The 143,887-nt window shown below is 39.4% G+C and overlaps 10 protein-coding genes and 2 long non-coding RNA genes across 18 annotated transcripts in view; 5 read left to right on the top strand and 7 right to left on the bottom strand.

Annotated features, from left to right (window-relative positions):
- Positions 1-508: 508 nt before the first annotated feature.
- Positions 509-25,392, bottom strand: ergic1 (endoplasmic reticulum-golgi intermediate compartment 1). Its single transcript, XM_034689218.1, has 10 exons — positions 25,232-25,392; positions 14,808-14,869; positions 9,494-9,566; positions 8,941-9,035; positions 5,933-6,057; positions 5,255-5,359; positions 5,102-5,162; positions 4,749-4,849; positions 3,884-4,006; positions 509-1,756 (listed from the first exon to the last, which is right to left on the bottom strand). Exons 1-10 carry the CDS (start codon positions 25,249-25,251, stop codon positions 1,649-1,651), a joined length of 873 nt encoding a protein of 290 aa, XP_034545109.1. The 5' UTR covers positions 25,252-25,392; the 3' UTR covers positions 509-1,648.
- A 4,413-nt stretch (positions 25,393-29,805) lies between these two features.
- Positions 29,806-33,170, top strand: dusp1 (dual specificity phosphatase 1). The gene is made up of 4 exons (XM_034690480.1): positions 29,806-30,527; positions 30,764-30,909; positions 31,016-31,235; positions 31,935-33,170. The coding sequence occupies exons 1-4, from the start codon at positions 30,119-30,121 to the stop codon at positions 32,288-32,290; spliced, it is 1,131 nt and encodes a 376-aa protein (XP_034546371.1). The 5' UTR covers positions 29,806-30,118; the 3' UTR covers positions 32,291-33,170.
- Positions 33,171-46,043: 12,873 nt separating this feature from the next.
- neurl1b (neuralized E3 ubiquitin protein ligase 1B) lies at positions 46,044-78,300 on the top strand. Of its 2 annotated transcripts, XM_034690971.1 has the most exons (7): positions 46,044-46,157; positions 46,283-46,379; positions 70,593-70,831; positions 70,923-71,256; positions 74,673-75,416; positions 76,504-76,629; positions 77,389-78,300. In XM_034690971.1, exons 1-7 carry the CDS (start codon positions 46,116-46,118, stop codon positions 77,634-77,636), a joined length of 1,830 nt encoding a protein of 609 aa, XP_034546862.1. In that variant the 5' UTR covers positions 46,044-46,115; the 3' UTR covers positions 77,637-78,300. The 2 variants fall into 2 exon arrangements, with proteins under 2 accessions (XP_034546862.1, XP_034546863.1); XM_034690972.1 differs by lacking the exons at positions 46,044-46,157; positions 46,283-46,379 and adding an exon at positions 63,823-64,141.
- On the bottom strand, positions 76,699-78,869 carry LOC117818103. Of its 4 annotated transcripts, none has more exons than XR_004632302.1 (4): positions 78,690-78,869; positions 77,689-77,757; positions 77,328-77,454; positions 76,699-77,136 (listed from the first exon to the last, which is right to left on the bottom strand). It is a non-coding gene; the product is annotated as an uncharacterized LOC117818103 (long non-coding RNA). The 4 variants fall into 4 exon arrangements; XR_004632301.1 differs by having other exon boundaries at positions 77,328-77,457; XR_004632303.1 differs by lacking the exon at positions 77,689-77,757.
- A 69-nt stretch (positions 78,870-78,938) lies between these two features.
- Positions 78,939-94,798, top strand: mtnr1c (melatonin receptor 1C). Of its 2 annotated transcripts, XM_034690908.1 has the most exons (3): positions 79,051-79,164; positions 84,033-84,263; positions 93,646-94,798. In XM_034690908.1, exons 2-3 carry the CDS (start codon positions 84,068-84,070, stop codon positions 94,509-94,511), a joined length of 1,062 nt encoding a protein of 353 aa, XP_034546799.1. In that variant the 5' UTR covers positions 79,051-79,164; positions 84,033-84,067; the 3' UTR covers positions 94,512-94,798. The 2 variants fall into 2 exon arrangements, with proteins under 2 accessions (XP_034546800.1, XP_034546799.1); XM_034690909.1 differs by lacking the exon at positions 84,033-84,263 and having other exon boundaries at positions 78,939-79,164.
- A 13,952-nt stretch (positions 94,799-108,750) lies between these two features.
- Positions 108,751-113,832, top strand: vma21 (vacuolar ATPase assembly factor VMA21). Its single transcript, XM_034689286.1, has 3 exons — positions 108,751-108,936; positions 109,253-109,362; positions 112,838-113,832. The coding sequence occupies exons 1-3, from the start codon at positions 108,875-108,877 to the stop codon at positions 112,975-112,977; spliced, it is 312 nt and encodes a 103-aa protein (XP_034545177.1). The 5' UTR covers positions 108,751-108,874; the 3' UTR covers positions 112,978-113,832.
- Positions 113,833-118,586: 4,754 nt separating this feature from the next.
- LOC117816900 (gap junction alpha-3 protein-like) lies at positions 118,587-120,947 on the bottom strand. Its single transcript, XM_034689284.1, has 2 exons — positions 120,848-120,947; positions 118,587-120,048 (listed from the first exon to the last, which is right to left on the bottom strand). Exon 2 carries the CDS (start codon positions 120,022-120,024, stop codon positions 118,942-118,944), a length of 1,083 nt encoding a protein of 360 aa, XP_034545175.1. The 5' UTR covers positions 120,025-120,048; positions 120,848-120,947; the 3' UTR covers positions 118,587-118,941.
- LOC117816903 lies at positions 119,660-124,277 on the top strand. The gene is made up of 4 exons (XR_004632050.1): positions 119,660-120,054; positions 120,165-120,277; positions 123,599-123,635; positions 123,719-124,277. It is a non-coding gene; the product is annotated as an uncharacterized LOC117816903 (long non-coding RNA).
- Positions 121,601-124,674, bottom strand: LOC117816901 (gap junction beta-1 protein-like). The gene is made up of 2 exons (XM_034689285.1): positions 124,578-124,674; positions 121,601-124,282 (listed from the first exon to the last, which is right to left on the bottom strand). The coding sequence occupies exon 2, from the start codon at positions 124,266-124,268 to the stop codon at positions 123,441-123,443; it is 828 nt and encodes a 275-aa protein (XP_034545176.1). The 5' UTR covers positions 124,269-124,282; positions 124,578-124,674; the 3' UTR covers positions 121,601-123,440.
- A 1,724-nt stretch (positions 124,675-126,398) lies between these two features.
- Positions 126,399-134,232, bottom strand: LOC117816899. 2 transcript variants are annotated; one of them, XM_034689282.1, is made up of 8 exons: positions 133,633-134,232; positions 131,217-131,349; positions 129,952-131,092; positions 129,633-129,766; positions 129,320-129,483; positions 127,809-127,963; positions 127,490-127,575; positions 126,399-127,324 (listed from the first exon to the last, which is right to left on the bottom strand). In XM_034689282.1, exons 1-8 carry the CDS (start codon positions 133,771-133,773, stop codon positions 127,221-127,223), a joined length of 2,058 nt encoding a protein of 685 aa, XP_034545173.1. In that variant the 5' UTR covers positions 133,774-134,232; the 3' UTR covers positions 126,399-127,220. The 2 variants fall into 2 exon arrangements, with proteins under 2 accessions (XP_034545173.1, XP_034545174.1); XM_034689283.1 differs by having other exon boundaries at positions 129,633-129,763; positions 133,633-134,229.
- Positions 134,233-138,622: 4,390 nt separating this feature from the next.
- On the bottom strand, positions 138,623-141,083 carry LOC117817904 (transforming growth factor beta activator LRRC32-like). Its single transcript, XM_034690699.1, has 2 exons — positions 140,994-141,083; positions 138,623-140,820 (listed from the first exon to the last, which is right to left on the bottom strand). The coding sequence occupies exons 1-2, from the start codon at positions 141,081-141,083 to the stop codon at positions 138,943-138,945; spliced, it is 1,968 nt and encodes a 655-aa protein (XP_034546590.1). The 3' UTR covers positions 138,623-138,942.
- A 734-nt stretch (positions 141,084-141,817) lies between these two features.
- Positions 141,818-143,887, bottom strand: part of LOC117817938 (tumor necrosis factor ligand superfamily member 13B-like) — a 2,884-nt gene continuing 814 nt past the window's right edge. The window contains exons 5-6 of the mRNA XM_034690748.1: positions 143,693-143,837; positions 141,818-142,049 (exon numbers count right to left, since the gene is read on the bottom strand). Coding sequence (XP_034546639.1) covers positions 141,934-142,049; positions 143,693-143,837 — 261 coding nt within the window. The 3' untranslated portion in view covers positions 141,818-141,933. The remainder of the gene's footprint in view (positions 142,050-143,692; positions 143,838-143,887) is intronic.

Here is a 143,887-nt window from a genome sequence, read left to right on the forward strand (position 1 = left end):
GCATGATGACAGCTGCGACTGCCTAACACCCTCTTAGCATGCTCACATCACAAAATGACAACCTGCAGGGTGTTGACCCTGGAAGAGCCAGCTGAGGGAAACAAGCAGTGCCTGGGTGCAAGGTCCAGTTCACACACACATCATTGACACAAATACAAGTGCCGGAGTTGAGTTAATGATTTGATATCTGAGGTGCAAAGGATCAGTTTTCATTTTCAATGTGTGATTGAAAAAACGATCCAACTTGAGAACTTTAAGCTGAAATAATTACATTTTAAACCAGGTGTGCTCTTCTTTCTCATCTCCAATTACAGGTTTGACTTCAGTACTTCATAACTTTGACGTTTTCGTATAAAATAAATATTTTTTTTCTTCCTGATCCAATACTTATAAAATCGTCTCTTTTGAAAGCTCAATTTAGTAAGCTCACTTTGAGATCTGTAAACAAAACAAAAAAATCATTCTAACACTACCTTAAGTGACAATAAAAACCAGAAGACATTCTGCGTACAAAGTGATTTCTCTGGTACCTTTACTGAAGGAACGCATAACAGGGTAAAGACCAGGGGCCTGTGAATATCACTGTCCTCAATCAGAGGTCTTTTACACATAACAATTTAAGAAAAACAAATTGACTGAAGAGGAAAAACATCTTGGCCAACAAATTCAAAGTTTAACAACTTCATAGAAAAAAACAAGTACCGTACAGTATAAAAATAATCAAACTAAATCAGTTTCTCATAGAAAAAGACAAGACACTTGACCCAATGTAAAAAAAAAAAGAAGTTATAACTACGACCAATGATTACTGTCCTGAAAAGAAACCCTCTGAAAGTGATACTGTAAGATGTAACATGCATGAAAGAACATGAAGAAACACTGGATTTAAAACCAGACACTAAAAAAAAACACAAAGGTTAGAGTTAATATAATGCTGTATGGTGAAACAGTAAACATAGAGGCACAACGTTTGAGTAGTGGAGATTAAATGGATGGACTGGAAACATGATGCAAAACTTTGTAATGAAAAATGAAAATTGATCGATCACTTTAAAGTCTGTCACACGCAGAACACCTTCAAATGATCACTTCCCTTTGCAGTACTCAGGGACTGAACACAGACAGGTTAGACTGATGTACTGACAGAAGAATGGACCTCATTTTCTGCATTATAAAAATAATAAGGCTCTGTAAATCACGTAGATGCTAAATGATCATTTCCCTATGATTGGAAATATATGAAGATTTTGGTCATATGTTGATAACTCCAAATAAAAAAAGTGTATGGGCACAAATATCAGCTTTTTCTTTACTTCATTCTTAAAAAAATCAAGTGCAGTCTTCAAGTACCCACACTGGTTAAACCCTGACACACAGTAGTACTCCAGACTTGAGTAACAAAAGAGTTCTCCTGTCCCCTCCTCTCCTCTCCTCACTCTGTTCCCATGTGATGATCACAGGAGCAGACGAAGCTTGAGAGGGCTGTCAGTAACTGAGACGCAGCCGTGTAGCCTGGTAGTTAGATCGAGTGCCAGAGCCACTCCATTGGTCATGGTGAGTAGGTTTGAGCAGGGATTGGATTTAGCTAACAGGCTAGCAACACTTCACTTATAAATAAAGACATGAGGAGGGGGCTGGGGAGCAATCCTCATGACATTTTTCCAATCTGGATCTTCTTCCAGGCCTCTGAAGCTGTGAATATACAGGAGTCGATGATCCCTGCGACTGTGAACGTCCCACCAACGATAGCACAGATCTGCACAAAACAAGTCACTCTGTTAGACTCAATTTTAAAATAAAGAGATATTTTCCCCCCTGGTTATAAATGTCTCAATATCAGCTGTTTTTAATAACATGTAATCATCACAATAGCTCACATTGACACCTCAGAATGTGCTGGAATCCAGCAATCAGTGTTGCTGCTGCTTGACTCACAATCCTAAGCCATGAGTCATAATCACACTATAAGCAGCGTCATATCCTGAAGTCATGAAAAACCTAAACAACACTTAAGACAAATAATAGTGTAGCTCATCATTCAGGCAGCTAATTTAACCCTGACTGTGTTATCAGTCAGCAGAACACTTTACTGATGAGGTGGAAAACATGCGTAACTGAAATTCCTCACAAAACAAGGTCAGGTGGGAGTGAAGTCATGAAAGAGATAAAATAATTGAATAGGTTTAAGGAATCTCTCTCTCTGTTTCTTTTAGATTAAAAAATACCTTAATAACATATTTTATGCTTTTAAGAAAAGTTGACAGGGTATTTTTTTCAAATTAGTTTTTTTATCTCACATAGGAGAATCTTTAAACATTTTTCTGATTTTGTCAGACAAAGTTAAATTTCAAGAAACTGAAAAAAAATTTAATTATGTTTTGATTGAGTCATTATTTTCAGAAGTTTTATTGTTATTTGATGATGCTGGATTGTTATCTAATAAACTCTCATTATTTTAAGATAATTCATTAATTTAAGACAATTAAAAAATATTTTGAGTCGTTCATCTTGATACTTGTGGAGTAGAATTTTGAGATTATTTCAAGAAAAGTTTGTCTTCATTTCAGATAAGATCTCATTATTTTAAGAAGTTTCGTATTATTTTAATTCCTTCCCCTTTATTATGAGAAAGTGTACCATCATTTTTAGATAACCAGTCATCATTTTTGTAATACTGTCTCGTACTTTCAATAAAAATTCTCATTATTTTAAAGAGTTGGTCACTTCATGAGACACTGAATTGTTGTTTAAAATTTACCAACTCATAATTTGGATACATTTTCTGTTTAATTTGGGATGCTTTCTTATTATTATGAGATATAATAAGCTCCAAATGTATTTACCAATAACAGCAGAGACACATTCTGTAAAACAAACATCTGTGTAGATGACACTACAAGAGCTCAGTAGTAGTAGATTAGAGGGGGAATTCAGAGTTTGAGGACAATTCTCTTGAGTTCATCACTATGAAACAACTCATGTTATACTTAGTCCATTTCTATGTAAATAGAAAAATGAAAATTGCTTCTGTAAAGCAACTACATGTACCTATTTTGGACAATTCAGAATCTTAATTTTTAACCTTTCAACCCCTGCTCTGCAACTGTTTTAGCTAGGTTAACCTGTGTATATTTATTGTATCATTTTAACCACCGGCCCTTCCTATTTAAGTGCTTTTATAGTCAATCCCCAACACCTCTTTTTATTTGTATTATTTCATTTGATCTTTTAATTGTTTTTATATCCAAATAAAAAAAAAAAATCCAATTTGATTACTTTGATACTCTTGATGCATTGTTGTTTGTTTGTTGTTTTTTAAATGTCACTGTAAATGACTCGCTATCATTGTAAATGAGGGTTGTCCCTCAATGATCTCTCGAGTAAAGGTTGATTGATTGATTGATATAGGAGTGGTGGAGACCAAAACAGAGCTCCAAGACTGAATTGTACTTACATTCACCAGAGGGTTTGAGTATTAAGTAACTGAATTGGCCCTGTTTGATCTATTATTACTGGTTATTTATTTATTCCCTTTTTGTCAATACTGACTCGTCATTTTGCTGCTACTCTTTTTTTTCCAGTATCTTTAACCTAGCGACAATGATTCTTTGTCTGTGAAAATTGTACACAAGTTGTTGTTCAAAATTTAGATGACATTCTTATTTTGTTGTGTACAGTTAGATGTTTCTACTTTATGTAAAAAAAAAAAACAATAAACATATCGGAATAATAACCAGAGGGTCTGAAACCCCAACAGCAAATTTTACAACCATTAGCTTACACTTTCACCTTCACAACTTTAATACTGATAACAATGTCAGCATTGTGTTCATAGCTTATTTCCACCACTATAAAACCAAACATTTCTGTCAGATGTACTCACCGTTGTGATGAAGCGGTAGATGGGCTGTCTCCTCTCTGTGTACTTCACTGTGATTGGACTGAGATCATATCGGAACCAGATAGCCGGGATAATCCTGCCTGTGTGGCTGTAAGCTATGTATTCCTGAGTGGGACAAAAACACAGCACATATAAATGTTCTGGTTTTGAGACTGCAGGGAGAATAACTTTATTTAATAAACACTGAGGTGGTTAACATTATTATGTTTGCAGATCTGTGATTGAATCCTTATCTCTAGAGGTGTTTATGAGTTATTACAAAATTTATTATGGATTTAGTCACAAAAGTCATAAATGATTCATTAAAAATCAATGTTGGCTCAATATAAAAAATGAGTAAGCAGGGAGAGGAGACAATGTGTTGTGAATTATTGTTATGTGATGACATGGGTATCAGTAAGTTTGTATTAATCATTTCTCTGCAGAACTCGCCGAACTAATCCACTCAACACCAGCACTTTATTAACTGTATTCAAACTAATACTCATGGAAGGTTGTGGCTGTAGTCCAAGCAGTAGTGTGGGCCCTTATTTATGCTTTAAAATGAGAGTTCCGATTGTCTTGCAAAGGCCCTCATCCATCCGGCCTGCACTGTTATTACCCAAAACCCCAAACCCAGCTGTCAGTCACCACAGTTCTAGGAAGTATTTTTATGGTTTGTTGACATGTGGGGACGGTTTCCAGTCTCTAGGGGTGAGCTTCAACTTCCAGGTGAGTGGACAAGTTAACACAGCGATACATGCTCCGACCATATGTTGGGATGGTCACACTTCTTCCATGACAAATGCCAAAACAACATGACTCAGAGGTATGACCTAACAGGGAAAAAGAGGGGAAGAAAAAGCACCTTGCTGGCCACCGTGTATTGGTAGGAGAACCTCTGCCTGCCTGAGAGATCTTCATACACTGTCGGTACTATCTTTAGGATGTAGTCATGTGAGGACAGAGCTGCAAGAAAAAACAAAAGTTTGTTTTAATAGATAGTTCCCAAAAATGGATATAGTTGTGTTAGTGACGCAACAGGCTGCAGGCTTTTCCATGTGAGAAGCAGTGTCAACTGTGTGAAGAAAGTTTCCACTCAGTTTGGATTCAATACGTCCACTAGGTGTCCTGTTTCATTGCTTCATCCAACACCAGAGCAGTCTTACATAAATGTGACATAGTGGTTATGATGAGAACATGAGCAGGGAGGATACATACGATTGGACGACAGCCTGTCAGCCCCTCCTAACGCATTGAAGGCCCCTTTGACTTTTTGTACCTGAGTGAGGAAAGAGAAGTAAAGAGACCTGTGTTTAGCCTCAATCTCATGTGGATCTTTTCTTTTTGGAGTGTGTTTTAATGTGTCCTGACCGAGAGCTTCTCTCCAAAGGCCAGCTTGTGGATGATGTGGGTCATGTCAGGGTTCGAAGGCTGCGATGTAGCACCGTGCGTCGACACATGGAAGTTTCCTGGTACCTGAAGACGCAAAAATACACACACACACAGAGACAGTAAGTTTTTGAGTAACTGCACAAGCACCTGCAGCACATTGAGTTAGCTAATGACCAAGTCTAAACACACAAAAAAGGTGTTAGGAAACCAAATTAACCTGTACTCTCCCCCGACACGTTTTACTTATTTCCAAACATTCCACCACTAAAAGCGTTAAATGTACAACTGGTTGGTTAATCATTTTGAATGCAATGGAAAGTGTGACGCACAAGATGGTGGTAGCACAAACAGAGCTTCACAGGGTCCAGACTATACTGTCAGGTGTAACCCAAACTGAGCCCAGCACTCTAACTTGATTTACACAAGAGGAGGAAGCAGGTCTGCACCATTCATCCAAAGCTGGGGCTCTATGTTTAACTCCAAGTCCAGGACAAATAAACAGCATTAAGCCTGAGAGTTTGTGCCCCACAAAATGTCAGGCCCTGTATCTGATGCATCATGTGCGAGTCACTGTCCATAAAAAAGCATATTTTAGCTTCACTGTGAGGAAAATCAGGTGTACAAATAAGTTACTTAAAAGTGTGTTTGAAGCTTTACTTTGTTAATGGTGAACACTCCCTCAAAGCGACAGCCATTTTCATTCTCAATGGGAATCTTCATGGAGTTGTCTATGTGACCGACCTCATGCCGGCCCATCTCATCTTGGATGTCCAAACCAAGCACTAAAGGAACGAGGAGACAAAGGGGAGAGGGTGGATATTAAGTGAACAGGAGTCACAATGAAACACAGGTTCTTCTGCTGAATCCAAACTGATGAGTCAGTCAATCAAACATCAATTTAAATGGTTGACTGATTTATTAATGTTTCAATATTTTACAAATTTCTTATTAAAAAAAGGCAAGAAAGATGAAGATTTTGGTGTTTTTATTTGCCCTTTTATTCCAAACAATTCAATTTCAATTAAAAAAATCAGATTTTTCTTCAGAATTGATTAAGCAATGATTTACATTGTTCCACCTTTTTTGTAACTTAACATACTTTGTGTCTAGGTTTAAAATGTGATGAATAAATAAATGTATAAAGATCGCCAAAACTATAAAATTAGGAATGCACGATATACATCTTGTCAATAGGTTATCGGCCTGATAAAGGGAATATTTTATTAGCATTTATTATTCAGATGACACAACTTTTATCTTGTAAAGCCAACCAATAAGAATTACTTTCATTTAAGTTTTAACAAGCATGCACACATTAGGACACAGTAGGTGGCAGTGTGTAATCCTCCGAGAGAGTCAAACAGGCATCACTGGTGTGAAGGTTTTTCACATTTTCAGATGAAAACACAATTTAGATTTGCAAAACATGTGCTGTAAGTATTTTAAGAGGAGGAAATTGTCCTCAAGTTCTAACAGAAAAAGTCTTGTTTGTCCCCGCAAACAAAGAGGTGTTGAAGAAATAAAATGCAGCAATCATCAACACTAATAAAACAGAGGGTGCTGCAGTGCGGACTCTGGGAATTACAGTTAGTGCTGTTAAGTAGATAAGAATAATAAGATATGAGCATCTCTGATGACTAACTCTCAGTCTGTCGCACTCTCAAGTACAATACATGTTAAAACACAAAAATGTAAACAACAATAATAATCAGTACTCATATTTGTATCTGCCATCAGTAGTAGGCTATTGGTTCTCATTACTGGCTCAAAAATCAATTTAGTGCATCCTAAAAAAGAACCCAAAAAAAACCTAAACTCTAGAGAAAAGCTCTTACATCGTAAATGTATCTTAAAAATGAACATAAAATCTTGTTTTTCTTCAAATGTCTTTAGAGACTTCTTCTCTTTACGTCGTATAGTACTTCCAGACTTTATGGACTTTCTTAACTTTCTTAACATGTCTGTGATGATAATGATGAGTCAGTCAACAACATTAATAAAGGATTAACATAACTTGAGAATAAGTAACAGGTAACCACAAAAGCACTTCTTCACTAACAGCACAATAGAGGAATGAAGAGCAAAGGTCTGACTGTCTCTGCAGAGTGTGACCCACAGAGTAAACAGAGAAAGGCCAAACAGACCACCTATCCTGCCCGTCATCCTCTCTCTTTTCTGTCTGTGTTTTTCCATCGAGACTTCTCTGACCCCCCTCGCAGGCCTCTGCGGATTGGCACACTGGCACTGGCCTATTTTCAGAGCCGGCCTGTGCTGTATGTCAGCCTGCAGTGCAGCAGAGAGAGGTCTGTTTGGTCTGTGCTAAAACCTCCACATGCCGCCTGTCTGAACTTTGACATTCAAGACAAGTTGGACCCCGACAGCGCTCGTCTGTCCAGATCTTTAAATACAGTGCACAAATATAAGCTAAGTCAGTGCGAGTGTGTCCGAGCTGCTTCTTTCTCCTTTTTAAGACTTTTAGTCTGGAAGCGTGTTCATTTAAAGCAGATCTCAGCTGGTGTGGGGGGATTATTATAAGATTATTACATGCTGGTTCTGCTTTTCCATTGAGTCACAAACCAAGACCTTGCAACCTGTAAAGGTCAGAGGAGAGAGAAATGCAGAGCAAAACTAAAAGAGGGAAATGCCTGCTTTTCCATGATGAACTGACTTCTCCCTTATAGTCTATGTTTTAAAAATGACAACCTGTTTGGAAAATAACCAGACATTCAATATCAACCCTCAAGGAGAGTAGCAGAGGAACATTTCTGGTCATAACATCCAGCTGCAGTGGTGCGGTGGGACCAACACGCTTGAGCTGGTGTTTTAGAGGGCCCCACATGTCTGCAGAAAAAAGGGTTTCGATTCTGCAAATAAACAAAACCACCATATACACAATCATCAAGAGCTTTAATTGGAAACGGCAGGAGGGGGCCTTTGTTTAGGTATGTGGTGATTGAGCTCATCTGAACACATGGACAACATGTGTGTGTGTGTGCGTGCCAAAGAATGTCTCTCCAGAAATCTGGACAGAATTTTTCACACAGGCATTTATTAGAGTTGCCATTTTTGGATATCGCTTGAATCAAATGAATGTGTGTTTTCTGTGCGCTCCAATCCGCGTGCATGGATGTGGTGTGTGTGTGTGTGTGTGTGTGTGTGTGTGTGTGTGTGTGTGTGTGTGTGTGTGTGTGTGTGTGTGTGTGTGTGTGTGTGTGTGTGTGTGTGTGTGTGTGTGTGTGTGTGTGTGTGTGTGTGTGTGATTTGTCACTGAGAATAGTTTCTGACAGGAGTCATGAGGAGCAAATAGCCAGTGACTCTCCATCCTGGCAAGCTTCACCTCGGCCTACCCACTTCTCTAACATCGAAGCAGGACACATGCCAGGAGAGGCAACTTTATATCACTCAAAGACGGCGGCTGTGTGGAAGCACAAGATCAAACAGAGGCTGGAGGCTGGGTGAAACATCTAGTGTTATCTACAAGCTCGCCACAAAAGAGCGGGTAAACAAACCATTTTGTTGTTGTGAGCCTTCTTCTGAATGCCAATAGGGCGTGTTACATGATAGAGTATGCTGTCTGAGGCCGTGAACAATGTGAAACATACAAACAAAGTGTAATGCAGAACAATTAAGAGTTGTATATATGTGTATATTATGTATATACTCACAATCACAGTGTAAGTTTGGCAAACTGACGTTTAAACTCACATCTATCTTCCCACCACTGTCTTTATCAGGATCATCAACATACAGTTCGTTTACACTGTGATGGGCAGAAAAGAGAAAAGAGGAGATCATTAGAAAAGAAGAAACCAAACTTTTAATGAGAAGGAAAAGAGTAACTTAAGTTTAAAAAATCATTTTTGTCTCCAATTTAACACAGGAGTACATCTTCTGCCAATTAATGTGTGTCTCTGTCAGAGTAATTTCCTTACTGTCACATCCTTTCCTAGTCATCCCTTATTACACATTGCCATGAGGCTGACGCATACACAGAGCCAATTTCCTGTGCGAAAACTGACTCCATTTATTGGTTACAACACGCGCAGAGCAGAGTACATCATAATGGAGGCATTGACATTCATGATGAAGTCCCTGTCTCCTAGATTTCAGACAGCAGGTCCTGTGCCTATGTGGCAACAAAGGAGCTATCTCTAGATTAGCCACAGGATATTACAAGAGACACACAGTTATTCTGAGATGTGATGCGGTGATACCTACATTTCGGTGGCTATGAACCCGGTCAGCTCAGACAGGAAGAGGAAGAGGATGAAGACACAGCAGAGGATGGAAACTGTGGGCAGAGAGGAAGAAAGTTTGAATTAAGTCTTTGTTTCAACTTAGATCCCTGTTAAGTTTCAATGTGACACCTCTTACAGTGACCTCTAATTACAAAAGCTCTTAAAGGGATGATGAAAACAAAATGAGCCCAAAGGAACAGCTGACCTAAGATATTGACATTAATGAAATCACAGGGGCCATAAATAAAAGGCTCTAAATAGCTATTTTATGGGGAGTGTTAATCCTGTCATTACGCAGTTCTTCAAAGACCTCCTACACTAATTACACATTAAATACCTACACTACAGGCAGCCATGACGGCATATCTGCTATATAGAGGTGAGCTCATGCTACACAAGACCTTCAAACTGCTCATTTTAGGTATCCTCACTCACTTTTATTTTATTTTAAAAATCAGCTCTATCAACAAAATCACCAACAAAACACTTCTTAAAGCTCCTTCAAGGAACTTTCAGTTTGTGTTGACTTTGGCGCCCCCAGTGGATGATCTTATGTACATATGTAAATAGTCTATTCTGCTAGGAAATTTCATCCAGCTGTCTATTAACTGATAAGCATATCACATACTGCAAATCTTTGAAGGGGAAAATGGAAAACATAAGACTGTTTTTGCAGGTCTCTGTTGTTGACTCTGTCTGACACCTACCCCCCAGAAACTTTTACAGGCATTAAAACTGACTGTACAGGAAGGATCGATTTTCTATCTGATGGTATCATTAGATTTTTTAAGTCTGGTAAAAGAAAGATTTCAGTCTGTTTCATAACCAGCTAAATTCACCTCTCAGGAGCTTTAAGATCACTAATTAGCATGTCTCTTTAAATGTTTTTAAAAGCAGACTGAAGGCTCTTGAGGAAGATGCTTCAGTTTGTAGATGCTTTGACTGATGACTTTTGTTCTGAAACCCATGATATGTTGTAATGTTTTAGAATGATGTGTTGTTTGTAACTTTTCAGGAATGTGCTGCTGCTGATCTTGGCCAGGAAACACTTGAAAAAGAGATCTTTAATCTCCTGGTTAAATAAAATAAAATAAAATAAAGAGGGTTTGTCTTATTAGTTAAATCTGTTAAGAATGAAACAAAGGAGAAAATATTGTTTTAAGAAGTAAGAGTCATATACACGTTAGCTTGGCAAATAGGAGCTAGAGCTAAATGTGCTCTGTACATACAGGACAAAATCCAGCAGCTGTCTTGTTTTTTGTACTAAAAAATTAAGTGTGAGCTGTTACCTCAGGTTTTTTTTTATAAATAGTTGTTGTGATAATTTGCTTTATCTTCTGGTTTCTTTGATTAACTGTAGAAATTTGGAACATAACACTAAAGATTTACTGATACTGGCAGCACAACACACACGCCAATAAAAGAAAAAGGGGAGTATGGACACTCAAAGCTCTGATCTGGGTTCAAATAAAAGTCTGAACTTAAAAGGAGAAGTGGAGTGTGTTTCATTTCATATGTCAAATTAATCAGCTCATTTAAAGTGCTGCCTGTGTGTTTACAAAGATAGATATGGAAGGAACTGATCTGTGTCTGCGCTACTGTGGTTTATCTGGTATGGCGAGAGACTCGGTCAGTGTACACTCACTCAGCAGGTGAGGCGTGTTTACGTGGTAACAGTCACCAAGGAGCGCATGGTCATGTGACTCTGTGGTTAGCAGGGCATCAGGGCCCAACCTGCAGCCAGTGGAGGCTTTACATAAGGTAATGTTTAACCTACAAACAATAAGGGAGTGTCACTATGACACATAGGTCATCAATTCAGGTTCATCAAAAGACGTGTGCGGTAATTGTCCTGTGATTTCAAAGAGTGAAATACTGGAAGGGGGATTACAGGAGAAACTGGCTGCTACTGATTTAACCTTTTAAAAGCTCTGCAGTGGAAACACTGACAAGCCCAGTGATTTAAAAAGACTACACATGTGTGGTTTTTGTTTAATCGCGAGCTCATCCTTCGTGGTGATTACACATGCCATGAAGTAGGACTAAAAAAGTTGCTTCACTGTGTGTCACAGTGACACTAAAACTGGATTCCATAACACCATGAATCAGATGGCGCCATTCAAAACTAGCCCAGAACTGATGATCCACTTTTCTTTCATTTTCCTCCACAAAGCACTCACAAGGAATCATTTTCTATTAACTGAGGCAGGACAAACAAACATCAGGACAGAAATTCAGTCAAATAACAAACCTAACATTGTGTCCAAAGCTAGATTTGCTATGAAAACCTCTATGGTCCAAACAGAGGTATCGTTCATAGTAAGTACCCTAGAAGCTGAACCCAAAGGAATGCAGCCCTAAAACAAAATAACAAAAGCAGACGGTGAAATATTTGACCTCTGTGTGGAGGGGGGTCTGTTTCTGGTTGACTCTGAACAACACAAGCCAAAATACATGTTGAACTGCTGTGAGTTAGTGTCTAATATTCAAATCAACCCAATGCCCTCAGCCCTAGACAGTGGATGGAGACAGGAAGGGTGGCGACTGTGTGCAGGAAGAACTTCCATACATTTCCGTCCTGGGTGGAAACTGTGTGCGTTTATGTTTAGCAAATCCATTCTCTTCCCAGTCCTCCAGGAAAGTGTTTATAATCTTTTAAAAACTTCTCACTATTCAGCGACAGCACTGCGTCTCAAATATGTCATCGCTCTGATTTAAATTCTGACATTTTGTTCTACACTGCGCTGTCATCAGCTGACCGATGAATAATCAAAACTAAAGAAATGACTGAGGGGCTAAAAGGTGTGTCATCAGATCTTTTGTGTTCTGTCAAGCAGTGAATAATCAATACAATCCCTCATTACACAATGACTGATTGATGACAAGCAGGAAAGCACATGACATGACAGGAAAAGCATTTAGATTTCCACCGATGACTTCTCTAGTGCCTGTGGCGATGAAATAGCTTGATCATTAACATTCTTACCATACTAGTTGTGCTAAAACAGGTACGGCCCCCGAGCACAATGACTCCATCAGGACGTGGCTCTGACAGGCAGGTACTTGAATTACAGCTGTCGACTCCTCCTTTTCTCAATCTGCTCCTCAGTACATCCACCTCTCTAAGCAGTGCCTGGTATCGCTTTCTGTTTACCTTCTAGTAAAAATCCTGTATGTAAATTCTAGCTCCCAAGTCTTGATATAATAATAAATACGTCACTTCAAAAAACACCAAATTTATCACATGATTGAGACACAAAAATTATGTTTTTATCATTGTTACAATTGTAAGGTAACCTTGCGTATCCTGAAAGGCGCCCATAAATAAAATGTATTATTATTATTATTATTATTATTATTATTATTGTTATTATTGTTATTATTGTTATTGTTATTATTAAAACAAACTGATATCTCTGTCCATTAAGGTTACATTAGCCAGAAAAATGGTCAACAGGGGCATAAGAGGATCATTACCTTAGTTAACCAAATCAGTGACGCAGCACTTCTGATAAGCTCACTGATAAAGCACAGTATACAGTATCGTGTTTATCTCATCCTAAGCAACAGAAGTATAAACTACATATTGCAGTTTTAAAATGAAGTAAAAGTCATGAGTCATGAACCAGTATGTTATTGTTTCTACATTCTGCATGTATATTTGCTCCATGCTGTTGAGTTGTGCTATTTATTTTGACCTCTTGGCCAGGTCGCCCTTGTAAAAGAGGTCTTGATCTCAATGGGTTTCTCATCTGGTTAAATAAAGGTTAAATAAAAAAAAAATGCTAACATTTTTTAGCGTAGCACAAAGATGTGACGCTTGTAAGAACTAATTCTTACTAATTATTTAACACCTCTATTCTTCAAAACCTATAAAAGCCAAAAAAAAACACACGATCCATCAGTTGTCATTTCTACTCTTTAGTTTTGATGTTTTTTTGTTAATTATGGGTGCTGTAAGCAGATTTTGCTGTCCTAGGATGGAACTAGAGATGCTTCATTAAGTTCAGTGAACAATTAGTTGTCATTATACTCGAGAGCATGTGGACATTAAAATACAAGTACTGAAGGCTGGTGGTGCTAGCTCTGCTTATCAAACCAGTTTGACATGGTTAAACAGTGGACTCTGTGATCTCATGTTTAGCTAATGGTTTAGCAGTCTTAAAGAATTTTTCTCAGTTTTGACCACTTTCCTGGTGTTTTCTTACCTTTAACTAGTCGTTTAGTCAGAGTTTAAATTTCTGTTAAGACAACCAACAACTAAGTGGCTTTGGTACATCCTTAGTCAGAACCAAGCTAGGTATATACCCTTTGTTTTAAGTTGTGGTGGTATGCTCAGCTGAGTTTACCATTTTTAAGAGTTTGTTTCATTCTTTATGTATGGGCAACTTTAGTAATGACATCTTCATCCATCTCCCAGCAAGTAAGCATATATATTAGAATTTTCTAAATGTCTATTTTTTTCTGGGAATTAACACTTTATTACACTACTAGTAGTTATTTATTCCCTTAGAAAAAATGATTGCCAAATTAGTTTCTTTTTTCCCCAGATTATTTATCCTTTAAACTGTGTTTTATTTATATATTATTACAATTATATGGAGTGACATTTATAAAAACTAAACTGCCACCTTGTGTCAGCCATCTGTGAATTTTTCCAGTGTTTTTTTTACTTGCTGTTGCTTGCTTGTGTTGTCTATTCATTGTGTTCATCTGTTGCTCAGTCTATACTTTGCCTCATGTAAATTGCATGCAGCTAGTTTAATGATTGATAGTCACTGCCTGATGCGAATGTGTACAGCACTGTTGAATGTTGTCCTGTTGTGTCTGCATGTGTCTCCTTTAACATTTCCTTATTACTGTTTCCTGGTTGTCTTGCTCCATGTATTTTATGTCCATGGGCACTTTCTCAAAGACTGTTATATCATGTCCTTATGTAGCTTTTAGTCATTTTGAATCGAATGGTGCTCTTTGTACTTTTTTTTTCTTCTTTTTTTTGTTTGTGTTTTGGTTTCTCCTCTACCTTCTTATTTTGATTTGATTTTACTATATTTTATCTTCGTATATTGATCTTTTTAGGGAGCCTTTTTAACATCTGACAAGGGACTACGGATGTAAACTAGCCTTTTAGCTAATTCTGGCCTATTTACAGAGGTTAATTAATATGCATGGTCCTTTTAAATAATTAATAAATAAATAAGTGTTATATACATTTTGAATCCTCAGAAGAAGGAAAAAATTCATTAAACAAGGCAGAACGTTTGGGCCTATTATCATCTAAGGTCCATACTCACTGAAAGCTCCTGTGTATGTTGGCTGGGTGAGATCTTTTGGCACTTTCCTGTAGATATCGAATCTGAAGAGAGAGAGAGAGAGAGAGAGAGAGAGAGAAAGGAACAAGGGACACAAAAAAAGGGAAAGGGAGAGTGAGAAAAAAAAGTAAATGTCAACACTATGTGCTGTGAAAATAAGCACATTCTGTACCCATAAGGCTGTGCGATATTACAGAAGAGTGGTGGAATGTTAGCTCTGGACCAAAGCCATTACACACAACAGGTCCAGACAGCCAGCTGCAACACACACACACACACACACACACACACACACACACACACACACACACACACACACACACACACACACACACACACACACACACACACACACACACACACACACACACACACACACACACACACACACACACACACAGTTTTTTTTTTTTACAGGGCTACACCTCTTCCTCTGAATGGATGCTCTGTAATTCTGACCTGACCCCAACAAAGACCTCGGACGCTCAACATACACACAGGAAAATACAAAGCCACCATAAGAGACACTCTGGGATATGGACACTCGTATCAACCTCAAATTACACTTTAAGATACTCTTGGTCCTGTAAGTATGGATTATACTCAAATAAATTGACACCAGCAGTGAGTAACACAAATCAGCTGACTACATTTCATATCATTATTCACAAAAGTGGGAGAGAACTCTTTATTAGGCATAAAAGTGAATGCAACAGTGAGGCAGAGGAGGATCTTCACCACCTGACCCAATCAGCTCTCTTCTTGTGAAATCATTGTTGCCTATTTGGGGAGCTGAGAAGGGGAAAAATTCTGCTGCTCAACACCGAAACTATTTAGGTTCATGTGTTCTTGCGCATGTCCTTTTTGGGGAGTGAAACATTTTTGACCCCAAACTGCGCTGTCTTTCGCAAACCCCGCCCACTCCTCTCTCCTTTCCTTCCTCATCTCCTTCAAAAACACTAACATCTGTTAAAATTTCTTCCAGCGAAAGCTGCCAGTGAAATAATCTCAGCTGAGGCAATGCAGGGCGGAGGAGGAAGTGAGAGGGTGGGTCTCCTGTCCGGCCCCGACCCCGCTGCTTCGCCTGATTTTGCTACAGCTCCTGCTTTCACTCCTTTGTTTTTATCTACAGCCACAAAGACTCCTGGATCCTAAACGCCTCAGCCAGCTTCCCTCAGTCTCTTCCTCTCCCTCTGATCCACATCCATCTATAACCTCCTGTTCCCATGTCCCATTGGTATTAGATCACTGTGTGGTAATAGCAGGCCTGGCAGGATATATAGGGCAGACGGCATGGAGAGGGGCTGGGTGGAGGCACTGAGGGAGGAGTCGCTCTGTATCAGGATGAGAAGAACTTTGAGGATTCACTTCCTGAATATTGAGCTTTGACATGACACTATTTTCTCAAACCCTCTCCTCCCTGTACGCCTGAGAGCATCATTCAGTGATGAACACCAGCATCATCTTAACACTTGAATGTCTTGTTTTCATGTTGTCCAGCATTAAATGTTTTTATGAGCCAATTTGGTACAACATGACCAATATATATATTTTTTTTTTATAAATCTTTTTGTCCATTTTGGCTTTTTTTTTTTCAACATGATATATGAAACATGAGGAGAGGAGTGAGGAATGACATGCAGCATTAGGTCGTGGCCAGGAGTCAAACCAGGGACCACTGCAATGAGGACCATGGTCTCTGTATATGGAACCCGTGCCTAAACCACTAGGCCAGCAGGCCCAATATTGTCACGGAAATTTTTACAATTTTCTTTCAAAGAACATTTGCTATAAAGATGGTCAGAATCTAAAAAGCTTTATTTCTCCAAAACCTTGCAAGTTGAAAAGATGTAAAATAGTTACTCAACAGTTCTACCCTGTAAATACTTCAGAGAGATAAGCTCTGTGCTTATCTAAATCAAAAGGATTTAGAGGGGTGCAATTAAGTCGTCTGAGACTTTCCCTGTTGGCTGATATCAGATTATCAGCAAATAATCTTACAGTCATTGGGGCACTGTGTTAGCTCCTGGTTTAATTGCATGCCCAATAGATAAAGGTTGTAGTCCTTTAAGCCAGCAGAATCCAACCTGAAGGACCTTTCTGGGTGTCATTCTTTTCCAAGATCCCTCGTCTGTTCACCGTCCCATCCTCTGAATAAAGACGTGAAAAAGATTGGAACAATCCACGATTCTTGCATTTCATTTAACTGTGACATAAAAGGTTTCTGTTTTCATTTTTCCAGCATTAAATGATTTTATGCTCCAATGTGGTACAACATGACCAATATTGGTATACAGTACTGAAAGTTGCTTCTTACTGAGCTTGTGATGGTACAGCAGGCCAAAGAGACTTCTGGAGCAGGTTTTTTCTAAGACCTATGAATTAAAGGTTGTTTTGTAAATGTGTAAAACTGAATTTGTGCTTTGATTGTTTTTATTCCTAAAGATAATATAATGAAAACCCTAATGGCTTACAATACATTAAGCAACAATAAACTGAAGAATAACATTGTTAATGGAATCAGCAATCAGGTAAACTGGTATTTTAAACAACAGATGCAGTATTGACCGTGACTTTCTAGAAATTGTCATCCATGCATTCATCACTTCCCGATTAGATTATTGTAACTCACTCTACACCTGCCTTAGCAAACACAACCTTTCATAACTCCAGTTAGTCCAAAACGTCACTGCCAGACTCCTCACACACACCAATTTTAGCCTCCCTTCACTGGTTGCCTGTGGGTTTTAGAATTGATTTTAAGATTTTAACACTCACTTTTAAAGCAATAAATGGACTGGCCCCTGAGTACCTAAGTGAATGCCTTAAAATGTATGTCCACAACTGCTGCCTGAGATCTTCCGGCAGGTCCTTTTTGGAACTTCCAAGGGCGAAGTTAAAAACCAGAGGCATCCAGGCAAGCCACATCCTTGTCCTCTTTTAAATATCTTTTAAAACACACTTTTTAAATGTGCTTTTACTTCTTAACTCACCACTGACTTTTTAATTTCTGCAAGTTTTTTATTATTGTCTTTTACTTAACTCATTTTAGCTCTCCTTACCGTTGTCATGTGCTTTTGTGTTTTATCTCGCTATGTCTTGCACTCTGTAAAGCAAGTTGTAAACAAGTTTTTAAAAGGTGCTATATAAATAAAATGTATTATTATTATTTATATCTCAATGCATCCTTAACATGGCAATTTACAATATTTTACTAAGTGTGAAGTATTAACTATTAAAATGAATCAAGTCGTAATGACAAATTCTTATTGAGTATATTGTATATGCGTTACCAGTGGCACAGTGTTTCAGATTCACATGGGTACCAAGCCATCTTAATGTATTTATGAGCATTTTTAAACTACATTATTCTCACTTGTGGGCAGCTCTGGCTCAGTGGTAGATCGGGCAATCTCTCAATTGGAAGCAAGGTTGGCAGTCTGAACCAAGTTACCACAGTCCCCTAAACCCAAATTGCCCCCTGTGGCACAGCTGGCAGTGAGTGAATGTGTATGAATGGGATTAGTAAATACTACGGCAATGTACATAGCAGCCTCTGCCATCATAGCATGAATGTGGTGTGAAAGGGTGAATGTGACTATGTAGTGAAAAAGTGCTTTGAGTGGTCAGAAAGACTAGAAAGGGCTATGTAAGTGCAGTCCATTAACTCAATTGTACTCTACACTTTAAGAGTGTCTGCTGTTAAATGGCAGCCTGAGCTATAACTCTTGCAAACAGCTGGTATACTTCTGACATGTAGTTTTGAAGTCTATATATGAGTACAGGTTATAAATAGTCATAGAAATCCTCACTTGCAGTGTGCTCATCGATATTTTTAGCAGTCCCAGCCTCCCAGCTGCTAAATTCAGACATGATCAAGGAAACAGAATCTCATTTTACAGGTCGCTATACACGTGAGACCGAATCTAAAGCTGAATGTGAACAGTAAATAGTCAAAGCTTACACACAGTCAGCATCTGCTTGTAAGCTTATCGACTATGGCATCCTAAAGCACAAAACCAAGTCAGCACATCATTCAGTCTAAAGACTTATTCTGCTAACTTCCTGCTTGATACAATGACACCAACAGTGAACATCACACCCCCCGAATGTCATAATGACAAGAAGAAGACAATGTGAATCAATATATCTATTTAATCCCAAACTTATTTACTAGAGATATAATTCAGACAACTCCACGTCATACAGAGGAGCTAGCATTGACCTTGAAATGAGATACTTCCTCAGTTTTCAAGGACAGCAACAACAGACCTGAAAAGTTGTGGTACAAAGGCAAATGGAGGCCTTTTTTCAAGATTATCTCAGGATGCTGAAAAGCATCATGAGAGGAGGGACACATTACTTACATTGCATTGCAGTAGAGAACTTAGAGACACTCTAAACTTTAAAATGAGTGAAGTAGTAGAATGATTGATTGTTGAATTGCAAAGATGTTATTTAATTACCCGGCATGTTTGATTCTGATTGGTCAAAACCTCATGACAACGGTTAATTCTCAACAGCAAAAATATACCACAAAAAACTTGATTGCACATCATATCAACTCAATCTACAGACAGGAGTGTAGGGCATTTCACCACTGCCTGTTGACACTGTGGCAAAAACATGAATTTCCATTTCAGGATGGTCTAGAAAGTCTGGAAATAATACCGGTTAACTGAAACATGTGTGAGAGCAGCTGACGATCTACTGGGCCTCAACCATCTCTGATAGGGAAAATGAGAGCAAGATCCTGTCCTGCAATCCAGACAATGACAGTAGAGCTGGTGAATACTTCTCTAATGCCCCTTTTCCACTACACAGTTCCAGCCCGACCCTACTTGGTTTGGGTTTCTTTTCCACCAGCCCGAGTACCAACTCATGGTGGGCGGGGTCGTCATAACACAGCTGCGCACCAAACTGCGTTCACATAATTTTGAACGCGACACAAACACAACAATCACAAACAATGGAGGACATGGAGGACATGGTGTACTTGCTGCTCGGTCTGTGGCTTTTTGTCGCAGGCCGATTGAGAGAGGAAAGCAAAAGAAGAGCAAAAGAGTACTGATGTCGTTTTTCAAAAATGGCGGGGTTGATTTCTGTGTTGGGCGTCGCACTCATGACTCTTCTGTGATGACATTCTCTGATCAATCAGTGGCCGGCAGTCCGTTGACGTCACCTTTTAGTATTGGCTCAGCTCGCTTGGAACCAGAGCAGAGCAGGTACGAAAAACAGGTATCTGACACGAGGTACTGCGCCCGTGGAAACAGAACACAAATCGAGTAGAGTTGAGTCAAGTCGAGTAGAGTAGGGCTAAAACGGGCCGGTGGAAAAGGGCCATAAGTTTCCGATCACTATAAAGCAACTGAAACCATCATCAGTATTGATAACAGTTACAACATTTGCCTCATCTATGTTTAAAGGTGTATCAACTGCAACACCCAAAGAGGAGGGAGAGCTGAATGAGGACAGAAATGTCAACATAGTCTTGCAGAGGTCCTGTTCACAAATATCCAGTGTAACATGAACTGTCACAAATAATCTGGTTTATGTCTGATAGGATAGTGACTGTTCAGATTACTGATAACTCGTTCCGCAAGCCGTCTGATAAGAATCCATTGTTAGGGAAGCGTTACCTAACCTTGAAATTCAAGGGACTTTTTCTTTAAGGTGTATAGCTAAATCATTTTCAAATCCATGAAATCATCTTTAAATAAATATATTTTCTTTTTTTTTCTGTCTCACTTACTTTATGATGAGTGTGAATCACCTGTTAGCAAACATTAGAGTTTATTTTAAAGGTACTATTTAAATGACGGTTTAAATATTACTTCTGGCCACAAAAAACTACAGATTCAGTTTTTACCATAAATTAAACAGTGTTGTCGGTAGATTTAATACAATATTTAATTTAAGTGTTATAGTAAAGCATAATTGATATTGCCAAATTTCAACATTTTCTGTACTGTGTTTTAAACATATCAAAATAGGAAGTAATGCCTTTAGAAGTTTATAAAACCTTAAAATAATAAAGTAGCACTTAAAACAGACATGTTGCCTCATTTTCGGAGCATGAACTAAAATACTCTGAAACAAATCAAAGTTGACGGGATTGCTAAAGTTATTTTATTTTGTTCCATTGTATTGAGAGGATATGTCATTTAACAGAGTAGAAAACTAGGAGAGAGAGTGGGGAATGACACGCAGGCACATGGGGCATGCCGTTTAACCACTGGGCCATACTGGCACCCCAACAAGGTTTCTTTTGAGAACGAATACATGTAGTTGGGTGTGTTTCTTGTTTCTTCACAGCTTACTTACTGCCCACTTGAAATATTGGTATTATAGCACTCTTCTACTTTTATTACAACTTATCTAATACTGTAACTCTTCCCCTCTACTTTTATCACACTCAGGTCTCTCATTCTGAGACTGGTTCGGGGTCAGTCTCGCCTCATTAGCTACACTCAGAACACTTTGTATTCATGAATGTTGATGTTGACTCTGAGAGTTCACCACGCGGTCTGTAGTTGATGTTTGTAATTCCCTGAATTACAGTCAGTACATCACACTCCGTCACTTCCCACTGCTCAGCGGTGTGTGAGGGGGCTCAGATGTTTTGTGATTAGTGAGGACACGGTGTACCAGCATCTCTGTGTTGACACCATAGGGATGCTTTTCAAGAAAGAGAACCTGCTAAATGAACACAGATCTCACATATGAGTCATACGTGAGTCAGTAGTTCCTTTTTTTAAGTAGCACGGAGAAATGGTAACACAGTTGATGGCAAACCCTATTTTTCTCATATCACAAAGTAACATTTGTGACTACATGCTTCTTTTCTATCGAGTCATCTGCCTTAAATGTGCGTCAAAAACAGCCAAAAGTCACTGTACAGATAAGAGATCCATTGACTCTACACATCCTTCCTTAAGCTCTCAGTCACAGTGATCTAATCATCACAGGAGCAAACACACTACATCATCAGGTCAGCACAAACCAAACCTCCTTTGTCAATAAATGACATAACCTGAGGGTCAATTAAACTCAGACATAAAGGCTGTTGTCCACTTATTCATTCTGAAGAAAAGATGTTCAGTCATTCTGAATGAGCGCCTCTCTATGAAAAGAAGCTGATCCTTGTCTGAGTGACTCATGGTTAAATAGCATTGAAAAAACGGACAGTATAGTCTGTTTTCACTCATTTTAAGTCATGTATCAAGAAAAATGAACATTTTGAAAACTCACTCTAGTATCATCCAAGTAAACGATTCAGTGGCTTGTTGTTTGAAAATGAAATATTAATTCCAAAATAAAATCACTTTTTCTCAAAGTACTTAGAGGGAGTAAAATGTCTGTTAATAAAAACCAGATAGACTTTTTTTCAGAGAATTGTGAGCCTTCTTTTCATTTACGAGCCATCTGTTACATTATATTTCCAGTATGGAACCCAAGAGAACAGGATTGAGTGTCTCAGGCAGGGTTAAAAAAGTAAAGAGGGGGCGCTGGTGGCCTAGCGGTCTAAGCGCCCCACGTACAGAGGCTACAGTCCTCGTCGCAGGGGTCTTGGGGTCGATTCCCGGACGGTCGACCATTTCCAGCATGTCTTCCCTCACTCTCTACTCCCCACATTTCCTGTCTCTCTTAAGCTGTCCTGTAAAACAAAGGTAAAAAGGCCAAAAAATATAACTTTAAAAAAAAAAAAAGTAAAGAGAAATACAGAGATAGCGTTAGCTCCGGTAATTAGTTGCCTATCAAAAATAAATCAGAAAACAATAGGAGCAAGCTCTCAAACACTCAGTTGTCCATTAAACCACAGCATTCTGGGACTACAGACCGCCCCAGGTTCATGGTGTAATCTACCGTAAACTACACACTTATTGTGACACACTGCTGACTACCCTGCTGCCAGTATTTCTGAGAGGGTGATCAGGGCAGATCAGTTAAACATCTGAACAGGATATGACCACATCGTCGTGACACCATGACACACCCGCTCTCACACGACTATCATCTACAGGTCACCTGTGGTGTAAACAAGAGTTACAACAGAGGCTCTGTGCTGGCAAATTCATTCTGTCATTACAACACAGCTGTGGTCTGTGGAAAACACGAGGGTCTATAAACATTGTTTAACAGACAAAATGATGCTTGTCAGAGTCCCAATACCATTATATTAAATTGAGAATTAAACAAAATGGAGAAAAATGTTAAATTCTCACATTGTAGAAGCTGGGAAGAGACATTTTTTCATGTTTTACCTTCAAAAAGACAAAAAATACAGGCTATAAAAAATATAAAGACCTTTTCTGTTCATAAATTAAGAAAACAGCTTTTTTTACAACACAATTACGATATCAACTGTTACATTTAATAGATGGACCTGGTCCTGTAATAGAGATAATAAAGATGTATTGTAAAGCAAGTTTTTTAGTCCTTACGTTCTCTAACATCCAACAAGAAAAAAAACAGGTGTCACTGATCAGTTATTCATTCAAAATAAGTCATATAGCAGCTACTTTGATAGAATAAGTAAAACATCAACCTGTCTTGTTCAAGCTTCTCCACTGTGAGAATCTGTTGCTTCATTGATCACGTCGTTATGAACTGAAATCTTTCGGGCTTAGAAAAAGCTAAAAGAAGACATTTAACAAAACTTTGGCAGTCTTCATGTCTTTATTTTTAAATATACAAATTACAACAGTCTGAAAATAATTTCATCATGAAATGAGTCATGAGTGAATGCCCTACTTCTTTCTTTCTGTTCTAAAGGTAACCATGTCTTCTCTGTTAGGGGAATGAGAAGGTGGTTAAGAGTTTGACAGAACTGTCAGTATCTGTCATTAGCACTACATCTGAGTGCAAACATCCTGTCAACTATTTTGATTGGAGAGTGCTCTATAAACAGTTTCAATAGCTCCACAGGTGTGCCTATTACATGTAGCTCTACATGCCTGTTGCCTAAGTATCAATAGATAAATTAATTGTCTCTATAATGGCTGTAGTCAGTTGTAGAATAACCTTTCATTGTATTGGTGACTGATGATACTGAGGCTTTGTGTATTTGGAAAAGCTTACTGATTTGAAATGTAAAAAAGACTAAACAAGGCTGTCAAGTTTGTTAGGTCAAACAAGCAGCTGCAACAAAACCAGTGGTGGACAGTAACAAAGTAAATTTAGTTGAGTAATGTACTTAAGAACATTTCTGAGTATCTGTACTTAAATTGAGTGTTATTTTTTGGGGGAACTTATTACTTTTAATCCACTACATTCAGAAGACAATTATTGTACTTTTTACCACTACATTTCTACCAATGCTCTAGTTACTCACTACTTTGGCTTTGAAGTCAGCTCATGAATTTCCTTCTCTTTTCTGAAATCTGATCCCTAAGACAGTAAAATGTGTTTGTGTAGTTCTGTTTGTCTCAGTGGTTTAGCAGTACCTGTATATCGTGCGTCTCCACGGTTGAACGTGGAGCAAACACAGAGCAGATTTCACTCAGGTCAGGCAGTTCATATAGAGGTGGTAATGATGGCTATAATTCTCCACCTGAGCACCCATGGCCATATCTTCAGCCCGTGTTAGAGGTTTTTGAAATGAAGAATGATACGTATAGTTTGAAATGTTCTCCCTGTTTCCCACTCTGCCCAAACATACAAAACTTCACTTTCCAACCTTAATAAGTGTGTTGAGCTATGTAACATATTTTAATTCCAGATCAACATTTCAATTTAAGTTTTCTGTGCTTGGAGTAACTTAGTTGCTGTTTTTATTCCATGGTATAGTTTTTAGAGATTTCAAGTAATGATTTCTAAATAAACATAATGTAACAGAATGTACCCCTTTTTAGTCTTGACTGCATTTATGTATTGTGAAAATACCACATTTTGAGATATTTTAAGAAGTACTTTCAATACTAAAATATTTTTTAAATCAAGCACTTCAGTACTTTAACTCAAGTAATAATCAGACAGAGCAACTTTCACTTGTATTGGAGTAACATTTGACATGGAGTATCTATACTTTGACTTAAGTAATGAAGCTGTGTACTTTGTCCACCACTGGACAAAACTAGGGTTAACTGTAAACCGGGGTTGCTGTAATCAGTTGCAAGTCTTGCAAATAAGAGGATGGATGAAGACATCTGCACATGCGCAGACATGTAGTCAGACAAAAACTCACTGAGCATACCTGAGCATCACTCCAGAGACTCAATAAAAACTCCACACACCTCGCTACAAGTCAAACCATTCATACCAATAGAAAGCAACAACTGTAACAACTTTCACTCGCTCATCAGTAATGGAAGCTTTGCCCACCGGTAATTCATCTCTAGCTCAAGGACCGCAAAACAAACACCCCGCCCCTTTATTGGTGAGCAGAGATACAACCCCGTACTCACCTCCTGACATCGAAAGGCATGATGTTTGCGATAACAAAAGGGGATTAGCAGACAAAGATACAAACAACGGGTTACCACACAGCTCCCTTCAATGCTACCGGTTGTTCATCGGTACCGGGCTGACGTCAGCTTAGGACGCTTTGCAAAAGCTGATTGGCCGAGAGATACTTCCTCTTCACGCTGATTCTGTTTCCGTCGGTCACGCAACATCATTTTTATCAACAGTTTTCACTGTTTTTATTTTAATTAACCATACTAGTTGGAAATACATTAACAAATCGTAAAAATATAAAATAAATCTTGATCGGAAATAAATATCAGTGGCGTAATTATAAGTCCCATAATATTGTCCTTCTCAGTTGGCCAAAATAAACCCTCTTTTCTTTCGTGTTTTTTACCTTCGTCCTCATCCTATCTACATTGATTAATACGAATTATGTATTTAATACTAATAAGCCTGCATTCATTTCTTTTTTTACGTTATGTTCTGAATATCTGGGAGAAAGCCTGTAATATATTTTTAGTTCCAGGTGTAATTTCACTAATTTGAAAGACTCAATATGAGAAGGTATACTTCAATCCTGTAACTGTGGGTACATTTTGATTCAAGATTCCAGAAAGCTTTATTGTCAAGTGAGCTTGCACACACAAGGTATTTGACGTGGTGAATGGAACACTGGTACTTATCAACAAGACAGTAAAGACAATAAATATATAAACCTAAACACAAATCCAAAAGTTCAAAATAAAAATAAAAATACGATCTGTACAAAGAAAGGTAAATAAGTACTTTTAAAGACATGAAATAAGTTAAATTAGCCTAAGCCAGAGTACATATTTAGTAGATGAGTATAATAATAACATTTTTTATGATATAAATTACAATTTTGCCCATTGTTATGAGGTATTGCACCGGAAATTACTGCACATGTATGTGATCAGTCACAGGAGTCTTTAGTGGTTTACAGTGTGATTGTTCATGAGGGATACGGCCTGAGGGAAGAGGCTGCTCCGATGCCGGGATGTTAGGGTGCTCAGAGTTCTGAAGCGCCAGCCTGAGGGCAGCAGGTCAAAGAGGTGGATAGTTTGATCCTTAACCTTTTGTTGGTTTTTATTATTTAAAGATAATTTTTTTGTATTTATTGATTGATTTTGTAAAATAATAGGTCTATTTTGAACAATAGAGTTGCTACTTTTACCAAATTAAAAGTCTGGAAACACTACTGTTGATGTCAAGACAAAAAAACAGATATTGGTAGTTATTTTCCATTTGAAGTGCTAAGACTTCCTTTTGAAATACAGAGGATTTTGTAAAACTGCATACAATTTTAAACAAAAATTCATATTGATTTAATTCCTTCTATCACTTTTTTTAAATGTTAGTTATTCACCTGCTATTTCCTAACAAAGTAAGAAATTACATCTTTTAAAGTTCATAGGCACAGCATTATAAATATGCATGAAATGATAAGTGCATAATCAAAAGCTAAATGCTACACAACCCTCTATATTGTTAGCATTGTGTACATTTTGCAAGCATTTGGATATGTCAAATGTTTATGAATTATTGTAATATAATTATAATTTGTCCTTGTAAACCTCTGCATCTGGTCTGATTGAAAACTGACAATATACACAACTTTGGCAATAATGTTGTGATGACAAAAACTGTGTATGCAGGCTAAATTTGTATAATCTCAAATCTATCTACATAAACTACATCACAGTTTGTCATACATGATGGATTAAGGTTCTCACTGCCTGATGTAAAGGGCCAACATCATAGTGAAGTTTGAGTTGTCGTGGTGTAATGTGGCCACATTAAGCTTTGGATTAATTTCATCTCAAGAGGATGGACCAGTTACAATTTGTGGAATTGGATAATACATAATTCTGGAGCAGCTCCTCGTGACTTAATGGTTTTATTCTATACATTCACATGATGACGTCAGTCTTTCAATAAAATTTTATTATTTAAAGCTGTGTCTGGGATTTTTGACCTCTTCTGGTTTGTACATGTCATATAATGATGTTAATAAGCCCATATTTCAGTGAAAGTGAGTCAATATCTGCCTGTAACCAAAAACAGCAGGCCATAATCCATATTTAAAATGTATGAATGTTACCGTAATACATTTTTTATTAAAGTTTGTGTAGTAACTCCTGATATTGTGCCCCTGATATTGGCCTATAATTAACATGGCAACACATCAAGTAACAATGTTAAAAGACTTAAAGCCTGCAAAGATTTACCGACATGGATGGCTTGCTACGTGTTGAAAGAAAGAGAGAAAAATAACTATATATATATCAAGGCAGTAGGTTCAGAGAATGATAGGTCAGTTAGTTTACTTAACTTTCAGGAATATAAAATGTTTTTTTAACCCACTTTAGAAACAGAAAAACACAATAAAAACTCATGTATGACTGTTAAGAAAGGAAATCCAAAAATGCCATCAGTAAAGGTTTTCCCATATGCAAATAATGAAGGTATCCCCATAAACATATGCATGAAACAAAACAACTAAGCTTAGATAACTGGTCTGTTTTAGAACCACAAGAAGTTAGCACACAGACTCTGTGTTTTCCCACTGATGGCTCAGCGGTTGCCCATAGCGACAATGACAGTAAACAGGCAGCAATGACAGCAAGCGACAACACTACGGACCACAGGAAATGCCTTTTTGTCATCCTATGTTTCACTTCCCTTTCTGGGTGAGAGCTTCAGTTGGTTGCGGGCCATAATTATGGGAATCCAAAACAAAGCATCAACTCAGGCGCTATTTTCAGACTTTAATATCAACATACTGACACACACTGAATACACTCACTTTTTTTTTGTTATTGTAAGGCAAGTTTTGGTTTCACACTTGGTACTCTGGTTATCGTGAATTATCAACAGCTGAAGAAATAAATGGGTTTAGCTGGTTTATCTTTTTGTAATGTTTGTTTGAAACTTTGGAAAGCACCAATATCACATATAACAGTGGCAGCTGTAATGACTTAAGAAATGGGGGAGGTGAACATATTTTACTAAATGGACATGCAGTTGCTTCACTCCCCCCCCCCCCCCCCCCCGGTAGCTGTCTTTGCTCAACACTTATGTTTAATTTCTTCCCCGCATGCACGTAGCAATTCATCCATTATGACTGAAGGGAAGACGCACTTGATTTAAGGACAAAATGTTTGGGTACAGGCTGTTTTCAGTTCGACCCTCCTCCCCTGTATAGTGTGCAACATTCCTGCTTTGTGGCATGTGCCTCACAGTTGACTCATCTCACAGGAGTGCGAGGTTAAACTAGCTGGAGAGTTTTTGCACTCTGTTGTGATTGGAGACATTTATGTCCTTAAGGCTTCCCTTCCATCCCCCTCTTCCTTTCTCACATCACACATTTGTGTTTCCTCTGCTTAAATTCAAGACAGTCTGGATGTGGATTGAGCTAGCTGAAAGTCTTCCCTTCTTCAGGCCACAGTAAAGTGAGAATGATGTCATGGCCTATATTGTATGTCAGCCAAATCCCATTGAAGCAATAAACACATAAAACTCTTATCACAAAAATCATTATAGCTCAGCAAAAGACCTTATTACATTTTAAAAGTTACACTTTTAGGGCACGCCATAACATGTTAGGCTCTGTCAAGGTGAAAGGCAATTTGACCACAGAGCTATGTATCATTACCTATTTTCAGTCTGCTTTGTAAACATTTGTTTCACAACAAAACAACCCCAGAGTGTCTCTGCTGTGCACTTTCAACACACCTCTTTGTCAGTTTAGATGCCTGTTGTCTGTCAATAATGATCCTACTTTTTTAATATTACACTGCAGTGTTGACCACTCTGAGTCACCAAACCAACAAATAGAAAGGATTTCCCAAAGTGATGGTAATCATCATTGCTTTTTAAAATGCACTTCAACTTTTGAGTTGAGGGAGAAAAAAAACCCTCATCAAGTGAAACAAAAACTGACATGTCAAGGGATCTCCATCTGGTGTTGTCTTCCTGGTAGACTGGTGTTTTGTTTCTCAGCATGTGGAAATTTACTGGACTTCAGATTTCTATACAGTGATTAACTTTTATGGTTAGCCTTTGCTCTCGGCGCATTGAACACTATGTACCTCCGACTAATAAAAACAAAGAATAAACTTTTATGGCCCCCAGGCAGATATTTACTTATTATCTTGTTATTTGTCAACTCTCAGGTGAAGAGGCAAAATAGAAGTCTAATCAAACACTAACCTCATGGAAAATTTGGCATATTCTTTATTTACTGACACACGAGTATTCGAATCAAACTCCCCAAATTTGGAAACTTTTGTATCAATTAATCAAGTGTTATATGGCATAATTAGTTTAAATATTTAATCAAAAATCATAGATGGAGGGCCAAAGTAACAGTGAGGACGGTGGGATGCTCAGATTCAGTTTTTAACTTGCTCTACACCGCGTGCCCGCGTACGTGCAACGTTTGTTCAGAAATGTCCCGAATGTGCGCGAGCCCCGTTCTGAAGGGGGTGGGGGGGAAGGGTGGATGACGTCCACAGTTCTGGCAGGAAGCCAAAAGGGGCGGTCGCCTGACGTCAGTAGATCTCATTCACAAGTACGAGCCGTATATATAAGCTCTTCGAGGCGCTCATAAGTAGAAGCTACTTACGAAAAAGTTCATTAATTAAACTTTTTAAGAGGCAAACTTAACGAATACACTCAAGAAGAAGAAGAAAGGACAAGCTTCAAGAGTCTTACAACTTTTGTCAGTGTGATTTTTTCCCCCACATCTAACAAGCTACCCGGAACAAAGGACTCACCGTTTTGAATTAATCTGTAACTGGGATACGATTTTTTTGGTCCTCCAACCACTTTGACGTGTGTTCACCTGTCGCACAAGCTTTATGTATTTGGATTTAACCTTCTACTTCAGCCGTCCTACTATGGTCATAATGGAGGTCCCGACCATCGACTGTGCGTCCCTCCGCGGCTCGTTGGAGGGCGACGTCCCCAGCTGCCTGGTGCTGGACTGCCGCTCCTTCCTCTCCTTCAACTCGTCCCACATATCGGGCTCCACCAACGTGCGCTTTAGCACCATTGTCCGCAGGAGGGCCAGGGGAGGTCTAGGACTTGAGCACATTGTCCCCAACGAGGACACAAGAAGCAGGCTTATTTCAGGAGAGTATGAGTCGGTAGTGCTGCTTGATGACCGCAGTTTGGATTTAAGCCAGGCGAAGAAGGACGGGACTTTGGTGCTTGCTGTCACGGCTCTGTGTCGCGATCCATGTGGAGCCAGGGTCTTTATTCTGAAAGGTAAGGGGAAAACAAGCGTGTTTTAAAAAGTCTAAAGTACAATTGTTTGACTGTATCTTAACAACGGGGCAACAAATGTGGTTTACAGCTGTCACCACACCAGCTGGCTCTGGAGTAAACAATGTTCCAAAATAGACCCACGAGCAGTCCTCACCTTTTAGTAGACCCATATTTAAACAGGGATGTGCCTCTGCTGTCCGATAATCTAACCACTCTATCTTTTCTTCCATTTTTAGGTGGTTTTGAAACATTTTCCTCAGAGTATCCAGAGATGTGTACCAAACCCTCCCCTCCACAGGGGCTTAGTTTGCCCCTAAGCTCGAGCCATCCAGGAAGCGCAGATCCAAGCTGTAGTCCATGCAATACTCCTCTATATGACCAGGTATGTATCTTATAAATCATCATAGGAAATGCAAAACATGTTCTGTTGTTTCAGTTTTTGTTTCTGTTTGCAGTCGACTTCATTTTGTTTATTTGTTTCTGTTTAGGGAGGCCCTGTGGAGATCTTACCTTTCCTGTACCTTGGCAGTGCTTACCATGCTTCAAGAAAAGACATGCTGGACATGTTAGGTATCACTGCTCTAATCAACGTCTCTGCCAACTGCCCCAACCACTTTGAAGACTCCTTCCAGTATAAGAGCATCCCTGTTGAGGACAACCACAAAGCCGATATCAGCTCGTGGTTCAACGAGGCAATCGAGTTTATCGGTAAGCACAGACACCTTTTTATTTACTGCCTCAACGGCCTGAACAGCCAAATGTGAGCGCCTATCACAGCTGTCACCTCCGAAGCCAGTTGAAGAAACACAAACACCCAACCCCCCCTCCTTCCTTCACTTCCCCCTTTTGAGTCCTGGATTTAAATTTTAAAAAGTTCCCTCCAAAACTGACCAGCTGGCTTGGCACAGGCTCCCCACTCCACCACAATAGTGGCTACATCATTGCCACCTCCCAGGCGTAGAAAAAGGGATGCCCCCTCTTAATGAGTTGCGCGGCACTGGCCTCAAACTGGTTCTGTAGTGGGGAGGCTGGCCAGGCATGAAAAGCTTCCCCTCCACGCCGCTCTTTGTTCTGGCCTAACAAAAGGCAATTTCTCCTCATTCACTGTCGGCCTTCCTCCCAGATCAATACCCCCAGCAGGAGTCTGTTCCCCTCTTTTGTCCATCCAGACTGCCTCCTTTGGGGATAACCCCCACAAGCTCACACCCTGCACCCCTATTAGCTCTATTCCTGTGTTTTAATGAGCGCTCTTGAATTTAAATAGCAACTGAAAGTGTTGCAAAGACCTTTGTTTTTTTGCCTCCCTGTGACGGGCATATTCAGTTAAACCTTTTGTAAAGTCATTTCACCACCTGATACATGTTTACAGTGCTCTAATGTTTGTTTTTTCTTCTATTTCCCCTCCAGATTCTGTAAGAAATAAAGGAGGTCGAGTTTTTGTGCACTGTCAAGCTGGCATCTCCCGCTCCGCCACAATTTGCCTGGCCTACCTCATGAGGACAAACCGCGTTAAGCTGGACGAGGCATTTGAGTTCGTCAAGCAGCGCCGCAGCATAATCTCCCCAAACTTCAGCTTTATGGGTCAGCTCCTCCAGTTCGAGTCACAGGTCCTGGCAACGTCGACCTGCTCCTCAGAGGCTGGCAGCCCGGCCATGGGCAACAGCAGCACTGTCTTTAACTTCCCAGTCTCCATCCCTGTACACACCTCTGCTGGTCAGCTCTCGTTCCTCCACAGTCCCATCACCACCTCTCCAAGCTGCTGAGAAGGAGAATCTAACACAGACTTTATTTGAACTTGAACCGCACCAGAACACTATGCTGATCATAAACCATTCAATGGTTCAGTGGTGATATTGGTATCACCGTATATTATGGGAGCTGTTGTTAGGGTCAGATCATTTGACCCTGCCAGGGAAATTTCTGAACGTTAGTTTCGTCATTTCAATGGGAGATGTAAAACTACCACCAGGCAGTATTCTAGTTTTACCTCCTAAATGTGAAATTCATCCACACATTTAGATGGCTTTAGGAATGGCTGAAAAAGAAGTAGAGTTTATTCCCGAAGTTTGAAGTACCTGAATGTTCTTTATTCTAAAGGACGTTTTATTTATGAAGGCAACTGCTGTCGATAATCAGAATCATTAAGAAGCAAACAAAGAGTAGAGGGCCTACAGTTGTCTCAGGAAAGTTAACTTAACCCCTCTAATGTCCACTCTGCTTTCTGTAGTGGTTTAAGAAAGCAATCTATGGCGTGAAGATTACCCCTTCATGTCACGATCAATGAATGTATCCCCCTGTTTTCAGAGCAGATGTAACACAGATCCTCATGTTCACTTTGAGAGTTGAATGGGTTGCAAAATCAGAAGCAAAAACCTGCCTTTCAAGACATCATGGAACCTTGACGATCCTGACACTCTGGGGAAACGGACCATTAAATACCTCATGTTTCTGTACTGTGTGCTGCAGTGCTGAGATGACAGAACCCTGCAACTAAAAAGTGGGAAATGTGGTCTTCAGCAGCTGCATTCTGACATATTTATTGAACTAAAGTAATATATTTCTTTATCATATCTATTTTTTGCATAATGTTTGTTTATATGTTGTTTTTATACTGTTGAATAAATCGCATTTGACTTTCGTAAACAGTTTGACATTTTCTCTCTTTTCTTCATCAATTTAATAGAACACATTTAACTGGGTGATGAATGTGACATTTTTACTATTAATACCTGTTACTCACCATTCGTAGCTGGTAAATAATAAATAGAACAGGTTCATCTTTGCTTATAAAATTTAATCTTTTGCTGATAAAACAACCACTTCAACATCTAAATACAGACAATCCATGAGCTGACCCCCTCCCAAAATCAAAGGCCCCATGAAGGATTTATTAAAGTTACTTTAAACCTTTAAAAGCAGCTTCTACAGGTATTTAAATTGACTCTATAGAATAATCAATCGTGATAGTCTTATTTATGCTTCTAAGTCAGGAATTTAAGTATTCATTTCTGTGTTTCATAACCAGCTAAAGTCTCCTCACAGAGCTTTTAAGAACAAGTCAGTATTTGAGTATTTGGCCTGCCATATGAAACATGTTTTGCCAGCAGCTAAACATTGTTTTGACCACTGATGTTTATAGATTCATCCCCTGCTAACTTGTTTGATTCAACATGTCAGAAACATGTTTTTTAAGGTGGCCTTCACTACTTCCTCAACCTAAGTTAAGCTTGAAGGTGCTAAGTCCTCCGCTTTCATGCTATTACAACAAAACCTTGATTTTAATATTATCAAAATAGCTACCCATTTCCATGACTGCTTTGGCTCTTGCTAAAACTATTTATATCTTATCAAAATGGTATCTCAGTATTTCTACAATAATTCAGATATAAAAATAATGGCAGAGGACAAACATTAAAATGACAACTTTGAAAACCATACGTGAAACCAGTTCATTGGCATGTTTCACTGTTCCCATCTTTCCACGTTTCTCTCCATGTAAAGGAATCCTATCATATATTTGGATATAAAATTAGCCCTTTCAGTGGCATGATGTCATGGCGTGGGCCATTGTTTGGGTCACACTCCCTCTCTGTGAACGCGTGTGAGATCAGGGCAGCAGCAGGAGGCCCAAAGAATCAGCCAAGGAGCACCTCCCTCTGCGGCCACAATAGGAGCAGCTGCGAGGCGTTTGGGAAAAGTACGACAACTAAAGAGCATTCAGGGCTCAGTCAGGCAGCGGCCTTGTGTCCCCTGCCTCACACACCAATGAGGAGGTGGAGACAGAGACGGCCGTGAAAGGGAAAGGAATATGTTGGGTTTGCAAATTAGCCAAAACATTGGCTGTGACCTTCAGAGGGCTGTGAGAAAAAAAGAAGACTTCCTCCTGACCTGATTATGAAGATGATCCCACAAGGCTAACCTTTCATAATAAGGGCCTTTCATAAGAAAATAAAGTTTGGCCATCTAATTTAATGTCTATTTCACTTTAAGACATGGACTCTAATAATTGACAGAATGTATTTCTGGACTGACATCCATCTCTTATCTGAGACAGCAATGCAAATGTTTGTGTGTGAAAGAAAACATCACTGTGACGTTGCCTCTGTGGTGAAAGCTTCATTCATTACCTCACCAGCTTCCTTAGACAAGCTGTGGTTTGGGTGACATATGTGCCCACCCCTCCCCTCACCACTATAGCAATCCATCAGCCTTTGTGTCTTCAGATTTCCTGTTGTCAGGAGGGAGGCTGAGAGCGGTGGGTGTGTTTGTGTCTGCGTGTGTGTGAAAGTCGTTAGGTGTCTTTTATGATCTGATGAGGGTGCTTTGGAGGGAAAGGCCCTCAGTCAACTGTCGGGTCAGGAACATTAAAGTGTCGGGACTTTAAGTATGTGTGAGACTGTCTGTGTGTGGTGTGACACAATGTCAAGGTGTTATCAAAATTTGTCCAGACCCTGAACCAAGACATTTAAGTTTAGATGATAAATACAGAAATTAAAGACAGGAAACATTTACCCGGATGTATTTGATATACAGTATCATGATATGCTCTTTTTTTTGTATTAGTCAAACAGAAATGACACTGATGTCACAATGCTGTCAATTTGCTGTTCCATTTAACAGCTGAGCTCTGACTCAACATCAAAGTCATTTTAATTAACACCATCCTAAGAAAACAAAGGTTATATAATGTGTTAAACTCTTCTGGCATGACAGGAAGGGACATAATCCCACTCCTCCCTTTTAACACTGTTCACTTTGGATCAAATACAGCAGGGTGGGTTTTGTTCTTATGTAAGACTCGTGACTTTATGCAACCAGGTGACACATACCTACATCTTCGAAGAATGAGGCTGGCACATTTGGATGGCTGTCTAAAAAAATTAATCAAAACTTTGACATAAATGTGACAATAGGACTATAATTTGCTGTCAGCCTGCTCAGAATGTCACACTTAAGGAATATGAAATCATCGTCATTTATGAAATCCAAACAATATGACACCCTAAACTCAAGCTTTGTGCGCCCTTTCCCCTTCTTATGCTTGAGGTGTTATGATGATTTTGGTATGAGACCTATGATATGGACTGACCCATATCTAAAGTACAGTATACATGTAAAAGTAAGTGTTTTGTCAGGGGATGCTTTTAGATTTGGGTTAAAAAAAAATTGTAGTATTCTGATCAGGTGAAAGATTGAAGTGCAGATGTCTGTGGTCACTCACCGAGCAGACAGCTGTAACTGAAAAAAGGAAAACAGTTCCCTTCTTTCTACTATTCAAACTCCATGTTGTTACCTGTAGCTTGTCAATGCAAGTTTCATTTTAGATCACAACAATTTGATCAATTTAGGGAAAAGAGACTAAAAACATGCTGAATCATGTTCTCTTTGAAATTGCTAACTTGTATGTGTAGTTTCAGTCTTAAAAGCAGAATGACTGCTGTTGTAAAGAGGGAATTGCACACAGGTAAAACAACACTTTAATGAGGAACTTAAACATTTAGCATGAAGCCTTTTCACCCAGATCACGAATAAGTCCTTCTGATGCTCACTAATTCTAGTTGTTAATGAGACATTTTGATTCTAAGCTCCTGTGAGGAATTTTTATTGTGATGCCTCTTTATGAGCTTCACAAGCAATTCAATCCATTGGGAAGAATATTGATTATTTCCAGAGTTCTTATGTAAGGGATAATGCTTTCTCCTCACGGAACCAGTCCTTAACACCGCCAAAGCCCATGCAGCAGTTTCTTTGTGTATTTTTTCTTCTGTTTAATCAGTGTCTTTCACTTAGCTCCTTCTTTATAAACTATATATAATTCCAGACTCATTTCCAGGGATTGGTTTGAGGTGACGTGTGTGATCTGGTTTTCCTTGGCATTGCTCTTGCTGTTCAGAATTAATAACCATCGTGATAGGGTAGGTTTCAGACACGATAATGAACAGCCCGCTGTGGAAACAGCCTTCTCAAAATGTTCTTAGATTCATTGTGAGCTGCGTTGACATTAAGACATTAAGAATAAACAAGGCTCCTGTCAGAAAACCTTATTTACACATCTTCAGGACAGGATCAAGGACACAAGGAGATATATATCATCCCACTTTGTCCAGAATCCACATAACCCAAAAGTCTCCATACTTACTGTCGCTATAAATAAAAAGCATTGCAGCCAAATTCCATTCAGAGGCTTCACTTTTAGGTCTTGGTATTTTATAAACGGTCAACCTAGTCTAATGTTTTAGACAAAAAGTCACATTTAGCAGTATTTTTTTCCTGCAAAAGAGCTGGAGAAAGAGTTTCCCGATGCAGATGTTGTTTTGTTTCTGCCTCATGCCAACATACAAAGACATTGCTAAGTTGTTAGTCATAAATGTCCAATTATTTGATTAAGTATGTCAGTTGCAGTTACATTTTACGGTCCATGTTCAGCAGTGTAGATAGCATCGGTATTCAGTTCCTGTGAAAATGTCATCAGTCAAACGTCTGAGCTCAGAAATGATAATTGATGATTAAGTACAAAATTGCATCAACTGACTTCTCAAATGGAGTAACTTTGACAAAGATAAACCAACATTTAACCGGAAATGCCTCCTCTTATTGCTACCATGACAACATGACAAAAGCAGACACACAACGTTTCTCAGAACAACCACAAGACCCACTAAACTTCACTTCCTGTGAGAGAGACATAAGCATGAACACAATTACAGTCTCATTAATGGAGGATGCTGGGTAATTACACCTCTCACACATCACCCTAACTTGACACTGGATTAAGTCTCTCTCTCACACACACACTCCTCTATTCTCACTAACACACCGTATCCTGAGTGAGGAGATCTAGTCCACACATTGATGTCACGTCTGAATACTCACCTGTAGTAAATCTGTAAGAGGATTAGGACTGTGACGGAGAGGCCTCTGTTACATCCCTCTGCTGTGGAGTTGTACAGGCTTGTTCTAACCTTTACATCAATGCTGAGTGAAGACGTAGGCGCACAGTCTGCTGAGCCAGATGCTAAACCGCATGCTGGTGCTGTTGCTACAGAGTCTACTAGGAGCTTTCCTGTTAAAGAGGGCAATGTGTCAGAGCAAAAACCTACTGCGGAAATGTCAAATCAGCCAAGAAATGCTGCAGGTACCGCGGGTAAAAAGAGCTGTGGAGACAGAAAATGACAGAACTCGTGATTTGAGTTATAAGCTAATTGCCTTTTATATACGTTTTTCTTTCACAGCTGATAGGAAAAAAGTTAGCTTGAAATAGTTTGTCTCCATTAAGGCCACCATCCTTACTTAGATTCAGCTCTCTTGGATATATCATTGTACTATTAAGGCTCCTTATTTAACTCTATGCATTTTATGAATGTGCTGCGCCAAGTTTACTAACTCTGTTTCAGCATTTCATTCAGAAACCACTGCCTTAGCAATATTTCATACATACCTGTGCAATCTAAATATCTCTTTCACATTTTACCCTTTCATTGAGTTTTTAGAAGAGAGAGGTTTTTTATTTTGAAGTGGCGTTGATGTAAGATAAGGTGCTTATCATCAGGTATCATAGCAAAGGACCCAAACAGACTGAGTTGATTCATAAAGAAGGCTGAGTCTGTTGAGGGCCTGAAGCTGGTCAGACTGGAAGAGGTGGCTGAGGCCACAGTACTGGCAAAACTGTTGACTACCTCAGACAGTGCCCCCCAGCCTCTACACAACACATTGGACTATCTGCAGAGCAACTTCGCCATCAGACTTATCCATCCCTGCTGTTTCAAAATGAAAAAAAGATACATTAGGTCTTTCTTATCTTGCTTAATCAGGCTTTATAACACATCTGCACATGCCAAACTGGACTCTGTAGTAATTATGTTGTGCATGAAACACTTTGTCTTCCCTACATCTGCCTGTATACTTGGTGATTTTCATTTATATACTCACAAACATTGATTGTGTTATGTGTGATATTACCTATCTGTAATGTGTCATAACACATTGAGCTGTTTCAGACTGCCATTGAGTTTGTGATGGCTGCAGGTGATGGCCCTGGCCATGATTCACACAAAGCCTGTGCCATGGCTAACTGGGGGGCAAACACCTATGATTTTACTCTTGGGGGTCGTTAGTCAGAAAGATTGACAACCACTAGCCTCAGGCAGGAATGGCTAGCTCCACTAAATGTAAATCAACTTTCCATACGCAACACGTCCAAGGGACAAGTCCATAAGCTATTGTAATTGTTTCTGATGTTTTCTCCAATTGTATTATTTTTGTGGGGAGAATTATGCATAACCAAAACCAAATAATCCACCTTGACTTTTGCTGAGCAACACTACTGTACCCAATCACAGAAATCTAGCACCAAAAAATATATTTACAAAAATATATACAGATAAATGGAAAAAAAACCCAGTGGACATCACAAAATCTTTCCCAGATTTGACTCTCTGTTGGCCATTCTTTCATGTTTGTAAAAGTATATATCATTAAAGTGCATTTCTAAAGTACCTGCTTCTTATGACCCCTGTCCACAGTGGAACAAAGATTTATTACCTGACATTTAGATACCAGAACTATCCCTTTGAGTTTCTAAATGGTAGAGGAGTTACTGTTTACTTTGTTTCCTGTTTTTTTTTCTATGTATCATGTGTTTTTTCTAATGCACCAATAACATCAAGACAATTCCCTTTCATGTGTAAAACTTTACGGTAAAAATCTCCCATACTGACTCTGAAGAAAAAGCACACACTTCTACATAATCTTAATTATTCATGACATTCCAACACAAAGGTCTATCAGAAACCCTACAAAAGAAGCCAGACAAGCTGCGTTTGCGTGACAGGAGCCGAGATAAGGCCAGATCTCTATCAGAGGTTGTATGGCTGGAATGTCATGCTTGGGACATTATGTATGGCTGAAGAAAAGGGGCTTTTCCTCGCCAGCAGGGCTCCCCTTCCTCTCACAACCCGGTCAGGAATGTGAAATGAAGGTGGAAGAGGAACTAAGTAGGCTGTAAAGGCATGTGCACAGCTGTATCATGTAGGGCATCTCTGCAGAAGTTGTATAACCTTTGTTTCTGAAGTTGTTCAGATAAGAAAGAGCCTGCATGTAAAAGAGGGCAGTAAACTTAACATGTGTTGCAAAGAGAAAAATAAGAGGCGCAAAGGGAACAGTTTTTGTGATCATCTGCAAAATCAGATCAAATATTTAAATCATAGCCACCAATAAGACACCATCCGTATCCTTACTGCTGTACTTACATCACTGAGTCCTAGCAGAGTCTGTACTTTTCCACTCACTGGAGGTACAGGGTTGTGTTCACAAGCAGAAGTGAGATCCTGTGTGGAGTATTCAAGGAATGTCTGGCATCCTGCCTTCTCCACCGACTGCACTCGGGGTGAATGATGTCACACCCAAAGAACATACAGACAAGCAGACATAAATCCCCTGAGCCCACGGCAGATGTGCACAACAGCTAAAAACATTAAAATGCCTTGCTGTATTTGTCTCTGTGTAAGCATTTTAATGGAGGTCATAGGTTTAAATCGGCAAAATAACATTATGGCTATGATGACAGATATAACACCTCTTGCACGCATAATTGCAAGCCTTGTTGACCTACTTTTATCAGTTATCGGTGACCACACAGCATCATCAACTTCTATCATGAAACCAAAATATGCATCACTGTGGTTAAACTCAAAGCAGAGATGGATGCTATGTCAACAGCGATGACAACAAACAAGTGAAAGAAAGTCTTAAGTCCTATTTAAGAGACTGGAAGGCCCTGAGCAAAAACAAGCGTGAGATACCGAGAGTCCAGAGCCTGACAGACCACAATGTCAAAGAGACTTTCTCACACGCTGTTGAAGGTGATCTCATGTGACTGAAAAATGACCACACTCTGATGCTTGAACTGGTGCAAGTTTTTTTTGCCGTTTAATTATGATAACAGAGACAAAGAGCTCCTTGTTTATTATCTGTAGTGATAAAAGTGTTTGTGTGTGTCAGGTTTAAACCTTTGAGTCAACGGAGCATACTGCATCGAAATCACGTACAGCATTGAATAAAATAGTTCATACATTTAAAAAAATCATTTAATAACAACCATAATTCCAAAAAATGTTTGACACTGTGTTAAATGTAGATAAAAACAAAATTCTTGCTTGGAAAATCATCTACACCACATATCTAATGGTGCAAAGACAACACATCAAATGTTAGAATTGATTAGATACATTGTTTAATGAACTATATATGCTCATGATACAATTGGTGCCAGCAACTTGTTTCAAAAAAAGTTAGGACATGCAAAGCCAAAAAATGAAATATTTGTATGATGCTAAAAAACAAAAAAACATCTAGTTCAATAATTTCAGAACAATGTTCCTCATGAAACTGCAAATCATTAGGGGATTTCATCATCTAAGGTATGTACAATGTCATTAATAGAGTATCTGGAAACATTTCTGTATGAAAGGGACAAGGTCAAGAACAAAATCTACATTACCATGATCTTTGAGCCTAGGCATCACTGCATTAAAAACAGACGTGAATCTGTAGTGGGAATCACAGCATTGGCTCAAACTAACCTCCAAATACCAATGTCTGTTCATTGCTGCATTCACAAATGCAGGTTAACTGTACCATGCAAAGAGGAAACTATATAAACATGATCCAGAAACGCTGGTCTCTAGGTCCAAGCCCAATTTAACATAGAGTGTGGGTCTAGACATTCTGTGTTTGTAAAAGCATCTTGAGATAATGTTTGTTGTGATTTGGCGCTATATAAATAAAGATTGATAGACTGGTTGATTGATTTAACATGGGTTGAGGTGAAAGGGAAAACTGTTCTTTAGTCTGAAATTGAATTATTTTTGGAAATCCTCCTCTGCTCTTAAGAGAAAAGGGACCACCCAGCTTGTTATCAGAGCACAGTTCAAAAGTCAGCATCTGTGATGGTATAGGGTTGCATTTTGTCCATGGCATGGGTAGCCTACACATCTGGCATCATTAATGCTGAACAATGTCCACAGGTTTTGGAGAAAGACATGCTGCCATCCAGAAACTATGTTTTTTTAGGGGAGCTAAACCACATTATGCATGTATTAAACAACAGCATGGCTATTCAAAAGAGCCCAGGTGTATAACTGGCCTACCTGCAACCCTGTCTTGACCCTACTGAAAACATTTGGTGTTTAAAGAAACAAAAACTATAACAAAGGAGACCATGAACTATGGGAATACATTTAAAACACATGAGGAAGATGTGATGAAACACAACGGTAAAAACCCTGTCCAAACTGTTTTGAAACACGTTGCTGGCATCAAAATTTAAATGAATATATATATTTTTTCAAAAAATAATACAAAAAAATGTTTAACATCTGAAATCTTGTCTTTGCACTATTTTCAATTAAATATGGGGTTCAAATGATTTGCAAACCACCAAAGCCTGTTTTCTGTGTAATCTATTTAATGGTCTATCTGAGTAAAGCTCTTCTCTAGTCGTTTTATGGGCAACAGCAGATGCAGACTAGAGTCTCAATGATAAGTATTAAACATCCACCAGGTATGGTGCATCACACACTGATGGCTCCATCGTGAGGAATCTATAGAGCATGTCTTTCTTTGAGTTAATTGAGAGTCAGCGCCATCTCATGGCTGATATCTTGTATTACCATCTATAAAGTTAACTATTTTTTGGGAATAGTACATACACACACTGTCTTCAGTTAAAACAGGTTGCTTTGGTATTTTATAAACATTTTTGTAAGTCCACTCAGGCAGCTCACAGCACTGCAGTATACACAATCATTTTTTCCTTTTTCACCTCACAGGTTCAGCAATCGTAGAACCTGATGAATAGAAGATAAATCTCAAAGTCTAAGTTAACAAAGAGGTTGAGAAATTAATTGATCAGCATGGGCGTAGAAAAATCGACAGTCTTTAGTCAAACACAGATAGCCTACACCAAACATGAGCGGGAACAGAGGATGTCCGACTAACCTGACCTTATGTTCACTCTGCTGATAGTGTACTTTCAAATCAGCCATTCAAATTTGAACTTCAGGCAAACAACCACTCTGGGTCCAACTGATGAAAAGTGCTGAGCTGGCTGGATAAGTTGAACAGTCTGGACTCTTAGGTCCATTATCTATTTGGGTGCAGGCCAGCAGGGGACATGGAGGGACACACACACACACACACAATTGTGCTTCATCATATTACTTGGCAGCTGGGCCAAGTGTTAGTGCGCCCTTATTGGTCAAGCTCAAGTGATTTTGATTCAAACTGTTAACTTGTGTGTTTGTGTGTATATGTGTGCATATATATTATTTTCTCTCACTATGACTTTTCTTACAATATACATATACAGTGGGGCAAAAAAGTATTTAGTCAGCCACTGATTTGCAAGTTCTCCTACTTAGAAAGAGGAGAGGTCTGTAATTTTCATTAGAAGTACACTTCAACTATGAGAGACAAAATGAGAAAAAAAATCCAGGAAATCACATTGTAGGATTTTTAAAGAATTTATTTGTAAATTATGGTGGAAAATAAGTATTTGGTCAACCACAAACAAGCAAGGGACCTGATGAATGACCTGCAGAGAGCTGGGACCAAAGTAAGAAAGGCTACCATCAGTAACGCACTACGCCGAGAGGGACTCAAATCCTGTAGCGCCAGGCGTGTCCCCCTACTTATGCCAGTACATGTCCAGGCCCGTCTGAAGTTTGCCAGAGAGCATATGGATGATCCAGAAGAGGATTGGGAGAATATCATGTGGTCAGATGAAACCAAAATAGAACTTTAGGTAAAAACTCAACTCGTCGTGTTTGGAGGAAGAAGAATGCTGAGTTGCATCCCAAGAACACCATACCTACTGTGAAGCATGGGGGTGGAAACCTCATGCTTTGAGGCTGTTTTTCTGCAAAGAGGACAGGACGACTGATCCGTGTTAAGGGAAGAATGAACGGGGACATGTATCGTGAGATTTTAAGCCGAAACCTCCTTCCATCAGTGGGAGCACTGAAGATGGAACGTGGCTGGGTCTTCCAGCATGACAATGATCCCAAACACACAGCTCGGGCAACGAAGGAGTGGCTCCGTAAAAAGCATTTCAAAAGTCCTGGGGTGGCTTAGCCAGTCTCCAGACCTCAACCCAATAGAAAATTTGTGGAGGGAGTTGAAAGTCTGTGTTGCCCAGCGACAGCCCCAAAACATCATTGCTCTAGAGGAGATCTGCATGGAGGAGTGGACCAAAATACCAGCTACAGTGTGTGCAAACCTGGTGAAGACTTACAGGAAATGTTTGACCTCTGTCATTGCCAACAAAGGTTATGTTACAAAGTATTGAGTTGAACTTTTGTTAGTGACCAAATACTTATTTCCACCATAATTTACAAATAAATTCTTTAAAAATCCTACAATGCAAAATCAGTCGCTGACTAAATACTTTTTTGCCCACTGTATATATATATTTATATTTTTGCCCTAAAATTATTTGTTATATAATACTGTCGATTTTGTTTAGTTTACTTGTCCTTTTTCTTTTTATGTGTGTATTGGTTACTTGTGAGTGTATCATAGGTTTGTATTGTAGGACCCCTTCGAAAATGAGATGATACATCTCAAGGGGTTATTCAAGATTTTTAGAAAACTTTTGACCACTAATGTTAATGGGTAACATTTCTAAGTAAAGAAACAACTACCTACCCTTAAATACTGGTGGCATTACTCTTATTTGTAGTATAAGCTGTAGAGTAGAAATGGGCAGTTTTTGCTGAAGACATTAAGAGTAAATAAAACAGCTGTAAAAATCACAAAGCAGCATTCTTAAATGGTCAGTCCTGCTAATATGGATCCACAGACATGGTGGTGAAAGATAGCACCATTATTTTAATTAGTCAGACACAAGCAACACTTTCATATGTGGCCTGCTTCATATTTTGACTTAAAACAGTAATGGCGGGTCAGAAAACCATGCACGACAAGAATACAAAGTAAGTGTTGTTCAAAATGCTGCAGCCAGAGTTTTAACACGAAAAAAGAAAACTGATCACATATCCCCTCTTCTTAAAACTCTGCACTGGCTCCCTGTTTCTATTAGAATTGATTTTAAAGTTCTTTTACTTGTTTTTAAAGCTCTTAACAGCCTTGCTCCTCCATACATCACTGATCTCCTGGCATTTTATGTTCCAACCTGAACACTGAGGTCCCTGAATTCTTCCCTTTTTAAATGTTCCTTGTGTGTCTCACACCACAAGCACTGGCCAGAGAGCATTCTGTTTTTACGCCCCGAAGCTTTGGAACTCTCTGCCTCTGGACATTAAAACGATGAGCTCTCTGGATGTTTTTAAAAGTAAACATAAGACTTATCTTTTTAATCATGCTTTTAATTTGGACCATTATTATTTTTATCATTATTTTAATCATTATTATTTGAATCATTGCTTTAACATTTATTTATCTTATTTAATTATGTATCTATGTATTTCTTGTATTCATCTGATCTTGTTAATGCTACCTTATTTTTATCTTTTCTTTCCACTTTTATTATTGATTTTATTTTTTTGTTAAGTATTTTATTTATAATCATGCCTTTTATAATTTTACCATCACTGTTGTTTTCTGTCTGTTATTCTGTGAAGCACTTTGGGCTCCATGTTTTTATGTATGAAAGGTATAAATAAATTTGACTTGTGTTGAGTTGTTTCTTTTATTTGCTTATCACCATTTGTTAATCTTGCCGCTTTTACTCAGCCTAGGTAAGCTCATTTGAACTCTGTGTTTACTGGAGCTGCCAATAAGGGATCATTCCTTTATCACCTAACGTCTTTCCACAGTGACAGGCCAACATGTTTGTAGATTGAGTGGCCTACATCCTGTTATATGCTTAGTAAGTGAAATGTAGGACACAAAACAAAAGTTTGTTTGAGTAAGTAACGGAAGGAAAATATGGAAGCATATATGTACCAAAATGAAAAGGCAAATTTGAAAATTAACTTGCAATAACCGAAATGCTTTTTAATTTTTTAAATATGTGCGCATTATTTGACTTATATAATTAATATTCAATAATCCTATATGCATTTTAATTTCAATCTTCAACAATGCTAATTATGTTACACAATTAAAATGAAAAAGAAAATGATATTTGCTTTTTAATTTTCAAAAATTCAAATCCTTCCTTCTTCATTTTAACTTTCATGTTCAAGCTTGCAGATTTTGTAACAGTGCAAGCATCCATAGAAAAAGCGAGTCATCAGAGAAACTATTTTCATACTTTTTGTTTGCAGAGCACGTTCTAACCACGCCTCACTTCCGGTTCGCGCTCACCTTTTCAAGGAAAGGAGTGCGTACGCCCAGTTTACCTTTTGTAGAGACGTCGTTGTGTGTGGGCCATAACAAAAGTCACGTGCCTTGGCGTGCAAATTTAACGGTCCGCTGTGGTAAAACGCACGCACGCACACACACACACACACACACACACACACACACACACACACACACACACACACACACAGAGTGCCAAGGTCCTTCCCCTTCCAAGTTGGATTTTATTGGACAGAATGAAGAGATAACAACAGCCACGTGCCGATGTTTACAAGTCCTTCAAATTTCTGGCGGGATTTGGTCACGGTACTAAAACACATTTTTCAGACATCCTGACCCTCAGTACCAGGACACGACTAAGAAGATGACAGTATAGAAAACGTTTGATTAGAGACCTCAGTTGTTTTATTACTTGTTTTCTGTATCTTCAGGGAAATAACATGGGAAATCAGCAGTCTTCAAACCTGAGCATCAGCTTCAATTTGCCTGTCACCAACAAAGAAAATAAACTTTACCATAATACCAAGGGTAAGCTACATTCTTTGTTTATTTAATTGTATTTTTAACAACTGTTACATTTTATTTGAGAAGAACAGAAAATGTTGCATGTAAATGCCCTTGAAGTTATTATACCTAGTGTATTAGAGAAATAACCTCCTGCATGCATAACGTTAATTAACTGCAAAACTAGATTATAAGTAATAATTTTCTAGATGGCTACACAATAATCCCTAAGAAATAATACAGATAATACTAATGTTAATATTAATGATAATGATAATGATAATAATAACACTGAAGAATAATATCTTTGTTTTTTTCAGACTAACTGTAGGCTGATATATTTTAGCAAACACATGAACTTGATTTGTTCACATATCTGACATGTTGCACTTCTGATCTATGCTATCACTTAAAAAAGCATTACACCATCTGATAAAAATTAGATGCTGTATTTGTTTCTGTAGACAGTCAGGAAGTGCCTGTCGCTTGTTCTGTGTGGTTTTGAGCCCTGTGAGGCTGACGGAGGTTCAGGGGCCTCTGATGATGTCATTGCTTTCCCAGACCCCTGTGGGGTGATGGGAAAAGAAACAAAATGGGTCTGAGAGCAGAAAAGGATATAACCCAAGAAAAGAAAACAAACTCCTTCAGAGTATAGTTTTCAAAATGTTGGATGGCGCCTTTCTATCTGTTTCTTCCTTCTATTTATTATTTTCGCCTGCTCAAAGGTTCATTGATGCATTATGCTAATATTCACTGACACTATAAACTTTATCTACCAAGTTTGAATCAAAAGAGGGAGGAGTGTGCGTGTGCGTGTGTGTGTGTGTGTGTGTGTGTGCGCGCGTGCGTGCGTGCGTGCGTGCGCGCGTGTGTGTGTGTGTGTATCACTATTTCATCCACCATTCTGGCACTCTTATTTTGTACTGTAGTTTCCAAGCAGTCTGGCACTTGATCAATAAAGTTTTATCATAATAAATACATTTAAATTGCACTATAGCAAAGTTTTTGCACTGTTTTAAACTGTATTTTATTATTTTTATTAGCTTACTTCTTATCTTTTTCTAGCTTTCCTATGTTTGTCTGTTGTTGTTGTTGCTAGGGTCTGAGAGAGAAACGCAATATCAAATCCTCAAAGTCTAGTGCATACTGCAGTTTATTTGACAACAAAGAAGACTTTGACTTTGAGACTTTGATATCATCTTATAAACAAAGTCTGTAAAGTATCTCAAAATAAAACAATAATGTAATAGGCCTACACTATAGTCCCTCAGGGGAATTGTAAATACAGAGTTTGAAGCGCTTCTCAAGCAGCACGTGATTACAAAGAATCTAACATAAATCTCTCTTAGCACTGATTACTTTAGTGTTATTTATATGAACTCTCAAAATGGTTTAAATGTATGATGACATGTTGGAAGTCATTTATTGGTACATACCAATAAGCACCACTAGGTGGCGCCACTACATTATGTTGATAATAAAAAGAAGAGGCGGACCATCAGGGAGCTCTGGCCTTTATGATCTGCCTTTGGCAGGTTCAGAGATGAGTTCATTGGATCACTGTAGCCAAGCTACACTAGAACTTTCATCCATTCCTCACTCTGCATTAGATCAGTTCATCTGACAGTGAACATTGTTTCTATTCAAATGCAAGTTGTCCAAATGTAAACTATGCATTGTGTCATGAGGCCGTGTTTACGCTGCAGTTCACTTGAATTTCTTGCTTATGTCTTGTTGCCTCTAGCGACAGGTGTGGTTGTGTAATGTCTGCTATGATCTGTTCCTGTATTTTAAGCTGCAGCGGGGCCCGTCTGTGAAGTGTGTGTGTGTGTCTCCTTGAGAGGACAGAGGACCTGATACCATCAGACTGATGAGTGGTTTGAAGGAGAATGAGAGTGGAGAAAGAGTCAGCCGTAAGGAGAGCAAAGTACTCAGGTCGCACAAAGATCTATCATCATGACGACTTCATCTGCTGTTGGCTGATTACATCTCAGTTATCTCAAGTTGCATAATGCTCTGAGGATCTGTTAGCACATCTGAATGTATGGAATTGAACAACAATGTGTGTGTGTGACCTTGACTATTTCTCTGACAAGTGATGAAGATCTTTGGGGCAGCAGAAGGGGAGGCTGTTAAACATTCAGTACGGTCTTAATTATGCAAGACTGCTTGACTGCGTGCATATGTGTTTTTCAGTGTGTGGGTGTGTTTTTGTGTGTCTTAGAAGAGTGAGAGACAGAAATGAGATGGAGAGACACATCTTTTTCAGATATTCACTGGAAGTATACAGGAAATAGTATTAATTATTCCTGAGGATAGGAAGTCGATCAGTCTTTATGCGTCACACTAGTCATAAATATTTAATGCTGATTTAAATTTCATGAACAGGTCATGGTAGGTGCTCAGGCTTTCTTCTTATTGATGGTTATTATTATTTTGGTGATGTGTTCCTTTTTTTATCGGCAACAGTGAGGACAGCAACAACAACAACCATGTGGGGGTCTATAAAGAAGCTCAAGGGACTGATTGTCGTAACATATTTAATCCAAACAAAATCTGAAGATGTCAAGTTGAAAAGGCAGAGAAAAGCAGCAAAATGACTTCTTACAAGCTAAAATCATCACTTATTACCAATGGTTTTAGCCACTAATATTATAGTTATTCCTTGAAGTTTAGATAAACTCTGCCCTAAATTCAGAAAGGCTTTCTATTCAGTGCAAGAAAATCTTTTTCAATCTTCTATTAACAGAGGAGAAGAGCAGCTCAGAGTCTCTCATCCGATCAAACCGGATCTGTTTGCAGCTTAAAGGCTGCCAGCAGACTCCAGATCCCCCTTATCGTAATTTCAACTTCCTCTTTTGAAGTTCCAGTTCAGTAATGCTTCCTCCCTTTGCTCCTTGCCTTGTCTTCCCTCTTTCAAAATGGAGAAAGAGTTCCTTTTATAACTGGGAAGCTTATGAAAAGAGGTAGAAAAGAAATAGCTGACAAAGGTTTAGCTTAAAAACACGTTGGTTTAAAACAAGATGGCGTCCGTTGCTCTGGAGCTCAGTCTCGTTATGAAGCATCGATTCAAACACAAAGAAAAAGAGTAGTTGTGGCTGTGGATGCTCAGCATATCTGCCTCTGTATTGCTTCCTCTTGTTAATAATCCTCTGGGATATTAGAAACACTTTAGTGAAGGAAGTTCTCATATTTACAAGTTCCAGAAATAGCCATGTCAGCCAGCACTCTCAGTATATCAGTGTCCTGTCTGAAGCTGGGGCCCCGTAGAAGTTTCCCACACGTGTCACAGGCCAATGTCATGACAGAAGAGGAAGAGGGGGCCGGGGAGTGGGAAAGCAGCAAGATTAGCTTTAAGGAGGGGGAAACAAAATAATGAGTAAGATAAATAAAGGCTTAAAGACTCAAGTGAGGAGGAGTCAAAGGGTTTGGATGGTGACTTGATGGCAGCATAGGGACGTAGAGGACGGGAAACGGGGGCACAGATGGGCGGAAACACTCGGCTGTGTAGAAGTGTTAAAGGTGAACTGAGTGACTGTGAAATTGACCCTGATGCCCCCCCCCTCCTCAAACCAAACGCTATAGTTATGTAACAGGGTGTTTACGGCGCCCACATCTTTGTCTCTCATCTAACAGTTGAAGTGTTTCAGAACTGTAACCTCTACCTGTTGCTGGGCGGCTTGTTTACCTGTTTTACATTTTGGCTGCATAGTGTACATTGTAACATCTCAAAATGTCCCGAACATGAGATCAGCTTACCGAGCTCCCATTGGCTCATGGCCTGTCATGACAGTTTGTCTTTGATGTCTGGTATGCAGCCCGTCTTTGGAGCAAGTTTTAAGATAGCAGTTGGGATCCAATCCAACCCAACACGTTCCAAGTTTATTTGATTCTGACAGCGCAGGAGTTATCAGCTATATATCATGTCACTTACTGGCAAGCCCCTTACAGAAGGCCTCAGATTAACTCGCCACATAATGTACAGGACAGTGACATCGGGTAAAAACATACCAAAGAACTGATTTCTATTTTTTCAGGTAGTGAGTTAGCATTTTTGCTTGCATGTTTTCTACACTCAAAAATCTTTCATGTCCTTCTTTTGTAGGCATGTTTAAAACAGGTCTTTGAGGAATATGCAAGAACTTTTATGGGGCAGTATTTTAAAATGAGATAAAATGCAGGAATGAGTCGGGGGAAGATGTCAAGGGTTTATTTTATGTACTGGATTTGCTGAACTTCAGTCAGCTTTACTTTGTGCCTTCTTTCTTACACTTTCATTGATCTTTTGCTTTAAAAGTTTCTTATAACCCTTGAAGCTACTGTAACGTGAGGGTTCTATGTGTTCTTCAAGAGCACTTTACTTTAGCCACACTGGATCGGCATAACAAAAACACTTCCTTGTCACTTAAGCACATGTCACAGACCCAACCAATGAGAGGCTAGGATGACCGTGCTCCAGATAAATGTTATTAGAACCACAGAAGTACATTCAACACGTTTTGGTCCCAACTAGATGACGCTGTAGAGATAATTATTACAATGTACATACACAAATAAAAACTTACATAAACTTGTACGTAAATAGTTACCGTATAAATAATCTAAACGTATTTTAACCTTAACTCAAATTCAAAACTGTCTTTCCCATTAAAGCTTACACTACTAATGTGTCATTGTCACATTTTAAATTTGGTTTACATGTACTTTAAATTTTTCATTTGGAAAGAAGTGTGTCTAGCGATATGTGTTGTAGGACTGTTTAGTGTGCTATGTTTACTTGCATGTGGCATTTAGTGACTTCCCTCATAGTGTCACACAGGTGCTGAAGCTGCACATACAATTTGTTATCTATTCACAACAATAGGTTCTAAGTTTTATGTGTGTATATTTAATTTGTTTATGTTATCCCTTTAGTGCTAAGGGCATGAATATAAGAGAGCAATCATGTGAGTATTCTGTTTCTTAACAACTTGCTTTTTGTCGCTGTTGGGCAGAAACCTTGTATCTCCATTTTTTATTTTTCCTGTGTTTTTGCATTATTGAATGCTATTGACTTCCTTTTATGTGGATCAGTAGGCTTTCTAAAATGTAACAGATGAAAAGTGTGGCGAGTCTCATTCAGTGTTAAAAACAATGTATTTTTTTTTATTTCTGGAAAATTGTTGTTTTCGAGATAAAAGGTTTAGAGCTGGCCCCGTCTGTAGTGGTTGATAGCCTAGTTTTGGTTCCGGTTCTGCGGCCGGTTTCTAAACAAAGGGGCCGAGCATCCCCTGTGGGTGATACAACTACTATTGACAAGAGCCTCATACAACCCCACTTCAAAGAACTGAACCATCCCTTTCATTTTAAGAATGTACATGGTAATTATTAGATCTTCTTTTAGAAAGCACATAGCACATTTTATTTTTTCTAGTAGATTGGTTTTATGTTGCAATTAAATCTTCATAAATATCAACATTAAAAGTCACTAACTGATAACTTTTGTCTGCTATTGCGTTGATATTTTTGGCCTTTTTTGCCTTTATTTGAGCGGACAGCTGAAGAGAGACAGGTAATGTGGGGAGTAGAGAATGGGGGAAGACATGCAGGAAATGGTCAACCAGCCGGGAATCGAACCAGTGACCCCTGCGACGAGGACTGTAGCCTCTGTATGTAGGGCGCTTAGACCGCTAGGCCACCAGTGCCCTGCGTTGATATTTTAACATTTCACCAGTTCCCATATGTTTTTACTCAGAAAATTGTGTCTACTTCAAATAAAGTCAGTGTAAGAAGAATATGTTCTTCAACCTAATCATACACCAAAATATAGTCATTTCCATTTTTTAAAATTGTCTCCTTCTTTCCTGTCCCTTACTACAATTGTGTTTATTTTGGTGTTAAAGTTTGCAGCTGTATGCGGTCAGCCAAAACAAGCTGATCTGAATCATAAGAAAACAGAGGGGGCCTGGTCCTCTGCTGCCGATCTGTCTCTGATTCCCCGGTTCAGCTGCAGCTGCAGGGCAGTAAGTCCATCATGATGACGAACTGTTTGTCCGTGTACATCATTTATTTATCTAAGTCCTGTAATCTAATAATACGACTGGAACACAGATCATTTTCTCCCTCTGTCTCCTCATTTTCTGAAAATTGAAACATCAGTCTCTAAATCAATGACAGTAATAGTTATAAAGAAAGGAAGCATTTTTACAGACCATCTTTATTTGATTGGGAATCCTTGCGATCTTGTTTTGTTGCAAGTGACTGAAATTGATGGACTCAGACAGATCTGTTATGCTTAGCGTCTCATGCTGTCAGAATTTGTGACGGTGATCAGTGATCCTGCAGTAAAACACAGGTAGTGAAGGAGAGAAGGCAGCGTTTACGTGCTCAGTGAAGGGCATCCATCCAGAACAGAGTGGGAGCTGGTTGAGGAGTCTGTACACACCTCAGCTTCAAGCTGCTCCATGGGAACGGGGGGATGGATGGCAGCTGTTTCCCTGGAGACCTGGACTAACAGGACTTGCTCTCTAATTACCTACACCCACCTGAGTGAGCTGCCAGGCAGGGAGCGTGCTGAGCTCAAGACCCTAAACACAGGAACAACTAGCATGTCTTTGACTTTATGCTGCTCGTTTGTTATAAAGAGCTGTGACAGAAGGATGCATAAAGGCAGAAGGACAGGAGCTGAGGACATGAAGGCTGGACAGGAAACGATTAATGCACTTTGGAAATAATGCTGGCATGACTGTAGAGCTAGGCTGACAGGTAACATCGAAAATGACTAAAAATTAGCTGTGAAATTGCTCTTTTACCTAAGGCAGATTGAGAAGGACTTGAGCTTGTCCCTGCATGATATGTGTTACTTATGTTGCACATATAATGCCTGGTTTCCACTTATGTATGTGTGTAGAGACGAGTCAACCAGAAGTATATTCATTCATATGGGAATCTCTGTGATATCCAGTGTGCCTGCAAAATTCCTCCCCTCCGTAATGTTTGCCTCAAAAATATTTCTAAAATTTAACTTTTGCAGTGCAGTGGATCAACTGTATGACAGTGTGCTACTTGGTATTTACTTCAATTGAATTGCCTCTGTTGATTATGAAGAGGGTTTATAGAATCCAAATGTTGTTAATGGTGATTTTATTTAGGGCCATTAAATCAACACTTATTTTTTCTCAACCAGGCTCTTTTTGCCCTTTTGGCACACCGTAGTTGAGCTGCTACAGTGACTTCCTGCTTCGTGCTGCTGCCATGATGGTAAATAATGATTCCACTGTGCTTTATGAATGGCACATTCACTTAAAAAAAGTTTTGGTTGACAAGTCCAAAGTAATATGCACTTTGAGCTACCACCTATGAGCTGAGCATACAGGTGCAGCTCATTAGACTGATGTCAGCGGGCAACTGCATCACAAAAGCAGGCCATTGAGAGTTAGGCGCCAAGTGATCAAAGGCTTGTTGGTTATACCAGTTGCCAATGTGCTTGCTTCTTACAAGACAGCCAATGATTGTGTTTCCAATGAGACTTATTTGGAAAGGCAGCTGATCAGAGCTGTTAATTAGTACACAAGCAGCCATGAAGAACATAGAGGGCTTGCAGCTTGCCTCAACACATCTTCATAAACAAGTAGGTTTACAATAGCTTTTTTTTCTTAGCACTATGACTAATGGTGCTATAAGTTAAAAACAACCTGAATCCTAAAGAGAGCCACCACAAAGAGATTGCTCAAACACTGAACAGGCTAACAGCTGCAGTAGCACAAAACCATATGAACTCATTATGATTGCTGAAAAGGTATCTCTTAAGAAGAGATTTCAAAGTGATAACTGACCCAGCTGACCTCCTCAGAAAGATTGTCTCACAGTTTTGGCCCCCGACATTAGAAACGGTCCCATTTAGTTTCAGTCTGGTATTTGGAACACATGTAGACCTCTGCCTAGGGATCTTGATGTGCTTGTCAGCTTGTATAGTACCTAACAGGTCTGATAGATAACCATGAAAAGCTTTGGAAGAAATATAAGGGCATTGATCATAGACTGCATGGCTGGAGTCTCAACAGCATCACACATTGTGTCTGAAAAGGTGTTGTGAGGCCCAGAGATGATGGTCCCCATGTCTGAAATTAAAACCATTAAACCATGTACTTTATCTCCAATACTGTCTGCACCTTAATATCATTTGCACTATTATCTATTTACATTGTCCATTTTTAAACGGTCACAGCACTGCACTACCTGCACTGTGTACACAGGCTGTTTTTAACTGTATTTCATTATAATTTTATTGTATTTTATATTAAAATGTTTGCTATTTAAGAGTTGGAAGAGAGAAACAGCATCTTGCATTCCTGTATGTCTTGTATATATAGTGAAAATTGACAATAAAAACCTTTGAATCTTGAATCTTGAAATGCTGACTCCAACCAACTTTGGGCTTATCATCAAGAGGTGGAGTTGAGACCAAAGCCTAGCAACCTGGTAAACAGTGACAACCTCAAACATGTCTGTCAAATTAGCCACACCCCAAATGAAACCCAATTGTGCCCAACTCAGATCCTTTATTTTAAAAGCATTTATTTAGTCACTCAAGGAACTGCAGTTTTATATACTTACACTTGAGCTTTATTTTACAACACCCGAGGTTGCCACCTGGCATTGACTCATTTTTGGGATCCAACATAATGTGGCCTCAAGGGACAGCACATTCTGGCACTGCCACTTGAGCATTATCTTTCAGCCCTGGAGGTTGCTATTGATGAAACCATATGGCTCCTCTCTTTAAGTCAAAAGACATGATTGTGGGCTTCCTACATCGTGAAGTCAGGCAGCGTTATCTTTTAATCCTGGGCAGAGGAAGCAGCAGGCCATGAAATCGTCCTTGACACCAAAATAACAGCGCATTAATGCTGGACCTAATACTACACCGCCGCTGGTGGCCTAAATTTCTTTTATGGCAGTTTGCATGGGTGACTCACGCACCCAGAGCTCCAGAGGGAGAAGCTTGACTTATGTCCCCTAGGGTGTCATTTATATGCCCGTCATAGTAATGTACAGCTCAGTGGAGACCAAAAACAGCTTTGTGTTTCTGCCACTGTTATAGTGTGATCGTAAGTGAAACTGTTTTGATCTGGGGATCTGTTTTTGGCAGCTGAGGCATTGTTAGAGTGCAAATGAAAATGCTAATGGAAAACCTAAGGGAGTTGGAATATCTTGATCACACTGAAGTCACATAAAAATTCTGCATTTACAAGAGCAGTAAAGTAGCTTCCATGACCTTTGACTTGTGAAGGCCTGCACTGTTTGTCCAGTCAGATTTTTCTGCCTTGTATGGGAAATTTGGAGCTTTGCAGCCTGCGTGTCACTCGAAATCTCCGGAGAGGGGCAGAGAAGGGCCAGCTGGTAGAAAAACATTGGACAGGAAAAGCTAGCATCGCAGCACAGAGCTCAGGTCTGTCTTACTTTCTCTGGGTACCAACTGTTGAGGAATGGGGATAGGTTTGGAAGGAACACTGCTATTATGTAATGCAGTACCTAGAGCTCTGTGCTATCCCTATATGCCCTCTGCTGTGGGACTGTGAGGCAGAACCAGCACACGCTAATGGTCAGTATATATATAAAATGACAGCTGCTGGCGGTCGTTCTTGAACTTCTTTCATTTCGTGGAAACACTGGAATCTGTACTTGAGCTGCTAGTTTGTCCAAGCTTGTTGTTGAAAGTGGGCTCCGACATCATTTTTAGCCCACAGAGGGGCTTCAGAGGGTAATAATAGATGAAGTATTTGGTGTCATAACCCCAGGGCCTGCATTGAGTCGCTGAGCCCTTTGCGGTCAAGGTCTACATCAACATGGGCGCTGCTGTGTGTCAACATTTGTTACCTCAGACAGCATGTAGAAATATTTAGATCTGTTAATATGTGAGCTTTGAAAAGTACTAAGTGAGGCTTTAAACAATGTTCATTTTTATTTTTGCCATTTTGCAGTTTCTGAAAGTTGTTACATGATGTCATTTGAGGTTTACGAAAAGCATGTCAACAAAAAATGATTGTGGTTGCTGGTTGTGTTTAGTGCTCCATAATTGCATCTGTGTGTTGAGCTGTGTACATATTAAAAAAAAAAGTTTTCACCCTCACACCATACAGTTTAGTTTATAGTAAGTACTGAAAACTCATTTCCACTTCTCAGGAACATAAACTTTCAGAAACCGCTGCCTTAGCTGAAGTAAGAAATTATATTACATGATCAACACATGAAAGGAAAGCAACATAAAGACATGGATTAAAATGGTTGTAGCTGAAAAGCCTCACTGGGCTGCTCAGCAGTTCCCCAAAACCACTTGCGTTTCTCTAATGAGATCTTGGATTCCTTCGGCTAAATGTTTGAGAGTGAAGCAATTTAGAGGTTAGGATTTGGGAGCCTGAAGGCAAACTCTGACAAGCCTTATATTGCTTGGGAGCGATTTCCTTTTGAACTGTGTCATAAATTCTAATGATGTTAACAGGTTTAATTGGGATCTTCTTAACTCCAGGTTTGTTGTTTGATATATGCCACAAGAATTCACTGTTTCCCCTCCTGTACGCCTGACATGATTAATGCCACGATGGCACGAGACTTTTTAACAACTGTGGTGCAGCAGTGAAATGATGTGGGTCAACAACATCCATCCCGTTTTATAATATTATCCCACAAAAACACACATGCATACTGTTAAACCCACATACCAATATAAAACTCCTTACACAAACACACACACAAACCTCCCTTTACTAAGCACTATAGACCTCCACTTATAAGCTCAGTTCCAGTTATTTTTATTTTAAACTGTTATGAAGGATTTTTCCCATTTTCACATTAGACCAGAATATCTATTTGTGGAATGTGCCTGACAGCTGTCCTGAGCCGGCCTGCCGCTGCTGCTGTTTGTGTGGAGTCATGTTAAAGATGACAAAGACCTTGACTTGGACACCAGTAAAACTTTCCTGTTCCTGATTAGCCCTCTGACAGCTGTGTAGCTCTGTGAATTTTCCACTACATCAAGCATGCTACTGTCTGGTCTCTTTTGGAAAAACACAAAAGAGGAAAACGCACTGAAGATTGAATTCTTCTTTGAAACAATGTTTGTCCTTTTGGATCTCAACAAAAAAGACTGATTGCTGCGTTTCATAAAACAATAGAACATTTTTCAGGCATTATGGATTAAGCATTAAGGATTACCTTCATTTCTGCAAAAGTCTTAAGCTGCACTCTGCAAAAAGGCTTGAAGAAGTTGGCTGTGTTGTTCTGGGTCAAGAGTATTTCCTGCATCTCCTTCGGTGGTGCATCCGCTCCTCATCCCAGAGAACACTGAGACAATAGAACAGATGGAGGAAGAACACTGTCCGTGCATCTGGTTAAATGCATTGAAAGGCCATTTTTAGCTTGTCTCCCACTGACAGAGAGGCCTAAAACAACACTTTAGTGGAGCTTTGTCACTGTTTCATGTTCTAAATAACTGGGTCTTTGTAGCAAAGTAGAACACAGATTTATTGATGTTCAAATCTACTTTAAAAAGTTCAATAAAGCATTAAAGATGTTCATATAACACATTTTTGCATTGCAGCCCCCCTGACTGTTTCCATTGTGTTAGAGCAGCGGGGGTCAATTAATGTCAGGGGCTGACATGTTACGTAATGTCAGGATTTAGACTCCTTCAGTGGAAAATGAACAAGGAGGTTCTTCATATCACAGCCAATATATCTTTCCATTCTGGTTACAGCTATTAACAAGCGCGTGTTCCACATGGAAGACACTGGACATGAACAATTACTCACAAACTATGAGGCCTAAAATCAGCTCAGCAAAGACCCTAAAATAGCAGTTGTCTCCATGTAGCAGATGATGGCGCAAATACTTCACCATCATGACTTTAAGATCAAAGATGACAGACTGTACAAAATGATTCCCCTCCCTACCAGAGAGTTAAATTAGTCAAAGAGAGAAAAGATTCATAAAACAAAGTATGAATGGAGGAAATTATGAGACCAATTTCTGGAAGTTTTTGTGATCTATACTTAGGTGCAAGTAAAAAATGAAGTTGAAGCAGAAGCAGAAAGTTGATCTGAACTATTCTCTAGCTTGGTGTCTCAGCGTTCAAAAACTTTTGCTTCCTTTCCTGATGGAGTTTGTTTTGTTACACTAAGTTTTCTAGCTTATATTTACCCTGGACAAAGCAGGGAACTTAATCCACAAAAAAAGACCATCAGATGTTGTCAAAGGCTTTAAAAAGTCAAAGAAGTGGATGTAGAGTTAGTTTGATTTTGTTGGAAAATAGTTATCTCTTTGTCAAATGTGGTGTTTTATTAGCATGCTATGAATGTTTGATGGTTAATATGTAGAAAACCTACATATGGACATATATTGCAGCAGAAGAGAATAAGTGAAATCATGTTTGTTATGTCTTGAGCTCATAAATGGCTTCTGGAGACTGTCAAACTCGCAAAGTCAACATTTGTGTTTTGATTATCTTTAAGGTCAGAGTTCTGTGCTTGATTCTCGTTATCAGTTATTTACTAAGTATTAACGCTGTTTTATACAAACCCCCAAAAGATTGATTGATTTCAGAGTTAGATGTGTAAAAAGTTATCTTCCAATAGTCAATTTACTGCTTACTGTGTGTACTGTTCATACCAGCAGCAGCAGGGCTTTGTTTTCCCACTTGCCAGTGATTCACTTCATGGTGGTGTTTTTAATTAGCTGAAATCTGAAATTGCAGAAGTGAAACCAAGCATGCATGCGTTTTGTCTGCTTAAGACTGCCACAGCATTCAGCTTCATGATCTGAGGATTTTGGAAATGAGAACAATCTGTGAGGGCACCAAGCACATGGCAAGAAACTCCCCTTAAAATGGCTCCAATTAAAGCCGAATGCTGAGCTGCTGCTCTGAAAAAAAAAAAGGATTTCAAATCAGTTTGTTCATCATCCACAGGAGGGATTGTAAACAGATATGATGGCATTGGTAATACATGGACTCTTACTGTGTAGTTGGAAAGCAGGTGCTTGACTCTGATGGCCAGTTAAGGGTCAGTCTAATGAAAAGATAGAAGCGCTCATTGGAAACAGATGTGAGTTCACTGTAGTAGAAAACATCGCTCCAACACAGAGAGGTGACCAGAAAAACATTGTTGTATGAATGTGGCTCATTGTGCTGGCCCATGTGTGTTTGATGGAGATGCTTGTGCTCACATTGAAGGTGGGTATGACTCACTTCATCCATTAGATCAGTGGCTGGGGTTTGGACTGAACAGCAGCCCTCCCCTGATACAGAGACCACCACGTACATACAAACCCTCCCAAACAGCCATCTGCTCAGCATTTCTACTCTGCCTTTGAATCTTTCAAGAGAATTAAAATACTGCAAATGTAACACTCTGTTGTCCAAGGAGCAGTCACTGTGCTGCTCTGCATGGCAGCAGTCACACCGCTGAGGGCCAAGTTTCCTTGAGCAAACGAGGCATGTCTGCCCTCCTTCTCTGGAAATAACTCAGTGCGTTGTGAGATCGCTTCATCACAGATGCATTTTGGTTCCCTTTACAGCAAAGAACTTGAGTGTTCAGCCATTTAAATGAAAATATATACAGTATTCTCACAGTGTGTTGTACTGTATGACCCTCACCAGTCACTTTCAATGTTTTGAAAATGTGAAGTCCAGATTTTACATAATTTGAAACTGCTTTAAATCAGTTTCTGCACGAGTGGTCCAACTAAACATGAAGGCTCTTCCGGAGGCCTCTCTGATGGAGTCATGCTGTCAGAGGAATCAAACTGACATTTCTGTGTTCACAGTGTCCAGAGGTCAGCGCTCAGGGTGGTGCTGGGTTGTAAGTTAGGCTTTGTGAGTAAGATGAGCACCGCTGACACGCGCCTCAAATGATTGCGTTCTGTGTGACATCTTACTGTCCACACATGCTGAATGTACTGAGTGGGTTTTTCGCTGCACATCTGAATGATGTATACAGTACATCAAGGGTGATTGTTTTTCATAGCCTCTCTGTGAGTGATGTAGTCTCATATACTTGAGATTTGACCATTTAAAGCTTGTGGATGCTGAATTATATTTCTGCATTTCATTGGAGTGCACCATTTTGTCTTGGTGGTTAAATTGCATCCCATGTACAGAGGCTATAGTCCAGAAAGATGACCAGGCCCCTGTTTCCTATATCCACTGTCTTCTCAATAACGTGACAAAGTAGCCCAAAAAATTATCATTCAAAATAATGCTTGAAGTTACAAAGGCAGTTATTATTTCTTCACTTTTTTTCCAAGTATTTTTTGGGGGGCGGGGCATTTTTGCCATTATAGATAGGAAAGCTGAAGAGAGACAGGAGCAGAGAGTGGAGGATAACATGCAGCTTGGGTTCGTGGCCAAGAGTTGAGCCAACGACCATTGCGAAGAGGACTAAAACCTCAGTGCATGGGCACACGCTTATATTGCTTGGCCAACATGTGCCTCATTTCTTCACTTCTTAATTGATTATAATCTTATTGGTCAATGTGAAGTCAAATCCTGAGAGACACAGGGCCATAATTCAAAATTTAACAACATATTTAATAACCCATCAGCTACGGCTACACTTTCTTTCCACACAAATGTTTGTAGGGAGGCTAGTCAACCTGTAGTCAAATAATTACTCAGAGAATCTCTGTGATATCTAATGTGCCTGCAAAACTCCTCCTCTTGTAATATTTTGGTCAAGAATATGCTTCAAGTGTGTTCAAATGATTGATCTTTTGCAGTGGGTTCCAAAGCGACCATGTGACAGTGTGCTAGCTTAGATAACAGGTTGCTAACTAGCTATTAGGCTATTTCCTTAGATTCAGTTTCCTATGTTGAAGTGAGTTGTTTGATTGAAAATGACTTGTTTATCTAGTTTTAACACATTGTGAATTGTGAATCTGAATAATGTTTTTCCCAAAAAATGGTTTTATGGTATGTACACAGTCAAATTGTTTTTTTTCAGTTTGATATGAAGTACAATCTGATTAATCAGTTATCAGGCGATGTGTGCCCCCTCTTCGTATCTCAGGGTTGATTCTGCACTTCTTTACATTGATCACTAGAGGCATCATTGATACTGTATATTTACAGATTTAAGGACACCAGTAATATGGGAGTGGCAACGCAGTGTTATATAGTAGACCTAGCTAATGCTAACTTCAATTTCTGACACTTTACACACAAGATAAGAGGGAAAACATTACTTCAAGTATTTGGTTACCTTAGGCTTGTAACTGATCAAACTGTAGACTGTTTTTAGATGTATGGATCAGACTGGAAAGTTAGCTTGGGAGTGGTTTAGTGCTAATGCTAGCTGTTTTTTTTTCTTCTGACAAGCTTAAGGGTTAATGGTGTGACAAATATGCTGCTTACCATAAAAAAAAATTCCCCATTGCCCTCTGAATTTTGACAGTCCATTGTCATCGATCAGAGAGTAGTAGAATGATGATGATTCGTCATTAATAATGAAATGATGAAACACAATTTGTGCCCTGCTACAAATTGCTTTCACCAGTGGTCCATTTTGTCAGCTTCAGGCAAAAGAGAAAATATTTCACAAATGTTTATGGTTCCTACTTTAACCTTAAAAACAGTTGGGGAAAAAAGTAATAGTTCGACATTTGTTGAAACAGTCTGAGTCACTTGTTGAGAAAGGACTGATAACCTGACTTTAAGCTGTAAACAGTTACATCAAGCCAGCGGGTAGTTAAGCTTGTCACAAAGCTGGAACCTGCTAGCCTGAGTCAGACGAAACGTGACAAAATATGCTTACCAGAGCTCTAAAACTTGCCAGTTCATTATGTGTTCTCCATTTAATCCCAGAGATTTTAACATGAGGATACCAGTTGTCTCTTTGGATTAAAATGACACTTGGTTAGAAATAAGCTTCATGGTTACAGTAATCCACATGTGGTTAAGATTAGGGTGCGAATGTGATCTAATTTAAAAGAAAAAAGACAATTTGACAGAAACTTGCTGAAATGATTGATGAAGATGTTTCTCTTCAAGGGACAATCTCACATTAAAAAATACATCCACAAATGAGAAACTATTCCGGCCCCATCTCTGCACCTTTTCAGTATTTCTTCAGACATCCAGTCGTGTCTCAAATGATTGAGCTGAAAATGCTCCTTTTATGTACAGTGTCTTGCTATTTGGAATAAACTCAGCTCAGCAATCATTATGCTGTCATTAACACCCCGCAGCCTGTGCTCAGGCAGTAAAGCAAGCATCAGGGGGAGCAGCACTTGTTTCTGCAGCTCTGCTGGGTTTACGGGGAGCACTTGATTGCAGACTTCTTCAAGGCCTCATATTCACTTCCTGTGTTAATCCCCTTTGCCACAGCAGATCTTTTTCTTTCTGAGGCAGCAGTGTGGGCGTGGGGGGGATTTCACTTCTGCTTCGCTTCACCCCAAACACCATTCACCCAGAGCGCATGTAAGGAGCCACCATATCCTGCTGAAACAAACAGCATTGAGGAGGTCGAAACAAATGCTTTTGTCTTTGAGTTATATTTAGATCCAGCCTGCATTCACCCAAACGCCATCTCTCATGAGACATCACTGCCCTCAAAATGAAGGGGATCATGTTTGGTTGGCAGAAGCACTTCAGTCTTTGTATATGATATGGATCATGTCTGCGGTCAACCTGCAATACAGGAAGCAGGAAGTCACCCCCGGACCTGCCAATGTTTTCTAATTAGTCACAATTTGAACATTAACCAAGAGACACAATGGATATTTACCAACTCTCCCCTTTCTTTACCAGCAGTTTAAGTCCAGACTATTTGACACACAGCTGCTGTAGCGCTCCAGGATGCTCGTATTCTCCACTTTGGGAGATACTTTGTCCCGGCACTCCCTTCACTCATGCGCTGAGTGCTTCAAACCCTGCAGGCCATGGCTCCTTAGAGAGTGCTGTGGTCCAGAAGACAGGAAACAGCTTGAGAGAAGCCCAACAGTCAAGGCTGTGGGAGGGCAGAGGATGGGGTGGGAAAAAAGGGGATTTCCTCATATGGCAAGTTGGACTTTTATTCAAAGTTTGCAGGATATTTATCTGTTTTAATTTTATTTTCAACAATACCTGTTTGATGACTACTTGACTGATGTCTGACTGAGTCTGGGTGATCTGTTGTTAAAAACTCTAACTCCAAGGATCAATAATCTTGTAAATGTCCTCCCCTGTATTCAGATCAATTTAACCACTTCAGATGACACTCAAAGAGAATGCACCTATTGAACGACAAGATCAATAATCCTTTTTTTTTTGTTATCAAAGTTTGCGCCATGCTGTCTGCACGAGCCTCTATATGCAAACTGCCTTCCTTTAGATAACACTTCCTCATATGATGCTGTTTGTCCTATAGGCTCCACACTCATTAGCCTTCATCACAGGCTTGGAGTGAATAATTAACTCAATTATTCAGATGCTGTGTGATGCTCGCGAGGGGGATCTCTGCTTACTGTGTCTTTAAAGTCGTGCAGAGGGGAGCCTGTACTAAAGAAAGGAGGGGGCTGCTGTGCGCCAGTTGGAGGTGTCTGCCTGTCGCAGCCGCTCGGGGTTGACATTAAGAAGAGCGCATGCATGCTTCAGCGAGGCTACAGCTACGAAATTTGAAGGCATTGGTACTAAGATTGAACTGGTTCCAGGCAGACACTCATCAAACGGAGGATTCATGGATGGACAGAGAGATACTGCAAACGGAATTAACTTGTCAGCCGGTGATAGGAATCTCTGGATATAATGGGGAATACGACACCGAAGCCTTTAATAGGTGAGACTTGTCATTAATGTGTCATTAACGAGGCTTGAGACGAATCAGTGTTAGTGCGAAATGCTGTGTTAGAACCACAGATACACATGGCTGGTCCTGGTTCCTCCGGTACTTGTGCTCGCGCTGCGTGCAGACGCGCTTCTTCTCATCACGGGGGAGCTGAGCGTGATTCCCAGTGAGCGAATCCAAACCTGCGCTCCTGCTGGAAGCAAATGTCACTTTTTACACAGCATGCACAGAATATGATCAGTGATGTGGTGTTAAATGAGAAGAAAAGAGTAGGTAGATGAAGGGCTATAGGTGAGTAGGTGATGATCATGATAATGAAGCAGGATCAGCACTTACAGTCTGTTTGCTGTTCAGAAAGGCTCCTATGCAACTATTGCCAAAGAAATAGGACTTGAAGTGTGATCTATGGTAACCCTTGTCAATTTTTTTTTTCAGATAGTAAAATAAGTCGTTTAATAAATGCACTGAAAAGACAGGCAAGTGGATCTCCATTGCATCCGTTGAGTTACAAACAACAATTTCCATTTTATTTGAACTGAACACAACATTTTTTATGAATACTCCTTCTGTTCTGCTTGTCTTCAGTGTCACTACACTCCAGTGCACATCTCATGATGTTGTCTTGCTAGAGTATCAGGGGGAAAATCTGTCTATTATAACTTTGTTTTTTTAAAGATGTATTGGTACATAAAACACTATCTTTGTAATAGTGTTTTATCAGTTCCAATGGGAAACAGCTGTGACAGCAGCTTAGAATAACAAAACAAAATGTGTACCAACTCAAGGATAACAAAGACAACAGACTAATGAAGAAATAAACAACACTAATGAACAGAATCACACTGTAAATACATTGCCTGGTTCGTATTCTATTCATCCTCAAAGCTGTTTTGAATAAAATACCATCTCAAGATCCTATCAGTGAATTATTCTTGTAAGATTTGATTGTCAGCTTCAGGTTTTGCATAAAGCTGTCATTATGTGCCCTCAGACTCCTCACTTTCTGACACCTGAAGCACATTACTTGATAATCAGCACCCAATATCACTTTGATTTAATGTCTGTCACACTCCCACGCCCCTAGCAGACCCACTCGGTGGCTAAATGGTGTGGTTACTGCCACCCGAGCTGGCTGACTAAAGGTTTGGACTGTTTGGAACAGTTAGTCACAGAGGAGCAAGAGCAGCTTGAGTCCCATTGCGTGCTCTGTGTGGTTTCAATTAGCTTGGAATTAATAGAATACAAGCCTTTTCAGAGCTTTAATTGAGATACTCTACAATGTGCTTGAAATTAGTTTTTGGGGGTTAATTGCTAATCCCTAGAGTATCAACTCATGTCACAGTGTTTTGATCAGAAAAATCTATTTCATGATTTCTGGCAACAAAGGTTCAACAAAATAGGCCCCTCAATTCCCTGAAAATGCACAAAGATTCATGTTTTTCTCAGTGAATGAGATACATTATGATGAGCACATACAGCCTGGAGATGAGAATAAAGAGCATGATCATCTTGTGGCTGATGATAACTCTGACGAATGCACATAATCAGTTTTACATTTCAAGTATCTTTCCTTGGCACAGCAGTGTGTCTTGTGAAGTCTTATGATTGCATCCGTGCTTTGTATTTCACGGGAGACACCATTCCCGCAGCTGTTTGACTCTGAAAGTAATTAAACCTCATGTCAGAGGAAATATAGGCCTACAATATGTGGGCCGTCAAATTGAGCTTTTGTGCGATAACAACAGATCTGATTACGGTCACGTGATTAAGGTGGGGCCTTTCTGTAAACCCATTGAAAAAAATCTGCAAAGCCAGCAGTCAATCAGTGCCTCATGATGAGGGAAAGTAAGTGGTCTGAGTAGTTTTCTGTTGCTGATGTTGACCTTAAGTCAAGCATCTAATTTATCTGAAAAAAAATTGGGGTGATGTTTAAAAAAAAGGTCATTAAACAACACTTACCGCTGTTTAAATGACATTTCCAAAATTGATTAAGACTATTTTGAACAGTTGAAACAGTTTTAGCCTTGCTGTGAAACAAGTTTTGAACAAATGTCTGTGACTATGACCATATTGCCTATTCAAGTAGCTGGCTTTGCTCCTTCTCTAAGCTATAGCCAAAAATATTTGAATGTCACAATATTTATAGTAACTAAAAAGTAATCTCAATACAGTGGATACCAGATTTTCTTCAAAGCTTACTCCACAAAGCTCAACATATGTAGTTTTGCTGTCCAACAAACACATTTTAAACATTTCCCTCCTTATAAAAAAAGTATAGTGTTTTCACCCATGTTTGCTTTTTGTTAGTTTCCTTCTTCAATGCTTTTTCTGGAACATGACTGCAGTTCTTGACATTCTACCAACACCCGCAGATCCATGGCAAAACCTGGGAGTGTTGGCACAGCTGGGATGCGTGATCACCACAGATGTACAAATGTTTTGTGTGCATGCATGTGCACAGGCTTAAAAAACTGCAGTTCCTTGAATGGCCACTTGAGGGTTAACTTCAAAGGAGATTCAGTCCCCAAAGACCCCTGTATTAAAATCCCAAACTTAACAGCAGAAAAGATCAAAAGGACAGAGTGGCACAAAAAGTATATGACTGTGTATCTGGATAATGTTGTAGCAGTGCAAAGGAGCCAATGGCATGCCACGCCATATGCAAGGAGATCTTCGGCATGTTGTGTGGCAAACAGTATGGCTGCATGTGCTGCTCCTCTCAGTGATATGCCACCAGTATGCCACTACACATTTTTTGTCTTTATTGACAATGTAAGTGCAACATAGTGATGTAAATGAACTAATATAGATATTTCTCTCATACATCCGTCATATGTATTAAAAGTATGGTTGTTTGATACTTCCATGGTAACACAAAGTAATTTAGTCTTAGCTGGTGTCTAGCCTATTGCTATTAAAATGGAGTTAGCCGATTTTGACCAACATATTAGTGATTGACAAAGATTTCAGCTGCATGTTATGTTATCTGGGATTATGTTCTATCTGTTATTGATTACTCTGATGGACTTTGTTGGCTAGTTTAAAGCTCCATTTCCATCAAGCGGCTCAGTTCGGTTCGTCTTGGTACGGCACGCATTTTGTGGCGTTTCCCAAATTACTAAGCCTTAAGGCTGATTTATACTTCTGCGTCTCCCCTACGCAGCAGGGGCTGACGCGGACATGAGCCCCAGATACTTGTGCGTCGATGTGTTTGTGTCGTGCAGCAATTCTCCACCGAAACACTTGAGGGCAGTGTGGTCTCTCTGATAGCCGGCCGCCTGCTTCCGATCCCACTACGATCTCTGTTTACTTTTCCACAGAGATTCAGAGCGTGTTATGTTAATCTACAGCTGATACATGTTGCTGTTTATGATACCGACATGATTACATGAAGAATAGAGAGGAGGAGATGAAATACACGGCCGATGTGCGGCCGATGTCCGGGATCCCAGAAGTGCTGTAAATGCGGGAAAGACAAAGCTGCCGAGCGGACCAATCACAGGGCTTGCGGTCCGCGTCGGCTCTACGGGGAGTTACATTTTGGAGGAGGTGCACGTCAGCTACGTGCGTAGGCCTCGGCGTAGGTTCGGGAGCTACGCGGACCCCCGGCGTAGGGTACGCCGTTGATTCAACGCAGAAGTATAAATCAGCCTTTAATGTCCAACTTTTTGGTACCCTTCTGTTGGGGTGCCAGACATACCAATCTGACCCCAGAAGGTGGAGCTAGAAACACTGCAGTCCGTTGATTGGTCGGAAGTATTGTCACTTCCGGTGCGACAGCGGTAATAAAGCACAACACATAACTCTGCCATGTTTAAATCTCCAGTGGACTTCGGGAAGATAACTTTTTTTGTATGGAAAATGGCATCAAGAAACAGCTTTCCATGGTCGATTGCGGAGGTGCAGACTTTCCTTGCATTTTTCTTCTTTGTTGCATTTATTAGCGGGGTACACTGTGTCGTGCTGCCATGACATCATGCTATTACGTTGCTGATGCACCTATCGGCGTCCGGCTTACACGCCGACCTCCAAGTAGGGCACAGTTGGCTGTTGAAATGCAAACAGGGTCAGGCGTTACCGGTCCGACCTGTACCAAAACTGTACTGAACCATACCAGACCACTTGGTGGAAACAAGCCACAATAGGCAAGTTACAAATCATTTTGTAGGCCTGAAATGCCAAGCATGTGGTGTCTGAGTGGTAGTGCAGCCTCCTGCCACTAGCCGAAGCTATAGCTCTGGTTGACAACAACTATCTGGTTGATGACAGATGGCATCTCGTAGCATGACTCGGTTTTGCATATTTGGATTTAGAAAATGAAGATACAGTTGTACGAGGGCTTTGTCTGGTTAACAGGGGCAATGCATAATAGGTATGTGAACAATAACCTGTAGCGAGGGCCAAAGGCTGGTGGTGCTAGCTCTGCTAATGTTAGCCACACTTGGCAAACATGTTGATACCGTTTACCCTTAGACTCTGTGATCCTGTGTTTAGCTGTGTTAAATGAAATCTATTCAATTTAGACTTTTTTGTGTCATCTTATCTTTGGACTAGTTTGCTAGTCAGAATTCAAATTTACGATGAAACGATGCAAATTACTCCCTTCTGAACATCCCTATTCAAAACACGTAAAAGACAGACAAGAGAAATGCATAACACTAAGGGGACCACTATTGGCATCCGGCTGGCTATGCCACATTGGCCACTTTTGGATCTTGCTGCTGATAGCTGAGTGTTTCCGAACCCCTGCTCCTCTCCACCTCCGTTGACTGGTCTTATTCAGCTAAAAAAAAAAAATCAAAGATGGCGCCACAATGCCCGACTCAAGTCTTACAAAAAAAAAAAAGATAATAAGCAAACATAAATTCTTGGATAGTACCTTTGCTTGGATTATGAAACAGTGTCAACTTTCAGTGTCATTTAGGACATATTTTGATATATCAGAGGGTTATGAAAGTTTAAGAGACCGTGTAAATACCTTCAGGTGTTGATAAATGACCCTCTTGATCATCAGGTGCTTATTTTATAACACAGAATGCTAAGCAGTGTGACTTGAATACACGAGAGGCACAAACTGGGGCTAACATTCAGCCACCCCTCAATGCATGACCTGTTTTGCTATGCCTTTCATCTAATAATGGCTATCATCTATATCAGTCTTCATTGTAGGTCCTTTAACTGCAGAGATTGAGTACATCACTTTGTCAGCAAGGCAGCTGATCCTGAGATTTATAGGCTTAACCTTTGTATGTTTCCCTCCAAACATTCCCACCAGAGTAAATTTTACTCCCTCAAAAGCCAAATGTCTGCGGCCCAAAGAAGGGGGCACCCACTGATCATTTGAGATGTTACAGATGTTCTTGCTGCTGCTTCATAGTTTAGAATATAATCAGTGATAATGTCTAATTTAGGAAATGTGCTGTGGAACATTACACTGAGTTATTGTCTTTACACTAGATCACAGTGATTTTAAACAGAAATGTAATCACCCTGTGGCCCGGAGTAGAAGAGAAACACCGACTCTCTTTGAATACTGGGTTTCAGCCAGCATATACCATAAACACTCATCTACTGTTTGATTTAATTGAATATGAAACTCAAACAATCAGAGGCCAATAAAGCCAAAGTTCAGCTTGTCGTGTCCGTTCTCTGATCTTTGTTAATTTGCCTTTTTAATGGTTGTAAAGAAACTCCTCTTGAAAGTGGGACACTGACTCCTGTAAAGATCAAAATGAAGATGAAAGATTAAACTTTTTATTTTGCTTTTTCTTTACTGCCGAGCACTGTGTGATTCATTCTTTTGAGGATAAGCATCGAGGAATGAAAGGGGCCATTCAGGGTTTTGTTTATGCTGTAGGCCAAGGGTGTATGCATCCCATAAATAAGACGAGATCTTATTGCGCATGTTGTCAGCTTTCTGAGGATTATTTTAATGCCTTCTCTCTCCTGTGACACTGCTAATATTAGCTCTGCTCCAATCCATGTTGATTTTACATAAACCAAATATTTCCCCTTAATATATGCACTGGGTTTTGTCTATACTTACCTTGTTTTTGTCTGTGATATGAATACCCCATATGGTTGTGGTGAGAAGACTGATTTAGACCAGTCTGCCTTTTAATGGGTTACATGCTTAAAGGGACTATTTAATGCACTTGCTGAGAGGCTTTAAAGTGTCAGTGTGGGAAAGGATGTGTGTGAGACTGTGGACTCCTTAACATAAGCGGCCTCTGCCCTCTAAGCTGACTGCTGTGGACCACTTTGAAACGAGTTACAGTGTGCTGATATGTTTGTATCTTTTTCCAACAGCTGGTGTCTCTCTAACATAGTGGATTTAAAATGCGCCACACAGGAGCAGACCTGCTGCTCTCATACCAAGTTGCCCTCTGTTCATGTTCAATCACTAATGGCTTATTTTTCTCTAAAATTTTCGTTTTGACAGATGCGACTCTGCAACCACGCCCGGTGGCCAGCAGGCAGTACTACACTCTGCCTAACAATGGGGTGGAGAGAAGAGCGTCCGCTCCTCCGGTCAGCGTCAATGTGGAGTCACCTCGCTTTCATCCTCATGCCAAGGGAAAGAACATCAGGCTGGACGGGCAGCTACGCCGAGCCACACGCAAGAACAGCTTCTGTAATGGCATCACGTTCAGCCACAGGCCTGTCCACCTCTACGAGAAGGTGCGTTATTCGCTTTTTTTTTAATCTCCTTGTGCAATTTGAATAATTTGAAATTGAAGAATAACAGTTTTTCTTAATTGTATTAATTCAGGTGCGTCTTCGCCTGAATGGTGTGCACACTGGCTGGAGTGGGGCTCTACGCTTTGGTTTCACCAGTTTGGACCCAAGTGAACTGGTCACTTCAGACATCCCTAAGTATGCCTGCCCAGACCTGGTGACCCGGCCCGGCTATTGGGCCAAAGCTCTCCCAGAGAGACTGGCCCTGAAGGATAATGTTTTGTCTTTCTGGGCTGACCGTCATGGAAGAGTCTTTTACAGCATCAACGAAGGAGAGCCAATCCTTTTCCACTGTGGGCTAAGCATTGGCTGTCCACTTTGGGCCATCATCGATATCTACGGCATCACTCAGGAGGTCACACTGCTTGGTAAGCACCAAATTAAGTAGTCTGTGAAGACAGGCAAATACAATTGTAATTGTTTGTGATACATTTTTGCTGAGAGAGGTAAGCAGAAGCTGACTCATATTTAAAAGGGAAGTGAGAGGCACAGATTTCACAACTGGCTAGTCATGAGTCTGTACACAATCCATCATTTCCATTCATATATTTGCTTAAAAGTATTTAGCAATGGATATTTTTTGGATGTAATGGACTTAAATAGTCAGCGAGAAAGCCTCTATTTTCACCATCAACCCTGAAACCTCAGGAACTTATTTTTATAGTGTCAACACATTCACGGCTAATTTAAGCAGCTTCCTGACAGTCCAGAGAGCAGCTGTGCAATGAAGCGCTTCAGCAGAAGAGGTTACTAAAGCAGAGTAGGTAGAAGGGTCTGGAGTGACTGAATGATCCTCTATCTGTGTTGTAAACTAAACCAAACAGGTCTGGACCACAGAAGTAAACTGACCCTTAACCACCTACTCCAAACCACTCTATATTTACACTGGTTTACTATAACTTTCCCATGCTCTCCCACTTTCTCCTCTTCCTTCATTTCCATCATCCTCTCCCCTGTGGTTCCCTCTCGTTCTCGCTGGGTGTGTTTATCTTCAGTCTGACAGGAGCGATGGCCATGTTTGGTCAATGCAGCACATCCCAGGAGCTTTGGTGAGGGGCCAGAGCGCTCAACTGCTGCAGCATCACTAGAAATAGTAATTGAGGAATGTATCTGTGGACTAGTAGTGCCAGGGTTGTTTATATGTCACCCCAACATACATAGAGAAACATGGCTGTACTGTGAAGCTGTTCATAAAGCTTGGTTGTTTCCTAATGTTAAAGACACAACACTCAACAATGTCTTCTGAATATAGTGTCTTAGAGTTAGCATTTAGTAAGAGTGTCAACAATTTGTTTAAACTCAGCTCGAAATATTGTCTTTTAAGTTTTTGTAGGACAATGGTTTTTAATTAAGCATGGTTGTAGTTGAGTATTTCTTAAATAATTAACTCCACCATCTGACTCAGGGGTGTCATACCCATTTCAGTTCAGGGGCCACATACAGCCCAAGTTGATCTGAAGTGGGCCTGTTTAGTAAAGTCATAACAACAGCGCAAAAAAGTAGAAGTAAATTCTGAAAATGTTCACATTACATGAACTATCTTTCTACAGAAACAGCTGTTTCATAGTAAGGCCAAATACTATACTTTAAGCACTGAAACCTGCTGAGAACAAACCAAACACACAGGTTTCCCATTCACCTGACACAGAGTGTAATGTTTACTCTAAAAGAACAGAGATTATAATAATGAAGAAGGTAAAGTTGTCTATTTTGGACCTCTCAGCTCAAGCATGAACAGTTTGCTTGCTGGACAGTGTTGTATGCAGGGGTGTATTACTAATGTTAGTAGTTAGTGGATCATCTGATAGTGCTCTAAAAAGTCTTTATGAATCTCAACCAGATTATGCAAACAGCAAGTCATCTATTTTCTTACTTTGAGAAAAAAGTCCCAGAGCACTGTTCAGAATGCTCCATCAGCACTATGATTTTATGCGACTTCCAGAGGACAAATCTGAAATAGTAGTTACTTTTATTGAAAAATTGCAGTGAATCTCTTCTCTGTAGTTTTTTCACTTTGCAAAGTCGTTCCGCGGGCCGGATTGGAACCTCTGGCGAGACGGTTTTGGCCCGCGGGCCGTATGTTTGACACCCCTGATCTAACAAGTAAAAGTCACACTGCAGATATTTGGCTGTCAAACAAGCCGTTAGCATCGTCCACAGGAAAAATGTTGCCAATCTTCATTGTTAAGTGTCAAGCAGGGTTCATTTCTTCAGATTTTAGTCAGCTTCTTGCAGAATCACACAAGGGGTTGGTCTTCTCATGGTCTAACACTAGCCAGCTTTACATAGCTAACATTTAGCACTTCATTTTAAAGCTCCTGGTGCTTATTTGGGCACCCTCAGTGGTACCATTAATATCTGCATATTTTGTCCTGTAGATGTGTTCATAGCATTTGTAAGACAAAAAAATTATCCTGTTTTCCATTTTAAGTTAAATATATCAGTTATTGAGAATCTTTGCTGTGAAAAAAGGTGTGTAGTTTACTGCTTCATCTGACGCCTACCCCTCAGAAGTGGTTTTCAGGAACAAATAATTATAAGAAAGAAATCATCAATCTTGTCACCGATGTTCTTGTTTGCTTTTGTTAGTCATGAATAGACATCAGTATAACAAATTCAGTCTGAATCACAACCAGCTAAAAAATCCTCACAGGAGATGTAAGCATTGAGACTTAATGCTTTGAATGTGTATGCTATGTGTTACTGTAACTATGATGTGACCAGCAAAGCTTATTTGAACTCACTATTTTATGCCTTTAGTTTCGGATGGTGGGCTTCTGCTTTATCCTTTGATTCTGACTCACATTTTTGAGAGCTGCCCAAAGCTGACTGTCACATGCAGTTTTGCTCTGCAGATGAACCGGCCAAATGTCAGTTAAAATTTGATCCGTCAAGCTCACGACCAATTAAGAAATAATCTAAACAGCAAATGAGCTGTGAATTTGAAACTGTTTTCCAATAGTGAAGAGAGTAATGACATCCTTAATTTTGATATTAATTGTAGGTTTGTACTCTTTTTTGCCACATTTTCAGAGGCTTTGATGTAAGGTTAAGGTAATGTAGGTCAGGTGCGTGATGTGCCGGTGACTGTCAAACACACTGCTGGTTTACACAGCATATCTCGACACAAAACTAACCTTTATTTAACCTCCCAAAAAAACCCCACTCCAACAAGAGTGTCTCTCTGCTTTTTCTAACTCTGTTACTGGTTACTAGACCTGCCGCAAGACCTGTCCACCACCAAGTATTAACAGGTCCTCCGACACAGGCTCCAACACTGCTTCTGTATGAAGCACGTTTAATCTTGTTTTTCATATAAGCTTGCTTCCAGTGTGGGAACGAGATTTTAAAAGCTGTTAAAAAGTTTACAGAAGTGTCATAATGTCGTAAATTCTAAGTATTTCATGAGAATTTTGCTGATTTGATAGATAAAACAAATACATTTAAGGACGTCATCCTTGGCTTCAGGACATTGTGATTTGTCACAGTTGTATTGTGATTTATGGACCATAAATACATTTATTGAGAATGTTATCAGCAGATAATCTATAATGTAATTAGTTATTTGTCACAGCTCTATCATGTGCCCATAGAAGAAAGCACATAGAGTGAGAGACATTGCAGTGACATACAGAGAGAGAATCTTTCCCTCAGATGAAGTGCAGAAAAAGAGACTAGAGAAAAGAGGCAAGGATTCAGGCGAAAGGAAATGTCCTGAGTGTCGACAGATCATATGATATAATGTCTCATTAATGTAGTTTCTTGTCTATATTCTCCATCACAGAAAGCACGTTTGCAGAGAGTGTGGGCTCCAGCTGCCTGAGTGCGGCCCGTCTGAGTGCCTATCTGCCCCAGAGTAGCCATGACTCGGCCAATTACAGCAACAATCAGCTGGAGAATAACCAGGCTGCCGCTGCCAAGATGGCTAACCTCCAGCTCAGTAACTACACTCAGATCATCCCCTGCTGCTCCTCCACCTCTTCCTCCTCCTCCACACAGTCCTCCTCTGCTTCCACTGGATTCAACGTCCCAAGGCTGGTCCGAGGTCTTCCCTCCCCGCTGGACAATGACTTGCACTTTCACCCGGTCCGAGGCTCTGATGTAATTCTATCTGCAGACCGCTCGGCTGCCTGCATCCACTTCCTGGACAGCAGTCGGACTCTGGTGTTCAGCGACCGGCCTCTGCACGTGGGTGAGACTTTGTACGTGGAAGTCGGCCACCTTGGCCTACCATACTTTGGGGCACTGTTGTTTGGTTTAACGTCGTGTGACCCCGCTAGTCTTCATGCTGGGGACTTGCCAGCAGACCCTGAGGTCCTCCTGGACCGTAAAGAGTACTGGGTGGTGCACAGGGGCTTCCCCATGCCTTGCTCTGGAGACGTGCTCAGCTTCAGTCTGCTGCCAAGCGGAGAAGTGCACCACGGGGTGAACGGGGTGGGACGCGGCAGGCTGCTGTGTGTGGACTCCTCTCAGGTCCTGTGGACCTTTTTCACACTGCATGGGGCTGTCAACAGACTCAGGATACTCGGTAAGTTAAGAAATTATAAAAATTATACAAGCTGAAACCCTCAAATTCCTCAAGTATTTCTTTTTTGTGTTATAATTTTAACATTAAGACTTTTTTAAGACACAAAATACAAATACGACAACAAATGAAGTAGTCCTCTTATATTTTGTTTGCAAGTAATAGACCATCATCATGAACATACCTTACTTAGAAACAATTACAGGAGATGGATACCACTCTCATAATTGTCGGATCAACAGAAGGCTATAGTCAGCAGCCTGTTAGCTTAGCACAGCATAAGACCTTTTTATTTGCCAGACTGTTTCTTGGCCCTGTACAGTTGCCACACAACCAGCAGAGACTACAGGGGGGCTCTGGGTCATGGACCAAAAAATAGTCTGGCCCAAAGCCAATCATAGAACAATGAACTGTGATATAATGTGTTATGTCGAGGTGCTGGTATGCAGGTTTTTGTTCTCTTTGGACAGATTCTTTGGACTCGATACTTCTCCCTGTTTCCAGTCTTTGTGCTAAGCTACACTAGCTAGCTGTAACTTCATCTTTAATGAAGAAAAATGAGAGCGGTATCAATCTTTTTGTAAAGTTCTCTACAGGAAAGCAAACAAGCATGTTTCCTAACAATGGCAAACATTTGCATTCAGGCTAACATGATGAATGCCCTAAAAAGAGACTCACTCTTTAATCATCATCAGTTTACTCTTGAGTCCATGCAGCCCCTCCAATTAATTTTTTTCCCAGACTAAAGGAATGCAGCTGAGTGGTTTGTCTGCATGTATCTGTTAGAGCAGAGACCTAAATGTCCCAGTCCCACTACTCCCACACGAACTCCCATTAGCTCAGACCCCATTGTTAACGGCTTCTGATCCAACAATATTATCCTCTAACAGGATACAAATATCCCCAGTGAAACTTCAAGCAATAAAAATAAGCATATCTAATCTGACTGGTTCAGGCCGGTCAGCATAAAGCCTCACACACACAGTTCAAGGACACAGTTTAATTTACACTTTGTTTGAAAGCACCCCCTAAAGGCTCTGCATAAGTCTAATTATCTGCTGTTTGTGTATTTTTTATCTTCTTGACACAGGAACTCTGCAGTCCAGTCCTCCCTCCATGTCCCCAAGCACTTCTCAGAGCAGCAGTCCAGATGACAGTGACTCAGACCTAGTGTTCAGCGTCAACAGATCCTCCTCGGCCTCTGAATCCTCCCTGGGTACGTTTCCAAACACTGACATCATGCACCAACACTACAATGTATATGGAAACCATCACAAGGTCACAGTAGGAGGCTCAGCGGAGGATTTTATTGTATGTGTCACTCAGTCAGACATGGGAAATAAGCTTTTAAAGTTGGAACAAAGGATATTGTGCTTTAATGGAGTAACAAAGATAGATTTTAGAGTGGAAATTGTTACTTTACTTGCCTTGTTATTATGGAAAACAGGTCAGAATGAATATATAAAAAGCAACATTATTGTAGATCTGAAATTGGCATGCTCTTCCCATACCAATGTCAATTAATCTGTTTTGTTTATGAAGCAGAAAATCACCACAGAAGTTATCACATTACATATAAGCAAGTACAATTTGTAATGTTATTTACATAGACCCAGCATTGTTATCATAAGAAAGCATTTGGCAACACTGGCAAGGAAAACGTGTCATTTTTGACAGGCGGAAGCTCCAGCAGAAACAGACTCGGCTGCTGAGACTGGAGGGGCTGAGAAAGGCAGACAGAGATAGACAAAAGGAAAGAGATGGATGGACAAACAGATAGACAACAACAAAAATAACAACAATTAATAGAGTTATAGTAGCAATGCAAATAGTAACAGTAGAAATGTGACAAATATGAGCAATAAGAGCTATCATAATGATCTTTTAAGTATGACTGACGTGAGTAAAATTTACCCGCCAACATGCATCTATGTCTTTTCCAGACCCACTCATGCCGTCTTTTCTTTTCTTGCAGTGACAGCTCCCAGTTCCCCTCTCAGTCCTCCCGTCTCTCCCATTCTCCCCGCCTCAGAGCTGCCCCCTGCTGGAAAGAACGGAGAATGCACCATTTGTTTTGACCAGGAGGTGGACACGGTTATCTACACCTGTGGTCACATGTGTCTTTGCAATGACTGCGGGCTAAAGCTGAAGAGACAGATCAACGCCTGCTGTCCAATATGCAGGAGACCAATCAAAGATGTGATCAAAACATATCGACCGTGATGGTGCAGATGTTCAATGAACAGATGTTGAGACTTTCTGTGCTGAAACCCACCTGTGTCCTCTTCTCAGGCTCTGTTGGACATGGATCTTGGAGATTAGCCATCCCAGGACAAACTTGTGCCTATATTTCCATTATACTAGGGTTATTATTTCTGGAGAGAGGCCAAGCTCCTTATACCCGGAACTATGACAGAGCTCATTACAACACAAAGACTGCACATATGAGCTCCTATATTTTGGCAAAGAAAAAAGAGATGAATCATGCGCCTGTGTTTTATATTTCCATGTGATGTCTCTCTAATGTCACATGTGTTAACTGAGCAGAAACATTCTGTGAACATTTTGTCCATCCCTCATCATCCTAGATTTATATGTGCTTCAGCAGAATATTTCGGACCGTAGTCTATGAATTCTAGTGCCTTAGATTTTCATCACTTTGTGTGTCTAAGTAATAATGCTAACAATCCTAGCCATATTTTCAATGTACAGTGCTGAAGGCTTTTTGTAGAAGACACAAAGGTAAAAAGGTGTTACAGTAAGTATAAAGATGTGACTGTATGGTAAGTGTTCAGTGACGTGATTTAAGCAAAGGATGGATGGAAAGAACAAAGTGAAGAAACTGGTTTTGCACAATGAGAGATTAATAAAGGTTGACTAAATGTTATTAAAGTGTGTGTAATTTAATTGATAAGACTGATACAACTGTATCTCTGACTTTTTACTTTTTTGAAAAATAAATGTACTTTTATTTATTTTTTTCCACCAATCACTTTTAAAGGCCTTTCACAACCTTTTTCATTTTACTAATTTACTATTGTTTTATGCATTTTATTTTTGTCCAATCAGACTCAGAATGGGATCTTCAATTTCAGGACTATAAGTTAAAATAAATACATTTATAGTTTATGTTTTTAATTTTTTATTACCAGGAATGCAGTATTACTTGAGCTCATACTTATAAAATATTGGCAGACTATTATTTTATACACCTAAAAATTACCCTTACCAAATCCAGGGCTGTTTATTTCATTTGAAATTTATTTTTTCACTCACCTGATGAACATTATGACATTATCCAAATTTCCAGAGAACTACCTGACTTCAAGATGAGACAGTTTGAGTTTAACTTTTTTATGTTTTGCATTGCAGAAAGCATATGTTACTTTATATAAACCTGGGAGAGCTTTGACAGCTAACTGATGTTAGGCTGAAGACCTTTGTTACTGCATTCAATTAGTTTTCTCATAGCAGGAAAGGCACAGGTGAAACAAATTATGTTAACGACAACTGGCTTAATTAAGAGCCCCAGGAAGCCATGACAGCGAGCCAGCGTGAATAACAGCAGGGCCATGGAATTAACTAACCTAAATGGGATGCAATTTTTTTTAATGTTACTAATGTACCTGTGCTTTTCCTGCTATGGCATGCTGGAAATTACACTTTCAAAGAGGGTCTGGGAAGACAGGGTTTAAGTCTAACTTTCAAGTGGCTCCAGCCTCTTCAGTTGAAAATGTCAACACTATAAAAGGTAAGTGACTTTATGTTTAGCGAAAGACATGACCTCAACAGGCTGCCAAAGTTTCTTTGGTTGCATCAGATGTTGAAGACGTAATGTTTTGTTAACATTTTAGCCATTAACAAGTTCCCTGTATCAGGACTTGAATTTGTAAGTGTCTTTTTAAGTTTTCTGCCTCCCAATACAGTTACACAGCAATAGTTTCATAAAGAACCAGATGTTTGCTTACAAAGTCGATACATACAAATCTATTCGGTAATGGATTTTACATTCTCAAATGATCTAGAAACTAAAGAAGCTAAATGAGTGATGCTTCATGTCTTAAGTGGTTACAGGCCAGTTTTTGCCAACAGTGGTTTGCCATTCTTCATTGATAATCCTGGTTACTGTTAGCTTGTTGTTAGGTCTTTCAAATAGGAATTAGAAACAAACACAAAATACTTGTGCACTCATGACAAGAGTGCCCACTTGTCCAAGTTTCAATTTTTTTGCCCTGCAGACACAGTAAATTACAGAACCTACCACATGGCCTGTAGTGGCCACCGCAACACAAACGGCATTGCCAGCTTGAACAGACCCAGGCTTCATTAATGCCAGCTTTTAGATATTGACAAAATACAGGACAAAAAATGAAAAGAATATATACTTATGGTGCAACAAACTGAACAGAAAACACACTACAAATGCCTGGAGCCAGTACAGGTTCTGGTCCCTGTCATGTAACCCCCACAACTCCTGGCCCAAGCTATCATCAGTCCATTGGCTCTGCACAATGTTGGGTATTGAGCACAAGAGGATGGTGTCACAAGATGACAGCAAACAAACAAACGGTGTTGCTCCTGAAGCTTAAAAAAGCAACTTGTTGCTGGTTTAAAATCATTATCTGTCTTGATACATGCAGTACCAAATAAGGTTTGTGGAAAAATCACGAAAAGTTTAAGTAAAATTTGGAATTGGGCTTGATCAATCTCCATACACCCATACAATTTTTCCTCCACATAGATAGTGCTAAAACCATTTGCTGCAATCTGTAACTGAACGTATTACACTTTCATATTACACTGCCTGCTTATTTGCAGCATACATTGAGAGATAACTCCAGCTAGCATCAAATCTGCTTTTTATCTAAGGTTGTAACTCAAAAAAGAAGATAAAATTTAGTGTGCAGCAAAGTAATGAGCAACCTGTCAATGTTTGTATATTTTTTTTAGGATAAGCTGGGCATAGTTTGTGGAAGTACTAGATGTAAATGTGTGTAGATAAAGAACACATGTACAACCATGAAAACACCTTGGAAGATACAAACTTCTCCCACCCAAAAATTGTTTCTCCCCAAAAGATCTGTTTTTTTTATAACACTGAGGTCGCTTACAGAATTATGGGACAACCATGGGAAACAGATCACCACTCACAAAAAGGTTTAAACAAATGAAGACTTAATATGTAATTAACGAAGTAACATCTATTTACATCTCCTTGAGTCAGAAATGCTCAGTTAAGTTATGCAGAGTGTATCCCTGGAGCAGGTAAACAATGAACTTGAGACTAATTTACAGTGACTGACAGGTATTCTCCTCTGTAATTACAATGATTAAGCAGCGTGTTGTGTCAGGAGTGAAATATGAACTTCATCTCACGATGAGGTGACTGCATTAAAATACCTTGTAGACATGCCATGTTTTATTAATGAGGTAACATTGCAAACGTAATTATTTACAAGTTATTTCTGGTCGTTAGATGTTACAGTATATCTCAGAAAATGTATGATGCTTCAAATTTTCAATATTTGTGAATTAAAACACGTGTATTCCGTATTAGAATCACATAGTCTCTCACCTCTTTAAAAGTTTTTATTTTCTGCAAAATGAAACTTTGACCTTGTACTAATCTGACTTAGAAAGTGGTTCTGTCAGAAGACAAGACATTTCTTAATATTCATCATTGATACAGTAAAATGTAATTTTAAAGAGCACGTTATTCATTATCTGTCTAATGAACTGGTTACCTTCCAATGTTAACAACCCAGCAATGGCTAATAAATATATTTCTGAATTAGAACAGATTTCCTAAATTCAGTTACTGAAATTAGCTGTTAGTGAGAAGCATCCACCTGTCAGTCAGAGCAGCCACAGTTAAAATGCAAAACTATTGGGCCTTGAATAAAAGAAAACATATGAGTTTTAGCTTTACAACCACACAATTATTCATTCAGTCATACATCTATTCAGTTAATCGGGAATATGTTAAATTCTGCTGTCAACTTTGGCATTTGAAGATGGGGTGTTGGTGCTGCCATCATAAAGGTCCAGCATACCTGTTCAATACACTTGATTTACTTCATGGAGGAATGACACACATGTCAGCTTTGCTGGAACAGAGCAGAAAAAACAAAACTTTATTTTCTGCACATGCCCACATCAACACATGTGGCCCTTCAGTATAAGAGCACCTCATAATACTTTGGTGTACAGTGAACATGTGGTCAGTTGAGATTCACTCACTTTTTAGCCAGCACCTAGTGGCTGTTTTGGGTAAATGCAGTTTTTCTACACTAGGTTGTATGCTTCATGTTTTAGCTGCTTTAAGTACTGCATGACTGAAATGATCTAAAGCCATCTTATGTAAAGGGTTGAAGTTGAAGAGGAGTCCCCAACACTTACATAAAACCACTACAAGCTTAACAAAATGATTGATAGTATAAACATACAACTTTGCTCTGGTTTATAATCTGAGTTATTTTGTTTTGGCCTGCATCAAATCACTCGTCAAAATGCTGACATACATATCAGGATATGTACACACTTAACAGTTGATTTACTGTTTTTCCGTCACAACTTGTCTAATGTGACTATAGTCTGATTACCTCGTTCTTGTTATCAAACACTGATCACATTGTTACAGATGAAAACAGAAAACAATCCAAAAGGGAGCGGAGGAAAAAGTCAATCAAAAATGTAGGTCAAAACCAAGCAGTAACTTCCGGTCTAAAAATATGAGTCCAATGCGGAAGTGCTAAAAACTGCAATGTTGGTCTGAATAGCTAATTTTTTCATTTTTTCAAAATCAATTTACTTGTTTGTTTTGAAGATATTAAACTCAGGAGTTTTGAACAATTAGCAGTTGTAAGGTAGTGTCATGTACAGTAATGACTTGGCTTTCAAGCGGCAACCGAATGGGAACACTGTTGATACGCAACAACAACATGGTCACCATGCTATCTGCAAGAGTTAGACACAGGCTAATATGAACAAATAGCAAATTTTAGCTAGCATTACGAAGAGGTGTGACTGCTGGACATTTAACTTTAATTTCATCTGCATGACCAAAGGAAGGTTGTTGTAAAGAGCTTTTACATGTTGCAGTATGGCCAACATTTTCACTAAACACATAACTCTGAAGAAAATGACGTAAAAACAAAACTGGATACCATAGGCTGCATGAGTTCTATTTCTGAAAACGTTATCAAGCATGTGAATGAAGCTGTCAGAAAAATTCTACTTAAAATGTCTCCAATTTCACAGGAGGGGACGTTCGTGTGGTCTTTTCTAGTGAATACAGTGACCCTATTTAAAGGCATCATAAAGGCCTGCCCCAAGGTTGCATCTGTGTCCCCTATACAAGGTCCACAGAAATGTAGGTTAAGTCAGCATTTCCAATATGGTGTCCGCCTTCCTTCGGCTTCAAAACTGTGCTTCAGAAATAATAACTTCACTGAGACTTCTCCATGTTTCATACAGTCCATGGTCAAAACTCAAAGAATGCTGGAATGAGGTGATATGAGGGAACACATGAAAAACTGGCAAGGGTGGACTAATGAGGAATATGCTACACCCAGACAAGGCAAGGGCAGCTTTGAGAGGGAAACTCAAGCAACAAGATCTAGAGGACAGAGACAAGGGTAACAAAGATATGAACAAAATAGGAATAACAAGAGGTACAGTTTCACAAAATAGGAGTTGTGCATTTGGCCAGCTATGTAATCTGGTTATTAGTGTTGATTTTGGGAATTACATTTAATGTTTGGTTGGGATTTTCATTACAGAACATAGGCCTAGGCTATATATTTACATCACAGCACCATGAACAATTTTTAAAACCTTTGAATTAAAGTTATAAGACATCAAGCATTATCTTTGGGGATGTTTTAATGATTGCAAAAGTCCATATTGGACACACGAAGGCGCCATTTCCATGCACTTGAAGGAGAGGCTTCTTTGTTTTGATGAAGATAGTAAGAGACATGTCAAGTTTTATAGGCTTCTGTTGTAAACCATGAAAGTTAAACAAGCTTCCGCAGTACTTTTCCCCCCTATGCCTCTATTTACAGGCTTTTCATCAGTTTATCTTTATTAAAATAGGTAGGACTATAGTCCTACAGAAAAAAAGCCTCACAACGCAAATATTTCAGATTATTTGTACTCTTTAGAGCTTCAGTCTGCCTGTCTGGTTCGTGACAGTAATGAAGACAAATATAGTCTTCATTAAAGCTGCCAAAAGCCAACAAGGGACTCTCCGCCGCTGTGTGTGAGCCCCGCATCCGTGCATTTCCATTACGCACAGCCAGCAGAGCGCTCACATGCCTTCTGATCGAGCTCTACCGCGCGCAGAAAGCGGCTTGGTGACTCACGAGGACCTTATAGAGGACGACACATGAGCTGCAGGCATCTTTGTCACCTCCAAAATTAACCTCTTATTTTCCAGCGTGCGTTGAATCAATTACTCTGCCTATTATCATGTCATGGTTCGTGGCTCTCCCCCCGGGCGGAGGAGGAGGGGGAGGAGGAGTAAGGTTTAGTCCCTCAAAAAGTTCCAGACTCCATCCAGTGAAAACCTTTTGAATCTTTTGGTCTTTTTTTTCCCCTTCCTGCTGAACATTGGAGTATTTCCACCAATGAGCCGGGAACCCTGAGGGGAGATGGATTTGGAGGTGAAGGATGTGAACGGGTCGAGCTGTTTGTCCCAGAATGAGAGCGAATGCGGACTAAGCGCGCCTTCAGCCGGAGTGTCCACTGCGCTGGCCAGCGTGCTGATCTTCACGATAGTGGTGGATATCCTGGGAAATGTCCTCGTCATTCTGTCTGTGTTCAGGAATAAAAAGCTCAGGAATGCAGGTGAGGGGTTAAACACATGCAGAAGTGTGTGCGGATGTAAATAAATGTTGAAATAAAGCAGCTCTCATGGTAAAGGGTAGGGACGCACTTAAAAACTCTTATAAAAGAGCTAACGGAAGTATTTGTTTGGACTTTGGGGTATTATTTTAGAACTATTGGTTTCAAGTGGTCAAAGCTAAGCGGCAAAAGTGTTGTGTCAGTGACCTGCAGTGTGTGGGGTACCCTGCTATATTCATTCATAACTAAATTATGTAACACAACATGCAGAGTGTGACCCCTGACAAACAGGCTGCTATCACTCCAGTCTCAACGTGGTGCTTTGCTTGTCTGCCTTCAAATCTTTTTATAAATAATGACACCTTCTTCTCTCCTTCATCTGGTTCTCTCCTTGGTCGTCCATCCTCAGATTAATCACACCCCTCCTTACGTCCACACCTGAGCTGTCCCATGCAGCCAAGGTGACAGACACGCTGTTGTATGGCTTTTGTGTCCTTTGGGACAGGTTTAATGTTGAAATGCCCCTATTTTTTTCTTGTGTTACATCTAAAGGCAGCAGTGTGAAGGCAAGGAAGATATTTATAATGTCACTTTAATACCATTTGTCTTAGTTGAAGAATGTGGCATCATCACTCAACAGCCCCCCTTCACCCCCTAGCCACTGTAAATGAAATGGCAACAGTATCAGAAGGAATTTGTGTTTTTTATTCTGCTCTCATGCAGGAAATGAGTTTGGAATAGACAGCATGCATTGTAAATGTTAACTTTGGTTCATTAAAAGAAGGCTTACTTGTGGCTGAAAGCAGGGGATAGTCTCCAGATTCCCTCTAACTGCATTTGCTATAAATATTTTTCTTCTGTAACTATAATAATCAAAGAAACACTATTATTTAAATCATCCTGTGTGTTTCAGGATTTTATCAACATCATCTTTTCTCATCATCTTTTAGACGCTTAAAGTGACTAACACTGCTTCAGCTCTTTGTAAACACAAAGTACACTTGTTTCTTTCTGTAATGAGCGTAACCTTTCAAACAGTGTTCCATTCTCAAAATGTTCCTTTCCAACTTTTGATGCTGATATGAGAAGAGATGGTGAAAATGATTGCACTTACGTTTCAAAGTGAAGCTTTACTACTTCTGAAAGAAGGCAACTGTATTTTTTTTTTTATTATTCTTTCAAAAGAAGTGTTCAACTGTCCAGAAATTTAATATACTCTGACTCGGTAGGACACACTAATGTGTTCAAATTTTTTTTTTTAAGTAAGTCACTTTATTAAAATGACGTCTTTATTTTGGATTCCATGTCACAGGTGAATATCTGAATGATTTATCTCATTTACAACAAGCAGTAAACAGACCACTGTGCAAAGTAGTCTAAGCTTAAAGCTACCGTGAGGAACCTTTTAGTCTGGGTTGGTTGTGGCTCTCCCTGTGGACAAAGTGCTACCACTAATAGTCCCTCTTTGCTGATTTTATCCTGTGCATGTTTAACTTTCAAATATAACATTCATCCAGGAGTGTGTCAAAAGGGGTGGCCAGGGGTCGGCACAGGCCCATCTTGAAATCTATTTGGCCACCACACAATCCTAAACTTTGATTGTCTCTTTGAGGGGGCGGCTGTGGCTCAGTGGGTAGAGTCGGTCATCTATCAATTGGAAGGTTGGCGGTTTGATCCCAGCTCCGGCAGTCACATGCCAAAATGTCCTTGAGCAAGACACTGAACTCCAAATTGCTCCCTCTGTTGTTCAGAGGTGTGTGAATGTGAACGAATGAGAATAGCTAACACTGATGGTCCCTCACTACATAGCAGCCTCTACCATCAGTGAGTGAATGGGTATGAATGGGTGAATGTGACGAGTAGTGTAAAAGCGGTTGGAGTGGTCAGACAGACTAGAAAAATGCTATATAAGTACATGTCCATTTGCCATTTATATTGCCTTGATGGCAGGACGTATGTTTACTTTTTCAACAGACTTCTTGTTGTTATGTCTGCATTTAACTACCTCATGACCTTATTGTCTGTAAAAAAAAAAGATGTGATAAATTATTTAACACATCTATTTTATAATCCAGGTGTGCAGAAGGGGAAAAATTGCAAGCAAACTCCTGCACACGGTCTAACTGCCAAAAATACATTTATTGGCAATGTTTTTCAATCAAGATTATATCTTCCTTCTTTGAGTCCCTGATGATTTAAGCTCAGGTGATTTAAATATTACAACTCTAAAGGGTTACTTTTGCTCAGTTAAAAACTGTACACAGAACTGTAACATAATCATAGTTTTATGTTGATATAAAGTAGATACATTTAGTGGCGAACGAAAGCACAATAAATCATGCATTCCTATCTGTGTGCACACATTCTTCATGCCAGAGGTGTCCCAGTTGGGCCACCCTGATGGAATAAGTGTGTACATTGTTCTGCATTCATCTAATCCTAGCTGTGGAAAATATAAGAAGGCAGTTTCAGCAGCCTGTAGTTAACCGCTATGACTGCAATCTATCCCTGAACAGTGGTTTCAGACATTGTGACCATATAGAAATGATCAATCTTTATGCTGATAGTCTTATTTGCTGTTTAAGTTGAAAAAAGACATCAGCTTTCATTTAATTCTGTTTTAAAACCAGCTAAAATCTCCAAACAGAAGCTTTAAGGTTTTGAATACTTTTTTGTACCAATTTAACATTTAATGATTTCATTACAAATTAAGAGAGAAAGTCCAATTTGTTTTCCAGTGGAATAATTGACTCATAAAACCAGTAATTTCTTACAATTCCCTAACAAATGCTTTAGTTAGTCTTATCTTGTCTGATGAAGTCCATTTCCTTCCATAGAAAGCTGATGGTATCTCCAAATTGTCCTGTTTGTTGTCTACCATGTAAGAGCCATTAAAGAGGAGGGGTAATTTACTTCTCCTTTCAAGGCAAGACAATTTCCAAAGAAACTAATATTAACCCTCTTCTAAGCTCTTATTTTTTGCGAAGTCCCAAAGCAAATGCTATTATTAGTCTTATCTTGGATGTTGCAAATTGTGTGTGTTGCTTATTTCCTCCCAGAAAGTGTTGATCATATCTTGAGCCTGTTTATTGTGTGCCATGGAAAAAAAAATGGAGCAAAGTGACCAAAAAAATTAAATAATTAAATAAAAGAAGCAGTCACAGGATAGTTCAAGTGCTAAAACTAATATTAAAGCCCCTTGGGCTCTGTGACATAACAAGCAGTTGTATAAAAAAAGTAAATAAGGTATGTTTTATTCTTTAGCTGCATAAATATTAAGAAAAGCACAATTCCTTTGCAAGAATAACTCAGCCGAAAACAATGAGATATGCTGTATGAAATGTCTCCCAGGGATGGAAAAACGTTTCAGAAATTGTAGATTTTATGCAGCAGCTGGATATCAAGCAACGTGCACAATTAAAACCAGCACCTAAATGGTTAAGAATAAAGTCAGGGAAGCCTGCTGCTAAAGCAAGAGACTAAACCCGGTGATCACAACATGACGCTAATGAGAACATACGAATCAGGCAGCAGGATTAGGTCAGCAAGTGTTGGGAATAATGAGCTTTTAATTACACCTCGAAACACATTACATAACATTTGTGTTCCTGTGTGCAGGAGCCAAAAGCAGTTCGTCTGGAAGTTTAGGAGCACGGAGAATTATCTGATTAACCAGTTTAGAAAAAAAGCCACAGTCCAGTGGTCTCAAACAAGTGGCAGGTTTGTTCAAACGTCCTCTCCATGGACTCTAATTGGATGGACTGACAGGTTCCAGTCACACGAGAGCCTTTGCTGGTGTCAGCATGTCCCCGCTGGTCAGCATGTGTGAGCAGAAACATGAGACTCCTATAGCAGCTTAGAGCCTCTATTTCTATATTACCCGTAAGTGTGTCCTTAAGTGACTGAAATCATTCCTGCTGTTCTCCACATGCAACTCCTCTGTACTCCTAACAAGCTATTTATAGGTTTGGCTCACTTTGTATGAATGTTTAATTGTACAGACTGTCGTACAGACTGTCTGAAAGGAAAGCACTGACTGAAATGAAGAACAGGTGTAGAGGATCTGTATGCTGTAAAAATCAATTTTTGTGATGGATGGCTGTTTTGTAAAGGGCTAACAGGCTCAGTATAACGCAATAACATCCTCTGGCCCCACAAAGAGAGTCATGAGGGATATATAGAGGAATAATTTGTGATATACAGTCACTAAGACTACACTCAGAAGTAAATCTTTGCAGAATATGGTGTCTGTTGAATACATCCCATTCCCTCTCTCCTCTTCTTTCACACAGCAGCAGGACCTTTCCACTCTGCTTCACTTCACTCACCCTGCACGCTGCCTCCATATATCCCTCAACCACTCAAGTCCCAAAAACACATGCTTGTGCACACGTTTGCTAGATTCTGGTACATCTCCAGAGCAGTATATTCCATATTACATAATCCATTTGAGGAGAAATGTGCAATATGTTCCCCTGTCACAGGTTTGCAGGTTCTCTCAAGTGTAAAAATGTAACACAATCTAAGGAGTGAATCTTCAAAGGGTAAAGCCTGGCACTATAGGAGTGCCAATGGGCTGTAAACACTTGAGTTTCCCACTGAGGATTGACCACACTAAAAATACACTCAGAAAATGCTATCATGAGGGAGTGCGAGGAGGAGTAGGAGGAGGAGGAGGAGGACAATGAGGAGGAGGAGAGGGGCATAGATGGGGGGGAATAAGGAAACATGAGTTTGACTATGAGTTTGTTTCGGGAAAGCTGTGGGTCTGAGGAAGATTGAATTTTTGTTAAGTCATGTGCTGCATCCTGTCAGTCTACAGTCATGAATAAAAACTAAAAATCAGAGTGTCCAGAGGGAGGTTAATTGAGTCAGCCGACTTAGTGAGTCAAACCAGAAGTCAATTTACATTGACAGCACAGATCCTCGGGGAATATCACTTAGCACACTACATTAAACATATCCTCTCTTCCCGACAACAAAATAGCACATGACATCTCATTTTCACATATAGGTAGGATGATATCAGATTAGGATTATTGGATTTAAACACACAGACAGGCTAAACGCACTGTTATATTTACAGTACTCCAGCTCTTCCCTTCGCCTGCAGGAGGCTGTTTCTTTGAATTAGAGTTCACCATCATCCTCACGCTTCCAGAACTGTGTTTAAAGAGTGAAGCTCTGTCCGACCAGACGCTGCTTGTGTCTCGATGGTCTGATTCCTCTCAGGGCCCTGTGAGTCTTATTTTCCCAGACACGTGGACTCTGATTGGTGGATGTTGTTTGATGATGACGGTGATGTTTTTGGCTGGGCTGTATAACTGAAAGGCAGCTTGTGTCAGTTGAAATGTTCAACTTCTTAGCAAAAATAACACGTTTATGAAGCAGTCATTAATACATTGATGCTAACACCCTTGTTGAGAAGTTAATGGACATGTGCTTGTAGTAATAAGCTTTACTGACATTCAGCCAGATTCAAGAGATGCCGACCCGCTCACGCATTTTTAAACTCATCTTTCCTCCAAAAAGGTGTATAAATATAGCCGGGTGAATCAAAGAGCAGTATATCCCATTTCCAAAGTGATCGATGGGATACAGACGGTGGGTTCGACAGAAACATAAGCCCTTGAGACTCATTCGAGCTCACAACCATGCAAGTCGTCAGAGTGGAAATCCACTCAGCCGGTATGCTTTTGTTTTGCCTCTTGGTTTGTTTATCTCCTGCACTCACATCCTCATTATGTACCTATTCTTGCTCTGCCTAAGTCCCCTTTTATTTCCTGCATCGCTCTTTTTATGATCAGATTTGGATTTAGAGAAACTAGAATGAAGCAATCTGCCCTAAATATGCCCACACTGTGCAAAGAGCCTATTTTAATAATGAGGTATGCAGCTCTGTGCAGAGAGGAGGGTAAGAGGCTGCTTCTGAGGAATATATACCTGATATGTTGCAGCCTGGTGTGTGCTGCAAATTCTGGTGACAAATGTCATGTCAGTTTTGAGCTGTTTGGTTTTGACTTGTGTTTTTTTTTTGCCAAAAATGTTGTGTGACACACAGAGACAGATAATTCACAGGAGGTTGCAAGCGTCTGAGAGGACACTTAAAGCAAGTTTCAGTTGAATTGATGCAACATCTCACTTGTTTGACAGTTTCGTGACACTTGAGGATAACATAATTTCACATTCAGTGTTGTCAGAGAAGTTAAAGGCTGGAAGTCAGTCGTCCCCTGATGGTCTGAAACAAATCAGCATTCAGGTTTAGCTCCATCCAACTCACACTTGTTGGTAATAATAGCTCTGAAAGATACGAGAGACCGCAACTCTATTCTGTTATCTAGGAGTGAAGACATTTTTTGTCTTTGCTTGTTTATGCTAAATCAACGTTGTTTTGTGTTCTGTGGGCTGGATGTGAAGAGGATGAGGCCAGCCAAGTTGGTTAATCGAACAGCACAGAGGTAATGGTTCGTCCAGTGTTTAAATAATGGATGCCAACAAAACAAAAGACGGTCATCTGGCTGCTGCTCAGCAAACCTCTCAGCAGTGTTTTAGCACTTACCTCATCCCCTTGACGATAAAAGGGGGGAGAGAGGGTTCAACCAGAGCGAGCTACGAGGCTGTAACATGCCCGTCCAGCCAGCAAACACGATAACACTGAGCCGCATGTTGTCAGCGAGGAATCAAACCTCTGCACAATGACAAACGCACACACAGCGAGCACTGTGAGCATCACAAATACAACCTGACAGATTTGCCCACTGAGCTGACTCGGGGATGAAGAACAAATGCTTTTATTTTTATCTTGGCGGGCTTGATGGGGGCTCATGCTGTTTTAGAAACTTGGAAAATGTCTTTAGCTGAGTACCTGCCAGGTCTGTGGAAAAATGTAAAACTCTCATCATGTTCCCTTTTAAAATGAAAATAGAAAATTACAGAAAACTCAGAGAGAAAAAAATACAACACGCAGCTTTTATTGCCTTTTTTGTAATGTAGCCTCAATCCTTTTGATTACCATGTTTAATGGAACTAGTTCAGCCGAGTGAATCAAAATTAGACCCGTTGCTAAACAACAAACTGTAGATGTGTTGTCTCTGGGGTGCAGGGATTAAAACAAGCTTTGAATGCAGACATGTGTTTTAAATCCACTTCCATCATATCTGCCAATCAACCCTGTTGTTTCAGCTGTTGTTTGAGCGAGCTGGGGCCCTGTGCCTTCACATTTCAACTTGAGTTTATGTTTTATGGATTGCTGAAACAACCCAATGTATGGGAAAAAAACAGTTTTTAAAATGAGGCACATCACTACTCTACATGTGATTTAGGCTGCAGAAAATGCAAATGTTTATATTGAGACCAGTAATGATGCATGAGAGACTGGCTAAACGATGGTGAGGGTAAGGGGGTTTTGCGTTGGAGAAGCAGTATGTACACATTTTTGGGACAAGTTTAAAATTTTGTATCATTTTATATATATATATATATATATATATATATATATATATATTTATTTATATATATCAGCTCCTCAATACATGAACAACAAGTGACATAACAAAGAGTTGTATCTCTACAAAGCTGGGTCAAGTGTATCCACTGTAGCCAAACACTTGTTTTATTTGAGACAAATCTCCAGCTCACCATTTTGCAAAGTCTTGATTCAATTGCGTTGTGGCTGGACAATGCTCTTATCTATCTTTCTATCTTACAAAACATAAAAATTGGATTTAGTTTTTCATTCTCCCCCACCAAGAACATCTGCACTGTACCAAAATCAGACGTCATTTTCTATGATTCATGGTTTCTGATAAAATTAAGTATTACATTACCATTACTTTATAGCTCGGGGGGATGTGAACTTGTTTGGATGTAATTTGACACTAAAACCGCCCATGTCCTTACTTTTATACATTTAAAGACAATGTTCAACCATCTGTTTCCAGGAGCAATAAAGCTTTATAGCAGTTGCACTTGAGCCCTTTATTGAGATGGATCCTCAGAATAAATGGTGTTGACAGGGCCTGAATGAGTTGTTTCTTTCGCTGAACATAATTTGGGGTCATGTGCAGGGATACAATTTACAGTCAGATTTTCAAACAAGACTTTAAGACAGATGTGCAATAAACTCTGAAAGTCTGCAGTTTTTTTTACAGTGGTGCTTTTCAGCTAGATGCTAAATCAGCATGCTAGCATCACCACAAACTGATATGTACTGTGTTAATGTAAAGAATGTTTCTTTTTTCTCATGTCTCTGTGTAACGTGCCCCTAACCCTAACCCTAACCCTAACCCTAATCATAACCCTAACCCTAAGTGCCTTTACCCTGCAATCTTCCTAATAGCCAGCAGGGCTGCAAAGGAGGTTTGATTGTGTGGAAAATCTATGTTCTTCTCAGCTGATTTGTTACCTTGGTAAAACTATTCCTGATGACCCTGTGGTCTCAGTTGCTGAAATGAAGACTTCTTTAGTACAGTCTGGTATTCATTCCTTACATTCTGCCCTGATTTAAAGTAAAATTGGACATGGTATGATTTGGCTTACTGGTGCCCTTGAATTTTAAGTTGCCCGCAATGCTTTAATAAAAAACTGTGGTAACGTATAGAATTCTTGGCTCTGTATATTGGCATTCTCAATCAGCTCCTAATCACCTTTATGACTATTCATTCTGGTGTCTCTGAAGGCCCAAATTACGAGTTACCAGTCCCAGTCATCAGTGCTTAAGTCAAAGTTGAGTCACAAGTCTTAAAAGTCAGCACCCAGTCAGTCCTCATGTCTGACCTCCCCCTTATGCAAATCCATCCTGTTATCCAAATATGATCAGCCTCCAAAAGTTAAAGATTGAGCGAACAGACATGTGAAAATGTGTGAAGTCTCCTGAATTCATCTTGAGAAAAAAAAAACCATGGCAGTCAGTTTGAGACTCATTTCTCTCCAAATCATAGATCTGAATGCTTAGTAGCACTATGGTCAATGATTTTGTGGCTATATGTAGTTCATGAATATTCGTCTTACAGTTGAGATATTTATGTTTGACCAATGCAGTGATCTGATGGGCTGACAGACAACCATCATCATCCAAGGAGCCATTAATACAGATGGAAACATATCTCGGTTTAGAAACAGTGCCAGCAGAGAGAAACAGGGGTTGTAATACATAGAAGCTTGACAATAAAGCATTTGCCTGACTCTAAATTTGAGAGAACATGGTAAACCACACTGAAATAAACTGGATTTTATGACGTAAGTGAAAGTCAGACCCACAGTGACCCCGTTTGTTTTCAGGAATTTAACCTGGAGCAGAAAATGAAAAGGGAGTGCTGCATGATCCAAATATACTCCAGTTCAGGTCATGTTTTTCCTAAAATCTAATCCTGTTATATCTTTCCAGGGAACATCTTTGTAGTGAGCTTGTCAGTGGCAGACCTGGTGGTGGCCTTGTACCCCTACCCTCTGGTACTGACCGCCATCTTCTACAATGACTGGACCATGGGTGACCTACACTGCCAGGCCAGCGGCTTCATCATGGGCCTGAGTGTCATCGGCTCCATCTTCAACATCACGGCCATCGCTATCAACCGCTACTGCTACATCTGCCACAGCCTCCACTACGACCGCTTGTACAGCCTGAGGAACACCTGTTGCTACCTGGGTCTCACCTGGCTGCTCACCGCCATCGCCACAGTGCCGAACTTCTTTGTGGGATCGCTGCAGTATGATCCTCGTGTCTACTCTTGCACGTTTGCACAGACCGTCAGCTCGTACTACACCATATCAGTGGTGGTTATTCACTTCCTGATCCCACTGCTGGTGGTGTCCTACTGCTACATGAGGATATGGGTGCTGGTGATACAAGTGAAACATCGGGTTAAACCAGAGCAAAGGACCAAGCTAAAACCTAGCGATGTGAGGAACTTTCTGACAATGTTTATGGTGTTTGTGTTGTTTGCAGTATGCTGGGCTCCTCTTAACTTAATAGGCCTGGCTGTAGCTATAAACCCTGTGAAAGTGGCCCCGAACATACCCGAGTGGCTTTTTGTCACAAGCTACTTTATGGCGTACTTTAACAGCTGCCTCAATGCCATTATATATGGACTTCTTAACCAAAACTTTCGTAAAGAATACAAGACAATTCTTCTTGCTATTTGCATCCCACGTTTGCTCCTCATTGAGACCTCCAGGTGTGCCACAGAGGGACTGAAAAGCAAGCCTTCACCTGCTGTAACAAATAATAATGTTGCAGAGATTAATGTATAATCCAATGTTGTACTGGAAAACTAAGTTCTCTGGAGACTCATCGTGGATGTGTGACATGTTGTGCCTTTTCACAAAATAAGTACCATTTTCCAGTTGTAAAGATGTAATTCTGAATACACTGCAGTGTGTCATGTTCCTCTCTGTCATGTCAGACTGTTCCCTCAGGTGGACAGGATATCAATGCTATCACAGGTACACTCTGTTCTTTTAAGTTTGCCTCCACTCATTCTCCAAAAAAGTGGTTTACATGGAAGAAAGAGAATAAAATTAATATTAACTGAAACCCATTTGGACCCTTGAGGGAATTCAGCATTGAGAGTAACTTTTTTCAAAGTCTTTGTTGAGATAAGTCGATACTGTATAAAAGAAGTGGATATGGCCATCCTGACATTATCCATCTTGAATGCCCTAGTCTGGCACATTGGCTTCTGTCTTCTCGTTGTACCCAACCATGTTTCACCAAGAAGGGAGGATCTGGTCAAAAGATGGCAGTCCTGTGCTATGATCGTCTGGTATTTATTGGCTCAAACTGTGCTGTGAGGGCTTTCTCTTGGGAAGCTCTTTAAACCTAAGGCCATGCGCTTGACATTCCATACATGAGAGCAGAAAACAGCTGCTTGCTTCCAATATTAAAGTCCACGTTGACCTGTTGTTTTAGACCAAACCTTACTATTTCATTACGCCGAACCAAGTTTGCTTCGTGAGAGTAATTGAACTGTGATGATTCACACTCTTCTCTGCTAAATGTTTTAGAAAAATATACTTTTTATTCTACAAGATACCAACAGATTTTTTTTTTTTTTTTTTATTAAAGTGATGCTTAACGATACAAGACGGGTGAGAGACATGACAGTACCATAAACAATATACAAAAACTGAAAGACAAGACAACAAGTGAATATTACAGAAATTAATGCACGTGTGCGTGCACATGTGTGTGTGTGTGTGCGTGTGTGTGTGTGTGTGTGTGTGTGTGTGTGTGTGTGTGTGTGCGTGTATGCGTGTGTGTGCATTTGTGTGAGTCTGTATGTGTATGTGTGTGGGCATTTGTCTCCCCGTATGCACAACTGCATCAAAATATGACAGTAGTTTGAGACAAGCTGGGCGAGAGAAGGCAGCGAAGGCAATTCTAGCAAGATACTAACTGATTGATGAAGTTAGGTGGCAAACTGGACATGAACCATAGACAGTGTAAAACATGGACATAATCTATGCCATGCCTCACATTAGTTTCTGAAGAGATGTTTTTACGCTCAAGGATGATGGGAGTCATATTGGAAATGCAGACTCAACCTTACCTTTTTGGCAAATATATTGAGGTGAGGTGGGCTGTTAGCCTCCTGGTAAACAGCTATATTCACTCCACCAATCAGTCAACTCGACAGTGCCCTCAATTATGCAAGTGTATGTATAACTCCTAACCTTTACATTATCTTAATTAGAGCCGGCCCTAACCGACTTGGTGCCCTAGGCAAGATTTTAACTGGTATTATAACCCCCCTTGTATTATAACCAACTCCAACAATCACATCACATATGGACTGAAAGATAACTGACATCCAGCTTTATGTTTTACAGGTTTCCTTTATTTTAAAATAAAAATAACCTCTAAAAGAACATCAATAAAATGTTAATAACACTGATATTTAGCAGTAAAATAATTATACAATTTCAAAATGCATAATGGTCATTATATAACACAATCATTTTACAGTGCAGACACTTTCAACAAAGCAACATTCATATATTAAGTGATGACTGAAAAGGCAGAAGCAAAATGCTTATTTAAGCCTAGTCTACATTTTCTATCTAATTAAGCTAACAGCGTCAAAAGTGTAAGGAAAGAAACAAAAACAAAACAAAAACAGGTAAATCATGAACACTTCAAAAACTGATTTGCATACCATTATTTTTAAATCACAAGCTTTTAAATGTTTACTGGCATCATAACGCAATTTAATCCAAAATTAAATTAGATAAAACAATATTGTTTACCCTATCATCTTCAAATTTTCTTCCTCACTCGGGCCCCCCTATGGATGGCCGGCGCCCCTGGCATTTGCCTATACTGCCTATGCCACAGGCCGGCCCAAATCTTAATGAATCCTGGGTAAAAGTGCAGAATGGGACCTCTTGGCTCTCCTGTCTAGTAAGGACACACTAGGACTACTCAATCAATGAACAGGAGGGCAGTATTAGCTTTAAGAGGGAAAACATAACTCCAGCAAATGCTAGCACCAGTTTGGTCAGCAATGGACATCTATTGTTCACATTAACAGAAATATGGATGACAGTTATGGCTGGTTTGTAACAGACAAAACCTTCTCTAGAATATAAATAAAACAACTTCATTGAGTCCCTTTGAGTTTAATTCAAAAGTACAAGCTCTAGAGGAACAGAATATTTCAGTTACATCAGCTGAACCAGTTTTAAAAAACATTATTCAGGCTCTGAGGCTCGAGCATGGACAACACCTGAAAAAAGAAGTGTATTCCTATTGCCAGGTCACTTTGTTTGGGACAGTGAATTACAAGGAACCTATACCCCATGCTAGCCATTTAAGAAGCCATCATTTTATATATATATATATATATATTTATTTATTTATTTTTTACAAAGGTAGGTAGCAAATAAAGGGAGAAGTTCATCATGATCTCGTAGTCTCATTCACCCTTTGTGCAACCAGTGAAGATGCCCTATGCTAGCCTGTATAAAGAGTACTGGCTTCACTGTAAGACCTGGAGGCTGTGTTCACTTCTTTGATAAAGTCTATTGTGACTACTGTCTGGATAATTGCCTTGATGATAGACTTCAGTACATCATGTGCAGGGGGAGTGACTAACTTTGGCACAAATTGATTATTAGGTTGTCAACAAAATAGTACGAGGTAATAAATGTATTTTATTACCCCTGTGTATCTGTGCTTTTAAACGCAGCATTAATAATGTCAATATTTAATCAGATTTAAGATTTAAACTGAAGCCTTTTTATTCAATGCTTGGCTAAATTATCAAGGAATTAATGCTGGTATTTGGATTATAGAGGCTAAGAATATAAAACTGTGGTAATGGCACATTTTTCATCTTCAGTATGAATGAATATCTCAGTGAGTTTCTTGCCTGGTATGCAGACTGTTTTAATGTTGCTGTTTCACCCTCAGGCTTGTTTTCTGAGCGATAATGGTGGCACAAAACACACTGAAAAACTGTGGAAGAGTTTTTCTTCTAGTCTAATTCAAGAAAAAGAACATCTAATGTCAGGAAAAGCTTTGTGTGCTCATGTGAAAGGTGCACAATTAGGTGCAAGAATTCTTACATAGCTGTCATTCAATTCTTATGTTCAGAAAACAGCTCATAAATTATTTAAGTATATATTTCATGTATCAATTTATGGGACTGAAAAGTTCAAACCTCCAGGCTGTCCCTCTCATAAACTTTTTTAAATTACGGGAACAGCGGAAGGGCTGATGATAAGGCTGGCTTTCATGTTTGGACAATGCCCGGGGGACATTTTACATATCAGGAGCCAGAGATGTATTTCCTGATGGTGTAAGTGTGCCTGAGAACATGTCACACCATCCCAGATGAGCTCTGACAGCCTCCCAGCATAAGTCCAACCAGACAAATAAACTATGAGTGGTTCACGTCACAGGGTGGCTCCAAGTTGTCAATGTGACACATTTTTGATCTGAAACACCGTAACTGGAATAGTATCTAGATTACATGTTCCAGATGTCTTACTCAAGGCATTTATAAATATCTTAGCATATCAAACCCTGGCTATGGATCCATTTTCTCATTTTTGACTTTGCTGTTGCTAATTTCAGATAATCTGCCTTCTGTCTGACTAAATTAATCCCTAAATAAATGATCACAGGTGCACAGGAACAGGGAATTGAGTCCATGATGGATCTTGGATCAGTACATGGAGACTCAAGCTGTTTTTTACAGCCAAGTGCAGTCAGGTTGCAGAGCATCAAATCAAACAAAACTTCAATTTTTCTTTGCCATCCTACAAGATAGTGCCTCTGATGTGGAAGAAAACTGCCCACATGCCACTCCAAGGTCGGCTACAGATGAGTGGCTGAAGGGGCTCGAGGGGAGATGACAGAGTTGGCTGTACCTCACCAAGGAGTCACAGACTAATAGCAGGGTCATTACTCTTCCTCCTCATCTCACCCTCCACTCATCACTCTCTCTTTCTTGCTCCCTTTTACCTGATTTGTTATCTCCTTCACTGAGGTATCTAAAGAATAGTTTGACTTCTTGGTAAATATGCTTTTAAGGGTTTGCTGCTCTCAAATCTGTCTGTTTGATGTGCTGTTATGCAAAGAGATGGGTAACCTGGGACATCTGTAACATCGACTCTCTTTCCATTTTCAAATCACATCTCAAGGCACATCTTTTTAAACTGTCATATTCACTCTGATTACACCTCTTCAATGCACTGTATTTGATCCTGTTCATTGTATTTGTATTTTAATTGCACTGTATCATGCCATGTTGTTTTTATCAGCTTAGTTTTGATATTTTTTTTTAAACTCTGCCCTGTACGGTGACCTTTAGTGCTAAGAAAGGCACCTTTATAAATAAAATGCATTATTATTATTATTATTATTATTATTATTATTATTATTATTATTATTATTATTATTATTATTAACCCAGCTGGCTTAGCGTTCCTTAGGTAGTGAAAACAGCTAGCCTAGTTCTGTTAAAATGTTAACCTCTGCTATTTGTAAGTTCTGTTTGTTAGTTATTGGTTTTATTCATAGAAAAAATGTAGGGGAATTTAGGAAAAGTTCCAAAAATAGGCTGGCATTTTCCTCCTTATAAAACCTCCTGTGGTTACAGAGACAGTTCAGAGAGATGACAGTGCACTGGACTCTTCTCATGGGTCGGTGTCTCTTGGGTTTTGCCTCTGCCCTGCCCCTGAAAGACTACAATCACTGTAAAGTGAAAAATGGCACACATTTCTATGGATTATTTCCCATCATAGACACCATCAAATATATATATATTTTTTTACACGCTATGTATCCTCTGAACATTTCTGGCAACCAAGATATCATCTTTTTCATGGGTCGTAACAGCTGATATATCTTGTCTCTGCTCATCTTGAAAGGTCAGTGCTGCCCTCGTTGGTTTGTCTCAATTAGCAAAAAATAAGTGGTTATATAAAGCCTTAGATTGAAATGAAATAACCAGTGTTGTAGCAGAGTCACCAAACTAGTCACCAAAGAAAAATCAGAGCAGCGTCCGTATGAAGCACATAATATCTGAGGATTGCTGTCTCACTCTGAACTATTCACTGTTTGAGCCGTGGCTAACTGTTAGAAGTATTGGATGTGTAGAAATCACATTTCATTTATTAACATTAGATTCTGACTGATCGTTTCTGGAGATCTAAATTATTGATAAAGTTACAGCGCTTCACATAAAAATACCTGCTACTAATCAGAATATTGACTAACCAAACATCTTGGACCCAGTAGTTAAAATAACTTAAGAAGCTTACATTACTTCTTTATTTATTAGGATCCCCATTAGCTTCCAGATGTGGTTGCTAGTCTTCCTGGGGTCCACACAACAAAACAAAAACAAGAACAACAATTATTTAAAATCACACATTATCCATAAAACAAAGATGCTATAGCAGCCAATCATAACAATAAAGAATGAAAATGAAAAATAAACTAAGTATCTGAGCAAATAAACAATGAGTAGCATTAAGCTCCATAATAATGAAAACAAAAACAAAATTGTGACAAACGCCACCAAAAATTAATAAAACAAAGACTTTCAAAACACTGATTACATAATAACGTCTATAAGGAATTCATCAGCATTTGTTTAAGTGACTTTTTAAAAGAAAATCTGTTTTGGATCAATCTCATGTTGTTGGTGAGTTGATTCCAGGCAGACGAACCTCTTAATAGAACAGACTTCATCATAGAGTCAGTTCTAGGACTTGGTGTTAGCAGATAAACAGTGCTCACATGATGTGTAGTATACCTATGATTAAAACCAGAATATTTGAGTCTATCACAAAATAACTGTGGTGTGTTAATCCATATAACAGTTTGCATAAATGACAGGAGGCTCGATTTTAATTTAGCCTCCACAGTTAGCCTATATAATCTATTATGCATCTCAAGCACATTAGTACAAACATTAGCTAAGCCAACATTAGCTAGCAGCTAGCTAAAAGTAACACTAACAGTCTAATTACTTAGCAACTAGCATCATTTTCATTCTGGACAGATGTCAGTTAAACTTTGAGCTTGTCAATGCCTTCTCCTCTTTTACATATCAAATGTGATGCACGGTCCTTGTTTGCAATTTTTGAAACAAAATTCACAATTTGTGGCATCTCTTAAAGGCATCTTGGAAGGAACTGTTGCTGAACAAGACGGCAAGTGAATGCCAATGCAGGTGAACACACATGCCAGTTGTTTGAAACTGAATAACTTTTAAAGCATTATCCAAAAATGCAAACTAAAACTATTAATAAATAAGTCTGAGTCCTCCTCTCAATCTCCTGAATCTCACGCAGCCCAAGTTCAGGTTTGAGTAATAATTACCCAAGTCCAAGTCTAGTCACAGGACTTGAGTCAGACTAAAGTCCAAGTGCTGGACTCTAGTACCACAACACTGGGTACACCATTTTATAAGAAGCAATTTTTGTCATACTGATCCAAAAAGAAAGAGGAGGAAAATCTTACATCTGTTGCTGATGCATGTACCTCCAGTCAAGTCATTCAGACACAATTCTTTGCTGGCTACACTAAGCTTTAGTAATACTAGTGTTATGAACCACTGTAATTATTTAGTGCAACAATCAAAAGAGTCAAAGAAACAGGAAATATACCCTTTGTACGCCATTAGCATAGCATCTAATGCTACATCTTTTCTTCATGGAAACTGGGTCAATTACTTCTACTCCTTGTGTATCTAAGTATTACTCACTTATCTTAAAGTGTTCTAAATTGTGTATATTTAATCCTTAGAAAGAGGCAGGCTAGCGGTTTCCTGCTACTTCTTGTCAAAATGTTGATGTTATCAATCTCAGTGCAAAAATACAACATAAATATAGCCTTTAAAAGATTTATCCGTTACTTTTCAGGCAACTAAAAATATGACTTTGATATGAACTAATATGAATATTACCAGTATAACCCATGTTTGGTACTAGAGATGTAAATATTGTGAAGTGTGGGAGTTCAAGGGAGATGTATCTTATTTTTACGCATGACACAACTAATACTCTGTACTCTGTAGATCAATCAAAAATACAATCAAGAGTCCTGGATGAAAGCAGACTAGTCCATCCACCCACACCATTTGTTATTTGTCCTGTGATTTAATATGGAGGGCCATTGCTTGTTGAGACAGTTTTCTTATGGTATGTTCAAGGACAGCATGATCTATCCATGCCGCGCTAGGCTATAAGATCCATCATAACTTTATTTTCTCAATTTCCCATATGGAGGCTCTGTCTCTCTGTGGTTTAAGAATGATGTTTACACTCTTCCTTGTTTCTCAGTAACATCAGCTCCATTTGATTTTGCTCTGGCTGCTTCTTCTCTTTATTTCAGGAAAGCTTCCTCCTGCCAAGTCATATCATAAATCCCTGCGTACTGCCAGAGTTTAATATCATAAGTTATATCATTCTGTTTTCATATATCAGATACAAGACTGATATCCTTGTCTTACTTTTTTGGTAAATACATCACGGAGATTTGCTTTGCTCTTTGTGACAATCAATCACTCAAACCAAACCATACACAAGAGAAACACTTGCATTTGTCTGAAGACGTGATACTATACTCCCTACACAGTCATGTTTCAACTTGTTTATTTTCATCACCCTCCTTGTTGCCATGCAAATAGGAGAGGCCTTGAAGAAACAAACTCTCATTTGTGGGAGATAAAGATTATTTCCACAATGGCAGCCAGAACACTGCCTCTAATCTGGTTAAAACAGAGTGGATGAGAAACGGGGAATTACATCGGCAGACGCTAACATGACATGATGGTTTTTCGCCTAGATGAAGCCAGACGTAACTCCTCTTCTTGCACAGAGGAATTTCTACAGCTCTTGCACATCATTGCATTTTATAGCAGGGGGGTCTCACAGCAGGCCCGCTGCCCCGATAGCAAGTCTCCTAATGGATTTGTGCATTGGGTTTAGCACTGCCTGTCTTCTCATGCATATGATGTGTTCCTACATATCCAAAAGGGCTGTGGGTCACAACGCTACCAAGAGATTTTGGGTATAGGCTCTGAGGAAAAATGATGAGAGCAGGACATGGGGGTGATGGTGAATATTAGAGTCAGATCTCTTGACTTTCTATGTCATATACAAAAGAGGGGGTGGTAGCCTAGAGTGCAAAACCTCCTCTATGCATACAGGAGTCAAAATATTAAATCGAAAGTCCTGCATTTTAAAAGTACAGTGGTATTATTTGTGTTTCATTAAAATGAAATAAACAACTAATTCCACAAAAAGTTTCATGATGGATAGTTTCATTATTCCATATCTAAATTTTGGTGATAATTTATTGAACTATTAGCGCTCAAGTCAAGTGGTTTCACAAGGGTTTAGGCCCCTCCACTGAGTCACAGGATTAAGTCTAGGGGTTTGAGAAAAAAACTACAAGTCGAAAAAAGTTCTGCTCTCAACATTTTGTACTTATTGAGGAGGAATTTAATCATTCCAAGAAGGAAACCCAATATGGGTAAATATTTTAAAATAAGGGTGCAAATGTTATACTTTGTCTCGGAGTATTCACAAAAGCACTTTATAAATAAAATGTATTAGAAACCATAAAAGTTTGTACAGTACAAAAGTTGTTATGCCCCAGGAGCCTCATAAACTTAGAGTTCCTCACAGAAGCTTTTTTAAAATAAATGCATTGAAAAAACAAAAACTGAACATTTGCATACAAGAATTAAGGCATGACAATTTCTTAAATAAAGATTAGTAATACCCTGAAGTAAAGTGAAGAACACGAAAAAAATGGATTTGGGTACTCTCCACATGGAAGGTCCTCAGATGTAACACTCAACAATATTAGCAGCAGTTTCCAAATCAGCAAATGACATGGCTAAGCATAGCAGAGAGCTATTTTAAATTGTTTTAATTCTCACTTTGGTTTCAAATGGAATCGTTAATGACAGTGATAGGTCTGACACTTTGAGTATTTCCTGAAGGACAGTGTGTGGTTCCGTCAAAACAACAGGTGTGTGCAATGTGTGTGGGGGGCTTTCATGTTTGACGTGGAGTACTGGTGACACCAGGAATGCAACAGGCATAGCTCGGGGAGTCCACACAGAGAGAGCCATGGGAAATACTCCTAGAAGGTCAAAGGCCAGGATCCATGAGGAAAGAGAATTTAGTATTGAACTTGCAGTGGAAGACCCTTTGACCAGATTCACAAACTGTTATTCCTCTGAGGACACTTCTTTTTGTCAAACTCCAGATTTAGAGGCTGTTGTTCTATTAGAATTTATAATCCCACCATATCAGGCTGAACTCATCCGTCCTCTGTGGTTTTCTGTGTATTCCCAACCCTCATTGCAATAAGCTCCCCCAATTATTTTTTTTAATAAACGGGCATTGTTTATTTTATATTTATTGCTAGCTCAAACTCTTATACAGAGTGGATTGAGACCAAAAAAGGGTTGTTGCTTGCAACTAGTGGAAAACTGCATTATCAAGATGTATATGTTGATATATTGTGTCCCCTGCAGCAATTATTATTATTATTATTATTATTATTATTATTATTATTATTATTATTATTTATTTATTTTGTACATTATATCTTGGGGCATTTTTGCCTTTATTGATGGGCAGCTGATGAGAGTTAAGAAATGTTGGAAGTAGAGAGCAGTGGAAGACGTTCATCAAATGGTCGAGGCCTCCAGTCGAGCCAGCGACCGCAGCGACAAGGGCTATCGTCTGTATATGGGGCGCGCACTTAAACCACTATAGGCCAACAGCACCCCATCTTTTCTCCCTTATAATTATGTTTGGGGTTTTAGGTTCAGGCTGCAAAGCCTTTTGACAATAAAGAGAGCAGGCCAAGTTCTATTTATAGACTGACCCACTGAAAAATGTCACATTGTTATTGACAGCAGTATTAACGTTTTTGTTCCTGTTGTCTACATGATTGCTGACTAAGGACAATATGTGCTTGGTTGTATGTATTACTTAGTCAACACACAGGCCTGTACTTACAGGATATGTGGGTCAGATAAGGTGGATTTTTTAAAACCTCTCCCCTGGATTCCTGTCAATCTCCAGAGGGCAACATTAAAAATAAAAAGGCCCAAAATCAAATTCAAAAATGACCCTCATTGGTTAACTCAGAAATAGATTTAAGTGTAATTGGATTCTCGACGATGATGCTCTGCAGAAATCAAATATCAGCCTTTTGTTGAGTATACAATCTCCAGACTGCTTCTAGCTGGTTCTTTTCAAACAAAATGTGTTTTTGGGGAGAACCTGCTGAGCGTGAGACCAGTGAGAGCAAAGCCAACTGGAGCAGAACGAGCCACTCCTCAACTCTCAGCCGGGGAGACTTCAACCACAAATATATTCTTTGCATGAGACTAAATGTATACAGTCAGCACGAAATGCACTGAACTGCTCTCTGTTACATCTGCAATTAGACAGAAACAGCCTTCAGTGTTGCATTATTAAGGAATGAAACAGACTTACTGTACGTGTGCTCTGCACATACAGCCCCTGGAGACATAAAGGTTATGTCACATCATATTTTCACTAAAGATGAAATTTATGTAAGGCTGCAACAAATTGATGCTTGAACGATGAACATGCACATGTAAATCTCTCTGACCCCTGATTCTATTTTAGAGGCAACATGGGAATGGAAAAAAATGGTCAGTGATGTGTCAGGAACGGAGGACTAAAACACATTTGATTTATTGTGGGAAAATGTGTATTGACTGTGAACAAAGATGTGTTACTTTAATGCAATGGCTTTTAACGGTGCTGGTACATTAAAAACGTCTGATTTCATTATTGTGTGACGACCATTAACTGGTGTATGAGAATGCTTTGATAGTTACAGCTTTAGAGAGTATACCAGCCACTTTTCTGACCTTAGAGGCTTTTGTATGTTGCTGTAGACCATTAATGAATAAAAATAACTCAAAGATGATGATCAGCCCTATAGCTGTGAGGCGTCAAAGATACAGAAACAGCAAGAAGACACCCCCGAGGCCAGAGAAGGCTGCTCATGATCCTGAGCTGGATACTGCACTGGAAGTTCACTTTGGACAAGATAGTCTGATCACTGTATGTCAGCTTGATGTAGCAAATGATGAATACATACTTTGGTTTGTACAAAGTTATTGATATACATTGTACATTATTCTAATGAAAATAAACAGATAATCATTGAATTGGTATTTAAGGCAATACCCCTTTGGATCAACCCAAACTGGAGGTTACACTTCCTATGCCTAAACAGAGCTTTTCTTTGGATTATGATTACATGTGACTTCACTACAGTTTGCCTCCTATCATTCAATTGCCTAAAAATAAGTCATTTTAATATATATCAGATGACTAGACACTATTCACAAAGTATTAAAAAATATCTCTTGAATCAGTGCTCACTTCATAGAAATTAAATTACAGCCCCTGTGTTGAGCACTGGTCCTGAAATAGACTGAAATTGATTCTAATGCCTCTTTATGACCTACAAAAGAAAGGAAGACCAAACACAACAAGACTGACAATCTCCATATTTTAATTTTTTAGGCCTGAAACCGCTGGAAGGGGGTTTGTGTCAGACCAGATGATTGACAGCACACTGAAGAAACAGCATGTTCAACAGGACATTATTCACAATGAGGGACACATTTGACAGATTAAAGAAAGTAGAGTGAGAAAAAGAAACTACCTTGGGTTGTAAAGGACAAGATCAGAAGCGTGAAGAGATATACATCTTTGCATCAAAATCAATCAGTTGTGCAGAAATAGTGAGCATAATACTAAAAAAGCTGATTTCAAAGACTAAAAAGTCAGAAAAGAAAAAATGTTTTCAAACTGGAGTAAGAAGTCCTGAAAATAAAAGTGTCAACTCTTCTGGGCCATAATATTGTGCATGGTTGTGTTTTGATGTACAGTATGATTATTCCATTATTCACTAACCAACCATTCTTTTTTCATTTCCACCTTCCTGAATTTCCTATGTCTATTCCACTTACCTTGAAGATGTATTCCAAAAATACCCTCATATTTAATATAAGCATGTGAAGCATTGTTGTTGAATTTAAACCACTCATTACTTAATGTATTTGTGCATCAGTTAGATAGAACAACAAGCATCAACAATAAAACTCAGTCAGCTGAAGGTCAGAGCTCATACATATCTATTTGTTATAATAATGCATGTGTTCTTTACGGTGGCCCTGAAGGACAAAACAAATTTACAAGAGATGAAACACTTTTACAAAGTTGGAGACAAATTTACATTTTGGAAAACAAATTTACAAAAGATGAAACACTTTTATAAAGTTGGAGACAATTTTACAAACGACGGGACACTTTAACCATTTCTGAAACAAATTAACATTTCATTCTTAGTCAGACTAAAAGGAGTCAGATTTAACGCTAAAAGTGTTCCATCGTTTGTAAAATTTTCTCCAACTTTGTAAAAGTGTTTCATCTTTTGTAAATTTGTTTTCTTAAAGCTGGGGTTGGTAGTCTCGGAAAACTAGCATGAATTTGAATGTAGCATGTCTTCAGGACTCCGTCTAACCCCTCCCCTCCTTCCCCTCGGAGCTCCTCCAAAACGACGCCCCCCGCTCACATGCACGAGCGCCGCTGATTCATGACCATATGATCGTGACTGATTCAAAACTGGTCCTCACCAAACATTATCATAGTGAAAGTTCAAAACACAAACAAACATGGCTATTGTTAGTACTCACAACTGTCATGCTAGCATTATCCAGTTGTACTGCTGACACAATATCAGGAGAAAAGTTATAACACATATAATACTGTAACAGCTCTACTATTTGTTAAACGTGTTCAGTGTAGATGTTCTTAATTCCTACAGTGTTGACAGTTCGTGAAGGCATCAGGAGAGGTGTAGAGTGAGCGAGCGGGAGAGAGGAGAGACAAGAGGAGAAGTTTTTCATTCATTCAAACATTGATTGTTGCTCAGTTAGTTGTCGTGATCACAACCGACAGTGACCGGTTATTAAAGCTCAACGTGTTCACGAATCAGCTCATCATCCCTCGGACTGACACTACAGTACATATACATTTTCTGTAGGACTTACTAAACGTCATTAATTCTTCTGCTTGTCAGAGCCCCCGTGGTGAGAGCTTTTTAGACTCTGATCCGGACTACAGTCCTGAGCAAAGTACCTCATCAGGTCAGAGGGGACAGGCCCGAGGTCAAGCAAGAGGGGCAGTCAATAGAGGCAGGGGAAGCAGAGGCAGGAGAAGGGGAGCGCATCGGGGAAATGTACGCGCAGGAGGCGGGCAGAACGGCAGGATGGGATTTGATTGGTTTAAAATTTTGGGACCCAAAAACGGTGATTGGTTGGTGTTTTCCCAGGTTTACTCCAGCTGTAGAGAGCAGCTTTTTTTTCGCTCTTTCTTAAGAACACATTATGTATTGATTGCTGTCGGGACATAAAGATAATTTTAACCAGTATAACAAAAAGTGTATCTAAATCTGACTACCAACCTCAGCTTTAAATGTCAATTTGTTTTGGCCTTGGTGAAAGTGTTTTGCTGATGTAATTTTGTTTTATAAAATGTAAAAATGTTTTCCAAAACGTAAATTTATTTCCAACTTTGTAAAAGTGTTTAATCTTTTGTAAATTTGTTTTGTCCTTCAGGGCCACCGTAGTTCTTCGCTCAGGAAAGATTTTAAATAAATTATATTCTAAACAAGAAGGCATACTAACAAGTGTAATGTCATATAAAATTACAGAACACTTCCTCTGCCTCAGATACTGTAAATCAGAGGAAGTTCCAGATGCAAGGCAGACATTGTTTGAATGTCGATCATTTCTTTGATATTGTATAGAAACGGCTCGGAGCTCATATTACATGTTACATCTTAAAATACGCGTTATATCCATGGTTATATCTGCTACACAAAAGCAGTCTTTCACTCTTTATACAGTCTATGCTTTCACTATAATTTCAGAGTCTGGCCTCGCGAGACTTTTGACGTCATAGCTCGTCATGTGACAGTCCCATGATCCAATGCGGAAGTTAGGATTTCAGCAGCGACAACACAGACACGTTACCTATTAACCTCCTCAGTTTTTATCTTTATCTCGTCTCATATAAGCCCAGCAATGGACGGCTCTGCAAAAGCATCTTTAGACTCCAACGCAGGACCGCCAGCTTATTACAGAGGGTGAGAAATCAACACGTTTTCTACACAAACAGCTAACCGTAGCCAGCTAGCTCCTTCACTTTGCTTGCTAATGTGTCTGCGTAGGGATGACTGGCCTGAACCCTCCACCCCACACCCTCTCTGCGTTGTTAGATAATAAGAACATAAGTTACAAACGAGTTTTATTCGACGTGGCATCATCTTGGACCTCAATATGAAACATCGCCAGCGGATGTCTTCATATCAGTGGTCAGCATGTTAGAGTTCCGATGCTCCTCCACAGCAGCGTCGCTGTGTTTTTATCTCAGCTGACTCATGAACTTGTTCTCCTCTGCAGGAATGAGAGCTCCCTGGTTTCAGCCCTCAAGACACTGCTGTTCTTCACCATCCTGATGGTCACCCTGCCAATCGGACTTTACTTCGCAACGAAGGCCTACGTATTTGAGGGTGAGCTTTGCAACACGCTTCCCGTGTGTTTGCAGGAACAGAGCCGGTGTTAACCGACTTGGTGCCCTGGGCAAGATTTTATCTGGTGCCCCTTGTATTGTAACCAACTCCAATAACAATCACATCACATATACACTGACAGACAACTAACATACAGCTTTATGTTTTAAAGGTTTCCTTTGTTTTAAAATGACCTCTAAAAGAACATTAATAAAATGGTAATTACACTGATATTTAGCAGGAACATAATTATACTATTTCAAAATTCATAATGTAATAGTTGTATAATGTATATAAAACAATCATTTTCACAGTGCAGACACTTTAAACAAAGCATCAGTCATGTATTAAGTGATAAATGAAAAGGCAGAAGCTAAATGCTTATTTAAGCCTAGCCTACATTTTCTATCTAACTAGCTAACAGCTTCCAAAGTGTAAGGAAAACAACAACAAGAAGTAAATCATGAACACTTAATGACTTCAAAAAACTGCTTTGCATACCATTATATTTAAAACCAAAAGTGAATCATAAGCTTTTAATTGTTTACTGGCTTCATTCCGCAATTTAATCCCACATTCAATTAGATAAAACAATATTGTTTTTCCTATTATCTTCAAATTTTCTTCATCACTTATTTAGCAGCACCCCTTTGGCTGGTCGGCGCCCCAGCATTTGCCTATACTGCCTATGCCACTGTGCAGGACCATGCAAACACTTTGATTTAGTTTCATTCATTTACATCAAATAAGTCTCAACTGCCCTCATCACCTTCTTCCGAGTCTTATCTTTGTTCTTGAGTAACCACTTGAGTATAAACAGCACCTTGCAGGTGCTGGCTTTTCTGGGATGATATCCATGTCAATAAAGGTGTGTTACTACGATTATAGTTACTATATATTTCAATCTGTGGTGTAAAACTGTGGAACAGACTCAACATGGAGCTACAGCAATGTCAGAACATAATCCAGTTCAGGAAGAGGTATAAAGAAGTAATTTTCATGAGGTACAAGGAGGAAGACAAGTGTTGAGAATCATGAGGGGTTTACTTTTGATTGTAGGTGTAACTATGAAGATAGGTGATGAAGATTTGTTTTGATGGAATGCACTCCTATAATGCCAGATAATAGTGAATAAAGGGGTAGGATTAGATTCGATTAGATAGGATTCGCACATGTAAAGTAAAATGTTTCAGTGCTTGCTCATGGAACTGGTTGATTTAGGGTTTTTCTATTTCTTCTTTTTTTACTTGTATGTTTTTTTCTTTTATTTTACTTTTACATGTTCAAAATAAAGAAATCAAATAAAAAATCAAAATAACAATACAATTAAATCCACAGTCTTAGCGGGTTATCATTGTACATTATATAATACCCTTCAATGATTTGCAGTTTTGGTTGTAAATTCAACCTCACAACCTGAAAGCATTAATATGTCAATACACAGAACTAAGTTTTCATCCTAAGCTTTTACTCCAGTTGTTCCTGGGTGTTCATGTGTTGGAGTACTGACACATGTAGTAATACAGTGCCTTTTAAAGATTATTCTAAGTGAGATATGTGGGAGAGAGATAGAGAGAGTGGGGGTAATCACATGCAACAAATGGTCACAGATCGGAAGTCAAACCTGTGACCACCACTCTGTGCGTGGGAAGACTAATTTACGGACTCAGTTGAACCAGTGCCTAACAGTCCATTTATTTATATCTAATTAAGTAACCATATCCATTGTCTATCTAACCATATGATTACATAAGTAGAACATATCAGAAAGTGAATTACATTTACTGTGAAATGTTTCCAACAGGAAGGAGGAAACTTAACGGTTGATTTATGCAAGTTCATAGAGTGCTGAGTGCCTCAGGAGTGACTCTGTGTCACTTTGCTTTGGCACTGTTTGACATTGTATTTGTTCTTTTTCTCATGGTTTTGCTCTTGTTTGTTTTTGGCACCCTTTTGATGCCTGATGCATTAACAAATATACTATGTAATATTAAGTAGCTCTACTCATTTTAGCATTATCACACTTAAAGTTATACTGATTAACTAAGAACCGGCGAAGCTGTGATTACATGCTGCATTCAGCCTACAGCTTTGTGCCTGTGACCCATACATAGCCGGGCTGATATTCAGTACAACAGCACCACCTCAAGTGTGATCTTGCTCTCATACAGCAGTGACACATGTTGCATTAAGTAGCAAAAAGTAATAAGAAAAATAATGTTATTTCTATTTAATAGGGATGCACCAAAATGAAAATTCTTGTCTGAAACTGATAACTGAAAAGGAGGAAACCAGGGCCGAAAACGGAAACACCAAAAGAAGTTATTATGCCAATTATTAGTAGGGAGACCAGGGACAGTTGTAACATTTCACTCCTTGGATTTGAGATTAAGCCATGATCTCAGTGAAACGTGTGCTGACAGACTCCAAGAGTGTACTTTTCATTCAAAGCTCGATCTGTAAGGCAACTGGACTGGTAGAAAGTCTTGCAGACGTTTCACCTCTCCTCTGAAAGGCTTCTTCAGTTCTGGGGAAGAGCTCGAAGATATAAGCCACTAACAGTCGTGGGTGTGTCCAGGAGTCACAAACTCACAGCTGACCCATCACCCTAACTAGGTTAACGATTGTCAGGAGGTACAGAATGACTAACAGAAACTAGACTAAAGACCCTACTTAGCCTTACCCTATTTTCTAGCTCTTCCCCAGCCTGGTCAGAACTGAAGAAGCATTTTGGAGGAGAGGTGAAACGTCTAACATGACCTGGATGACTCAGCACACGTTTCACAGACGTACTTTTCATTGTTTTCTGTCTCGACCTCGTTGCTTAGAAGACGCTTTGGTGCTGCAGTTATGCAATAATGGATGCAGACATGTCTGCCCTTATCCAGACAAGCGCGTACTGGCCGTCGTTTTTGCTTGCGTCATCACAACATTCTGTTTCGGCCGTGTTATTTCGGTTATAAAGGTCTTTCAGCTGAAAAACGAAAATGTACTTTTGGGCCAGTTTCGGTCGAAAATCTTCAGTTGCCGAGTTTTCTGTGCATCCCTACTGGTTACTGTTCTATCATCTTTAGATATAAACTCATCATGTAATCAGTAAAATAAGAGTCTCATGACAGTAGCGTTGGTGAAAAATGTGATTCTGAGGAAACAAATTGATTTATCATGTAGAAGAAAAAGTAATTATGTTACAATTATCAATGTTAATGTTATTTGGGAAATCTAAAGAGGAGTGATACACGTTAAGAGTTCCAGTTTAGGTAACATAGAATAAAATTTTTTTTAGAAAACTCTCTATGATGTTTTTTTTTATCAGCTTAAGAAAACTAAGTGCATTCAAATGTGAAACTCCAGTCAATAAGTTCATTTTGAATAATTGTAATCTAAAAATAGACCTTGGCCCTGCTGCTCTTTCTGCACTGTGATAATCACACGTCATCACTGTTAACTGTCCTCCTCCTCCTCCGCTTCCTAGGTTCAATGAAGATGTCGAGCTCTGACAGCTACTTCTATGCAGCCATCGTTGCAGTGTTGGCTGTGCACGTGGTTTTGGCCTTGTTTGTGTATGTGGCCTGGAACGAAGGCACGCCTAAAGGGAAGGGCAAACACGACTAAGGCTCGTCCTCGTCAGCTCGTGAGACCTGAGATGGACAGACAGACATGGGCACAGATCCACAGCCCCCTCACCACCCTCCACCTTGGGCTCCAGCAGCAAAAATCGCTACCATCTACCAACCAGACAGCTAGGAGACCTGATATGTGCTTAAGCTTTAACCCAGGGTTAAAGCAAGATGTACTTTGTTATTCCCTGGAATGGGGGAGTGGAGGATGCTGTGTTTGATTTTTCACCAGCATCCGCAGACCTGGTTTTGTCCTCTGAAAATATTACCGTTGCAAACAGAGGATGGCCCCTATTTTTAAGAGGCTTTGTTATAAGATGGCGTTAGACCCAGTGCTTTAAGTCCTTTTGTCATAAAGAGTTTGAAATGAGGGAAAACATCTTGAGTTTAGGATGATGTGTGCGTGTAAACACACTGTATGTGCTGTGATGTGTATTTATGAATGATTTGATTCCAAAATGCTCAACACCCACTCTGTGAAGGTTAGTCTATTCTGTCCTTAGATTTCAGTTCTCAAATAGTCCGTCATCTGCTCAACCTGTAGCTCTATTTTGGATTCAAATCTTGTCCTTTAAAATAATCTGATCCTCAGTTTGTCCTCGTAAACTTTTGTTTTATGTTTCTGTTTAATGTGTTTTGTGAACTGAACCTGAGTGTTGTTTTGGAACTTGAATTAGGAACTTATCACAAAAGTAAATAGTGTTTAAAAGAATGTTTTGTAAAACAGATGCTTGAGGATGTAGGATGAGTTGATTTGAGGATGTAGATGTGTTGTGAAGTCAGTGTGTTGCAGAGAAGAATGATGACCTGTTAAAGTTGCAAAATAAAGTTGCAATATTGTAACTTTCAAGCTGTTTGTGTTTATAACGTTTTCTGCTGTTTTTGTTGTGAAATCAGAACATTTTAGTAATATTTGAAATGTGTATGAAGATAGTTGCAGGTTTTGCTCCTCCGTCACAAATACAATGAAATAATGTTCTAAGCAGAAGCAAAACAACAGAAAAAATTAAATCCCCAAAATGATTTTCAACGTTTGCAATCATTTTCAAATTTCTATTACAAGCCCAGTTCTGGCGAGTTAATAATAAATCATTAAATTCAGCAGTTGGTTTGATCACAAGCCCTGCCACACGACAGGTCACGACTTTCTGCTCTCATCTGCTGTGTAAACCAAAACGTGAGCACTAACATTCATATGTGACGGGTTTTATCTGACTCTCTTTGTCATAGAGTTAAATCTGCGTCAGTGTTTATCCCTGAAGCAAATTTAACCGTCACAATATTAACAGGCCTGACATGCAATAACAAAATACCATCATGCAAACCATTAAAACCGAACCCCTCATTTATCATTCTCCACAGCAAGAAACACAAAGAGGCATCTTTATTTTAAATAAATATTTTAAAATGTGGACGCCCCTCCTAAATTGATTACCCTGACATTACCCAGCCTGATAACATTTATAGTGAAATGACTCAATGAAGTTGCCATAACAGCACAAGCTTCATCTGAAGCTGAGACTACTGTGCATGAGACACTTTACTGACATGTGCAGGGAACTTGAGCTGTCACATGGTGGCAGCAAACAGTCATCTTGTTCACACACACAACACAATATGGAAGCCCAGACTAGAAGTGACAGATGCTGAGCCATAATGACGTTTTCTGCCTCAGAAACCATGTCAGCAGCTGATTTCTGTTAACTTCTCTGTGATGTGTGAGCCTCTCTGCTCCCACAGTGCTCTGCTGAATTTGGTGTTGGAGCTGTGCAATTTGTATTTAGTTTCACAGAGCTGGTGTTGATGATGAGGTGACAGGCCTGCGAGCGATCAGACTGATTCAGTCAGCAAACATCAGAAGCTCAGCGTTCCCTCTGGCTGATATTTCATCAGCTTACCCTTGCAGTGATGAAAAAGTTGGTGCAAGGACAAGCTTTGCTTCGGGCTCTTTGTCATTTGTTACACATTAGTAGGTTGGGTGCATCATGTCTGCATGATGCTCACAATTTCATGAGTTTAGTCATTTACCTGTAGGATGTTAATTTAGGCAGACACAGCATTAAAAATAAAACATAAGGTGTTTCAGTGGCTCTGTTTTCTTTGCCCAGCAGGTGGCATGCTGAGCAGACTCAGCCTTCAGATGAGCTGCATGTCAGTGTTTCAGTGAAAGTGCAGAGAGAGGGCAGTAGAGGACTGTGGGAAAGGGTATGCATGACAGCACAAGGAACGCACAGAACAAAGTGATAGAAAAATCTTCTGGTAAGAAAAATGAAATGTACCATTGAACATAACCCAGGCAGCGCTTTTATTGAACCTGTCTGAGCTGTTGTTTTACATTAAACTCTGCATAGATGCTGTTGGAAAGATAATTACTATCTTTAATAAACAGCAACACTAAAGATTCAATTATCTAAAGCATGAAATATGTCTCACACTATAAAAAGGTACGAACACACAGCATGTAGTTATTTTTCTGGCTTCCATTTTGCTGATTACTTCCAGCTGTGGAAATTGCTCTCTTTCTTGACTGTCTCAAATAGTCTGTTTTCTTACAATTTAAGATACTACACAACGCTTTAATACAGTTTATCTGTGGTCAAGCTCCAGATACGAAGCCACAAAGACAAAAAGTACTTCTAAAAGAGTCCTGTTTTTCTGCAGTAGGCTTAAAGGACTTGAATGTCTTTAGAGCACTTTCCCCATATGAATTGCCCAAATATGTAAGTCTTTTAAATGGAGAAATGGAAAAAAAAGCAGCTTTAATAATTAATGTCAGCTAAATAGTTAGCCTCCGCACTGTGACACTGGTAGCTGAAGAAATCTAATGTTTCCTAGTTTTGAGCAGCTGCACATAAAGTTTTAGGGAGAGTAGGTGTTGGAGCCATGAAGGGATTCAAGTGTTTATATTATCTTATTTTGGGGTTTAGGGTAGGATATTGTTTGTATACTTTTGTGGTGTTATTCTTGTAGTTTGTTTACAATATAGTTTATTGTGGGATCAGTTAATTAGGTTATTTACAGGTCAGAAAAAAAGGGTAAGTTATTGTGTTAATTTTTTTTCCTGATGTAAGGGTGGTCCACTTTTTTTGTAGTGAGTGTTATGTCTTTGATATCTTTTTCACTATCCTACAGCTCTTACATTAGTCAAATGTATCCTATAATCTCCATGTGTTGTAAGTGACACTGATGGCTGTTAATCCAAAATAAAAGAATGGTTTAAATATACAATCAAAAGGATACATTTTTCCATTGCCCCATTTTCCCCTTTTTTCTTTGGTTATTCCAGTTATGTTGGAGGCTATGTGAGAACACCTTTGTCTTTAGATATCAAGGATTGAATATTTTGATTACTTTTAGCTTGTAATACTAAACATATTTTTGTCTATTAATGTGAGGATCCAAATAACACGTTTATCTCTGGTGAGGGGCCTATAAAGTAAAACTGAACTTCTCTGCTTCTAAGTGAAGTAATTTTGGTTTCATACTAAAATGTAATAATTGTTTGGTACAAATTCAAAGGTTATTCAAGTCATTTGCAGGCCTCCCGAATACAAATTAACTTACTTTCTTATTATTATGACACTTGAATCTCATCTCATCTTGTGTAAGCCGATCCTAAACTGACACTATTTGGGATTCAATCTAGAAACTTTTTAGCATACAATACCCTGAACAGTTCAGTGGACAAGTCTGATGTTTTCTGACTTTAAAATAAATCATTCATTGAAAAATGTTGCACAGTTTGTCTTGTGTATTGACCCAAACGTTTTGATGCAGCTACATTTGAAATTGTTGGCTTAACACTAGAAGGATTTCATTTCAAAGTGTTTCCATCTATAGCCATAAGTCATATCTATTCATCTGTCAGCATCTCAAAAACACATATAAGCCTTTACTCAAAGATGATCACTTTAGCATACTCTCACATGATGTATGTCTGAAAAGAAGCTGGAGAAACCTTTGTGTTCTTTATATTTTATAAGAGTTGTGTGTGTGTGTGTGTGTGTGTGTGTGTGTGTGTGTGTGTGTGTGTGTGTGTGTGTGTGTGTGTGTGTGTGTGTGTGTGTGTGTGTGTGTGTGTGTGTGTATGTGTGTGTGTGTGTTTTCTGAATCAGAGTCTATTTCTGTCCCTCCCTGATTTATGGAGCCATACATTAAAAATAACACCCCTGACTGTTGTCTGTGAGATCTGAAACGTAATGTTTCTGGCAACACAACACACCAAAGTCGTGTTCCCAGACCACACTCAATCAAATCTAGAGTCCAGGTCATTTTTTCCAAGAAATAATATTCTTTTGATACATTTAAGGCAAAAAGTTCTTCCCTTGATGCGTCCAGCACTGACAGAATATAATGAATGTGCCAGTCCAGAGGTATGAGAAAGCTTCCTCGTCATGTCGTTAACTTCAAGGTTTCCATAGCAGAGCTGCCTGAGTGCTGAGATTTCCTGGCAAAGATGAGTGTGTGAGGTGCATGTGTGGATGCTTTACACACAACATGTTTATTCCCGCTCGAGCTTGTCAGAGTTTAACAGGAGGAAATGTTTGAATGTATTTAATGACTCAAACGTCACCTGGTAGAGTCTACTATCAGTGATTCAGAGAAAAGGCTCCAGAGAGACACTACATGAAAGCTCCTCTTCCTTAGGAAACTGAATATTAATGGTGTTATTAGTTGTACTCCTCAGTTAATCTTGATTCATTTGTTTCAGTATAATCAAATAACATTTGAAACATGTGCTGCAGTAAAATAGTTCCTTTTTCTCTCTGATAAAGACTTGAGATCATAATAGCACAGCTAGGTTTGCAAATTTAAGACAGATTTATTTTTGGAGCTGTTTTACAAATATGCCTGTCACCAAGTGCTTTACACGGAACAATCGACACAAACACACATATCAACAATGATAAACAAAACAATGTGCTTATAATTACGTACTTGCCGGCTGTCGCAATAAAAAGAGAGAGTACAAATGTGGGAACTCCTGAGACCAGTGCAATTTTCTTTCCTTTTTTTTGAGGCGCGTCCTGGAACAACGTTCACTACTTCCAGCGTCCAATGTGTTGGCAGGTATTGCACAACTTTTCACTTCAAGTTGAAGCAAGTGAACTCTGCTAAATGACCTCGAAACAGTTAAAGGAAGTTAAATTTATCTATTCGCCCTATCTGATTTCTTTCAAATGAGGTCAGACCAGTGCTGAAGAAGTTTACGCCCTGGATTCTGTTCCCAAAGTTTAAACACAGCAACTTTATACGCTGAGAGTTTCACTTTTGGCTTCATTAACATTGATAGGAAAAAGAAATGCCGAATGTAAAACCTGAGCAAACACGACATTTGGTTAAAGTCTCAGTGAAAAGAGGCCATCTTGAAAAAATGAGGCTAGAAAAATCAGTGTTATCTTTTAAATTACTTACAAAAGCACACCAGGATGTCATGTAAATTATCTTCGCAAACTCTTAAATCGCCCTTTGTTTATTTCATTCTTTTATTGTTGTGTTGTTTTTTTAATGGAAAGCACTTTGTAAACTTTGTTTTTTAAAAGTGCTATTTAAATAAAGTTAGCATTATTTTTATGTTAAAAGCAAGTGTTGGAAAGACCCAAGAAAAAATATATATAAATCAACATGGGCTGAAAATGTGGTGTTGCCAAAAACAGTGTTCAGTACACTGTAAATACAGTCTAATGTGAGATCAAATGAGTTACCATGGACACTCCTCAAAGAAGCACTACTTCATGTTAATGAGAAAGTTCTCATTGAACCTGATCGGTCGTTACACATTTCTGAACAACTGTAGCTTCTCTGTGTGCCTAAAAAATGTCACACCCTTCAAAGTTGGAATGAGTCAAACCCGCGCCATCTTAAAGACGGGACTCAGTTCAGCAAGTACAAATGCTTCCAAACAACATCCGATCCCCTCTCAGCAAATTTAAGACCCCTCAGAGAAACATAAACCTCCTCATATCTTCAGATCGTCTATTCTAGTCTTGTTGCTGCTGTGTTTGGTGCTGCGGCCCGGCCTGGCCTGCGTAGGTGACCCAGGGGCTGATCCTGCTCCCTTCTTTCCTTTCAGGTCGCATTCCTCTGGCTTGCTGCTGCTCCTCTCCACTGCCAAATTGTCTTTATTCTGCTTATAGGCTGCTTTGCTGTGGTAAGGGTGGAAGGTTGAGTCCTCGGCGTCAGACAAAGGGGAGAGGTTGTAGCTGGGGACGGGCGGGTAGGCCGGCTGGACTTGGTGATGTGTGTGGAAGAATTCATCATAACTGGGCGCAAAGGGCACCGAGGCCTCGCTGGGCTCCTTGCGGTGACCCCCAGCGGCCTTTAGCTGTCGTCTGAAAGTGATGCCCTGTCTACACTTGGTGAAGCCCAGGTGGTAGATCTCTATGAGGTTTAGGAAGAGAGAAACACTGGCCACTCCCAGCATGAAGATAATGAAGATGGTTTTCTCTGTGGGTCTGGAGATGTAGCAGTTTACCACATTGGGGCAGGGCGGTCTGTCGCATGTGTACATGGGCTTAAGCTCAAAGCCGTACAAGAGGTACTGAGCCACAATGAATCCCACTTCAAACAAGGTTTTAAAGATCACATTAAAGACATATGTCCGCAAGAGCTCCCCCTGCAGGCGCACTCTGCCCCGGTCATCCCTCACTAGAGGTTTTTTGTGCTTGGTCTCTGCAATGAGGGCCTGCTTGTCTGAGTGATAATGGTTCTTCTCCCTCTCTTTGTGCTTTTCCTCCATCCGCACCAGGTGGAGGATGTGTCCCAGGTAGATCAATGTGGGCGTGGACACAAAGATAATCTGTAGAACCCAAAAGCGGACGTGGGAGATAGGGAATGTGATATCATAGCACACATTCTCACAACCAGGCTGTTTGGTGTCGCAGGTGAAGCCCGACAGCTCGTCACCCCAGACCTTCTCTGTGGCTGCGCTCAGGATCAGGATGCGGAAGATGAAGAGGACGGTCAGCCACACCTTGCCCACAACGGTGGAGTGCTCCTGGGCTTTTTCCAGAAGCTTTCCCAGCAGGTTCCAGTCCCCCATGGCTGTGTGAGCTCAGATCTGGGACTAGAGGTACAAAAACAGAAAAAAAAAAAACAGCTCATCTATTTGATTTCTAAGTCATGTTTAGACCTGTTTACAAAGAAAATACTCCACATGACAAAAGTTAAACATATTCACAGGTTAGAGGGACTACATATATTCTAAAACCTCTTACCCAGCTCGGACCAAACAAGCCTCAAGGGAGCAAGGCTGCTAACCAAGTGTTTAAGAGGGGGACTCTGTCGCCGAGCAGGTATTGGCTTTTTTCCACGTGGACACTGACTGGATTATATTTACTTTAGGAGGGTATATATTTGGCATGTGTGGACAGGGGGGGAAGGTTCCAGTCATGATTCTGCGGTTCCTGGCCTTCATGGCCCCAGCCGCAGCAACCTGATCCACACGAGGTGAAATCAAACACTGGGTAGATATGTTGGAAGTGCAAATCTGAGATGGTTGAGTAATGTCAGCACTGTCAGCTCCTGTAGCACATAATAATATAATTATATTCCACATCTGATGGATGGGCTGTACAGTAGCACAGCAGCAGATTCTGGGAATTAATTGTGATAAGTGCAGAAATGCAGCAGGTAAAATCATGTTTCACAAATCTATCAGGTGTTTAAACAACTTCACAGAGTTTTTAAGGACAAATTCAAGTTTTTTTCGAGGATGTGGAAACCTGCAACTCCTAATAAAAGACAGTCTGCAAACCATCACCAGCTTTAAGCACACTTAAGATCCTTAACGGAGCTGCCAAACTCTCAAAATACAGAAATACAAAGATTTAAATGAACAATCACAAAGAATTATATCAACCCACCTTGTCAGCTCATACATCCCGTGTGGTGCAGCCCAACACGTCTTCGAGACTCCATGAGGCCGCCCGCCCTGCTGACAGGCCTCAGCTCAGAGCTGATCTTCGGCCCCTGAGCGATGCCCTTGAATGGACAGGAAAAGTGGACTTCTTCTCCCTACAACCTCCGTTCCACACCGACAAACCTGCTGCCTCGGTCTTCTGTTTTCAAATCCTCTGGATACAGGCCCTGGGGTCTTCCACTGACCACAACACACACACACACACAATCACACGTAACCTGCTGGACACACTCTCAACCCTGTCCAGCCTGCCCTCCCTCAAACTCAAACCCCCCTCCCCCCCTGCTATGGTTAAATTTGGCACAGGGTTCACTCTAATGTAAACTATTAAAGCCCCTCCACTCGTCTGTTACAGTGAGTGACACGGCAGCTGGCCAATGATGGTGTCTGCTAAGTCTGTCTGGTCACAAGTGCTTCTGGGCTCTAAATATAGCCCGGGGGGTCGCTCCTATCATGGGGGGCATGATTCGGAGATGAGAGGCTGTTTGCATCCTCAAGTTACAAATCACAGTGACAGGGAGGAAGGGAGTCACTTTTCTTTGCTTTAACTATAAAAATGGAAGACAATATTTTCATTATTAGAAAGTTCACGGCATTTCAATAGGATATATTAACATCTTCATTTGGAATGACTTTTTAAAAGAAACCTCTAGAAAGAAAACAACTGTATGTTTGCCAAATGACTTAAAGTGACAACAAATTATCAGGCAGTTTATTTCTTTATATTACATATTGTACACATGTAGATTCAACCCATGTTATATATTAACTGGATTGTTTATCTGGATTTAAAGTGATAAATGTACACTTAGGCAGACATTTCAACACTGGGGTGTATGTGTGCATCTGAAAACAAATAACTTAAAGCTCTTGTGAGGAACTTTTAGTATGTGTTGATTTTGCCGCTCCCTGTGGACCAAGTGGCACTTCATTTCCTTCAGCAGCGCTTTCGGACATTAAAAATAACTCTAAAGGAATGGTCAAATTCCTTTTTGATGGTCTTGTTTACTTTGTCAGGTCAGATAGAGGTATCAGTATTCATTTCAGTCTGTTTCATAACCAGTTAAAAACTCCTCACAGGAGCTTTAATAACAGAACGGATGTATAAACAAATACCATCGTAAGGTAAATAACATTTTCAGGACCAGAGAGAAACAGAATATTACACTTTGCATGAAATAGTGAAGAAAAGCAGGAGCCACTGTGATGGATCTGTGTTAAAAACGGAGGTCAGCTTAAACGTATTTTCTCAAACAAACGCTACAATAAATTAATTAGGTAGTTTTTACATTTGAATTCAAATATTTACACAACTAAAGATATATGTACAGTACTTGGATTTGAAATATTCGTAAAGTGACCCAGTAGTCAAGTGAAGAAGGAATAAAAATAGAATATTTATAGTAAATCTAGGACATCATCAGTTAAAAATCAGAGATCTTATTGCGAGTCATTCATCTCACACAGTTGTGCATTTTATCTGTGCCCCTTTCAGACCACACTATTCAGAATGCACTTTGTGTTAGTGCTTTGCCGAGTTCAATCATTTTTAATGAGTTTTCAAATAATTATTCATTAAAATAACTAATGGAATAATATTAACCAATGATGTTTAAACCTTGCTTTGGTTTTCTAGCACCATCTTTAATATTTCCTTTGCAGTGTGGTACGTTTTAGAATAGTTACAGCTGTCTGCTTGAAGCCGAGCAACATCAAATAACTGACAGTTTAATAAAATTTTAGCATAGCGTCGTTGAATTAAAGAGCTGTTACTGACATTTTCTCATATAAATTCCCTTTTCTAAAATAGCCAGCTTTAAACCCAGACTGGAATGAAATGTGGTCCACATAAACATGTTTTTATGTAAATAGAAAGTCCCCTTTCCATCCAGCATTTTTTTCTCTACAGTAGCATTTGGTCTTTAATAAAATGCAATACCAGTAATTTTGCCCATTTGCCTTGTTTACCAGAAATACTACATTCTTTTTTAATAAAGCTAATTTAATGTAAAATTGTTTTCTATCTGGACAGCTGTCAGCATCTTTGCATGAGCTTTGTCACTGAAAGTGTGGAAGAATTTTCCTACATTGTAGCTTATAACACAACCACCACGCAGCAGAGATGCTTTCTAACTGATACACCAACCCACCCACTACACAGGATTTTTCTAACAAGCCAATGAATTATTCAGAAACAGCAAATGCAGGAACACTATGTTATAATTTCTTTGAGCTTAAAAGACTGTGCCTAAAAAATTCTGGAGCTTTGTCAAACTAACGGCCCCAATAACAATGGGAAGTTTGTAGTCAATATGCAAAAACCCTGGTACAGTCCTGTGACCTTCATAACTGGCTCCAAATAGTTTAGATGAGTATTGCCAGCAGCTAAAAAAAACCCAAGAAGCATCTGTAGGCGGTTGGATGGTAAATAAATAAACAGAAATGTATGCTGATCAAATATACAGTCTATGTGACAGAACAACATGTGCCGTGGACATGTGTGATTACTGCTGATTAGTTTAAAGAGTTCGAGAGTTTCAGAAAGCAGAACACCTTTCACCCTTCTCAGTCGGGCTCTTTTTGGTCACAGTGAACTTTGACTTGAGAGAATGGTCTGCTATCAGCTGATTGATTTCATTTTGCCTGTAAGAAGACAGTCTTTGACTTATCCACGCTCCTTTGGCCTCTTCCTCAGAGCTTTGAAAGCAGCGTTTGCAGGCCCTGCCAATGAGGTAAACCACCTCTGCCAGGTTAAGCAGCACACATACCCCAGACACAGCCAGCATGAACACAGTGAAAATGGTCTTTTCTGTAGGTCGGGATACAAAACAGTCCACCGTGTTGGGGCATGGAAACGAGTCACACTTCACCAACCGCACCATCTTAAAGTCAGGGTAGATCATGTAGAAGATGTAGAGGAAAGCCACCTCGAAGATGATTCTGAAGATGATACTGAGCATGTAAGTCCACCACAGCGCTCCGGTGATCTGAAACTTCTGGTTCTTGATGCGTTCCAGCTCCTTGGGGCTACTGCGACCTGCCTTCTTCATGAGCTTCTTATCGATGTGGCGTCGGTGGGCCACATGCATGGCCACCAGCAGGGCGGGGGTGGAGACCAGGATGAGCTGGAGCGCCCACAGACGGATGTGCGAAATGGGAAAGAATTGGTCATAACAGACACTGTTGCAGCCAGGCTGCTGGGTGTTGCAGGTGAAGCCAGATTTTTCATCTCCCCAAACACTTTCAGCAGCAACAACCAGGACCAGGATACGGAAGATGAAGATGACGGAGAGCCAAACACGTCCGATGCCAGTTGAGTGCCTGTTTACGCCGCTGATCACGGCATAAAAGGTGCCCCAGTTCATTTTGGACTCCAGGTCTGCAAAAATAAAGGTTATATTATATTTGATGTTGCATCAATTAATGCTAAGCTAAATCTCTAGTTTAAGCTAACAGTTATAACCTTTAAAGTATAGAAATATAAAGCTCATCGAAATTCATGAAAAGCGATACAGAGCATTCTTAACATTCACTATTTGACCTTTTGCAAAGAACAATAGTCAGAGCTATGGCAAGGAGTTTTCAGTTCAAGTTGGCTAAAGCTATTGTTGTCTACAAAAAACAGATAATTAGTCGAAGTATAACTTCTGTAACATTATATTTTAGAGGTTTACCAGGCTCAGCCAGCGGTGCAAGCGGCGTAAGCAGCGCCGGGTCCAAAGATAACCATCTTGAGGTGTGGCCTGAGCATCAAACTCGTTTTGGCAGAGTAAGGAACAACAGAAAAGAATTGCCAAATAGCCAGTTGGCCGTATAAAAGCAGGGGTGACGGCCTGCCGTCGTGCACCGTCACAAGACGCAACAGAACGAAGCCAATTGCGAAAGATTTACGGAGCCACGTGACTGGCTCGCCCCGTATTAATACTGTACTCCCAAACTGACCTACAGCCCAGTTGCAGACAGACTGACAGACTGCCAACACATTTCTCCAAGGAACCAGCAAGACATCCATCTCATTATGAGATTCTTTTAGACAAGTGAGAGACCTCCTTTGTTTGTAGGAATGGCAATGGACTTGACCAGATTTGCCAAATAAAACCTAAATAAACACATTCTTTAAAAGCTGATTCATCCAAATATTACTTCTAAAAGAGGGTCATGAGAAATAAAATATCATCATGGCAAGTATCTGTTGAGTCAGTGGGGCATCACTCAGCCACTGCTCACATAAGACTTGACCTCATTCCTCCTTGAGTGTTAGTATAAAACAGAATTAAATGACAGAACATGTATTTTACCTTCAGCTGTGGTGGTACACAAAAATGTGTACAAAGCAGGAAGAAATGAATTAAAATATTGTGTTTTTTAGCAAGCCAGAAGGCTGGATTGAGAACACCGTGCGTTTGGAAAATGCTAATCATTCCTCCGCCACTAGCCACTGCCCTGCACCGTAGCAGTCATATGCTCTTATATAAACTATTTACATACAATGGCGGCCTTTATTGGGCTGCAACAAGACTCTTTAGAATTCAGATCAAACGCCTCGATTTCCGCCTACCCCGGGCAAAAGAAGGAATCTGTGTGGACACAAAAGGCCTCAGCGTGTCGCATTATTTATTGTGCTTGGCAGAGCAGGGAAGTGAAGGAAGCTTTTGACCTGAGGTACTGTCACTGAGAGCAAGAGAGTCACCAGCAGGTTTGCAGATTCATCCGGAAAACATGAGCTGTTCAACTAACACAAACACTAATGTAGGTCAAAATCAAAGCCTGTATTAATTTTATACACAAGATTTAATGAAGAGCAGTCCTGTCATTTTTTCAAGCTAACCCTGACCCACTTTTGAAATACAAAACAAATATATTTGAGTTATAAAGATGAATTGATTTATTGTTTTGTGTCAGGTGCTTTTCTTACAGATGTTTTCAAACGGCAACTTTTACTTTCTGGTCATTTTCCTAACATGTATACCTGAGCCAGACAGCCGAATCATGCTAACTAGGACACTGGACAACAAATTAATAAGAGGTTTCTTGAATTAAAGCTTAATTCATATTTAAGTTATGTCATTGAGTATGAAGCACAACTGTGCATTTGGCTTGGCAAGTCCACATTCGATCTTAACATGAAAAAAAAGGGATGCAAACCTGATCCATAATCCAGAACTTTTCATATGAAATCAGATAATGCCATATCATTACAATTTATCAACTGGGACTGTAGCTTGTTCTGTACAAACACTTCCCTGTGAGAGTAGAAACGATAATTTACAGTAACAAAACTGCATGCCATTGCAAACACAATGTGTTCATTTGTCATGTACTATCAGATGACCGACAGCAGTTCACTGTGGCAAAAGTATGTCTGCGTCACTTATGACTAACATAGTGGGAGGGTTTGCGTGGCCTGGTAATTCTTTGAATGAACTAAACCTCATTTACATTCTCTCTATAGGAGAAACACTACGCTACAGTACAAAGACAGGGGGCGTTCAAGATCATGAAGATAAAGTTTTATTATGAAATCAGGAATGGATATAATTTTCAGTCAAAAGTATGAATGCCTTTTTACAAGAACTTAAGATGGACCAAGGCAATGGGACTGTAAATAAAGATAAGAACAAAAAGGAAAGTGGTTTTTAAAAGTAAATAACTACAGACCTACTGTATATGCAAAACAGATCAATTTAAGCATCACAGAGAGACAGTAAATTAAGTGGCATTCTCTCAAAATAAAGGAACATGCTTTTGAGTGTACATATTATCATACAATATAGAATATTCAAAAACAAAGTGTCACAATTGAATTATATCTCTGTACATCCTTCATCCAAAGTAAGTTGTTCAGAAATATGTTGACACTTTTCTGTCACTGTTTTAGACACCACAGTAACAGTTAAAGACTCTAAATGAGAACATATGTAAAAAAACAACAACAAATATAGAGAGTAGACGCTTACACTCTTCTCACTAGACATAGCTATGACTGCAGGAACTGCAATATAAAACACTATAAAACAAAAGACAGCTGATAGATGCAACTTAATGTGTACTTAAACAGCCAATACTGATAGTCTTCATTCAAAACTTTCATTTCTATTTTAATGTCTGATTTTTTTTTTGTACTGCAGAGTGCCAATCTCAGCAATTAGTCAATGAATACTGTGTTCACTTGAACACAGATGGTCAACAAAACTGGATTTTTTGTATGTCTTTTTAAGAACCATTAAACATCTGAGTTTAGATTAGTCTGTTACATTACATTTCTATTTTTCAATCTCAAACTTGTTAACAGATATGCTCGACAAAACACCATCAAACTACAAGCATTCTCTGCCTTCGTGATCCCTGTTTTGAGTATAGCATGAGATGAGGTATTTCTCCCACTCCGAGTCCTGTTTCTTCATTTTCACTTGACCAGCGCCTTCAAAGAAAAAGACAATAGATGTGGAGTGAAAATTTGTCGGGCCAAACTGAGGGAGGATTGTGCATAAAAATGAGTGCTGCTCTGTCATACACAGGCTACACTGCCATCTACTGTAACTGCACAACTTGGTGTAAACAATTTCCATACTTATGCTCTACTTACTTCTTTTCACTGGGCCAAAGTTTTTCAGTTTGTTGTGCTTTGCGTGTCCATTCTGGGCCAGCCTCAGAGACAGTGATGCACCCCTCCTAAAACAATAATAATAAAACAGTTTTGCTGCTCAAATATTGGTCTGTTCCTGGCCTTCAAATCAAACAATACACACATTATTTTAGAATCAGTCACAGTACAGTCACCATACTACTTTCTAATTCAAGAAAATACACATTTGTACAAAGAGTGTGTCTAAAATAATAATTGGGTACACTTGTTGGCACAAACAGCATTAATGGGTCAATAAAAAAGGACCACACTAAAGTACCTCATTGCTCCAAGCTTTCCCTTTTCCAGGAACAGCTCCACCGTGACTTTGGGCCCCTGTGGGTACAGTCTGGCATAAAGCGTCCTGTTGTGAACCATCGCTTGGAACCAGCCCACTGCCTCTTCAGACCAATCACCTCCATTCACAGGCGTCACCTAAGGGGGGAGGAAACAGACAAAAACTACCATGAACTAGGATAATTCATTTCCTTCATCACCCAGCAATAGATAAGGCTGTGACTAATAATGTGGACAAACGCCAGCTCTGTAACCGAGTCTACACTCTCACGGCAAAGAACAGTATATTCACCAAGTCCATGTATGCAAATCCTGGAGGGGGTTCATTTGCACGGCTGTCGCTATACATATGTGTTCACTAGGAGATCTTATGTGGTACCACATACATTTAAGGATGTTTGTATACCGTTTTTCTTTCCAATACTTGAGCTAGTTTGTCTAGAGATTCAAAAACTGAAGGCCTACACTACTAACCCCTGCCTGACAACACCAGTACCAAGGAGCATTGGATGCTTCAAACTTTGGCTTTTTAAAAAGTGCAATTTTCCCAAATAAAATTTCACTAAATTGATGATATATTGATAAATCTGTCTGATGTGTCATTCATTGCAAGCACAATAATGTTGTGTGTATATAGCAACATGTGTTTGATGACCAAATTCAGAGCACATTCACAGCAAAACTCAACTCAGAGGCAGTTGCATGCCTCAATGTTGGCAGGAGTGTAACTCACTGTGTTGGCTTCTATAGTGGATTGCTGAAGATTTATTATTTTCTAATGGGAAAAAAATGACTAGGGTAGATACTGGTGTACTTGTAAATACATACCAACATTAATATAGCATCACATATATTTCTAATGCTTCTGTATCATCACAACTCTGTAAATATATGATAAGATACACTACTGGTCAAAAGTTTTAGAACACCCCAATTTTTCCACTTTTTTATTGAAATCCGAGCAGTTCACGTCCAGTGAATAGCTTTAAATGGTACAAAGGTAAGTGGTGAACTGCCAGAGGTAAAAAAAAAAAAAAAAGAAAAAAAGAAAAAAAATAGGGTAAGATTATCCAAAACTGAAAAAGAATGTACATTTCAGAATAATACAAAAAGGCCCTTTTCAGGGTTGGTGTTCTGCAGCAATTGAGGTTAGTCAAGCCTTGAAAGATGGTGCTGCCAATTCTTACAGGTGTCCCAACCTTGATTACTTCCAACTCCCTCTGTCTGTATAAAAGTAGTGTTGGAACACACTGTGGTACCGTACCCTTGTGAGCAATATTTGAACAGTCTTGTACTCCAGAAAGTAATGTGTTGCTTAATAAATGGCAAGAAAAAGGTACCAAAGGTGGCTACTTCCATGAGATGTTTTCATCTTAGAGCACAATAAGACATTGAACTGCATAATTTTCAATAAAAACCTGAAAAATTGGGGTGTTCTAAAACTTTTGACCAGTAGTGTATGAGTTTAACATTGTCTATAAAGGCACCACTCACATTTGCTAGTGAGACCTTTGCAGCTTGAAGTGGTAGTGTGGTCATCTCTGGGGTCAGCTCCTTGATATTCAACACTGACAGACAGGCAGTGTCACCATAGTCCAGCCGCTTCACCTCCACCTTGATAGATCTCTCGCTCCCAGCACCATCTGTGGAGTCGTTATCTGATATCCAAAACACACGAGAGTGTGGCAGGTTGAGCTGAAAAACCCTGTAAGGAATTCCCAAATGGCTACAGGCAAGTAAAGAGACACTACTACCATCTAGAGGAATGCATTTGCAAAATCATTCCAAATCACAAAACTGGACCCACCTCCACTTACACCACATATCTTGGTCACCCGAGCCCTGCACCATTGTTCATGCTTAGGAAACCAGCCCATTACATGAGTTCCAATGTCTGGAATGCAGTTCTGCTCAGCATATGAGCTACTAGCTTTCCAGCTGCTGCAAATGAGAAGAAAAATAATGACAACCAGAAACACGTGGATTATTAAAAAAGAAAGAAAAAAATCTACAAAGAAAGCAGCAATGAACAAAAAGGGAACAGTGGCTGTTTAAGTTCTGTTTTTGCGATCAATGAGGCTGAGAAAGTACAGGCAAGAGATTAGAATTCATACAGAACGACTCACTGCATGATAAGGGCCTGCAGTTTTGAGATGAAGTCTGCGTGTTGGATGTAGAAGTTTCCTGGGCTGACTATATGAGACACCACAACCTCGGTCTCTTCAAACTTACGGACCTGAAACTCAGGAATTTCTGTATTGATAATTGCAGGCGCTTTTTCTTCAGCAGGATTCTTCTTATGTTCTGGTTCTGTGTGATGGTGTGTTTGGGATTCCAGCTGGATATTTTCAGAGTTCTCCACCTGAGTTGTTACATTTTGGCAGCCTTTATCTTCCAAGGGTTGTGCTTCAGGGACATCTTGTCCCACCTCTGTGAAGATGTCTCCAATATCCCACAATTCAGTCTTTGTTGCAATCACACAAGTGTAGGTGAGAGAGCCACTTGATTCCACTCTCTCCACTCTCTTCCGTCTGAAGACTGGCGCATGGTTCTCAATGCCTGTGTGCAATGCTTTTGGTGCCAGTGCAGTCATCAGGTCTTCTGTCACCACCTGTCTAAACTGGTAGGTTTGTGTTTTGATTGCAGGTGACATGGGCTGTGGTGAATCTGGGGTGCTCATGCTTTTACTCCACTCCATGACAGTGACCTCTAGTGCCTCCATACTTTTCACTTTAGCTCTGAGGAAGTGGAGCAGCTGAGAGGATGTTAGTTTTTGGTGTTGCACCTGGACATCTTCGCCGCAGCCCCAGCTCATTAGCGGTGTTATTTTCATTGGTTTAGGGTTTCTGATCACTGGGAATATAGCCTGTAAAGGAGGTAGTAGTAGTGGCGGTGGTGGTGGTGGCCTCTTAGTGCTAATCTCAGGACTCTGAATGACGGCAGGTACCGGAGCCCCAACATCTGGTGAGCATTTCTCCTTCACAACCACTGTATCATCATTTTCTTCTGCTTTTAAGTGAGAGGATGAGCTTACAGTTATCAGGTCATCTTGCTGGACCACTGCAGGCTGGGAGAAGAACACATTTTTGAAGTGCTGCAGGGAGTGTGTGGCTCCAAGCACCTGGACTGCTTTGGCTATTGAATTCAGCATGAGCGAGTTCTGCAACATGGGCCCAAACTTGAGAACATCTGTCTTGTGGATCCTTTTGTCTTTGCGTGGCTTAAGATGGTTTGTTGTCGCTCCATTTCTGGCACAAACTTGTGACCCTGCATCAAAAAGAAAAAAAGAAAGAACAGAAACAGAGAGTTTTCCGTGTTGCACTGAAAATCACATCAAAATTAGCAGTGCAACAGTATTGGTTCAAACTTTACGGTTTATTTCAGAACTTACCGACTGTGTGGTCCTTCAACAAAGTTGAGAGCTTAACAACAGCTTGACATTTTGCATCTAAAGTCGTTGCAAGGTCAGAGAATACATTTGCCGGTAAAGATGAATTCAGGAAACCTTGGACCTCTTCATAGGCCTGGGGAAAACGTGAGATGAGGTTATTTACCAAATGAGAAGTTTTTTTTAATACAAGTAAACAATGACGGCAAACTTTCAACAACAAATTTGGTCATCTATTCACCATTTGATATTTGCTTATGATAGTTGAAACTGGGTTATAGACAGTCTGTAGTAGGCTAAAAAATATAAGTTTGAGAAATTATTTTCAGTTTCAAGAGTACTGTGAGGTAGGGGTGAGTATTGGCAAGAACTTCACAATACGATACGCATCACGATACTTGGGTCACCATACGATAGTATCATGATATATCACGATATCACAATATTGTGATATATTGCGATATTCTACACAGTAAAATAAGAAGAAATAGGGATGGTGTATATGTAAATCACAATATTACTCAAAATTGATAGGAGAAATTAAGTAAAAAAAACATATCTGAATGAAAGGAACTTTTCCACTTCATTGTTTCTGAAATACTGAAGTCGTATTTTAGTTCCAACTCGGCTAAAATATGAATTTTTACTTTTGCAAAAAAATCGATATTAAGACTTGAAATATTGGTATTATATCGGAGGTCAAAGTATTGCAATATATTGCTGTATCGATATTTTTTCACACCTCTACTGTGATGACTAGGGTTGCAAAATTCTGGGAACTTTCAAAGTAAGAAACTTTCCATGGGAATTAACTGGAATAAACCATGAATTTACTAAATTGAAGGTTGTCTCTTAATAGGGAACTTAAATATAGTTGGGGAAAATATATTTTAGCATTATCCTGACTAAAACAACAACAAGTACAGTTAAATATCTATGCAGAGCCATCAACAAGGCTGGACAGTGACACTGAAGAGGAAGAGTTGGAGTTGGATGCTGAGGAAGTGGACATGGAGGATGTTGATGAGACCCAGGAAGAGCCCACTGCCTGAAAGGGTTTAGCAAAAATGCAGAGGCTAGGCTTGAGAAGCTTGAGAGAAGATGCTTTTTTATTTGCATGTTGAATGGGACTTTTTGGAGGGAGATGGGCTCTTTTCATTTAACATTTTGAATGGGACTTTGTTGGGATTGCATTTTTGTTAATTTTTGAATGGGTTGGGTCGTGGGGATGAGTAATATTTAACTCAACATTAATGTTTTTGTTCTTCAATGAAATAACAGATTGTTCAAAAAAATATTTAACACTTAATAAAGTTCTACTTACAAATAAATCTGTTTTAATTGTATTATTTTGGATGAATGTCTGCTTTTAACAAAACAAACATTTATGCTTGGATATTATACAGTTCAAAATGCAGCAGCTCATCTTTTAACAGGAATGAAACCATGTGCCCACATCACCCCCATTTTAGCTCATCTACACTGGCTGCCTGTTGATTTTAGGATTGATTTTAATATTATTTTATTGACTTTTAAAGCACTACATGGACTTGCCCCTCATATATATTTATATATATTTATATATATATATATATCAGAGCTTTTCTCCCCCTACAATCATGATCTCAGTCTGAGATCCTCTGGCAGTGCTCCGTTAGCTGTTCCAAGGACCCGACTGAAACCAAAGGGGACAGGTCTTTTTCAGTCAGGGCTCCTACACTCTGTAACAGCCTGCCAGAGGAGCTCAGACTTTTGGAGTCAGTCCCGTGTTTTATGTCATTACTCAAGACACATTTTTACAGGAAAGCTTTAATTGTGTGATTTTATTTAATTTGAGCTCTGATTTTAAGGGTCTGTTTTATAAGTTTGTAGATTTTTTAAGCTTTTATTTCATTTTATTTTTTAATCGCTTAATTTTGCTTTGCACTTCTTCTTGTTTTTATTGCCCACTGTAAAGCACGTTGATACTTGTATTGAAAAGTGCTATATAAATAATGTATTATTATTATTATTATTATTATTATTATTATTATTATACCTTTCCATTAAAGTACCCTCAATTCCCAGTTAACTCCCATAAATTTCCATAATTCCCTTGGAAAATGTCCAATTTGGAATATGCCCAAAATTCCCCCGGTTTAACTTCCCATGGAAATTTACTGGAAACTTTCCACCCCAATGCAACCCTAGTAATGACTTAATTTTTGCCATTTCATAATACTACAAATTGAATCATTTTACTTTTACAAATACATTTATTGTAGCTCTGACAATGTCTACATGCAGCACTTCGATTACAACATAACAATCCTAGCTAACCACTTAGACTTGACCATGTGTCCAACATGCTTTTAGCTAGCTTACTTATTTTACAGAAACTCTTGACATACAAAAAATGCGCGAATTTCAAATGAGTTACCTTATTTGTGAAGTGAAGCAGCTCCTGTTCAAGTGTATTCCTCGCATTTTCCAGCAGAAACAGCTTATAAGTTAGCTGCACTTTCTGTGTGACTATGGATGGGAGCGTCTGTCGGAGCACCACCTGCTGCAGAGGAGTCATGGTTGTCTGAGGAGGATGTTCATCTGCAGGTCGCTTCTGCCCGCCGGGTCGCTGTGTCTCGTCTGGCGGCTAACGCTAGCTCACTTGAAGGAAATACCTAGCCTAAAAAAAGAACCCGTAAATGAAGCGCTTTAACCGGATTAGGCGTCACTCTTCCTCCCCAGTTGTAGGTTAACGGCTTGAGATGATTTTCATTTTCTTTGCAGCCCTTTATGTTTCTTCTTCCAGCCGCTAACGAGCCGAGCACATGAGTGACGGGTGTCCTGCTCTTTCTTCAGCCTTCACCGCCATGTTGGAAACTCAACACACTGCCTTCATGTTGAGTAGTATCTAGGTTTATTCATGTTTGAACCATAGACTGTAAAAGGTTTGAACCAACTACATGTGGGTGTGGCGGTCCAGTATGCAGGTTTCCTACTCTGTCTTCAACGTATCTGTCACCCAAGAGAAAAACCCTCCTGTATGATCGTTTCTCTGGAGCAGCAATAATGTTCCTGGGTCAATTTGACCCGGGGCATATTCAATTATCCCAAAAATCCCAATACACATTTTTTTTAAATCTAATTTTTAACTCCATTACTAACCATTTAAATTATGATTTAGTCCATTGGTGTTTTTTAATTCTCACAGATCATGGTTGAATGAGGATAACTCACTCGTTTTTCATTCAAATTAATGTTAAACCTTTTTTTTTTAATGTACATTGGAAAGCCCCACATATAAATGCAATAGTTTCACATGACATAGATTTTTGTTTGTTTTATTTTACATTTTGAATGATTTTTTTTATGAAGTGATGTTGATAAATTAACACGAGACACCTCTTCTGTCCCAGATTTTTATGCTGCATTTAGCTGGTTTGGAAGGCATATATTGCCTAAAATAGACTTTTAAAAGAGTCAGTTTGACCCGCAACATAACAGGAGGGTTTAACATATTTTTTTTGCTTTATATTTCATGACTTTTCCTAATTCAAACGGGGGACAACTGGGTAAACAGAAAAATTCATATGATGATGTGTTCCAATTTCTTCCACACATTTTTATACGCATCCGTGTTCCTTGGGGTCAATTTGACCCCTGGCTTTATTAGCAGTTTAAAACCATAGACTGTATAAAATATGGACGTAGTATCCGTTACGTCACCCATCTGTTTTTGAAGCGCTATTTTGAGGCCAATCGGCGGTGGCAGCCATATTGCTGCTGTGAGGTAAAGAGGCAGGCTTTGAGCCTCCTAGCAAACAGCTGCAGTGTTCCCGCCTGTCAATCAAGTCAGCTGTGCCTCTCATTGGAAGGCTCATAATCTCATTATCTTCAAGATTGCTACGTTAGAAAAAAATTCACCCCCGTACAGTGTGTGCCAATCGAGACATGAGCTATCCAGACTACACTCGTCTTTTGTACTAGGCTGTAAATGTGTTTATTTCTGCTGTAAAGATTGTCTGTTTTGAATTGGTGTGTATGTGGTTTAAAGTACTTCTGGAGCCAGCCTCAAGCGGATCCTCGATGAACTGCAGTTTTTAGCACTTCCCCATTGGACTCATATTTTTAGACGGGAGGTTGCCGCTTGTTTAAAACATAATAAATATCTACTTTTTTAACCAAGCGGCAAACTCCAGTCTAAAAATATGAGTCAATGTTGAAGTGTTAAAAGCTGCAGTTCATAGAGGATCCGCTTGAGGCTGGCTCTGGAAGTACCGGATGTCACATAAACATGAATGGGGAAAAGACGATCTTTACAGCAGAAATAAACATGTTTACAGCCTGGTACAAAAGATGAGTGTAGTCTGGATAGCTCATTTCTCGATCTGCTCTCACTGTGAGGGGGGGGAATTTTTTTTCTAACGTTCCAATTTTGAAGATATTGAGATTACTAGTCTTCCAATGAGAGGCACAGCCTGCCTCTGCCTGTGGGAACACTGTAGCTGTTGGCTAGGAGGCTCAAAGCCCGCCTCTTTACGTCACACTGGGTCGACAGAAGCAATATGGCTGCCGCAGCCGATTGGCTTCAAAACAGCGTTCAGAAACAGATGGGTGACGTCACGGATACTACGTCCATATTTTATACAGTCTATGCTTTGTACACATTTGTATTGGTTGTTTTTGGATGATACTGAGGTCCCTATAACATACAATTTTATTATCTAGAAAAACCTCCCTCTGCTTTAGAGCCCTAATCTGACATCACCATACCTGTCGCACTGTGAGAACTTCTGATAGGTCAAACAACATACGACAAGGGGGACATTTCTTTCCCATGAGAACATTGATATTTGCTGTAGTGTGGGGTGGGAAATACTGTCCTGTGAAGACACTGATGATTCACACAACATAGGGGTGGAGCTGACATATAGAAGAATGCACAGCTCAGTAAAATTTGAGGATAACAGGAGGGCTAAAGCTGCTTAATATAGCCTGCTTCAGAGAGGTGTGTGTGCAGATGTGGAAATCTCACTGATTAACGTTGGTCACAATGAACATAGCTCGTGACGCACTTAGTAAGATATAAGAGATAAGATATACTTTATTTGTCCCCCAACGGGACAGGGGAATACAACAATGTACTAACATAGTTAAAAAATATAATAACATTAGTAATAGCAATGACAAGGGTAAAATATAATATAATAAAATAAAATAAAATAGAATAAAATAAAGTAAAAATAAAATAAAATATGGCAACTATTACGGATGTATACACACTATGTACACGTCTATCTGATAAATAGATAAGGTAAGTTATTGTACGATAAAAATTGCACGAGGTTATTTAAAAACAAACATACACAGTATGAAAAACAGTGCGATTCAGATAGATACAGTAGTTATTTGTGAATGTGCCAAGTCACATAGTAACTTCCATGTAGTGCAATTTGGTAAATTGTGTGTTGGGAGGCCAGATTTATCAATCAACAATGGATGAACATGTAATATATGGAACACTAATGTTATTAATGAGAGATGTTTCATGGGTACTTTTCTGTGAATTCACAATAGGCATATAAATATCTAACTTCTTTTTTTTTTATTTTACTGAGTATTTGCAACATTGTGCATCTTGGTTGTCTTCTGTTTGACGAACTCTAACTCCATGAGAATTATTCTACAAACTCCTTGTGTATACCTGGTCAATAAAGCCGAGTCTGAATTCTGAATGTGAAGTGTGTACTTAATATTACAGACTCACATGTGTTCCCTATTTTTGTTTCCTCTAATGAAAAAGAGAAAACAAGAAAGTAATCTTTACAAACTTTTGCAAGGAGGAACTTCTAATATATTGCAGGGAAGGTTTTTATATATTATAAACAAAGCCTTAATAATGTCTTTTAGTGAATTGCTGTTAAACCAATAACATGTTAAAGAAAGAAGAACACTACCTTTTTTGTGAAGACAGAGTAATGCTAAATAAATAAAAGTAAACAAGGCAGCAACACAAACCTCTTGATAATTAGACAACTCTGTCAAGGGTTGGGTTTAGAAGAAAAGTGAGAAAGTAAATTGTCCTTGGTAAGAGATATTTCCTCAGACTTTGGTTTAAATGATGACAACAGTTTACTGGAAATAATGAGATAAAATAAAAATGCAGTTAGCCTGGAGGGAGGCACTGACAGGGTTTTTGAATACTGGCCCTGGTGTGCTAACACACAAGCTTCTTCCAATGCCTAAATGCCAGCTCCTATTAATCACCAAGAAGAAGAATGAATACAATTTGCTAGTTGCATTCCTATGGTTTTACACCTAATACTATCCACACAGTGTTCTTTTCTCTGCATGCTCTTTGCTTGAACTTGTCAAGCTGCTACTTGATCTAAATCTTGTGGGTGGGGCAACAAAGACATTTACTTCAGTTACACTGCTTAAGAAGCAGATTGATAAAGGAATCCTGGCTGCTTTAACTGAAGCTGACATCACTGTACAGCTATACCCAGTGGACAAGTGGTTACGGGCATGAAAACGGCAAAATGCCATTTTGCATCTGCTTAAAGGGGAAAGATGTGTCAATAAGAAGACAGTAAGAGCATTGCTCAACAGGATCACCCTGCATGACACTTTTACCACAGGCTGAACCGCTTGTTGAAATTGTGATACAATAATTCTAAATTGTGTAACCTTTTTCCTTTCTTAGATTTATTTTACACTGCAGCATGTCATCAGGCTTCATACTTTTCCCTCTCACAATGTCTGTTTGTAATAGTGTTGTTCGTTTATTTAAATATGTATCTGCTACATGGAGGAGTCTGTTTTTCTTCAAACTATGGATCCAAATTCAGCATGATTTATTGAGTGTGAATGCACCTCGCTCTGAATGATAGTTGCCTTCCAGTCAATGTTTTATGACTTGGTGGAGTTCAAATTGCTCAAATAAGAACATAAATTCACAGACATCAAAGTTCTAGCCATCTGAAACCTAGTCTTTAATTTTTCACTAGTAGAGATGTGGGTGTTTTTCTTGAATAAGGGCTGCCAACAGCTTCTCGTTATTGGGAACACTACATTTATTTTAACGGCACATTTACTATTGTACTTAATGACATCTTCTGGGGATCAAAGCCAAATATAATATAAATGACAGAAAACAAACAAATGCGGGTATCAATATTTCTTAAAGATAATAAAAATGTCTTTACAACATGAATAAGATCAACTCAAAAAACGTCTCTTTTTGGTGTTGCAAACTGGTCTCGTGAAGATTCTGGGAATGTTGAGCACGCCTTCACAGACGTCAAAACATCTGAGCCAAAATTAAACTTAGAAACATTTCACAGAAAAGGATGGGCATAAAATCCTCTGCCTGATTAGTGATTTTGGCAAACACGTAACCAAACAACTTGAGAGTAAATAAGGCCAAATTTAATCATCATATTTTGGCAGCAGGACACACAGATTAATGCATGTCATTCAGATTAACAAGGGAGAGAAAGTTTTAATGGAGCTTGAAAGAAAATCAGGACAAAATCATGTGCCAGATGACAAGGATTTTACAGCATTTCATTAAGTAACGGTCTGTTAGTTTTTACAGTCTATGCAGCCATTAATCCTAACTTCTGTTTATAAGAAAAGCCGTCAGAGTTCTGGTACATTTGGTGCAGCCTGCTCACCAAATGTGTTTGGTTTCTTACCCTCTGCATAAAAAATGAACACAATAAACCAGAAAAACATATCTTAGAAATCACACAATTAAGGACCCCTGTGTGCAACACAACTTTCTGGTAAACACAATCAATACTGTTATTAACACAGTTAAAAATAAAGCAATTACTACCATCTGTCCAAAGTGTATTTCCTGTGACTTTGTATGAAACAAACATGGCACTGCATTGTTTTCTAGATATTCTGTCACTGAAATGTTTCCATCACTTGTAAAGCATACGGTGTCATTAATGTCAGGCAGGTTTATCTTTAGCTCATCTAGGACTGTTAGCCATTTACCTTCACAACAGTTAAAATTATTTCTACTTATATACATGAGATTTAGGTGTGCAGATAGAGCAAGAATCAAAGACTGGTTTAAAGACATAAAATCATTATTTGTTATGTCAAGTTCTCTCAGAGGAGAGCAGCTTAAAGTGCTGGGTATCATATCTAGGTGGTTGTTAGAAATGTTCAGGTGAGTCAAAGCTGGCATGCAGGGTAAAGAAAGATCAGAGCTGGTCATGTTTATTTCACTGAGAATCAAGGACTCAAGAGTGTTTTGCACACCTTCAAATGCACTCTCTTGCATCACCATATTTGGATTTCCTGCAAGGTTCAGAGAACGCAAAGAGGTTTTCAGAAATGAGTTTGACTGAAGCATTTCTATGCTGTTTTTCTGAAGATTTAGATCTTTAAGAGTCCTTAACTTCCCAAAGAGAACACAGGAGGAGTTGAGCTTTATTTGCCGAGATGACTGAGAGCTTTGCAAATCATCCATCAAGGCACAAGGTTGTACAGAATTGTCTTGCAGATTTAATGTCTCTACTTTTTTGAGTGCTTCAAGAAATTGCTGGGAAATTGATGCAAGTCCATTACTTTGTAAGTCAAGGTACTTTAAAGCATGAAAGAAAAGCTGCCGAGGGCTTCCTGGTTCCGTATGTTCTCTAATATTCCACATGATGTTTTGTAGACAATTGAAGCTAAAATTCAGAGTTTCTAAAGATGATAAAAGGCTCAAAGTCTCTAAGGGGAAAGACCTGAAGTGGTTGTAGCTCAGGTCGATGTAAGTCAGTGGCATTAGCCTCCAGTTTGAGTGTAGGTTGTTTTTTTTGACTATTCTCTCCCTCATTAGCTCGCTATACAGAGCGTTGACTTCTGACACCATAGTAGCCTCTGAACCCAAGGCACCAATCATGTTATTCTGTAAGTATAAATACTTCAAACTATTTATCTTTGGAACAATCGGGAAATAAATGAGTTTGTTGTGACTCAGATCAAGAATTTCAAGCATGTAAAACCGGTTTTCCTCACGTGTAACAAAGAACTCCACAGAATTTCTACTCAGATTCAGATATTTAACTTGATGTAGTTTAAAATCACAGATATTTGCTAGGTTATTTTTGGCCAAGTTGAGCATCTCTAAATGGTTCAGTGTTTCAAATGTCCCCTGTTCTATCTCTGATATCAGATTGTCATCAATAGTAATGGACCTCAAACCTTTACTCTCCTTGAACAACTTGTGCGAAAGTCTTGTTACAGCATTTCCCGTCATCTTAAGTTGATCAAGAAAAGGTTTGTTTTGAAGGTACAGCTCCACTGCATCATCACTCAACCTGTTCATTGATATGTCCAAACTCCTCAGTCTGCTGATGTATCGGAAGGCTTTAGTGTTACTGCCAAGGTTGTTGTTCAGAGCATTTCTGGACAAATTCAACTCTTCAAGTCGAGCCAGCTTTTCAAAAGCTCCCTCGGAGATGAGATCCAGCTGGTTGGAGCTCAGGTCCAGCTGCTCCAAGTATGGCAGTGCAAGTGTGTGCAACTGTCTGATGAAGTTATTGGACAGGTCTAGTCTTCTCAGCCTTACATCCAAATCCAGGGGGACAGAATAGAGACTCTGGTTGTTCCAGGACCCCTCCTTGGAATGAAAGGAACATTAATCATAATCATAATCATAGAGTGAACCATGGAAACCAAAGTCAAACAACCTTAACAGTTCTAAGATCTCAAACACAGCAGAAAATTTGCAACTTGAAGGACTTAAAAATTGCAATGGTATTACACTTTTTTGATGATTCACAGTAAGCTTACCTTTGGCTGGAGATGTGTCAGTCCAGTTATACAGAGGTCATGGCTGAACGACCAGAGTAGTAGAAGATGAGAAAACATGTGTCTGACCATCCTCCCTCTGCTGCTGTTCTGAGCACTGTACCACAGCTGTAAGGGCTCGTAAACACACTCACACACCCTCTTATACCCATGCTACATAAAAAAAAGAGATAGGGAAAACAGCTGCAGACACCAGATAGGCACTGAGGATAGTATATTTAGACAATAAAGGCTTGGCCACTGAGATAGGACACCTTCTATTAAGAAACTGTAAAAAACACAAACCCTTAAATTTGAATAATTTTTATTTAGTTATTCTTCTGTGCTTAATATAACCATTTAAAGATTCATGAATTCAAACAAAACTTAAATGGAAATATCACCAAAGAACATATTTTCACCTCTGTATATTTTTATTAACTACAACTTTAATATAATATACAGTATTTGGCTGCATAGTGTTAAGGATTTCATGTCAACCAGGATATACCCCCAAAGCGGTATAAATTTATACCTTTGTTTGTTCCTGACAAAGTCTTAGGAACACGGAAACTGTTCTAAAATAGATGAGAGGAACAAATAAACAGACAGTGTGGAGGTGGAGCTGCAGGGAAGCCCCCAGCAAAGTATAAAGAGACATGCTAAAATAGACTGATGAAAGGGGGTGGAATCACATATAAACAAAGCTAGACGGCAGGCCCAGGTGGAGGAAGGTACACTTTGAAGGTTTAAAGCTAAACATATTTTTAAAGTCTTGAAAAGATGATGATGAACAGTTCATTTAAAAAAAGAAAAGTTACCCAGCAGTTTTCCTAACACTGTCACTCTGTCCTTTATCAGCTTCCCGTCACACAGCTCAGTGTCAGTTTCCTACATCCTGAAACATTGAGCTGCATTGTTATCATCTCCGTACTGTCTTTTTTCAATTTAGCTGTATGACACCAAAAAAGGTGGCTTCTGCGTCCAGAGAGATGAAGGCCTGGGGCTTGTCTGGTGTCACTAACTGTAGCTCATCGTCCTGATGCAGCTGCACTATGCCTGTCAGAAAAAAATACACAGTATAGGAAGGCATTAGAGGAGATATAACACAGGTGATTCATTATAGAACCAGAAAATCTGCTATAACATCTATGAGGCTACTATAGGCTATCAGCTTCAGCAATATATTGTCAAAGAAGGCCAAGTTAAGTTAAACTTATCACGTACTTGCTGTGGTATCAAGCACATAATATAAAATATTATTTGTACCTCTCTGATATTTTGATGTTTCATTCATATATCTTTGATGTTTTGAGAAAACTGCCACAATAAGGCTAAAGAAACATCTCAACTATTTAAAGAGGCCTAATCTTTCTTGGTAAGGATAGATGAGATGATTAAGATAGCATTGTCATTTATAGGTTAGTGTTAGCAGCCAACTTACTTAACTTATCACAAAGAGGAGACACAGAGGGAGTTAGTTAGCCATGATTTGTTCATGTGACTCAATCCCCCTGGGAGCATTCTCCAAACTGTTTGAAAGTAACAACACACTTCACAATAAAAATGAAGTTAGCAGCTCTTTTGCTTTGCTTAGCACAAAGACTGGAGACAGAGGGAAACAGCTAGCCCTGATGTACTTAGTGGTGACAAAAACCTCTGTCAGCAACACTTAATGAGTTAACAAACAATGAATCATTTACACCTGATGCCTTTTATGATGAATCAAGAATTACAATTTAGAGCTGATGCGTGCTGATGCGTTGTGGTTTGAGAAAGAGAAAGAGAAAAGAGAGAGAGAGAGAGAGAGAGAGAGAGAGAGAGAGAGAGAGAGAGAGAGAGAGAGAGAGAGAGGGAGAGAGAGGGAGAGAGAGAGAGAGAGAGGGAGAGAGAGGGAGAGAGAGAGAGAGAGAGAGAGAGAGAGAGAGAGAGAGAGAGAGAGAGAGAGAGAGAGAGAGAGAGAGAGAGAATGGCCTTTTTTGGCGATTTATACCCGATACTGATGCTGGTACTTTCAGTGATATAAAAATAAAAAAATGCAATGCTTGAAAGGCAACTCCCATGACAAATACTGTTCATTTAACAACTTTAATATACAAATCCTTTGGTGGCCTTTTTTTAAACAATGAAATAAATTTAGAAAAACACATAAATAATTAACATCCTTTATTTAAATTCTCTGAGTGGAAAGCTTAAAACAGCCTCTTCAGTACAAAACTTTGGAGTAAGTTACCCTAAAAGAAGTGACACATGCGCTTTTATTTCGCATTTATTAATTAGTATCGATATTTTTTAGAGTAATCGACACTCAAATGAGTAGTGTGTGAGGATCGATATATCGATACCACAGAATCAATACGCCCACCACTAGTAGAAACCTCAAGGTGATGACAATAGTCAATAAAGTCAAACAACTTCTAAAAAAGATATAGTCGAGCACAGCAAACCATCACTTATACAACCAATGTTGTTTTTATTCTTAAGTTACAATATCAAGAGCTAGTAGGCTAATTTTGTGTAAGGTTTGAGCAGAGTTTGTCAAGTCTGAATTTAATCTACCTATTTCCTAGCTGTACATTTTAGCCATTCACCATTCACACATGGTAGTGGTGTTAATCTTTCCCCAATAAAGCAAATAAGCATGTTTCTCAAAACTGTAAAGCTATTTCTTTAAGTGGCCACACAGTAAGTGCCTCTCTGACCTGCTGTGTGGCATGTATTGGCAGGAGTATGATCTGGCATTTCTTGCAGGCAACGCAATAGCTCTGTTGATGTTATTCCTGTTCTAGTTGAACTCCAACTTTGAATAATATGACCCATAACAGCACTTTGGCTTGTGAACAGAACCTGTGAATTAAGCAGAACATTAGCAGAATAGTTGGAACAAATCAGATGTA

This window comes from Notolabrus celidotus, chromosome 8 (assembly GCF_009762535.1).
Source record: "Notolabrus celidotus isolate fNotCel1 chromosome 8, fNotCel1.pri, whole genome shotgun sequence".
Taxonomy (NCBI): Eukaryota; Metazoa; Chordata; class Actinopteri; order Labriformes; family Labridae; genus Notolabrus; species Notolabrus celidotus.

Coding starts and splice junctions, on each gene's coding strand:
- ergic1 (XM_034689218.1), bottom strand. CDS start 25,251: ATGCCTTTCGATGTCAGGAG. Junction 14,870..25,231: donor ATGCCTTTCGATGTCAGGAG/GTGAGTACGGGG, acceptor CTCTCTCTTCAG/ATTCGATATCTACAGGAAAG. Junction 6,058..8,940: donor GCCAAACTTACACTGTGATT/GTGAGTATATAC, acceptor TCGTTCCTTTAG/TGCTTGGTTTGGACATCCAA.
- dusp1 (XM_034690480.1), top strand. CDS start 30,119: ATGTATTTGGATTTAACCTTCTACTTCAGCCGTCCTACTATGGTCATA. Junction 30,528..30,763: donor CAGGGTCTTTATTCTGAAAG/GTAAGGGGAAAA, acceptor TTCCATTTTTAG/GTGGTTTTGAAACATTTTCC. Junction 30,910..31,015: donor ATACTCCTCTATATGACCAG/GTATGTATCTTA, acceptor GTTTCTGTTTAG/GGAGGCCCTGTGGAGATCTT.
- neurl1b (XM_034690971.1), top strand. CDS start 46,116: ATGTTTACAAGTCCTTCAAATTTCTGGCGGGATTTGGTCACG. Junction 46,158..46,282: donor TCTGGCGGGATTTGGTCACG/GTACTAAAACAC, acceptor CTGTATCTTCAG/GGAAATAACATGGGAAATCA. Junction 76,630..77,388: donor GGCCTCTGAATCCTCCCTGG/GTACGTTTCCAA, acceptor CTTTTCTTGCAG/TGACAGCTCCCAGTTCCCCT.
- mtnr1c (XM_034690908.1), top strand. CDS start 84,068: ATGGATTTGGAGGTGAAGGATGTGAACGGGTCGAGCTGTTTGTCCCAG. Junction 84,264..93,645: donor TAAAAAGCTCAGGAATGCAG/GTGAGGGGTTAA, acceptor ATATCTTTCCAG/GGAACATCTTTGTAGTGAGC.
- vma21 (XM_034689286.1), top strand. CDS start 108,875: ATGGACGGCTCTGCAAAAGCATCTTTAGACTCCAACGCAGGACCGCCA. Junction 108,937..109,252: donor CCGCCAGCTTATTACAGAGG/GTGAGAAATCAA, acceptor TCTCCTCTGCAG/GAATGAGAGCTCCCTGGTTT. Junction 109,363..112,837: donor GAAGGCCTACGTATTTGAGG/GTGAGCTTTGCA, acceptor TCCGCTTCCTAG/GTTCAATGAAGATGTCGAGC.
- LOC117816900 (XM_034689284.1), bottom strand. CDS start 120,024: ATGGGGGACTGGAACCTGCTGGGAAAGCTTCTGGAAAAAGCCCAGGAG.
- LOC117816901 (XM_034689285.1), bottom strand. CDS start 124,268: ATGAACTGGGGCACCTTTTATGCCGTGATCAGCGGCGTAAACAGGCAC.
- LOC117816899 (XM_034689282.1), bottom strand. CDS start 133,773: ATGACTCCTCTGCAGCAGGTGGTGCTCCGACAGACGCTCCCATCCATA. Junction 131,350..133,632: donor TGCTTCACTTCACAAATAAG/GTAACTCATTTG, acceptor CGTTTTCCCCAG/GCCTATGAAGAGGTCCAAGG. Junction 131,093..131,216: donor GTTGAAGGACCACACAGTCG/GTAAGTTCTGAA, acceptor TTTTTGATGCAG/GGTCACAAGTTTGTGCCAGA.
- LOC117817904 (XM_034690699.1), bottom strand. CDS start 141,083: ATGGTCAGACACATGTTTTCTCATCTTCTACTACTCTGGTCGTTCAGC. Junction 140,821..140,993: donor TGACACATCTCCAGCCAAAG/GTAAGCTTACTG, acceptor TTTCATTCCAAG/GAGGGGTCCTGGAACAACCA.